The sequence below is a fragment of the Bufo gargarizans genome, chromosome 8 (genome assembly GCF_014858855.1).
Source record: "Bufo gargarizans isolate SCDJY-AF-19 chromosome 8, ASM1485885v1, whole genome shotgun sequence".
Taxonomy (NCBI): Eukaryota; Metazoa; Chordata; class Amphibia; order Anura; family Bufonidae; genus Bufo; species Bufo gargarizans.
The window spans coordinates 24,444,208-24,588,386 of record NC_058087.1 but is presented as its reverse complement, the minus strand read 5'-3'; the positions used below and the strand labels follow the sequence as shown (position 1 = coordinate 24,588,386).

The 144,179-nt window shown below is 45.5% G+C and overlaps 1 protein-coding gene and 1 pseudogene across 5 annotated transcripts; one reads left to right on the top strand and one right to left on the bottom strand.

Moving 5' to 3' along the window:
• Positions 1–36,936: 36,936 nt before the first annotated feature.
• On the top strand, positions 36,937–125,454 carry LOC122945627 (histamine N-methyltransferase-like). 5 transcript variants are annotated; one of them, XM_044304743.1, is made up of 8 exons: positions 36,937–37,284; positions 99,618–99,629; positions 104,344–104,611; positions 107,100–107,152; positions 114,750–114,857; positions 115,693–115,823; positions 117,641–117,734; positions 120,409–125,454. In XM_044304743.1, the coding sequence occupies exons 3-8, from the start codon at positions 104,475–104,477 to the stop codon at positions 120,765–120,767; spliced, it is 882 nt and encodes a 293-aa protein (XP_044160678.1). In that variant the 5' UTR covers positions 36,937–37,284; positions 99,618–99,629; positions 104,344–104,474; the 3' UTR covers positions 120,768–125,454. The 5 variants fall into 5 exon arrangements, with proteins under 5 accessions (XP_044160678.1, XP_044160677.1, XP_044160680.1 ...); XM_044304742.1 differs by lacking the exon at positions 99,618–99,629; XM_044304745.1 differs by lacking the exons at positions 36,937–37,284; positions 99,618–99,629 and adding an exon at positions 42,436–42,533.
• Positions 123,444–123,532, bottom strand: LOC122945887 (annotated as a pseudogene).
• Positions 125,455–144,179: the final 18,725 nt, after the last annotated feature.

Here is a 144,179-nt window from a genome sequence, read left to right as displayed (position 1 = left end):
CAGCAACAAGCTGTTGAAACGTCGCTGCTGACTCTGGGTGAATAAACTACACGTTTTCCATTGAAATCCGTGGTGTGCTGCTGGCCTTCTTTTATCTTTATCTTTCTTTTTTTTTATGCGAAAATCGGCAAGGTAATAATTGTGTAATATGCGAATATTGCGCGCTCAATACAGGCGTGGGTCAAAAACGAATATATAGCACTATACAATATAGTGCTATGTATTCGTTTCTACGAATATTCGTCATTTTTTCCATCTGAAAACATGATTGCTCCCTGCTTCTTGCTTGTGGGCCAATGAGTCATTGGCCCACAAGCAACTTAAGCAGGGAGGAATCATGACTTCAGATGGAAAAAATGACGAATATTCGTAGAAACGAATACATAGCACTATATTGTATAGTGCTATATATTCGTTTTTGACCCACGCCTGTATTGAGCGCGCAATATTCGCATATTACATATTACAAAATGACAAATATTCTAAAAAACGAATATATTGCCCTATATTCAATAGAATATGAATAAAAATTTGAAAAAAATATATAATGGATCCATTTCTCTGGATGACATCCGGAGAGACGGATCCGTTTTTGCAATGCATTTGTAAGACGGATCCGCATCCAGATCCGTCTACAAATGCTGTCCGTTTGCATGCAGATTTCGGGATCTGGCAGGCAGTTCACACTGACGGATCACTCTGCCGCAAGTGTGTAAGTAGCCTAACGTGTGCGCATCCTAAATATCAGTGACATTCATTCAGTGTCATTTTTTATTAGGCGGTGGTGACAGCGACATTACTTGCACTATATTTCCTATATAACGTTTGTGCAACCTAAATATCAGTGACATTAAAGAGGACCTTTCATCAGTTTTGACATAGGCTAATGTAAGAAGGAACAAGGAGCCGTCTTTGACGGAAGATACGTGTCACCGAGGTTCCTGGCCTCGGTGAGGTAAGAACCGGGTTTTTTCCTGAAGTGTCAGGTCTGTAGTGCAATCTGACACTTCAACTGTTAGAATGGCTGTAAAGCCAATCCGGGCCGGTTCTTATTGGGAGCAGCCAAAGAGCAGGGTGGGTGGCTGTTCCCCACGGTTCCAGGCCGGGTTTTGGCTGGAATAAAAAAAAACCAGCCAGCATGTTCAGGTGGTGAATTATCCTCCATGACAGAGGAGCTGAGGAGTCTGTGGTCTGAGACACTGAGGGATCTGTTTGTGTGAGCCATAGGCTGGGGAAACAGGCCACTAAAGACTGCTGCGGACTCTGGGTGAAAATCATCTGCTGACCAGGTGACGTCTTTTTGCACTGTAAACTTTGTGTGGTGTGAACAGGCACCAAAACGGAACACTTTCTTTTGGCTTGTTTTCTTGCTATGTGTGAATAAACACTGAACTTTGATTTGAACCTTGTTTTTGCCTCTGTACTGCGTCCGCTTACCCTGCCTACCAAAGCGAATCCCCACAATTGGTGTCGGATGCGGGCAAACGCAGTGAGGCAGGCCTGAAGGCCGAAAAGTTTTTGTTTATCCGGGCACAAGTGCATGTCCTACATTAAGCCGGCAAGGTTACGACCCGTATCCCCTGACAAAATGGAGGCGGTCGTGAAGGCCCTCGTGGAGGCTAACTTGCAGCAGCGGGAGGCTAACAAGCAGCAACAAGAAACGAACCAGCTGCTATTGCAACATGTGATGGCGTTGCAGGCGTCTGGAGCGTCCCAGAATGTCCACGATGCCCGGAAAGCTGTCCGCGTGGCGATTCCGAAGATGACCCCCTCGGATGACGTCGAGACCTATCTGGCGGTCTTCGAAAAAGTGGTCGTGAGGGAAAAGTTACCCCGAGACCAGTGGGCTGAGGTCGTTGCTCCGTTCCTGGCGTCCGGTCCCCAGCAAGTATTGTTTGATCTCCCCGATGATCAGGCGGCCGACTACCCGACAGTAAAAGGTGAGATCCTGGCGAGACTCGGGGTGAATGTATTGGTCCGGGCCCAGAGGGTGCATCAGTGGGAATTTAACCCGGCTGAACCCGCTAGACCACAATATTATGATCTGCTGCACCGTTTGCAAAAATGGCTGCAGCCGGACATGTTGACTCCCACTGCTATGTTGGATCGGCTGTTGGCGAATGTGTTTTGGAGGGCTTTGCCATACCCTCTCCAGCACTGGATCGGCCAGGTGTCTCCGAATAATGCCCTGGAGATGGTCGACCTGGTGGAGCGCTATGAGGCCACCAGAAATCTACAGGGGAGTTCTTTTGGGAGAGGGCCAGTCAAACCCCGGAAAACTCCACCCCAGACCCGGCGGCCGGTGCCAGCTAGACCCGCCCGGGATGTACCCCCTGCCGACCCAAACCCGGTGGTCTGCTGGCGTTGTCAGGAGCCTGGACACATAAGGGCGGACTGTCCCCATCGGGGGGAACCCATGGACACCAACTATGGCTTCCGCCACTCATTATATGCCAGGATGTTGTGTGCCACAGGAACTGCACAGACTATGGACAATAGCCACCTGTGCCAGGTGGAAGTGGGGGGCACTCTGGCGGTGGCTCTGCTGGATTCAGGGAGCCTGGTGTCCCTGGTAAGAGCTGCCCTGGTGCGGCCGGCTGAGTATACTGGCCGAAGAGTCGGTGTTGTTTGCATACATGGGGACTTAAAGGAGTATCCCACCGCCCTGGTCTCTCTGTCAATGGTGGCCGGCAGGTGGATGCATGAGGTGGCCGTCGCCACAAAGCTACCATATGACTTGATCATTGGGAGAGACTTCCCCGGGTTCCCGGCACTGTGGCCGGATACGAAAGTTACCCGGGAGACAGATGTACCCCTAGCAGAGTGGCCTGACTCAGGGGGGAGGCCAGAACCTTGGGAACCGGAGTCAGAAGGACCAGCTGTAGGGGTGACCGCCACTTCGGTGGAAGAGGGGGAGACAACCCCGTTAAGTGTGATGGTGGGAGACGTAGAGGATTTGCCGCCGGGTCCTGAGCTGGCAGACCTCAATGTCTCTAGGGATAATTTCGGTACAGCACAACACCAGGATCCGACTCTATCTCGAGCCTGGGAAAATGTGGTAGTAGTTGAGGGTGAGCCGCAACAACCGGGGGCCGAATCTATGTTCCCCCGTTTTGTGGTTCAACAGGAGATGCTGTACCGGGTAAATAAACTACGGGGTGAACATATTGAACAGCTGGTGGTGCCCCAGGCATATCGCAAGCTCGTGTTGAAATTAGCCCACCAACATGTTCTTGGGGGACACCTGGGCCAGCAGAAAACGCAGGACCGGATTTTACAGCGGTTTTACTGGCCCAGTGTGTTCAGAGAGGTAGAAGAGTTTTGCAAGTCTTGCCCAACCTGCCAGATAACCAGCCCCCAGCCACATTTCCGTAGTCCTCTGGTCCCTCTCCCGATTATTGAGGTTCCCTTCGAGCGGATCGCTATGGATCTTATAGGCCCAGTACCGAAGTCAGCTAGAGGGCACCAGCACATCCTGGTCATCCTCGACTACGCCACGCGGTACCCGGAGGCGGTGCCATTGCGTCATACGTCAGCCAAACTCATAGCTAAGGAGTTAATGGAAATGTTTTCTAGAGTGGGTCTGCCTAAGGAGGTTCTAACTGACCAAGGGACCCCATTTATGTCCAAGGTCATGAGGGAACTCTGTAAGTTGCTCCAAATAAAACAGTTACGGACATCCGTGTATCATCCACAAACGTTTGGCCTGGTAGAGAGGTTTAACCAGACGTTAAAAAATATGCTGAAAAGAGTGGTGTCTAAGGATGGGAGGGACTGGGACCTTCTTCTGCCCTATCTCATGTTCGCAGTGCGAGAAGTGCCCCAGGCCTCTACTGGGTTCTCGCCCTTCGAACTACTATACGGCAGACACCCTCGTGGTTTATTAGACGTCGCCAAAGAGGCGTGGGAACAACAAACCACACCGCACAAAAGTGTAGTTGAGTATGTCACCCAGATGCAGGGACGGATGGAAACAGTGTTACCTCTGGTTAGGGAGCATATGGAGGCAGCGCAGCGAGCCCAGAGTAGGGTCTATAATCGGCAGGCTCGGGTCCGAAACTTTAACCCGGGTGATCGGGTGTTGGTTCTGGTACCAACGGTAGATAGTAAGTTCCTAGCTAGGTGGCAGGGGCCCTACGAGGTACTAGAAAAAATTGGACCAGTAGATTACAAAGTACACCAGCCAGGGAGGCGAAAGCCGGAGCAGGTGTACCATGTGAATCTGCTCAAGCCGTGGAAGGAAAGGGAAACCTGTACGGAAGACAGCCCACGACCAGGGTTCCTAGGGGAAGTGGTTTTGGCCCCTCAGTCTGAAGCAGGGGAAGCGGCTGTCACAGTGAAAATTGCTGACAGCCTCTCCTCTAAACAGGCTCAGGAAGCCAGGGAGTTCATTAGTCGGAATACGGATGTGTTCTCAGACCTCCCTGGACGCACGTCCGTAATCCGGCATGACATTGTCACTGAGCCTCAGGCGAAAGTCCGGTTAAAACCTTACCGGGTACCCGAGGCTAGGCGACAAGCCATCACGGAGGAAGTGCAGCTAATGCTCCAGCTGGGTGTCATCGAGGAGTCAAAAAGTGAGTGGGCCAGTCCGATAGTATTAATACCCAAGCCAGACGGGGCATTGCGGTTTTGTAATGACTTTCGCAAACTTAATGAGGTGTCCAAGTTTGACGCGTATCCCATGCCCCGAGTGGATGAGCTTATTGAAAAGTTGGGCCAAGCCCGGTATTTTTCTGTGTTGGACCTCACCAAAGGGTACTGGCAGGTACCCTTGACTGAGGCTGCCAAAGAAAAAACGGCTTTCGTCACGCCAGAGGGGCTGTATCAGTACAAGGTATTACCCTTTGGTCTACATGGCGCTCCCGCCACGTTTCAAAGGTTAATGGATATTGTACTCCGTCCACATCGTCGATACGCTTCAGCGTACCTGGACGATATCGTTGTCCATAGCACCGACTGGGAAAGTCACTTGCCTAAAGTCCAGGCTGTAGTGGACTCCCTTAGGAAGGCTGGCTTAACTGCTAACCCAAAAAAGTGCTCGATAGGGTTAGAAGAGACCAAGTACCTGGGGTATGTCATTGGGCGCGGAGTGATCAAACTTCAGGTGAACAAAATTGAGGCAATTAGGAATTGGCCCCGACCTGGTAAAGTCATTCCTGGGTATGGTGGGGTACTATATGAGGTTTGTCCCCAATTTTGCTACAGTCGCCGCACCATTGACAGGCCTTTTGAAGGGACGCAAGTCAGTGACGGTCCACTGGAATGAGCAGGCGGAAAAGGCTTTCTCCGCTTTGAAGTCGGCTCTGTGTGGGTCCCCGGTTTGGTGACGCCCGACTTCAAAAGGGAGTTTATAGTGCAGACCGATGCCTCAGAGGTAGGTCTCGGTGCTGTACTATCTCAAGATATTGACGGGGAGGAGCATCCCGTTGTTTTCCTCAGCCGGAAGCTCACCCCAGCCGAGACTAGGTACAGTATAGTGGAGAGAGAGTGCCTGGCCATCAAGTGGGCACTCGAGTCTCTCCGCTACTACCTTTTGGGGAGAAGGTTCCGTCTGGTGACCGACCACTCCCCTTTGAAATGGATGAGCCAGGCCAAAGAGAGGAATGCTCGGGTCACCAGGTGGTTCTTATCTTTGCAAAATTTTAAGTTTTCCGTGGAACACAGGGCAGGCAGGTTACAGGGAAACGCGGATGCCCTATCCCGCGTACACTGTCTGGCAAGTGTTCACCCCCTCAGGGTTGAACAAAGGGGGGAGGTATGTAAGAAGGAACAAGGAGCCGTCTTTGACGGAAGATACGTGTCACCGAGGTTCCTGGCCTCGGTGAGGTAAGAACCGGGTTTTTTCCTGAAGTGTCAGGTCTGTAGTGCAATCTGACACTTCAACTGTTAGAATGGCTGTAAAGCCAATCCGGGCCGGTTCTTATTGGGAGCAGCCAAAGAGCAGGGTGGGTGGCTGTTCCCCACGGTTCCAGGCCGGGTTTTGGCTGGAATAAAAAAAAACCAGCCAGCATGTTCAGGTGGTGAATTATCCTCCATGACAGAGGAGCTGGGGAGTCTGTGGTTTGAGACACTGAGGGATCTGTTTGTGAGCCATAGGCTGGGGAAACAGGCCACTAAAGACTGCTGCGGACTCTGGGTGAAAATCATCTGCTGACCAGGTGACGTCTTTTTGCACTGTAAACTTTGTGTGGTGTGAACAGGCACCAAAACGGAACACTTTCTTTTGGCTTGTTTTCTTGCTATGTGTGAATAAACACTGAACTTTGATTTGAACCTTGTTTTTTGCCTCTGTACTGCGTCCGCTTACCCTGCCTACCAAAGCGAATCCCCACACTAACTATGGTATTACCTTGTAGGGCGGCCCCCACTGATGCCATGGGTGTATATATTTTTTTTCAACCCCCCCTCCCGGTCGTCCGCTGTGGCTCCCCGATGATTTGGCGCGCTGTATTATAATGAGCATTGAACTCGCAAAGGTGAGGAGATGCAGTCTTCTGCTGTGGACGTCTCCTTCTCCCTGGCTGTGGTAATTTTTAATTCAGTGTAATTTATTATTAGATGGTGGTGACAGCGACATTACTTGCGCTATACCTCCTGTTTAACGTGTGCGCATCCTAAATATCAGTGACATTCTTTCAGTGTCATTTTTTATTAGGCGGTGGTGACAGCAACATTACTTGCACTATACCTCCTGTTTAACGTGTGCGCATCCTAAATATCAGTGACATTCATTCAGTGTAATTTTTTTATTAGGCGGTGGTGACAGCGACATTACTTCCGCTATAGCTCCTGTTTAACGTGTGCGCATCCTAAAAATATCTGTGACATTCTGTGTACTTTATTTGCGCATACACTTACAAAACCTGCGCTACTGTACGTGTGACATACTTGCAGGCATATATACCATTTAATATGCGCAAGGCAAGCAGTAAGGGACTGTGAAGTGGCCATGCTGCTGATGGTGCACGCAGAGGCCGTGGCTCTGGGCGGGGTGAAACAGTGCCTGCTGCCAGAGCACAAGAAACACACTCATCCACGATACCTAGCTTTATGTCCCAGTTTGTAGGGCGGCGCAGGACACCACTAATGAAGTAAGACCAGTGCGACCAGGTGGTTGGTTGGATTGCAGCAGATAATGCTTCCAGTCGGTTAAGCGCCACCCTGTCTTCCACAAAGTCCAGTCTCAGTAGCCAAGAGTCTGGTCAACAGAATCCTTACCCTGATACTCCTTCCACCCACCATGGAGAGTCTTGGAAAACAAGTGATCTCACACTCGGATATTCCGAGGAGCTCTTTTCATCGCCATTTCTTAATTTGGGCCTCTCGCCAAGCCCGCTTGGAGAGGAACATGAGGAGATCTTGTGCCCTGACTCCCAAACTCTGGAGCATCCACAGAAAAAGATGACGGTGGGGAACCGCATTTAGTGTTTCACGAGGTGGATGATGAGGATGAGACACAGTTGTCAATAACTGAGGTTGTCGTTAGGTCAACAAGTCAGGAGGATGACCAGAGTAAGGAAGTGGAAGAGGAGGTGCTGGACGATGAAGTCACTGACCCAACCTGGGAAGGTGGCAAGTCGAGCAAGGACAGCAGTACAGAGGGGGAGGGATCTGCAGCACCCCAACAGGCTGAAAGAGGCAGTGGGCTGGGAAAAGGGAGAGGTCGGGCCACACCAAAAAGGCCCGCAACTATTCCCTGGAGCTCTCCCTTGCAGAAATCTCCCTTGCCAAGGGGTAGGTGTTCCGCAGTCTGGCACTTTTTTGAGGAACACGCTATCAATGCAAAAATTGTCATTTGCAACCTGTGCCGTACCAAAATGAGCAGGGGCGTGAACACTAGCAACCTCACCACCACTAGCATGATCCGCCAGATGGCATCAAAGCACCCTAATAGGTGGGCCAAACGCCTGGGTCCACAACCAGTGTCTGCGGGTCACACCACTACCTACTCTTCCCCTGTGTTCTGTGCTGGCCAATCCCCTGTTCAAGATGCAGGCCAAGATGCCTCCCGCCATGCACCTGGACCTTCGCAAACACCATCAGCTAGCACATCCACTTCTGTGTCCCAACGCAGCATACAGATGTCTATACCCCAGGCCTTTGAATGAAAGCGCAAATACCCAGCCACAAACCCACAGACCATAGCACTAAATGCACACCTTTCCAAATTGCTGGACCTGGAAATGTTGTCATTTAGGCTTGTTGACTTTCCGCAGCCTGATGGCGGTGGCTGTCCCGTGGTACTCTGTCCGCAGCCACCAATATTTTTCACGATGTGCAGTCCCAGCCTTACACCAGCATGTGTCCTGTAACATCACTCATGCCCTGACCAACGCAGTTATTGGGAAGGTCCACGTAATGACTGACAAATGGACAAGTGCTTTTGGCCAGGGATGCTACATTTCCCTAACGGCACACTGGGTGAACATTGTGGAGGCCGGGAGCGAGTCATACCCTGGGATGGCACAGGCGCTACCGTCGCCAAGGATTGCGGGCCCTACTTCCATCAGGGTTTCCGACGCCACCTACATTAGTGGCTGCAACCCCCCTTCTCCTCCTCTGCCTCCTCCTCCACTTCCAACTCTGAATTATCATCTTGCAGCACCAGTAAGACATCAGTCAGTAGCTGGAAGCAGTGTAGCACTGCAGTGGGGAAGCGGCAACGGGCCGTGCTTAAACTGATCTGCTTAAGTGACAAACAGCACACTGCTGCAGAGCTGTGGCAGAGGATAAGGGACCAGACTGAGCTGTGGCTCTCGCCACTCAACCTAGAACCAGGTATGGTTGTGTCTGATAATGGCCATAACTTGGTGGCGGCTTTGGAGCTTGGCAAGCTCACATACATACCATGCCTAGCCCACATGTTCAACCTAGTGGTTCAGCGGCTTCTCAAAACCTACCCCAATGGAGCTACTAATGAAAGTGCGCTGCGTGTGTGCCCATTTCCGCAAGTCATCGACAGCTTCCACCGGTCTGGCAACGCTGCAGCAGTGCTTGCAATTGCAAGTTGACCGACTGTTGTGCGACACGAGCACGCGCTGCAACTTGACATTCCACATGTTGGCCAGGCTTTGTGAGCAGCAGAGGACAGTAGTGGAATGCCAGCTGCAACATGGTCGTTGCCTTTCTAGTCAGCTTCCACTCTTCACAAACGATGAGTGGGCATGGATGTCTGACCTCTGTGAGGTTTTACGCAACTTTGAGGAGTCAACACAGATGGTGAGCGGTGATAACACTACTCAGTCTACTCAAACGCTCGCTGCTCAAAATTAAGGCGGATGCTTTGCATGTGGAAGAGGTGGAAATGGGTGAAGACCGTACACAGGATGATAGCCAGACCACCCTCAGTTCGTCTTCTCAGCGCAAATTGGATGATGATTAGTGTTGAGCGTGAATATTCGAATTACGAATATTTATCTCGAATATGGCAACTTCGAGAATTTGTGAATATTTTGAATATAGTGCTATATATTTGCTATATCGAATATTCGTAATTTTTTTGCATCTGAAAACATGATTCCTCCCTGTTTCTTGCTTGTGGGACAATGAGTTATTGGCCCACAAGCAACTTAAGCAGGGAGGAATCATGACTTTAGATGGGAAAAATGAAGAATAGTTTTTTAGAATATTCGTAATATTCTAAAACAAGAATATATAGCAATATAGCAAATATTCGAAAAAACTAATGTAGAACAATTTAGCTAATATAGTGCTATAATCTTCTTTGTCTAATAGTTGTCATTTTTTTCTCATCTGAAGTTCATTGAAAAAAAAGATTATAGCACTATATTAACTAAATTGCTGTACATTCGTTTTTTTTCGAATATTTGCTATATTGCTATATATTCTTGTTTTAGAATATTACAAATATTCTAAAAAACTATTATATAGCACTATATCGAATATATTCATTTTTTAGTAACTTAAAGGGGTTGTCCAGGTTCAGAGCTGAACCTGGACAGCCCTCAATTTTCACCCAGGCAGCCCCCCTGACATGAGCATCGGAGCAGTTCATGCTCCTATGCTCTCCTTTGCCCTGCGCTAAATTGCACAGGGCAAAGGCATTTTTCAGAGTTCCGGTGACGTACCGGGGCTCTCCATGGGGCTGACAGGAACCCCGGTGACGTCACCGGCACTGATGGGCGGGATTTGGCTCTGCCCTAGCCAGTAAAACGGCTAGGGCAGAGCTAAAGCCCGCCCCTCAGAGCCGGTGACGTCACCGAACACACCGCTGGGCGGAAGTTACCGCCCGGCAGCGTGTTATTGAAAACAAAAGAGCCCGTGCCCTGCGCGATCAGCGCAGGGCACTGGAGCGCATCGGAGCATGAGATGCTCCGATGCTAGCCTCAGGGGGGCTGCCGGGTTGAAAATAAGGGTATGTCCGGGTTCAGCTCTGAACCCGGACAACCCCTTTAAGCAGGGAGGCCTGCTTAAGTTACTTAAGCAGGGAGGAATCATGACTTCAGATGGAAAAAAATGATGAATATTCTAAAAAACAAATATATAGCACTAAATTCTATAGTGCTGTATATTCATTTTTGACCCACGCCTGTATTGATTGCGTAATATTTACATATTACGCGATCATTACCTTGCCGATTTTTAGAGTAAAAAAAGTTTAATATAACAACAATTCGAATTTGTGAATATTTGACGAATATTCTACAAAATATTCGCGAAATACTGCGAATTCGAATATGACCCCGGCCGCTCATCTCTAATGATAAAAAGAAGGAGGAGGGGGAGCAGGAGACGGTTGCCTCTGCTACATTGGAAGTTTTATTCCATCTGTTCAGAGTGGATGGGTAGAAGAGGAGGAAGAGGATGAGGAGATTGAGAGTCATCCTCCTGATGAGGACAGCGAAGTCTTGTCTGTTGGTACTCTGGCACACATGGCTGACTTTATGTTAGGCTGCCTTTCCCGTGACCCTCGCGTTGTACGCATTTTGGCCAACACCGATTACTGGTTGTTCACCCTTCCCGACCCCCGCTACAAATAGAACCTCTCATCTCTCATTCCTGTGGTGGAGAGGACAAGCAAAATGGTGCAATACTAGAAGGTATTTGTGGAAAAATTGTTCCAAAAATTTCCAGCTGACAACGCTGGCGACAGAGTACGTAGTTCCTTGGCCAACAGAGGGGAGACGAGGGGAACACACAGCAGTTCCAACAGAGGCAGGGCAACACTCTCCAAGGCCTGGGACAGTTTTATGACACCCCGATGAAGGAGTACGTAGTAGACCGTGTCAGTGTCCTCAGTGCCTTACAACTATTGGGTGTCCAAGCTGGACATGTGGCACAAACTGGCGCTCTACGCCTTGGAGGTGCTGGTCTGCCCTGCCGTCAGCGTTTTGTCAGAGCGTGTATTTAGTGCTGCTGGGGGCATAATAACTGATAAGCGCATCCACCTGTCAACTGAAAATGCTGAACGGTTGTCTCTTATAAAAATGAACGAGGCCTGGATTGCTCCTGACTTCTCTACTCCACCACAGGAAAGCGACTGAACATAAAGGCACTTTAAATGTGGCTTTTAGGGTGTATTGAATACACTGTATTCCCATGAACCATTTCCACCACTATAAAGGATATATGGTTCAATCTCCCTTTTCTCGTCCTGCTCCATCATATCAACATGCTTATTAAGCTGCCCTTACTCTTAATGTTTTAGAGGGTCAGCTCAGCAGCGGACCCTCACCCATAATGTTTTAGAGGGTCACCAGTAGGCCCTCATCCATAGTGTTTTTGAGGGTCACCAGGAGGCCCTCAACCATAATGTTTTAGATGGTCAGCTCGGCAGCAGGCCCTTGCCCACAACATTTTTTAGATGGTCAGCTTGGCAGCAGGCCCTCACCCACAATATTTTTTTGATGGTCAGCTCGGCAGCAGGCCCTCACCCACAACATCTTTTATATGGTCAGCTCGGCAGCAGGCCCTCGCCCACAACATTTTTTAGATGGTCAGCTCGGCAGCAGGCCCTCGCCCACAAAATATTTTAGATGGTCAGCTTGGCAGCAGGCCCTCACCCCTAATGTTTTAGATGGTCAGCTCAGCAGCAGACCCTCACCGCTAATGTTTTAGATGGTCAGATCAGCAGCAGGACCTCGCCCCTAATGTTTTAGAGGGTCACAAGCAGGCCCTTGCTCCAAATGTTTTTGAGGGTCTCCAGCAGGCCATCAATCATAATTATTCAAGGGTGTGTATGATGATCTCCTTTATGTGTAATAAAGGGAGTATTGGAGTGCCGGTTCCTTGTAATTTTGAGCATCCCGAGGTGTTCTACTTGAGCACCTGAGCACTTTGGTGCTCGACCAACACTAGTGGTGGATGCTTAGTTGGGTTTTAGTCTTCAACTTCTCGATTATTATGAACATAAAAAACTATTAATACTGAGAATCTTTGGTCAATACTATCCATGGGTCACTGGGCTGGAAGTATCAGACTGTAACAGCTTTGTTCTTCCTTTTACACAACTTTTTCACAGCCCAGAAACCTATTTTTACTATCTCATTTAGAATTTATATTCTTTGAGTCAAGATCAGCAGTCACTCAAGGGGGAACAAGAAACACCATCCTTTCAAGTCTCCAGACTCAACATTTTCTTGCAATTACTGGCGTAGATCCAATTAGGCTTTCCTTTGAGCTTCACTGATGTGTTTGTGGTCAACAACACTTGGAATGGACCATCAAACCAGGGTTTGAGGACTTTCCTAACATCTCTTTTTACCAACACCCAATCTCCAGACACAAATGGCTTCCTGGTGCTTTATCAAGATCTGCAAGTGAAGCAAAAACTCAAGAATGGATTTTAGTCAAATGCTTGTGCAAACTGATCACATAATCTGTCAGACAACCATGTTGAATCTGGAGCCGCTGTGGGAAATACAATCCTGTCCTAGGGGCTGACCCAAAAAGGATCTCATGGGGACTAAGGCCTATCTTATGGTTAGGGGTATACCTTACTGAAAACAGGGCTACCAGCAGGCACTCTGTCCATGGCTTACCAGTCTCTGGCATGGCTTTTTTGAATCTTTAACTTTAATCAGGGCCATATTTAACAAGGGACAAAAGGGGCAGCTTCCCTGGGCCCAGTTGCTCCTGGGGGGCCCAAGGCAGCTGCCTCTTAAGCCCAGCTGGCCAGTGGCGTAGAGTGGGGGGGGGGGGGCGGGCATCTCCCTTTCCCGTTCCTCTGATAGCCTATCAGAGGCCAGTGCAGGCAGCACAATGACATCATCGCGCCGCCTGAAACATACAGCGCGGGACACAGGCCAGAAGAGGCCTGCATTGCATCGCTGCCAGCCTGATGGAGGTAAGTATAAGTATTTTTTTTTTATATGGTACTACTTACTGGCACATAATTGGAGGGCATCTATGGGGCAATTGTTATTGGCATATGATTGGGGGCGTCTATGGGGTACTTTTTACTGGAACATGATTTGGAGTATCTATGGGGGTACGTGTTACTGGCACAGGATTGGGGGGCATCTATGGGGCACTCGTTACTGGCACATGATTGGGGGCATCTATGGGGCACTTGTAACTGGCACATGATTGGGGGACATCTATGAGGGCACTTGTTACTGGCACATGATTGGGGGGCATCTATTGGAGCACTTGTTACTGGCACATGATTTGGGGGCATCTATGCGGCACTTGTTACTGGCACATGACTGGGGGGCATCTATTGTAGCACTTGTTACTGGCACATAATTGGGGGGCATCTATGGGGCACTTGTTACTGGCACATGATTGGGGGCCATCTATGAGGCAATTGTTATGGGCACATGATTTGGGGCATCTATGGGGGTACTTGTTATTGGCACATGATTGGGGGCATATATGGGGGTACTTGTTACTGGCACATGATTGGGGACATCTATGGGGGCACTTGTTACTGGCACATTATTGGGGGCATCTATGGGGGCACATCTTAATAGCACATTATTGGGGGTCACTGTGGTGGCATCTATGGGGGCACTTCTTGCTGGCACATTATTGGTGGCACTTTTTGCTGGCACATTATTGGGTGGCACTATGGGGGCATCTACTGAGGCCACAAAGAAGGGGTATTTTATATGGGGGAAGGGGGGAGAGGAACACTATGGGGGCTTCTACTAGGGCCACAAAGAAGGGGTATTTTATATGGAGGGCTCTGTATACCGGCATTTTTTACTGGGGCACATTATGGTGGGTACTATGGGGAACGGGAGAAATAAGTACTATGGGCTCATCTATGGGGGGGACTAAGAAGGGGTATTTTATACTTGCAAATTATGGGGGACACTGAGGGCATCTACTGGGGCACTATATATTGGGCATTTTATACTGGTACATTATGGGGGCACTAGGAAGAAGGGAGGAGAGGAGTACTATGGGGCATTTACTGGGGGCACTATATAGGGGTATTTTATACTGGCACATTATGGGGGCACTATGGAGACACTATCTCAACTAGGGGCATTAATAGAGTGTATTTTTTTCACTGGCACATTATAAGGAGAATTATTACTACTGGGGGCATTATGATGGTCTTTATTACTACTGAGGGTCTATGGGGAACATGATTACTAATATGGGCACTATAGGAGCATTATTACTTCTGGGGCACAGTGGGGACATGGGGGCACTGTAAGAGCACTATTACTACCATGTGTGCTCTCGCAGAGAATTATTCCTATTGGTGGGACTTTTGGCAGCACTATTACTGTGGGGGCACCTTGGCACAGTATCAGCTTACCACAATTATTTTTGGGGGATGTTATGTTTACACTATTAGTGTCAGAGGCACTATTTGCTGGGCACAGTTATTTTAAGGCACTGTGTGCCAAAAATTATTGAAGGGCACTATCTACATGGTACTACTATTATCAGGGGGTTTATCTGTTTCTGCAGTATAGTATTGTGGAGCACAGCGGCACAGTATTGGGGGTGGTAGGATGATTTGTCCAGAAAATGAGAGGATGATGGAAAAATAGTAAACTAAGATTTTGTTTGTCAAACTGCAGAGATGAGAAATGTCTGAAAATGGTGATCTGGTCTGAAGGTCTGAAAGGAGAAGATGAAGAAAGAGAACATCTACATCAAAGAGACGTCACTGGATGTAAGAGGTATGTGGAGCTGTATTATCTTGTATGTAGGGGTGGATGGAGGGGTTAGTAGTACAGTACTATCTGCATATTCAAAAAAAAAAAAAGCAATCTGCAAAATACTATATATTTGTGTCAGAAGTTGTGCTTTTTTAATTTTCTGAATAATGATACAGACATTTTATTTGATACTTTTGTGCTGATTCTTTTTTTTCTCTCTATATTAAAGGACACTATAGTCACCAGAACCACAACAGCTAAACGTAGTAGTTCTGGAGTCTATAGCGCGTCTCTGCAAGCTTTTTTATGTAAACACTGCCAAGGAACACCTCTAGTGGCCGCTCATCATTATTAACGTTTACTACTCTACGAGGTGTGTGGATTTTTGTGTGTGTGTGTGTTCTGGTGGAGGGCATGATTGCATGCTAGGGTGTGGGAAGGTGGGATCCAGGGGGCCCAAGTAAATTCTTGTCCAGGGTCCAATCAATATTAAAGACAGCCCTGACTTTAGTGTCCTGTTCAGTTCTTTTTTTCCTACCCTAACGCTGCTTTGTGGATGGTACGAAGCATGTAAGGCCTGTTCTACACTCAAAACCTTCATCATCTCCTGCATCACTTCACTTGTGAAGTGAACACCTCTGTCACTTTCAATGGTCTCAGGTACCTCATACCTGCGTACAACTTCGGCCATAATCTTCTTTGCTGTGGTATTAGCTACTGGGTATACTTCTGGCCATCCTGAAAACAAGTCATCACACACCAATACATACTCATACAGGCCCACCTTGGGTAGTTGAATGTAGTCTGCAAGTATTCCCCGCATGGTTCTGTAATGTCTTAAGAACTTCCAGGGAGACAGGAGGAGTTATTTCAGTGACCTGACCTGTGTCCACTAAGGCAGGGGTCTGCCTAGGCAATTTGGCAGCCATTGTTGCCACCTGATCTGCCTTGGCTTTTACCCTTAGCCTCCTCTGAATCTGTTTTAGAGTGACCTTTGTTTTTATCACCTCCACTTAAGTTGGCGACATGAGGGCTACCATAAGATACATCACTGCTTTCCCATTTTGATGGGTTTACCTGAAGCAGTCAGATAGTCTCTGGCTTTCCAAATGGTCCAAATAGTCATGGGCTATCCCAAAAGCATACCTGAAATCAGTGTAAATGTTGGCTGTTTTTCCATCTGCATATCTGTAAGCCATTTCCACAGCCCTTAGCTCTGCTTCTTAGGCAGTGTCATGTTTAGTTACCACTGCCCAATCTGTGTAGTACCTGCTATCCTGGCCATACCTCGAACCATCCACAAAGAGCACATGATCTGGATTATCTAATGGCTGATTTACCTCTTGACATCATCTGCAAACAGTCACAAGAGGTAAATCAGCCATTAGATTTTTAAGTGCCCTAACTCTTCCCTCCCTCCTTGCTCCAGAGGCAAAAGGGTGGCCAGATTCAAAGTATTACACCTTTGAACACTGCATTCTCAAATGGCGAGCAACAAAAAGATTTTTGAGTTGAGTTGTACTTTCATGAGGAGCAAGCACTGCCACTTTGTGGTCCAGGACTATCTCAGAGCTTTTATCAAGCATGGCTTGTACAACTGCTATAGCTCTGACGCAGAAAAGGCACCTCTGGCCATGAGTCAAGTCTGGCTGAATTATATGCCACAGGGCCTTGTTGCTGGCCATGCAGATGAGGACAGCTGAGGCATGGCCATTTACTTCTGTACAATACAATCTAAATGTAATAATCTGATAGTGGTGAGTTCTGGGCCCCCTGCAGCAGTACTACCCAGGTATCCTGTTTACCCTCATGTATGAAGGCAAACAAATATCAACTGTCTGAATATAGTGGTACTGAAAAGAAAACATTTGCCAAATCACAGTGAAATGGGTAGAGGTATCAGGAACCTAAGCCAACAAGGTGTATGTATTGGGCACAATGGGGCTGTTAAAAACTGTGGCTTCATGGACAGCACATATGGTAGGTCATGTACCATCTGGTACTGGGTGGGTTTGCCCTTCTCACTTTTCTTTTTCACAGAGTACAAAAGAGTATTAGAAGGGAATGCAATCTCCTTGATAACCCTTCCTTTTTCAAAAAGTCTCGGACTGTCATGTTACACATGCATGGTTTTCCTTTTTATTCTATGTGTCCCTTCTCTCTTCCCCTCCTGCTATGATCTCTGTAAAGTCTCCTCCCCTCTCCCCCTTGCATTCTGGCTTCACTTTTCATCTCAGCCATATGTATCGTGTTAGCTGCTCACACCATGATTTTTGGACCTATCCTTTTGTTCATCGGTGTATGATCTGCATAGTTTGGAATAAACTTCTTCGCAATCTACAAGGTGTCGTTTGCATCGAGCCACTGTCAGCCAATTCAACTAAGATTGATGGTTACCGCTATCTCAGCAGAACTGTAAGTTACAGAGATCACACTTTCCATGTTTAGATTGGAGAGGCAGAACAGTCAAGAATTCTGTGAAAGGATCTTAGAAGATCAGCCAAATATCTTTCAAAGGATCCTTGCTAGCTATGCTTGTATAGAGAGATGTATATGGACACTGCCTGGAATATAGCAGCAAAGCACAGTGCAAACCTGCATACTCCAGCCAGCAAGCAAATCTCAGTATATGATTCATCAGTTTTAAGCACAGATTGATTGCAAGGACTGTTCATGCAACTGTCATATAATCAGCTTCTCTGTCTGTGTATTGCCATATGCATTTCTACCTGCCAGTTAATCAAAGCTCTGTATGCAAACGAAAGTTACTTTGCAGCAGCCATACTATTCCCTCTTGCTCCTCTTCCCACTGGTTGCCTAAGAAACCTGATCCCCAGGCCAGAACATTGATACATTTTTATACAAACACATACCTTGTAATTTAACCCTCTGCTTATCATCACAATGCACCAGCAAGGCAATATACAATCTGAGGAACCCAATACATAGCAAGAACCTGAACTTCCTTCAGATCAGGAGTTAGATCCTATAAGCCACATAAAACAAAAACTTTTAGTAAAACCAACTTGGAAAGTTCAATAGAACTATGAGGCTGACAAAGAGGAACCGCTATGTAACATCAGCCACATATGGTCTAACACGTTGAATGCACGTCAGCTCTGTTTTAACCAACTCATGAGGTATTGCACCTAGAGGGAGCTGTTACGCAATTGAATGCTGCTTATGAGAACTATCAAAGACTGTCTGCCAAATATGCTGATCTCTTAAAGCAGTACAACACAGTTTTGTTACAAGAATTAAAGAAATTGAATGAGCTCAATCTTGCAAGAGACAATTTAGTAATACAACGACAAAAGCAGAAGTAGAAATCGTACATCTCCATGAATCCAGATCCCATCTTTCCACAACATCTAGGCGCTCCATAAGATCTTCCAAATCCTTATGATCCACATCTTCTACTCTCAGCCAACAACTCATCAAAGCCTACGCTGATGCAGAAGCTTCTAAAAATCCAGGCAGCCTTTTGCCCAGAAGAAAGCAGAGATGGAAGCTGAAGCTGCACGGATGGAAGCTGAAGCTACACGGAAGAAAGCAGAGATGGAAGCTGAAGCTGCAAGGAAGAAAGCACAGATGAAAGTTTTGGAAAAACAATGTGAGCATGCCAAAGACATGGCAAGACTAAGAGTCTTAGAGCAGGCCACTCTGTTACATCTTATGCATCAGATTCATCACAGACCTCTTCATAACTCCATCACTCTGTCATAGCAGCCAAAGCACTCAACCAAGGTGTTTTCTCCGCACCTACTGCACTTTCTAAAGCGGCAGAAACTGGTACGGATAGAAAATACTTTCTACCTTACTATGGCACTAACCAGCTACCTCCTAAAAACCCACTACTTTACAGCTACAAACCAACACACCATTGTACTGTATGCCAGATCCAGTGTTGAACGCCTTAGCACCATTCTATGTGCCCAAGTCACTCAACATCAGTGTACTAGCCACTGCAACTAACTCTGTCCTACCTGCTACTGTATACCCAGTCTGAAAACACAGACATGTCACAGTTTGCTAAACACATGCTTCGCAGAGAACTCACTAGGACGGGCCTCACCACGTTTGATGACAAACCTGAAAATTACAGAGGCTGGAAATTCACCTTTAAAGCCACAATCAGCAAGCTAGACATCACTGCTGCAAAAGAACTGGATCTACTCATCAGGTGGCTAGGTCCCCAGTCTGCCGAACGTATCAAGAGGCTCAAAACAGTTTACACTTCCAATCCTGCTACAGGTCTCGACGCTGCTTGGGACAGACTTGAAAATAGCTTTGGCAGCTCTGAGGCCATCGAAGATGTCTTATTCAAAAGGTTGCAAGGCTTCCCAAGGATTACAGCTAAAGACAATATAAAGCGGCCCTCAAACTGTTGTAAAACTACAACTCCCACAATGCCCTGCTGTAGGCTGATTCCTGTAGGCTGTTTGGGCATGCTGGAAGTTGTAGTTTTGCAACAGCTGGAGGGCCGCAGTTTGAGGATGCCTGATATAAAGCTTCAAGAACTCAGTGATCTTCTACTAGAGCTTCAACTTGCTAAAGCTGAGACCCTCTTACCTGAGCTCAGTTACCTCGACACCCCTCGTGGCATCAACCTTATTGTCCTTAAGCTACTATATGGCATTCAAAAAAAATGGGTTAGTCGAGGATCAACTTACAAGAAAAAATACAAAGTTGCCTTTCCTCCTTTTTCCTACTTCTGTGACTTCATAAGGGAAATCGCAGACTCAAAGAATGACCCAATTTTCTTCTACGGTGACTGCAACCCTCTCAGTCTACCTCCTCCAGAACTTGCAAACACATGTATAACGCACAGAGACAGCAGGGGTCCAGTATCAGTGAAGAGGACTGATGTTCAACCTGCACCTGCTACAGTTCTTCAAAGTACTGTGCAAAACAAGAAACTTGAGGATCCATATCGCCAATGTCCCATACATAACAAGCCACATCCACTTAAGAAATACATCGGCTTCAGAGAGAAACCTCTACAAGAACGTAAGGAACGTTTAAAGGGATTTGGAGTTTGTTTCAGATGCTGTGCCTCCAAAGAACACCTTGCAAAAGACTGTAAAGGCTGTCATTAAATACATGGAATGCAGTAGTGACAACCACGTACAAGCCCTTCATCTGTACCAACACAGCTCTACTCCATCCACAGACATCCCTCCTGGGGCAAAGCATGGCGGGAAGTACATTAAACAAACTGCTGCCTCCACCTTAGTATTCTCTACATGCACTGAAGTCTGTGGGGAAGGACTTTGTAAGAAATCCTGTGCAAAGATATACTTGGTTCGTGCATACAAAAAGGGCCAACCTGAAAGGGCCATAAGACTGTATACCATTCTTGATGATCAGAGTAACCGATCTCTTGCAAGTAGAAGGTTCTTTGATCTGTTAGGCATAGTGGGAGATGCTCTACTTTATACCCCAGTGCAGGCATTACAGTCTTGGGTAGAAGAACCAGTGGCTTCGTAGTTGTTCCTTTCAAAAGCATCATGGAAATACCCTTGCCTACTATCATCTAGTTTAATCAGATCCCAACTAACAAGGATGAGATACCCACTCCTGAAGCTGTCTTGCACCATTCTCACTTGAAGGACTGTCACGATAGGTAGGTAAGCAGGGAAATAACCAAACCCAGGAAAAACAAACAGAACAAATGACTAGGCCCAAAAGCTAGGGAGAAAAGGGTCACCTCCTAGCGATCCCTAAAAGCTTTCCCTAAACTGCTGTGCCCATGTGCATACCCTTATGGTGGATATGCACATGCCCTTGTGCCTAAACCTAAACATCCTGGGCAAACCCTAAGCAGCAGGGAAGAGGCAACCTGCTTCTTCAAATCAGAAGGAAGCAAGCGTCTCCCTAGAGGCCTAGACAAAACACACAAAGGGAAGTAACAGAGAGGACTTATCTTGAGCAGAGCTGGAGAAGACAATCCACCACACATCAAGAGCTCCCAGGAAACAACTATAGCCCGCACAGGCCACTGTGGAAGGAGGGAAAAATAGCCTTACTAACAATAAAACCCAGTACACCTGAGGGAATGTGGATCCAGCTCAAACCTAAATCAAAACAAACAGAGAAGTCAGACATGTGCAGCCAGTCTGACAGATCTCCGCCCATTCACAGGGCAAGGCGTGACAAGGACATAGCTAACCAAATACCATCCTTTGATGAAAATGCTGTTACTCGGGAGAGAAATTTTAAGGGTGCAAAAGGTTCGCCATCAAATCAATGGCCCACATCATACACCTTACGCCCAGCATCTGGGTCATCATAGGCAATGTCTTCCTTAGAAACGCCAGAAAACCTTTCTCAGTTTCTTTCTTTAAAACACACGTTCTGCCAAATAGACGCACTGCTTGTTTTCCACAACAACAACATTACTACAGTGTGAAAGAAAAGCTGTTTGACAAAAGGTACGCAAGAGCGCATCATACTAGATGATAGGAAAGCATTTATCTTCTGGGATGACAACATTGGTAACACAGTGTTTAAGGTAACCACGAGAGACAACTAGTTAGCAGCCACGATGGAAGACAAAGAATTCTTGAGAACCATGAGTAAAGAGTTCTACCAAGATGATTACAACAGCTGGGTGGCACTGCTACCATTTCGCACCCCAAGGAAGAAAATTCCAAATAATAGACAACATACAGATTTATGGTTCATCTCTTTAGAGCTCAACCTGAACTGGAAACCGGAGGTGAAGAAACATTTTGTTGACTTTATGAAGCAGGTGTTTGAGAGAGATCATGCTGAGCCTACACCCCCTCTTACAGAAGGAGAAGAATCCTGGTACCTCCCATGTTTTGGTGTCTACCATCCTCGCAAGCCTGATCAGATTAGGGTGGTCTTTGACTCAAGCGCTCGCCATGAAGGCGTTTCTCTCTATGACAATCTTCTCACTGGGCCTAACCTGAACAACAACCTCCTAGGAGTCTTACTCCACTTTAGATAAGAGTCAATTGCCATTATAGCCGACATCCAACAAATGTTTCATTGTTTCATTGTCCTTGAAGACAATAGAAACTTTCTAAGGTTCCGATGGTACCGCAATATGGATGTCAACGACGAGGTTATAGACTATCGAATGAAAGTGCATGTTTTTTGTAATAGCCCTTCCCCCGCAGTTGCCATTTATGGACTGAGAAAAACGGCACAAGAAGGCAAACAAGAGTTCGAGTCTGATGCCCGTCAGCTTGTTGAAAAGAACTTCTACGTAGTCTCAAGTCTCTACCTACGGAAGAAGAAGCCATCGACCTTGTCACCAGAACTCAGATCATGCTCGCTACTGCCAACCTCAGACTACACAAAATCGTTTCTAACAGCAATGAGGTAATGAGAGCATTTCCTTCTGATGATCATGCTGTACTGTGTGAAGTGCTAAGGAATTCCAACTAGGGTCTGACCTTCCCCTCACGCAACGCAGCCTTGGATTGCTGTGGGATGTTAAACAAGACACGTTCACATTTCAAACATCGGTCTGTGACAAGCCCTTTACAAAATGAGGAGTACTGTCTGCAGTAAACAGTATCTATGATCCCTTGGGATTTATAGCACCCTCTACTATTCAGAGCAAGATATTACTCAGACAATTTACTTCAGAGAACACTGACTGTGATATGCCTTTACCCAAAGAGAAACAACAAAGGTGGGAATCCTGGAAGCAGTCCCTCCAGGCATTGGAACAGTTTAAGATACTACGATCTTACACTCTTGCGTCCTTGAAGAATGCCAGCGTACACCCCAACGGTGAAGGATTCGTCATGGGCAAGGCCAAGCTAACTCCAAAGCCTGCATATACTATTCCAACGCTCGAACTCTGTGCAGCCATTTTAGCTGTTGAAATTGCTGAGCTTATAAAGCATGAAACAGACTTCAAAATTGACTCCTTTGACTTTTACACAGACAGCAAAATCGTGCTAGGATACATACATAATCAAACAAGACAGTTCCATGTGTATTAGAACTGAAAAATCCCAGCAGACGTGACTTGATGCTCATTCATAGCATCAAGTCACGTCTGCTGGGATTTTTCCGTTCTACTACACGTGGAGCCTGTCCTGTCCCGTGCGGCGTGCATTCCAGCGTGTGCTGACCGACTCATCTTCAAAGTTCCATGTGTATGTCGAACGCATTAGAAAATTCTCCATTCCACTCTCCATGGCACTATGTACCCACTGATCTCAACCCTGCCGACCTAGGCAGTCGTGCAGTACCTGTTGCTGCTTTTCTACAATGTCTTTCCTACAACTGAGACGTAATTCAATTATCTCTCAGGACAAGGGACATCGCCAATACACACAGAGAGACAATGGAACAGACCTCACTACTCAACGTATACAATGTCCCACCCTTTTCAATACACATAGTCATTTAACATCCCAAAATGGCACAAATTAGACCAGGGGTTCAAGTTAGTACAAGTCCTTTGTGAACAAAAGAAGCCTGGCTGTTGAGCGGGCCCATAATCCTGGGGCAAGAGGCTGGTAGCCAGGCCCCTCCAGAACCCAGTGGCAAGGCTGTTTCGCCACAGACAGGTTCGGCCGAACTTCACAAAAAAGTTAGAGTTTGGGACCTGAACTTGACCCTGAACCCGAACCCCATTGAAGTCAATAGGGACCCGAACTTTTGAGCACTAAAATGGCTGTAAAAATGTCATGGAAAGGGGTAGAGGGCTGCAAATGTCCATATGGAGTAGGAGGTTGAGGAGGCGGTGGATGTGGCTGTGTAGGTGGAAGCAGCGGTGCAGGAGGAGGAGGTAGCCTACACTGCTTTTTGGTTTTACATTTATTTTTATTTTTTAAGTTAGGGTACACCCCAAAACATTGGGAAATATAACCTGTTATAACCCCCTCCAGTTGTGCTAAACACTCATTCACCTCCAAGGGGTAAAGGGCAAGCTCAGGCCATGTGCCCAATTTGGAGACCCAGAAGTTGCAGGGGCTGACCCCTGTCAGTCAGTTCGTGTAGGCGTGTGCATACTTACTGCCCCACCATGTCACACATCCCCGTTTAAATTATAGAGCGGAAATATGGGACAAAGTATTAAACCGTAAAAGTGGGACAACTTTTTAAAGTTTAAGCATTGAATGAAAGGATGTGTTGCGCATCAATTAATGAAGAATTTCCAAAATTTTATTCCCTGTCAAGTATGCAGAGCAGGGGTTTCTATCCAGCAAAATGTTAAAAATGTCACCTGACAATGTAATTGACGACTTTTTTTAAATTTATGTTCCTGTCACCTATAGAGGTGCCCCAGTGACATCCACCATCCATTTTGATATCTTCTCTATCAACTTTCGATGTTCTTTTCTGAGCCTACCATGTTGATCATGGTTATTGGCGAATCAGGGTTCCACACCGGAGAGGGAGCGTGAGAAAAAGAGACCAAATTTAAGGGAGATAAATTTATTAAAAAAAATTGGGATCGAGCGGAAATATGGGAAAAGTTATTGAGGCGCAAATATGGGACAAATTACAGAAGCCCAAATGTCGGCCAAAAGGAGTAAAGCGGAAATGTGGGACAAAATATTGAAGCGCAAATGTTGGCCAAAAGATTAAAGCGGAAATGTGGGACAAAGTATTGAAGCGCAAATGTCGTACAACTTGTTAAAGTTTAAGCATTGAATCAAAGGAGGTGGCGCGCATCAATTAAAGAAGAATTTCTGAAATTTTATTCCCTGTCAGCTATGCAGAGCCATTGTCAACCCAAGAATGTAACTTATTAACCTGGAGTTCCATATGGAGTAGGAGTTTGAGGAGGTGGTGGATGTAGTGGTGTAGGTGGAAGCAACGGTGGAGGAGGACGAGGTAGCCAACACAGTTTTTTTTTGTTTTCATTTTTTTATTTTTTATTATGGTACACTCTAAAAGAGTGAAATATCCAAAATACAAGAATGAGCAATTGTGCTGCAGTATAACAATGGCTGGTTAAGGCCGGTATACATGTCTATTATGCACAAGGTACGGTAAAGTCCTGTGGGATCCATGCCTTGTTAATTTCAATGAATGTGAGCTTGTCCACATTGGCTGTGAACAGACGGCTGCTCTTGTCTGTGATGACGCCCCCTGCCGTGCTAAACACATGTTTAGATAATACACTGGCTGCAGGGCAGATCAGCACCTCCAAGGCGTAATGGGCCAGCTCAGGCCATGTGTCCAATTTGGAGACCCAGAAGTTGAAGGGGGCAGACCCGTAATTCAGTACGTGTAGGCGTGTGCACACATACTGCTCCACCATGTTGGTGAAATGCTGCCTCCTGCTAAGACATTCTATATCAGCTGGTGGTGCTGGTTGTTGTGGCATGCTGACAAAGCTTTTCCACATTTCGGCCATGCTAAACCTGCATTATGAGGTGCTGGCAGTGCCCCAGCTGCGTTGGTGACCTCTTCCTCTGCCTTCTCTTTGTGCTTCCACTGTGACCCCGCTGTCAGGTGGGAATGCCACCAGCAGTGCATCTACCAGCGCGCGCTTGTACTCGCGCATCTTACGATCTCGCTCCATTGACGGAATTAAGGATGGTACGTTGTCCTTGTAACAGGGATCCAGCAGCATGGCCACCCAGTAATCAGCGCAAGTTAGAATGTGGGCAACTCGGCGGTAGTTGCGGAGACACTGCAGCATGTAATAGCTCATGTGTGCCAGGCTGCCCAGAGGCAACGAAAAGCTGTCCTCTGTGGGAGGTGTATCGTCTGTGTCCTCTGTATCCCCTCAGCCACACACCAGTGATGTCCATGAGCTGGTCTGGGTGCCACCCTGCTGTGAACATGGTTCCTCCTCCTCCTCATCCTCCACCTCGTCATCCTCCAGAACTGTGCCCTGGCTGTACAATTGAGTACCTGGTGTTTGTGGGTGCAGGAACCCACCCTCGGAGCCACTTGTGACTGGCTGGAAACCCTACAAAATGATACCTCTTCCTCCTCCTGTGCCACATCCTCTTCCATCATCGCCAGCAGCGTTTTTTCAAGGAGGCATAGCAGTGGGATAGTTACGCTGAGAACGGCGTTATCGGCACTGGCAATGTTGGTGGAGTACTCAAAACAGCGCAACAAGGAACACAGGTTTCCAATGGAGGCCCAGTCATTGGTGATGAAGTGGTGCTGTTCCGCTGAGTGACTCACCCGTGCGTGCTGCAGCTGAAACTCCACTTTCCCCTGCTGCTGCTCGCACAGTCTGTCCAGCTTGTGCAAGGTGGAGTTCCACCTTGTGGGCACATCACATATGAGGCGGTGAGCGGGAAGGCCGAAGTTACGCTGCAGCGATGACAGGCGAGCAGCAGCAGGGTTAGAACGCCGAAAGCGCGCACAGATGGCCCGCACTTTATGCAGCAGCTCTGACATATCGGGGTAATTTTAAGGAATCTCTGCACCACCAAATTCAGCAAATGCGCCAGACAAAGGATGCGCATCAAACTGGCTAGTCCCAGGGCTACTACGAGATTTTGCCCATTATTGCACACCACCAGGCTGGGCTTGAGGTTCACTGGCACAAACCACTCATCGGTCTGTTGTTCAAGGCCTGTCCACAGCTCCTGCACGGTGTGGGGTTTGTCCCCCAAACAGATACGTTTTAAAACTGCCTGCTGTCGTTTACCCCTGGTAGTGCTGAAGTTGGTGGTGATGGTGTTATGCTGACCGGATGAGATGCTGGTAGAGGATGAGGAAGCGGAGTAGGAGGAGGAAGCAACAGAAGGCAAACTGAAGCGCTCTGCAATCCTCTTGGTGGAAGGACATGCGCCAAACTGCTATCAGCCTCAGGCCCAGCCGCCACTGCATTTACCCAGTGGTCCACGTATCCATAGTCAGGTGCACCTTGCCACAGATGGCGTTGCGCAGTGCACACCTGATTTTGTCCCCTACTTGGTTGTGCAGGGATGGCTCGCCTGGAAAAGTAGTGGCGGCTGGGCATGACGTACTGTGGGACAGCCACCGCCATAATGCTTTTAAAGCTCTCTGTCTCCACCAGACAGAATGAGAGCATTTCAAAGGCCAGTAAATTTAGAAATGCTGGCATTCAGGGCTAGGGATCGCGGGTGGTTAGGGGGGTACTTGCTCTTCCTGTCCAGTGTTTGGGAGATGGAGAGCTGAATGCTTACGTGGGACATTGTGGAGATGCTTGGTGACCCAGGTGGTGGTGTTGCTGGAAGATCCTCTGTTTGCAGGGTGGCAGGTGGCACTGTCACTCCAGAGGTGGATGAAGAGGCCGAGACTGCAGCAGAAGAGAAAGCAGGAGTAGCCAAGACCTTTCTTTGTTTTTGATGTGTCTACTCCACTGCAGCTTGTGCATAGCACTTAAATGACTGGTCATGCAGGTTGTGCTCAGGTTGAGAACGTTTATGCTTTGCTTCAGCCTCTGATTGCACAGCGTGCAAATCACTTGTGTCTTGTCATCAGCACATTGTCTGAAGAACTGCCACGCCAAGGAACTCCTTGGAGCTGGCTTTGGTGGGCTTGGTCCCTTGCTGCGGTGGGCAGTAGCAGGTCTCCTGTCAAGAGGACGGCCGCTCCGCTTTTGGACCCTGCTCCCTCTTCTGCTATGCTAGTGGCTGTGTGCGACCACCGCCTCTTCCTCCGAACTACATAGATCACTTTCATGACCTTGATTGCATGTGGGGTCGAGGACCTCATCGTCCTCCACATCATCTTACACCCAGTCTTCACCCCTACCCTCCTTGTCGGTCTGCACACTTTCAAAAGCCCCAGCAGTTGGCACCTGTGTTTCATCATCATCCGAGACGTGCTGCGATGGTCCTCCCATGTACTCATCTTGAAAGACAAGTGGTTGGGCATCGGTGCACTCAATCTCTTCCACTTCTGGGGCAGGGCTAGGTGGATGGCCCTGGGAAACCCTGCTAACAGAGTCATCAAAAATCAGAAGAGAGTGCTGCATGACTTGGGTCTCAGACTGCTTGGCTGATTTGCAAGGAGGTGAGGTGAAAGACTGATGGTCATGGGCTGCAGGTGCCAACTCTGATCTTTTAGCAGGAGACTGGGTAGGAGACAATGTGAAGGAACTGGAGCCACTGTCAGCAACCCAATGTACTATCGCCTCTACTTGTTCAGGCCTCACCATTCGTAGAGCCGCATTAGGCCCGACCAAATACCGTTGCAGGTTCTGTCGCCTACTCTCACCTGAGGATGGGGTTTCACTTGTGCGTGTAGCTGGCACAGATTGACCACGTCCTCTCCCTGCAACATGAGCACTACCAGCAGCACCACGACCTGGGCCACGTCCCTTATTTGATGCTCTCCTCATATTTCTCAAATTTAAGCTCTTGCCCTAAATGGGTGTTTAATTAATAGTAGAATAGAACAACAGTATGTACAGGGTGTATCTCACACGCCCTGAACCAGACTAGGCCTCAATTAAATTTGCTGGCCCAAAATGGCTGTATTTTAAATACCTGAAGAGAACGCCTGTATATAAAGGTTGTATCTCACACACCCTGATTTGTGCACAAAATGGCTGTATTTAAAATATCTGTATATAACCCAAATATATAAAGGGTGTATCTCACAATGACATCTGCAGCAAATGCTGCCAATTTTTTATTTTTTTTTGCCAAAATGGGTATTTGTTTAATAACTGAATATGACAGCAGTATATAACCCTGGAATTTCAAACGTCTTGATGCTGCAAGGGCGCAGCAATTGTGTATTTTGCCCAAAAAAGGGTGTTTTATTAATAGAAGAATATAACCCCTGTATAAAAAGGGTGTATCTCACATGCCCTGACCCATACTAGGCCACAATTAAATATTTGTGCCCAAAATGTCTGAATTTAAAATAACAGAATATAATGCAAATATATAAAGTATGTAACTCAGACGCCCTGACCCACACTAGACCGCAATTAAAGATTTGTGCCCAAAATGGCTGTATTTCAAATAACTGAATATAACCAAAATATATAAAGGGTGTATCTCACACACCCTGACCCACACTAGGCCGCAATAAAAGATTTGTGCACAAAATGGCTGTATTTCAAATAACTGAATATAACCCAAATATGTTGCAGAAAGCTGGAACTTATAAATAAACATCCGACTGGCTTGATCCGAAACTAAGGAGCATATGGGTGAGCCCTAGAACTCTCCCTGACTGCTATGCCCATGCAAGGGTCTCTATGGTAGACGATTGCATGCCCACGTACCTAATACTGTGTGACAACTGAAAACCCTATAATAGTGAGGGGACACGACCACCGGCTCCCTGCTCTTAATACGGACGGAGTCAGGGTCACCTAGAATCAAGCCAGCAAGGAAACACAAATAAAGGAAAAATACTTATCTGAGGAAACAGCAGCAGCAGCCTCCAGCAGTGAACACCTCATCAAGGAAGTAGTATAAACCGCAAAGTGAGGCAGTATGGGAGAGAATATAAAAGGAGACAATTAGTCTAAATAGGTGACACCTGGGAGAAGGAAAGGAGATGGCAAAGTGAAACCAAAACAAAGAACATCATGCAAGAGGTAGAGAAGAACGTCTGCCAGACCTTCTCACAGAACTGGCGGTGACACTCACATGCCCTGACCCACACTAGGCCGCAATTAAATATTTGTGCACAAAATGGCTGTATTTCAAATATCTGAATATAACCCAAATATATAAAGAGTGCATCTCACAATGACATCTACAGCTGCCAAATTTTTATTTTTTTGCCCAAACGGGTGTTTGTTTAATAACTGAATATGACAGCAGTATATAACCCTGGAATTTCAAGCATCTTGAGGCTGCAAGGGCGCAACAATTGTGTGTTTTGCCCAAAAAAGGGTGTTTTATTAATAGAAGAATATAACCCCTGTATAAAAAGGGTGTATCTCACATGCCCTGACCGACACTAGGCCACAATGAAAGATTTGTGCCCAAAATGGCTGTATTTCAAATAACTGAATATAACCCCTGTATATATAGGGTGTATCTCACAATGACATCTGCAGCAAAGGCTGCCAACACATTTTTTTTTTTGCCCAAACGGGTGTTTATTTAGTAACTGAATATGACAGCAGTATCTAACCCTGGAATTTCAAACGTCTTGATGCTGCAAGGGCACAACAATTTAGCATTTTGCTCAAAAAAGGGTGTTTTATTAATAGAAGAATATAACCCCTGTATATACAGGGTGTATCTCACATGCCCTGACCCACACTAGGCCGCAATTAAAGATTTGTGTACTAAATGGCTGTATTTAAAATACCTGAATAGAACCCCTGTATTTAAAGGGTGTATCTTACACGCCCTGACCCACACTAGGCTGCAATTAAAGATTTGTGCCTAAAATGGGTATTTGTTTAATAACTGAATATGACAGCAGTATAAAACCTTGGAATTTCAAGACTTGATGCTGCAAGGCCTGGAAAATTGTGTATTTTGCACAAAAAATTAATAAAAGAATAAAACCTGTGGCGTGCCAGAACCGCAGGGGCGACATGTGAGGTGCACGGTGGGCCGATGAGGGGAAGTAATAATACAGTTCATCGGTTTGCTCACGGTTAGCAGGGACGAAACTCTATCCTCTGGTTGTAGGATGAAAGGAACTAAGAGGACCACAGGAGGAAAACGCTCTCCTGCTCCTCATACCTTGGCACTAACACATAGCTGCTTCTGACTTCACTCACTACTCTGTGATGCAGAGTCTCAACTGAACTCAATCACTTCACTAGCAACCACAATAGCTCTCCTCACACTAGGCCTGACTAAGGTATTTATATATATTAAGTGCTATCCCCCTCTAATGTATAAAACATACCTAACCATCCTATGAACAGGGATACAACAGGTGATGTAATGCAGAATGACATGCAACACAGTAATGCAGTTTTACAGTAATTTTGCAGTTCCCACGTGTCCTGAGTGGGACGCTGAAAACCCTGTATATAAAGGGTGTATCTCACACGCCCTGACCCACACTAGGCTGGAATTAAAAATTTGTGCCAAAAATGGGTATTTGATTAATAACTGAATATGACAGCAGTATATAACCCTGGGATTTCACACGTGCTGATGGTGCAAGGCCAGGAAAATTGTGTATTTTGCCCCAAAAAGGTTGTTTTATTAATAGAACAATATAACCCCAGTATATAAAGGGTGTATCTCACACGTCCTGACCCACACTAGGCTGCAATTAAAGATTTGTGCCAAAAATGGGTATTTGATTAATAACTGAATATGACAGCAGTATATAACCCTGGAATTTCAAACGTCTTGATGCTGCAAGGCCATAAAATTGTGTATTTTGGCAAGACTGTCTGGGAACCCAAACCAAACTAGGTGGGGGCGGACAACTCCAACCCCCCCTTCCACACACACTTTTCCTTACCGGAACTACCAACTACACTGCAAAGCAACACAGGACTCCAACTTGTTGGGTGGTGATCGGCCACAGCTTTATTAATTTTCTTATACCAACCAAACACAGAGCTTTAACTGCTCGAAACTGTCAACCATCATGAGCAGTATGCCGGCCACTGGACTCCCAGTGGGCAAGTCCGCCATTTATTTCACCCCGCCATATATATGCCACCAGCTGTGACTTAAAGGGAACCTGTCACCGGGATTTTGGGTATAGAGCTGAAGACATGGGTTGTTAGATGGCCGCTAGCACATTCGCAATACCCAGTCCCCATAGCTCTGTGTGCTTTTGTTGTGTATAAAAACAGATTTTATTGTGTATAAAAACAGATACATATGCAAATTAACCTGAGAGGAGTCAGAGCTTGAAAATATGAGTCTTCTCTGGTCACACAAGTAAGATACGACTCTTTTATGTTAATTTGCATATTTATCCCCAACAATTTTTTACACAATAAAAGCACACAGAGCTATGGGGACTGGGTATTGCGGATGTGCTAGCGGCCATCTAGCAACCCATGTCCTCAGCTCTATACACAAAATCGAACTGACAGGTTCGCTTTAACAGAAGTAGACCGAATCACTGTACCAAAACAAAAAAAAACAGTCATTAACATACCAAACAAGCAATTGAAAATGAAGGTATATAAATACATATTAATAATTTTTTCCTTATTTTTTTTATTATTTATTTATTATATTTTTTTTTTGTAATATACGTAACATCAATATAAAGGGAGGGCGGGCGGGCGGGCCCGCCTCTGGCCAGTCAAGAGGGAGATAAACGGGAGGGGAATACACTTAAAGCAGAGGGGGGTTGACTCCTTCAGCAAGTGAAAAGGAAAGGGGAGTGGCAGGCTAAGCACAGGGCTGTCTTAACCCCTTCCTGCCTTCCTCCCCATGTAGCAGAGCCAAACCAGCTCAAATCCTTTTCAGGTGGGGGGAAAAGCCACACAAGAGGAGAAGGGGGGGGTCCCATAAGTCCACAACCCCCTTCCTTAATCATTTAGGGGCTCATCAGACTGTCCAGGAACCCAAACCAACCCAGGTGGGGGGAACAACTCCAACCCCTCCCCCCACACTTTTCCTTACCGGAACTACCAACCACACCGCAAAGCAACACAGGACTCCAACTTGTTGTGTGGTGATCTGTCACAGCTTTGTTTATTTTCTTATACCAACCAAACACCGAGCTTTAACTGCTCAAAACAGTCTACCATCATGAGCAGTATGCCGGCCACTAGACTCCCAGTGAGCAAGTCCACCATTTACTTCGCCCTGTCTTGTCATTTGCATATACATGCCTCCACGAAGGAGCCCATGTACTCCTACACTGGGCTCCGACCACCACCCATCTTACACATAGCATGCTCCACTCCATCCTGTAACCCGGATAAGAAAATGTCCAGGCTGATGTCCGACAAATGGACACCGTTTGGGCGCATCAAGGACCTGTTGTCTCCCTCCAGTTGCCGGTGATGTACTACGATGCCCATGCGAGAACGGACATACCGGGAAATACGGGCATTAACCATTCTGCGGCATCTCTCAAGTGCCTCAGCATTCCTAGCACCATGCCAGACCACCCGGGGAATGATCTCCGACCAGACCATGGCCAGCTCGGGGAAAAAGGAAGCAAAGTGCTCTATGTCCGCACGCATAAGAGACATGAGCTCCGCCATTCTCAAAGAGCAGAGATCATTCCCCCCGGCATGAATAACCAAAATAACTGGACCAACAGTGGACCTGCTGATATCTACCACCTGGGGCAGCACTTGAAACCAGCGAAGGCCCCGAATACCTCTCCAGAACACGTCCACTTCACAGAAACCCAGAGTATGGCCACTGGGTCTGCAGTCCGCTCTGTGCCGCCCAAAATACATACGAATGGCCAAGGATCCATATGGTCGGACGGAAAACACCTGTAAAACAGAAAAATAAGTATGCATGATTCCCAAGAATATGTTTGTGTTGTTTTTTTAGTTTTTTTTTAAATAATAGATCAGGGCGGATATAAGTTGCAAAGCAAGTGGAGCACCATCTCCCAATCCGCATAACCACAGCCTCAGAAAGGCCAGCTCTGGCTGCCTCTGTTGCAGCACAGATATGGAAAGAATGAGTGCCATACGAACCAGCATCAACGCCCGCATGTCGCAAGCATCGTTTAAAAAGGGAACTAAACTAAAACTTTGTAAGAGGAGAAAGGTCCTGATGGACCAACAAAAACCCGTCTGGGCGTATCTGCATGTACTGGTGTATCAACCTTCCCGGACATGATAAGCCCGGAACCTGGTGAAGGGGAATCCATGCACCCTTACCGAAAACGTCAGTCTTTGAGCGATGGATTCTAATACTCACCGACCCATTACCTAGTGCTATATCCGAGGGAAGGAGTCCAGGTGAACGATTACGGAAAGGAGCCAACAATTCGCCCACCTGGAGGGCACCAAAAATGTAAAGGCTAAATGCAGCGGATAAAAGAACCATTTCAAAAGAGGAACTGCAAACCACCTGACAAGCAGAAATAAGTTTACAAAGAAGCTGATAAGAAACTGGGCGCGGGCATTCAGTTCGTACAAATTCTCTACGCCAACCCCGAAGGGCTTGGGTAATTATAAGGTTTTTCGTAACATCAGGCCAACCAAGAATACGAGAATGAAAAAGAAACCCCAGACAGCCTACGTTGGGCAACAGCGGCAGAAACACCCAAGGAGCGCAAGCGCAATAACAGGTCCCAGTCCCCACCAAGGGAAAGAAACTCCTCCCATGCCTTACTGTGAGCTTTCCAGGTTGCCTGAGTCACTGAGGAAGACAGTAAGGGCATCAACTGTTCTCTACCAGACGCCAAAGGTGTTCCAGACAGATCACTCCATCTGGGCACGCCTCCGGGAGGAGGATCCTGCTTTCCTGCCGAAACCGAGAAAGAGCATCAGCAGTAAAGGTTAGAGGTGCCAGGGACATGCTGGGCCCTGAAAAAGACATTATACTCCAGACAACGTAACACTAGATGCCGCAAAAGACTAAGAACGGGCAAGGAAGTGGTCGACAAACCATTAATACAATGAACGACACCTAGGTTTATTGGTCCAAAAACAAACATGTCGGTTAGCCAATCTAGGGCCCCAAATCTCAGCCGCGACGACGATTGGAAAGAGTTCCAAAAGGGTCAGGTTCTTACAATAGCCTAATGCTTGCCAAGCTTTAGGCCAAGGGGATGCGCACTAATCGGAACCAAAAATGGCTCCAAAGTCACAGGAACCTGAGGAATCTGTAAATAAGGACAGTTCCGCATTGGTGCACTCGCCCAGCATAAAGCAGGTGTGACCGTTATAGGAAGAAAGGAAAACCTGCCATACCCGTAAATCTGCTTTCAAGGAGCTGGTGATACGAATGTGGTGCTGCGGAGAAGTGGCACCACGGGTAGCAAGAGAAAGACGGCGGGAAAAAACTCGCCCCATAGGCATTATCCAACAAGCGAAAACCAACAAACCAAGGAGGGATTGGACCTGGATGAGGGTGGCCTTCTTGACTGACAAAACCCAACAGGTGATAGCAATCCGTGTGAACCGGAAGGAGGCGAAAAGGTCGACTCAATATCTGATTTTGCCAACAGGGTACCCTGACCAGCGGCTCTGACAAGGGAAACGACCTTGTCAAAGGACACATAGGAAACTGAGGCGTCCTCAGGGGAGAGCGCATCATTCACCGAGGTGCCCTTTGGGTGGGAAAGGTGGTTAGTCAACGGAATTTACCCGGTTCTTTTTTGGGTCCCACACCCAAGGGCGAAATCCGAAGATTATAAATGGGGGGGAGAAGTAAAGGGGCCTTCAATTCTACTCATAACTACTTCTTTTGCTACTTTTTTACAGAGAACCGAGGGGTGTTCTTTTGCTGATGCAAGATTTTTTGAAAAAATAGGGACATGGCCAAGAACAAAATGAATGAAAAACCCAAACGTAAATCCAAAACAAAGCTGAGATGTAGCATGATTATTGGGGTACTGGTCTAACCAAGGCCCCATCTCTACTATGGTCACTGGGGTCCTTTGGATCACTGTGGTTAGATGTTTTTTTGGATTGGGGGCGGGGCAATGGGATGCTGAATGTAGGCCGCCACAAGCGGAACATTCATGCTTAAATCTGCAGAGCCCAGCAAACTTGCAATATCCCTCCTTAAACAGCCAACATGTTCTCGGGCGACGCACGGCCACTGATCCCTGACTGAAACCAGTGGCCGCCCTGGGAAAGGGGGGCCGCTGTGACACCATCAACCGTAACCACACATCAGCAGCCTTAACCACCCATCCGATATCGGGTTGGAGGGCAAGGCGCCGGCGGAATTCCTCATCATACCTCCACCATGTGGAACCACCATATGATTTGTAAGCGCTGTAAATGGTGTCCATATATAAAAAGAGCTCAGAGCAGCATTCAGGATAACGCTGACCCATAACAAAGCCCAGAACCGAAAAGGCCGGAAGCCAGTTGTTCATGGTCTTTGCGACCCCTGGACGTACAAATGGTTTCTCAGCCGGACGTTGCTCTTTATCGAGCGTATGCTGATCCACGGTGACTAAAGACCAAATTTCCACATACTGGTTCTGCCAAATTTTCTCCTTAATCTCCTCCTCCAAATGTGCCCCTAAAGGACTAACACCGTAAAAGATGGAATTCTTATGAATGCTCGCCTGGACCAAAGAGGGTTTCGCAGTAGTCATAGTAGGCGAGGAGAGGAAGCTTGCAATTCGTCAAGAATTACCTTAAGGGCCGCCACAACCTCTGGCCCACCGGAACCCACCCTCCAAGCCCCTGTAAATGGAAACTCACAGGTAGCAGGCCATGGAGGAGCTGGCACTGTAACCGTAGCTGTAGGCTGATCTGGCCAGGGAGGTTGAGACACCAGGCTGGAGGCCCTGGAGAGATGATGAGGCTCACGGTGTGAATGTCCAGGATGTGATCTTGAACCAGGCTCCCCGGATGCGCCCGACAAAACGTCAGAAGACGACGGGGAGCGCCATTGCGAGGACCTGGAGCGCCGACTTCTCCTGGAATCCCTGGAGCGGCGTCGGGACTGGCACCTTTGTGAATAGTGATGACTCCGCCTCCTGGAACCCTCTGAAGAGGAGGAGGGAGATCTCTGACGACGTCTCCGTGACATGGCATGGTGGGTGTCTGGGAAGAGGCAGGTGTCTGTAAACGCATGGGGCTGGCAGCTACTGGGTCTGTAGGAAGCTCAGCCGCATCCACATATATCTCAGTGGGGTCAGGTCCAACACTAGGGGATCCCTGGGGTAGAGTGGGGTTAGGTGGGGTGATATGTGGTTGTGCAGCTGCCGGGGGGGGGGGGGGGGGGTGAGGGGGGCCTGAGGCAGAGGAAGAACTATTTTGAGCACCCATAGCTGGCAGCAATGTGCTCTTCAAAGCGCGGGAAGAGTGAGACAGAAGAGTGAGACACAGGAAAAGGAGGGGGGCGGAGCCTGTAAGGTGTGCTGTAATGGCCATGCATCCCTTACTGGGGAGGTCACAGTCGCCCTGAGCACATTATGTAAAATGGCATGCACCCTGCGAGGGGGACTATGTCCCAATCGCTTAGGAGGACGAGTGGGGCGGGCGGAACGTCGGCTCCCTACTGCTGGGATTGCATCCATGCTCCTCTGTGGAGGAGGGGGCAGGGGAGGAAAAGAGATCACAGGAGGGAGCAGGGCTGGAGAAGGCTGGTGCTGCTGAACAGGCTCATGCAGAAGCGCACGCAACCAGCCATCTCCCTCCACTTCAATACGCGCCAGGAGAGCAGCCATCAGAGGGTCTCCTGCGGACATCTTGAGCCAGGTACCTGAAAGCCCATCGCTGGCCAGTCAAGAGGGAGATAAACAGGAGGGGAAAACACTTAAAGCAGAGGGGGGTTGACTCCTGCAGCACGTGGAAGGGGAGTGGCAGGCTAAGCACAGGGCTGTGTTAACCCCTTCCTGCAAAAAAGCTCCCCATGTAGCAGAGCTGAACCAGCTCAAATCCTTTTAAGGTGGGGGGGGAAGCCACACATGAGGAGAAGGGGGGTTCTCAGAAGTCCACGACCCCCTTCCTTAACCCCTTAAGGACACGGCCCTATTTCACCTTAAGGACCAGGCCATTTTTTGCAAATCTGACCAGTGTCATTTTAAGTGCTGATAACTTTAAAACACTTTGACTTATCCAGGCCATTCTGAGATAGTTTTTTCGTCACATATTGTACTTCATGACACTGGTAAAATAAAGTCAAAAAAATTATTTTTTTTGCATAATAAAATACCTAATTTACCAGAAATTTGGAAAAATTTGCAAATTTCAAAGTTTCAGTTTCTCTACTTCTGTAATACATAGTAATACCCCCCAAAATTGTGATGACTTAACATACCCCATATGTCTACTTCATGTTTGAATTATTTTGGGAATGATATTTTATTTTTTGGGGATGTTACAAGGCTTAGAAGATTAGAAGCAAATCTTGAAATTTTTCAGAAATTTACAAAAACCCAATTTTTAGGGACCATTACAGCTCTGAAGTCACTTTGCGAGGCTTACATAACAGAAACCGCCCAAAAATGACCACATTCCATAAACTACACCCCTCAAGGTATTCAAAACTGATTTTACAAACTTCGTTAACCCTTTAGGTGTTGCACAAGAGTTATTGGCAAATGGGGATGAAATTTGAGAATTTCATTTTTTTGCCTAATTTTCCATTTTAACCCATTTTTTCCACTAACAAAGCAAGGGTTAACAGCCAAACAAGACTGTATCTTTATTGCCCTGACTCTGCTGTTTACAGAAACACCCCATATGTGGCCGTAAACTACTGTACGGCCACACAGCGGGGCGTGGAGTGAAAGGTGCGCCGTATGGTTTTTGGAATGCAGATTTTGCTGGACTGGTTTATTTACACCATGTCCCATTTGAAGCCCCCTGATGCACCCCTAGAGTAGAAACTCCATAAAAGTGACCCCATCTAAGAAACTACATCCCTCAAGGTATTCAAAACTGATTTTACAAACTTTGTTAACCCTTTAGGTGTTGCACAAGATTTAATGGAAAATAGAGATACAATTTCAAAATTTCTCTTTTTTGGCAGATTTTCCATTTTAATATTTTTTTTCCAGTTACAAAGCAAGGGTTAACAGCCAAACAAAACTCATTATTTATGGCCCTGATTCTGTAGTTTACAGAAACACCCCATATGTGGTCGTAAACTGCTGTACGGGCACACGGCAGGGCGCAGAAGGAAAGGAATGCCATACGGTTTTTGGAAGGCAGATTTTGCTGGACTGTTTTTTTAACACCATGTCCCATTTGAAGCCCCCCTGATGCACCCCTAGAGTAGAAACTCCAAAAAAGTGACCCCATTTTAGAAAGTATGGAATAGGGTGGCAGTATTGTTGGTACTAGTTTAGGGTACATATGATTTTTGGTTGCTCTATATTACACTTTTTGTGCGGCAAGGTAACAAGAAATAGCTTTTTTGGCACGTTTTTTTTTTTGGTATTTACAACATTCATCTGACAGGTTAGATCATGTGGTAATTTTATAGAGCAGGTTGTCACGGACGCGGCGATACCTAATATGTATACAATTTTTTTTATTTATGTAAGTTTTATACAATAACTTCATTTTTAAAACCAAAAAGTTGTTTAGTGTCTCCATAGTCTAAGAGCCATAGTTTTTTCAGTTTTTGGGTGATTATCTTGAGTAGGGTCCAATTTTTTGCGGGATGAGATGACGGTTTGATTGGCACTATTTTGGGGTGCATATTACTTTTTGATCGCTTGCTATTACATTTTTTGTGACGTAAGATGGCAAAAAATTGCTTTTTTTTGTTTTTGTTTTTGCTACTGTGGTCATCTGAGGGGTTAGGTCATGTGATATTTTTATAGAGCCGGTCGATACGGACGCGGCGATACCTAATATGTATGCTTTATTTTTATTTATGTAAGTTTTACACAATGATTTTATTTTTGAAACAAAAAAAATCATGTTTTAGTGTTTCCATAGTCTAAGAGCCATAGTTTTTTCAGTTTTTGGGCGATTATTTTGAGTAGGGTCTCATTTTTTGCGGGATGAGATGACGGTTTGATTGGTACTATTTTGGCGTACATGCGACTTTTTTGATCACTTTTATTACCTTTTTTGGGAAGTAAGGTGGGCAAAATTTCAATTTTCTCATAGTTTTTATTTTTTTATTTTTACTGCGTTCACCGTGCGGGGAAAGTAACATGACCATTTTATAGATCAGGTCGTTACGGATGCAGTGATACCTAATATGTGTAGTGTATTTTATTTTTTTAATTTTTATTCAGTGATAAATGTTTTTTTTTTAATCTTAACTTTTTTCACTTATTTTTTACATTTTTTTGACCCAGACCCACTTGGTTTTTGAAGATCCAGTGGGTCTGATGTCTGTAAAATACAGTACAGAACCCTATAGGGTTCTGTACTGTATTTTACTTACACTGAACAGATCTATGCTTTTAGTATAGATCTGTTCAGCACCATGGACAGCAGGATGCCTGAGCAGGCGTCCTGTTGCCATGGGAACCTTCCCCGTCTGCCACAACTTCGCAGACGGGGAAGGGTGAGGACGGGGCTTCAGGGGGCTGCCTGGGGGCTCTCTCCCTCTCCATCGGGGGGCTTCAAAGGCACAGCAGCCCCCCGATGGGAGAGGGAGGGAGCTCCCTGACCGATGACAGTTAACCTTTTCCATACAGCGGTCCGTACGGAACGCGGTATGGAAAGGGTTAAACGGCTGACATCTGCACAGATGTCAGCTGTTTATACCAGGGTGTCAGCAATGTGCTGGCACCCTGGTATAACCCACTAGACGCCAACGATTATTCAAGGGGAGGCGGGCGGGGGATCGCGATCCAGCCTGCAGCACCGACCGCCTCCCGCAACGCCTCCCCTGCACCACCCGCCGCCATCAAATCGTGCAGGGGTGCAGAGGGGGTGCAAAATCTCTAATTTAGGCACTCTAAAGTTTCTGATCCCCGTGGTTAGGGACCGCGGGGATCAGAAACTGCAAAAAGCGCAGTTTCTGGCGTTGTGACAGGATGCCGGCTGAATGATTTCCGCCGCCATCCTGTTCAGATTAACCCCTGGGGCGCCGGAATCCCGATTTAAAGTTAGGACGTACCGGTACGTCCTGTGTCCTTAAGGACTCGGGAAACAGGGCGTACCGGTACGTCCTATGTCCTTAAGGGGTTAAACAGTCAGGGGCTCATTAAAAAGTGTGTCTTAAAAAACCCAGAAAATTATGGCTGTATTTATAGCTTAAATTGCACACTGACTAATCCTGCAAATGCACCAGATGTATATTGCCAAAAAAAGGTGATTTTTACAACCAGATTATTAGTGCTGTTTTTCAAGCTTGGATTTCAATGTCACAAAAGCTCAGATGCAGTGCTGGTGCACTGAGCTTGCATAAAATGGCCGCCACAGCCGCCGCCGCTCACCTAACTGACTTATAAAAGTTTTTGTTTTTTTCGGTCACTGGGCTCAGGGTAGGATAAAACAATTGTGCCCTGCACCCACACAACAAAATGTATGTAGATTGCTTGTTAGATTCACGTTTTGAACAAAGATTCAGTCCTATTCTCTCCCTACACTAGTAACAGCAGAGTGACGTGCAGCGCTACATGACTCCAGCTTATTTAGAGGCTCGGTCACATGCTACACTGGCCAATCACAGCCATGCCATGGCTGTGATGGCTTCTAAGGGCACACAGTTAAACGCTTGTTGATTGGCTGCTCTGCAGCCTTTCAAAAAGCGCCAAGAAAGCGCCGAACACCAAACCCGAACCCAAACTTTTACTGAAATGTTCGGGTTTGGGTCCAGGGTCCAAAATTCGCTCAACCCTAGTTATGAGTGAAGAGCAAAATCCCCTCATCATTCCAGAATGTCACCACATTACTGCTCTGCTAGTCAGACATTACCATGAGCAAGTGCAACACCAAGGCCGTCACTTCACAGAGGGAACAGTAAGGTCTGGTGGTTTCTGGATAGTTGGGATGAAAAGATGTATATCCTCCATACTCCATAAATGCATCAAGTGCCAAAAACTAAGAGGAAAACATCTAAATCAACATATGGCAGAGCTTCCAAAAGACAGATTAAGCGCTGAACCACCCTTTACCAATGTCGGCATAGACATTTTTGGCCCCTGGACCGTTGCTACACGTAAGACTCGTGGCGGAGTCGTTAACAATAAGCGTTGGGCTGCGCTATTCATTTGTTTGAACATTCGCGCAGTGCATATCGAAGTTATAGAATCAGTGGACTCTTCTTGCTTCATTAATGCCTTCAGAAGATTTGTTTCCATACGTGGACCTGTAAAGTTACTTAGATCCGACTGCTGAAAAATTTTACAAGAGCAGAGAAGATTGAGAACTTCTTCAATGCAAACAAGTGTAAATGGGAATTCAACCCGCCACATTCCTCACATATGGGAGGCTATTGGGAACTATTGATTGGGATTTTAAGAAAAATCCTGGATTCTATGCTGCTGGACCACAAATTTTCCCAGCTCACACATGAAGTCTTGGTCCCCTTCTTGCAGAGGTGTCCACCATAATCAATGAGAAACCACTTGTTCCTGTTTCCTCAGACGCAGAGTCTCCAGTATTTTTAACTCCAGCCACCCTTCTAACTCAAAAGATCGGAATAGCCACTATTCCTCCTCAGGACTTTGATTGGTCAAATGTTTACAAACACCAATGGAAAAGGGGTCCAACTTCTTGCTGAGTTTTGGAGCTGTTGGAAGATGGAGTATTTTTGCAACCTTCAAAGTCGTAGAAAATGGCAAGTCAGGAAACCCGACCAGCAAGCTGGGGACATAGTTCTCCTGAAAAGAAAGGAATGCTCATTGTAGCAATTGGCCTATGGGTCTTATTACAAAGACTATTCCAAGTGACAACGGCAAGGTGCGGAAAGCAGAAGTTAAGGTAATGAAAGAAGGTTCTGCAAGACACTACTTCAGACCCATAAACGAGCTGGTACTGCTTCGGCCTAAAAGGGAAGATGAACGCCTCACACCGACCTGATGCAAAGAGAGGTAAGAAAGACTGGTGCATGTTGCTGCCTTCCCCTCTGAAGACAGCCCTTCAAGTAAACTTGATTAAAGGGAGGTAAGAAGGACTGGTGCATGTTATTATGATAACATTCATAATAATACTTCTGACTTTCCCTGTTTCTCTACAATTCCTCTATACACTTTCCTCACTACTCACAGCCAGACTTCTGCCTGTTCTGTGAGCTTGTAATCTTTCAGCCACCCTTTATTTCCCTACATGCTTTTTCTCATTACTCTGTATTCAGTTTACCTCCGGGAGGCATGTCTACACCTTTCATTAGCTTGATGATGTCCTTCACTGCCTGTCTACCTTCTTCCTTCCTAACTACTTCTACAACATCTTATCTCAAGGATAGCATTCTTCAGCAACATCATATGAAAGACAGAAAGGACTGAATCTGTCTGGCCTGAAAGCTACAGTTTGCCACAGTTGAAACCATTTCCCTCTCAATCTCCTCCTTTTGTGATTCTAGCAGATGGGGAGGACCCCCAAGGCCGAGTACTTCATTTGACCTTGAGTCTTGAAAATCTGCACCAGCCACAACAACCTGTTATGAATCGAGATGAAGTTGCCTCCAAGTGCTGATTTAATCCTAGTAAAGGGGGGGAAAAACGTAGAAGTTAAGGCATTTCATCTAATTAAACAATACTACAAGTAATAACTAATTATAAGTATATGTATATCCTTAATTCAGTACTCTATGTGGTGCTACTTAGATCTATGTGCATTTTTTCATGCTTGCAGCCGTATCAGGAAAAATACTAGTAACTAAGATGGCTGCTGGGCAGGGAGTAAAGTTCCCTCAGTTAAAAGGGCCGATGGGCCGGCCAGAAGTTGCAGGAGTTAAGATGGCAGCCAGGCCGGAAGTTGCAGGAGTTAAGATGGCTGCTGGTGAGGAAGTTACCTCAGTTAAGATGGCTGCTGGCGGCGTAGTAGGGTCTCTCAGCGCCATCTTGGAGGGTAGTATCGGTGGCATATAAAAATATTTACTTATCTGTTCATCATACATTTCTGTCAAGCCTAATTTCTTATACTTTAACCCCTTCATGACCGCAATCCGTATATATACGTGATAGCTGCACATACCCCGTGCAGCTACCACGTATAAAAAAAAGTTCTGGCAGCTCTTTAATCCAAGCGCTGCAAAGCGCTTGGATTAAAGTTTCTGCTCCTGCCCTGCTGCTGTCACGGACAGCAATCAGTTCAGTAATGCCGGCAAGGGACCAATCAGAGTGGCCCCTTGCCGGCAATCTATCCGATTGGTTAGTCTGTGCAGACTAACCAATCGGATTGCGGCAGTGTTAAAATGCCGGTTTCAGGCTCTGATCTGCGCTCTGCAGATCAGAGCCTGAAATCACATGGTGTCCTCATGCCCCTCAGATCTGTGCCCCCGATCTGTGCCCCCCCATCTGTGCCCCTCCTTGTGTCCGCCTGAACCTGAAGATGTCTGCACATTGAATCAGCCTGCCCAGTGCCCTGATGCGCCCGCCCACTCCCCGCCCCATACATTCAGTGACACCCCCCTCCCCTTCCAGCGCTGCCCCCGATACGGTATAGTCCCCCTGCTGTGTGTGATGGCGGCGGCTCCATTCCTGAGCCGCCGCCATCAGCAGAGAGTGTCAGCTGTATGCTGACACTCTGCTGTAACCCCATAGATGCAGCAGCATCCATGGGGTTAATAGAGGGAGTGGGCTCCCTCTCTCTACAATCGGGGCTGCCGCGCTGTTGCCACCTACAGGGCATCTAATTGTATTATACTTTGCAATGCAAGAGCATTGCAAACTATAGTACAGCCATCAGCCCCACTGGATTTTCAAGATCTAAGAGGCACTTGATAAAAAAAAAAAAAAAAAAATTAAAAAAAAGTAAGTAAAAATAAATAAATAAATAAAAATGTAAAATTAAAAAAATTGCCCTTTCCTATAAAAAAAAGAAAAAAATACACATATTAGGCATCACTCCGTCCGTAATGACCGTTTGTATAAATATATCACATGATAGACCCCGTCCAATAAACACCATAAAAAAAAAAAAAAATGTGTAAAAAAAGCCATTTTTGTCACCTTACATTACAAAAAGTGCAACAGCAAGCGATCAAAAAGGTTTATGACCCCCAAAATAGTACCAATCAAACCATCACCTCATCCCGCAAAAAATTATACCCTATTTAAGACAATCTCCCAAAAAATAAAAAAGCTATGGAGACACTAAAACATAATTTTTGGGGTTTCAGAAATGCTATTATTGTGTAAAACTTAAATAAATAAGAAAAAGTATATATATATTAGGTATTGCCACGTCCGTAACGATCTTCTCTATAAAACTGTCACATAACCTAACCCCTCAGATAAACGCTGTAAAAATAAATAAATAAAAACTGTTCCAAAACAGCCAATTTTTTGGTCACCTTGCCCCATAAAGTGTAATAATGAATGATCCAAAAATCCTATGTACCCAAAAATGGTACCAATAAAAACCTCAACTCTTTCTGCAAAAAAAGAGCCCCTGCTTAAGACGATCGGCAGAAAAATAAAAAAAACATATGGCGTTCAGAAAATGGACACACAAAAACATAAAGCAATTTTGAAAAATAAATTATTATGTAAAACTGAAACAAACAAAGTAGACATATTTGATATCATTGCGTTCGTAACAACCTGCTCTATAAAAATAGCACATGATCTACAATGTCAGATGAATCTTGTAAAAAAAACAAAAAAAACTGTGCCAAAACAGCCATTTTTCAGTTACCTTGCTTCACAAAAAACTTAATATACAGCAATTATAAATCATATGTACCCCAAAATAGGACCAATAAAACTGGCACTTTATCCCCTAGTTTCCAAAATAGGGTCACTTTTTGGGAGTTTCTACTATAAGGGTGCATCAGGGGGGCTTTAAATGGGAGATGACATCTAAAACCAGTTTAGCAAAATCTGCCTTCCAAAAACCATACGACGTTCCTTTCCTTCTGCGCCCTGCCGTGCGCCCTTACATCAGTTTATGACCACATGTGAGGTATTTCTGTAAACCGCAGAATCTGGGTAATAAATGTTGAGTTTTGTTTGGCTGTTAACCCTCAATGTGTTAAAGAAAAAAATGTAATAAAATGGAAAATCTGCCAAAAAAGTGAAATTTTGAAATTTCATCTCCATTTTCCTTTAATTCTTGTGGAACACCTAAAGGGTTAACAAAGTTTGTAAAATCAGTTATGAGTAACTTGAGGGGTGTAGTTTCTACAATGGGGTCATTTATGGGGGGTTTCCACTATATAAGCCCCACAAAGTGACTTCAGACCTGAACTGGTCCTTAAAAAGTGGGTTTTGGAAATTTTCTTTAAAATTTCAAGAATTGCTTATAAACTTCTAAGCCTTCTAACGTCCTAAAAAAATAAAATGACATTTCCAAAATGATGCCAACATAAAGTAGACATATGGGAAGTGTTAAGTAATAAATATTTTATTAGGTATGACTTTCGGTTTTAGAAGCAGAGAAATAGAAATGTAAAAAATTGTGAATTTTCAATTTTTTTATAAATTTGGGATTTTTTTCATAAATAATGGTGAAATATATTGACTCAAATTTATGACTATCATGAAGTACAATATGTCACGAGAAAACAATCTCAGAATGGCTTGGATAAATAAAAGTGTTCCAAAGCTATTACCACATAAAGTGACGCATGTCAGATTTGTAAATTTTGACCTGGACACTGGGGCATCAATGACCCTTGGTCATGAAAGGGTTAATTATTTTCATGCTGATGCTTGCATTGTTTTTCATAATATCTAGAACAGAATGTTCTAAGTTCAAGGCCGAATGTCCTGTGTTCACTCCTGTGAGAAACTTTGTCATAATTTCACTCCTTTTTGGCCTAAAGCTAGAGCACACAGCTCCCTGTGTATCTGTGATGATTTCTTTTACTCTCGACTTAACTCTTAATTTGGCCTCATCATCACATCAGTAGAGGTGATTTCGCTCATAGTATACTTGGCTGTGTGACCTTCCTCTAGTCAGTTTTCTATTTGGCAACACACAAGATCAGATTCCTGGTCAACACAGACATAACAAATAACAGATATAACATTCAATGTAGAACAGACATAGAAACAGACAGACAGACATAAAGAAACATTTCCCATACATTAACACACACAAGTCTTTGAACTTATTAAAGGGAATCTGTCACCTATTTTGATCATATAAAACCGTTAACATAGCAATGTGCAATAAAGTACCTTCTTACCTATATGTGTCTTTTTTCTTTTATTCAACTTTTCATTCTTATTAAAAAGCGATTTTTCTGATATGCAAATGAAGTCTCAAGGTGCCCAGAGGGGCCTTATTACTCTGCTCTAGTGCCCAGTAACGCCCCCCTGCAGTGCCCAGCCGGCCTTTCTTCCAAGCCCAGCACGCCTCCTAAGAAATAAATGTCCTCCCACATACTTGCCGAACGGCGCCGCCCCCTCCCCACTATGTCATTTAATTTATTCACTGCATCGTCTGTGCTCCCTCCTCTTTTTGCCTACGGCGCCGCCCCCTCCCCACTACGTCATTTAATTTATTCACTGCATCGGCCCTTGCTTCCTCCTCTCTTGGCCTACGGCGCTGCCCCCTCCCCACTACGTATTTAATTTATTCACTGCAAGCAACGGCCCTTGCATCAGAGGCAACAGTGCTCCGATTACGTCACTGGGCTCGGCGCATGCCCAGTGACACTAGTAAAACTGTTGCCCTCTGGAGCAGGAGTATCGTGCAGGCGCAGGCACTCAGCGATACTGTGCGGGATTTCGGAGGACAAGAGAGGAGGAAGCAAGGGCCGGTGCGTTCAGTGAATAAATTAAATGACGTGGTGGAGAGGGGGCGGCGCTGTAGGCCAAGAGAGAAGGAAGCAAGGGCCGATGCAGTGAATAAATTAAATTACATAGTGGGGAGGGGGCGACGCCGTAGGCAAAGAGAGGAGGGAGCACAGACGATGCAGTGAATAAATTCAATGACATAGTGGGGAGGGGGCAGCGCCGTTTGGCAAGTATGTGGGAGGACATTTATTTCTTAGGAGGCGTGCTGGGCTTGGAAGAAAGGCCAGCTGGGCACTGCAGGGGGGCGTTACTGGGCACTAGAGCAGAGTAATAACGCCCCTCTGGGCACCTTGAGACTTCATTTGCATATCAGAAAAATCACTTTTTAATAAGAATGAAAAGTTGAATAAAAGAAAGAAGACACATGTAGGTAAGAAGGTACTTTATTGCACATTGCTATGTTAACGGTTTTATATGGTCAAAATAGGTGACAGATTCTCTTTTACGAATAACATTTTCTGGAGCTCCATACACACACACTGAGTACCTCACACACATTGCCTTGTTATTATCTCTTAGTATTGCAGACATTGTACTCGCTATTACACATTCCAATATCATGACGTCACTCCACTCACAGCTGCGGCCCCCGCTGTCTCCCTTCATACACCTCAGCCACCAGCTGCGGGGAGGTATATTTACCGGGCAACGGAGACATGGTACCTTCCATTCGTCACTCAACTTTCCACAACACTGTCTCATCACTTTCCTCCACATTCCAAAGTTCAGCTCTCCATTTTCATTACCACCAACTATCTTCATTAACTTTCTATAATGTTTCACATGCTTACTTCCTTCTTCTCGGGCTACCAACTGAGGGGACATATACTCGCCCTCAGGCAGGGACAGAGACTGTATCCCATGAATTTACTCACTCGAACACAAACAAGACAAAAACAAATGGCACCTCCTCCTTCTTACCAACAAGCAGAGGTCATCTCTACTAGCAGGATATTTTCCCTGGCTCCCATGTCTGGTCTGCCGGCCGGGACTAATCCATCTGCCACCGCCTCTGGAGGGTCTCTAGAGATTCCCCAGTTCAGGCAGAAGTTTATTGAAGTCCCCTCCTGGATCTTCCCGGGACTAATCCATCTGCCATCGCAGGCAGAAATTTATTGTAGTCCCCTCCTTGACACCCCTCCCTGCCAGGGGATTTCTCTTGCTCTGCTTAATTGTTAACCGTTAAACACAGAAAAGAAGTACCCACAGTAGAGCAAATCCTCCTTCTCAGTCTAAGGTTCTAGGGACTCAAGATTTCAACATCAGACGAAGCTGCTACTCACAGTGTAACCATAGTCCAGCAGAACAGACAGCCGTGACTTAACAAAACAAAGCAACGAGAGGCAGGCAAGATAAACAAGTTTTCTTACCGTCTCTTGGTGCTGCCTTTCCCTCCTCAAGTGCACTTCGTTAGGTCTCGGAGGTCATCTACATCGGCTACTGATGTTACGTTCTCTCAAGCCCCATGTTGGGCGCCAAACTGTTAAAGCTGTTCTCAATCAGAGCCAAATGCATTTGCTCTTCTGCTCAAAATTGTCTTAATCTTAGAATTTTATATGCATGGAAGAAACCACACTGACACCAGACAAGGGTCAAAGCAGTTCTTATTTATTACAGGAAGTTAAGCAGTTTTTGTATAATCAGAGAGGGTGTTCTTCAACTGAGGTTCATGCATTGTTTCATTGGCTAAAATACAAAAACAAGAAAAGAGGTAACACTTGGCATCTGCACATTGTGCATTATTTTACTAACTTTGGTATGCAAACTATGTAAACATCTAGGTGTCAGCACCATGTTGTAATGGCTTCACATTAATATCATGAATGATATCCACATCTCTCTCAGTCTTCTGATGCTGCTGCCACCTCCACACTATGTCATTGTGCCGCTCTGTGGCCTGATGCTGCCGCCACCTCCACACTGTCATTGTGCCACTCTGTGGTCTCCTCATGCTGCTGCCACCTCCTCACTATGTCACCTTGCCACTCTGTTGTCTTCTCATGCTGCTGCTACCTTCACACTATGTCTCCTTGCCACTCTGTGGCTTCCTGTTGTTGCTGCTGCCACCTCCACTCTATATCACCTTGCCACTCTGTGGTCTATTCATGCTGATGCCACCTCCACACTATGTCATCTTGCCACTCTGTGTCCTCCTGATGCTGCCACCACCTCCACACTGTCATTGTGCCATGCTGTGGCCTCCTCCTGATGCTGCTGCCGCCACCTTCACACTCTGTCATTGTGCCACTCTGTGGCCTCCTGATGCTGCCACCTCTACACTATGTCACCTTGCCACTCTGTGGCCTTCTGATGTTGCTGCCACCTCCACATTATGCCACCTTGCCTCCTCCTGATAATGCCACCACCCCCACAATGTCATTGGGCCACTCTGTGGTCTCCTCATGCTGCTACCACCGCACCACTATGTCATAGGGCCACTCTGTGGGCTTCTCTTGCTGTTCCCACTTCATGACTGGGCCACTATTTTGCCTTTCAGCCTGGCTGACATCATCATTTATTTGACCCTTCTTCTGATCCGTCAGAAGGAAGGAAAAATGAGACGCACAATGGATCCTGTCTGTGTAGCAGCTGTATGGTCCCATCAGAATTGACTTGTCATTTGGTAGCCAAAAGCAGGAGTGGGTACAAAACACAGAAGACATGCAAATATTCTATTCACGTGTCATCTCTGTTTTGGATCCACTCCTGTTTTTTTTTGCATTAGCAATACTGATGGATTACTGACTAAATGCTGACCACGTGAAGGTGGATGCTTCACAGACAGGAACCATTTTTTGGGGGTTATTATTCTGACGGATCAGAGGAAGGGCAAAATAATCGGTGACGTTGACACAAACTTACTGCTGACACCCTCTCCACTCTGTCGGGGGCTCTACTTTTATAAGCGTTTAATAGAACAGGTTCTGCGTGGAATCAGCTAATGACGTTTAAAAGGAGTGCGCTTCTTCTTGGCGCTAACATCGACCTGTAAGGATGAGTTCATACTTGAGTTATTTGGTCAGTTTTGGCCCTGTGACTGCCCAAATATATGAAGTGTGCAGTGATTCTAAGGATTAATTCACACGTCCGTATGTGTTTTGCGGATCCGAAAATTGCAGATCCGCAAAACACGGACACTGGTAATGTGCGTTCCGCATTTTGCGGATTGCACATCACCGGCACTCTCATAGAAAATGACTTTTCTTGTCTGCAATTGCGGAACGGAAGTGCGGATACGGAAGTGCTGATACGCAAATGCGGATACGGGCAGCACATTCCGGCCCCATTGAAAATTGCGGAACGGATGCGGACCCATTTTGCGGACATGTGAATGGACCCTAAGAGCGACACCTGTCATCTGCATGTCATACTGACTCACAGTATTATTTCACTACTATGCGTGTTACTGCAAGGCACAGTGTTCTACACTACTATAATAGTAAATAGCCGTTTTTTAAGGCGAACCGCCCGAATTGAATTTTTACAAAATTTGCTCATCTTTAGTTAGCTCCATCCGCCCCTTTTTCTATTTCTCTATCACCAAATCTCCCTGAGTGTGTCTAGCAAGATGACCCTTCATGGCACTGGTGGTTCTATATCTGCTGAAAAACCCGCACCTCTTCCACTTCTAATGTTGATACATCCCAAAGAAGGGCACCTTTAAGGCCAGCTTGGTACAGGTGTTACTATGAAACTACATATGTGGGGGAGGATCAACACTGTGTATAGTGTAGTTTCAGGATGATGTTACAGCAGATACATAGTACGCCAGAAGGAATGGGAATGGATAGAAGTGCTTTACATGCATTCAAGTCTTTTGTGCAAGTAACCTTAGTTACTGGGTACCTGATGGTTGTACAAACCACAATGGGGTTGCAGGGAACCACAGCCTATACGACCTAGTATCACACATGGTCCCCTTCTAAACAAATCCTGGATCCCACCAAGGACCGAATTGGATCCTTTTGGAAATACTACACCCTTGGGCTGACCTGGCTTGTCTTACATGTTCAGCCAGAGAATGGGTTCCCCCGCTTTAAGCACATCAAACAGGTTAAGGAAGATCATGAAGGAATGGAACTGAACAGAACGGAATGCTCCAAAATGCATTCTGTTCCGTTTTGTTGCGTTCCCATAACGGAGAGCAAACCGCAGCAAGCTGCTGTTTTCTTTCCGTCATGGGATGCGGAGCGAAACAGATCTGTCATGACCCACAATGCAAGTCAACGGGGGCTGATTTCTCACAATAGAAAACGGATCCGTCCCCCATTGACTTTCAATGGTGTTCATGACGGATCTGTCTTGACTATGTTAAAGATAATACAACCGAATCCATTCATAACGGATGCAGACAGTAGTATTATCATGACGGTAGCGTTTTGCTGATCCCTGCCGGGACCCACACCTATCTCTAAAACATGAACGTCATCCGTATTTTTTGCTACTATGTGTCTGCCGAAAAAACAGATGCAACATGGACGTCATCCATATTTTGTGCGGATCCACATTTTGTGGACCTCAAAATACATATGGTTGTGTGAATGCACTTCAACATGTTGTAAAGAAGGAATGAGACAATAAGCTTGTCAAAGGTCCTGAGGGTACTGTATGTCAAGAACAACCAGTTTAACCTACTGAAAGCAAATTCTGGGGAGGAACGGAATTTTTAGTGGCCAAGCTGGCTTAGCGGGCTGAATCTGTGATGCCATAACTAGAGAGGGTGACATTACTTCAATACTAGGATGGATGAATGTGCCCCATATGTGACGGATGTAACTCCATTGATTCAGTAGAGTGTCCAGCCTCAAGACATCAGTTCGGTCAGGGCCCCTTGTTCGGTCAGGGCCTCATAATAGTCAATGACATTCAAGTATGTCCTGGTCCAGGGGATCTGGGTAGAAGTAGATCTGAAGCAAAAATTAAAAGAACAGGAAAATTTGAAAGAAACATTGACTGTGCCATCTGAAATACCATTTTGCCAGTATAGGGCCTCACCCAAGTATACATATTTTAGGACAGTGTCTAGCCCAGATGTTCCTTGCATAGATGTCTACTGCTCCACCACGAAACTTAACACATACGTATATGGTAAAAAGTTAAAGTGCTAATCTATAGAAAAATAAACATTGATCACACATTCACATGCCGTGTACTATGTATACATTTTGATCAAAACTAGTGTTGATCAAGCACCATAGTGCTCGGGGGCTTGGGAACTCGGGCCAAATATCTCAGGATGCTCGGGTGCTCTACCAAGCACCTGAGCACAATGGAGGTCACTGGGAGAACCCGAGTATTAAACCAGGCACCCCCTGCTCTGAATAGGGGAGGGTGTCTAGTTCATACAAAAAGGTCAGTAATTGATGGAAACACCACCGAAATTATTCGGGAACAGCATGGGGAGGATGTCTGGATGCATCTTGGACTCCCAGGTCTCTGCTGGGAACGATGTTGTCCGAGTAGTATGCCACTTTTACAGACTGACAATAATACGCAAAAAAACTAAGATAAAATCAATTTTTGAGAAAAAACGGTCAGCATTTTCAGTTGACAGGCGGATACGCTTATCTGTTATAATGCCACTATCAGCACTAAACAACATGGCTACGGCATTACAGTGAGTGCAGTAGCTACCTGCGTAGCAGCCAAGAAAAGTGCGGGGCGGAGACTCGAGCATTGCGCTCAAGCACATGTGGTATTTGGCTAAATACCACCATGTGCCAGGCATCAAGATGCTCGAACTAAACTTGTGTTCAGCCGAGCATGCCCATCACTAATCAAAACGCATAAGCCTACTCACCACATCGTTCAAGTGGGTTCCTATTCTACTTTGGCTCAGCACCACAGGACGAACACCAGCAGACGGCAAGACCCAGCAGTCCAACAACAAACCTGCTATAGGGCCAAGCCACTCCTGCACTGGGCCCCACCTACCCAATGGCACAGGAAAAACAGTCACCATACAGTACTGCCCCATGTGAACAGATGGCAAAAGCACACCTTTCCATACGGGTACACCACATTTATCAAGCTCGCCTGTTTTTGGCCATAAAGTTAGACTTCGGCTGTCTTTCTTTTGCCAAGTATTTATTAAAAGTTGCACGGCCCTTGATGAATAAGACTAGGCGTATTGCTATTCGTCTATCCTCTGGTGGTTGTTTTTCAGTAAGACAGGGTCATATTTACTAAGACTGATCTAATTTATTTGCACATTAAAAAGTTGCATCTTTGTGAGAAAAGTCGCACGTCTCCCTGAAAGTGCAATTTATAATGCAACAAAAAGTTGCAATTCACCATCCAAAACAGACCAGGAAAAGTATACCATCCCCGGGGTGGAGTAGAAATTAGACTGTTTTTGCTACAAATTCAGGCTCAAAAGAAAACACCTACATACCGCATTTTTCGCCCCATAAGACGCACTTTTTTTGCGATGTATGAGCAAGCGGGGAGGGACTAGGAGGAGGAGCTGGGGGCCAGCAATTGCGGCGGGGCGGTGCAGTCACTGTACTCCTGCCCCACTACTCCAGTGCTGCACAATACAAATATCAAATGTCTCATTCAATTAAAAGTGATTAAACATGCCCCCCCCCCCCCACTTTTAATATTACCGTACACCCTAACAGATTCTGTAGAATGCAGGCCGGGCCGGCAGCAGCGTAACTCCCTGATGTCACGTGCCTCAACTTTCCAAGTGGTCTCAGAAACCAGACTGAGACAGAGCAGCAGCAGTTTATTAACCTTTAGGGCTCTTTCACAAGAGCGGATGCCGTGTGGGTAATCTGCTGCGTGAAAGAGAGCCAAGCCCGATTCCGGACAGCAGAGACACGGAGCATTAGCATGATTGATAATGCTCTTTGCTAGTGATGATCGAGCATGCTCGGCCGAACACCTGTTCGGCTCGAGCATCTGCAACGGCCCACTTGTATACGTGGGCACCGCAAATCTTGTTATGATGTATGTGTATGTTATATCATGTTGTATTGCATTTTTGTATAAAGATCCCTGTTAACAGGCTGTTAGGTGCACTACACAGATTCCACCACTAGATGGGGATAGCACCACAGTATATATACCTCAGTTGAGGGCTAGTGAGAAGGGAGTTGGTGAGGCTTGGTTCACACCTGAGCGTATTCGGTATGCGCATTTTACAGGCATTTTTATCAGGTGTTTTTGAGGTGTATTTTGGGGCGTTTTTGTATTTAGGAAACGCTCATAATACGCGCGTTTGTGTGATTGACAACAGAGGCATCCAATGAAAAACTGCCTTGAGGTGTCCAATGAAAAGGGACTTCCAGCGGAGCTATTTCCTGTGTGTTTTCCTGCGTGAGTAGAGTGTCTCACTGTCTATGGCTTGATCCTCCATCATGTCGGCTGTGAGAAATGTGGCTGGTTACTAGGGGTGCACGATATGACAATTTTGTGCGATTGTAATTAGGGCCCTAAAAATTGCGATAACGATATGCGATGCAATATTTTAAGGGAATTGTGCTAGAGGTCTATTTGCTTGGATTTTCCCATATGAGCCGCTGACGTGGCTGGGTATGACATAGTTATGGGGGATCTGTGGAGTACACTGTTATGGGGATCTGTGGATGACACTGTTATGGGGGATCTGTGGAGGACACTATTATGGGGGATCTGTGGAGGACACTGTTATGGGGGATCTGTGGAGGACACTGTTATGGGGGATCTGTGGAGGACACTGTTATGGGGATCTGTGGAGGACACTGTTATGGGGGATCTATGGAGGACACTGTTATGGGGGATCTATGGAGGACACTGTTATGGGGATCTGTGGAGGACACTGTTATGGGGGATCTATGGAGGACACTGTTATGGGGGATCTGTGGAGGACACTGTTATGGGGATCTGTGGAGGACACTGTTATGGAGGATGCGTGCTATGACACATAGGGCCATGAGGGGGGCCAGCATAAGACACATATATAGCATCTTATGCTGGTCCCCCTCATGGCCCTATGTGTCCCCTCATGTGTCCTAAACTGCGCACATAACTGGCTTTGTGTGTAAAGTATTTTACTACTGTGTGAAACAAGCTCTCTCCTATTGATAACATGGCCAGCCTCTGTACTCACTGTTAGTGTTGATCACGAATATTCGAATTGTGAATTTTAATCGCGAATATCGGCATTTCGAGAATTCGCGAATATTTAGAATAACGCTAAATATATTCGGAATTGCGAATCCAGTTCATGCGAATTTTCGCAATCAAGAAAATAATGCCTTGAGATTACAAATTCGCGAATTCTCGAATATATGGCGAATATTCGCCCAAATATTCGCAAAATATCGCGAATTCGAATATTGCCCCTGCCGCTCATCACTACTCACTGTCACTATGAATGCACTGCAGCGAGCGTCAGTGAGGAAGCAGGAGCGTTACTAAGTGACGTCAGTCATGCGCCAGCCGTCCCGTTCGCTGCAGTGCATTCATAAAAGTGAGTACAGAGGCTGGCCAGTTTATCAATAGGAGAGAGCTTGTTTCACACAGTAGTAAAATACTTTACACACAAAGCCAGTTATGTGCGCGGGGCCCCTTCATATATAATCACAGCATTTTCGGGTCAGCCATATCACATTTGGCGATTATCGCGATTCAATAATTTTTTTGATATATCGTGCAGCAGGACGAAACGAGCGTACATACGCGCGTTTTTAAATGAGCAAACAAGAAACGCCCATTGTCGCGCGTTCCCGCTGAAGTCTATGGGCGGGAATGCACGACAATAAGCCCCAAAGAAGAATCCTGTACTTCTTGGGGCGTAGGGCGCTTTACAGCGCGTTCGTACGAGCTGGAAAACGCTCAGGTGAGAACCATGCCCATAGGGAATCATTGGTTCTTGCCTGTTGAACGTTTTACAGCGCGTAGGAACGTGGTATAAAACGCTCAGGTCTGAACCCAGCCTGAGATGTAGTAGAAGGAGTAGTGAGGAGCAGGGGGAAGGAGAGGACCCTCTCCTCTCAGCTCTCTGGAGCTCCACAGCCCAGAGTAGCCCAGACCTATCTCAGTTATCAAAGCCAAGGAATAGGCAAAAGGTGGGACCTCACTTCTACGGTACACCCTTCCGGGGTGCCCAGTGAAAGAATATTTTCTATATAAAGACAAAGGAGGACAATAGCCATTTTATTAGGCTTCAGGCACCTTTGTACCAAGGTGAAGGATTCATCTTCCGGCAGCCTCACCATTTATTATTACAAGTACAGAAAGGTCATCTGGAGCAACAATAAAGTAGAAGATTAGGATCCTAAAACCACCGTCACTGAGACCAGGACCAGATTCAGGACTAAATACCAGTGAGTACACAACCTTCTACCATAGCCTGAGCTATAGCCACATATACAGCCTGTTACCTGGATTAACCATATCCAACCTCCATATTCATAAGAGAATGTTTATATCTGGATGTAAATTGCTGTCAAGATCCTGGTTACAGTACAGTTCTTAGTTGGATTCAAACCCTGCCTCATTCTTCTATCTCCATACTACAATCACTCTGCACCACCAAGGTGCTGGTGTCACGACATTAACTAAGTCAGGGGCCCAGCCGCACAAGCACCCAGAAAGCCAATCACTATCAAGGGCACCTTGATCACCACCTGGCCAGTGTCTTCTGTAATAGAGTGTGCCCCGGAGAATTTGGTGCTGTTCTCCCCTTCACTGCAGCCCGGCCCAGGGAACGTCAAAACTGTGAGTAAAGACTGACTGTTTATTATTCCTCGGTACACAGTAATCTCACAAGTTATTCCCCCTGCGGCTCGGCTTGCTGCACATCTCAATGCTCGTCACATGGTGGCATTTGGCCGAATACCGCATGTGCTTGAGCACAATGCTCGAGTCTTCGTCCTGTGGTGCTGAGCCAAAGTAGAATAGGAACCCACTTAAACAATGTGGTGAGTAGGCTTATGCGTTTTGATTAGTGATGATCGAGCATGCTTGGCGGAACACCAGTTCAGCTCAAGCATCTCAATGCTCGGCACATGGCGGTATTCAGCCAAATACCACATGTGCTCGAGCGCAATGATTGAGCCTCCGCCCTGCACTTTTCTTGTCTGCTATGCAGCCAATAAACGTGCAGGTAGCTACTGCCCTCAATGTAATGCTGTAGCCATGTTGGCTGCTGGCATTACAGTGATTGGCTGGCCGAAACGCGTCATCGAGTGCTATATAGCACCCGATGGCGCATGTTTGGCTCATTCAGGGCCGTTTTTTTGGACCAGGCGGGCCGGGCGGCCGCCCGGGGCGCTGTCAGAAGGGGGGCGCCGGCAGGGCACAGCAGGAGATGAGCGCTGCACTTCCATTGTGGAAGCGCTCACTCATCTCCAAAGTCATCTCATCTGTATTGCCGTCCACAGGACGGCGATACAAATGTCTGTAATGCGGCAGGGCAGAGAGATGTGTATCTCCCTGTTCCTCTGATAGGCTGCCAGCACCAGGCCGGCAGCCTATTGGAGGCCGGTGCAGGTGGTGCGATGACGCCATCGCGCCGCCTGAGCCAGCGAGGGACACAGGCCGGAAGAGGCCTGCATTGCATTCTGGAGGAGGTAAGTATAAGTTTATTTATTTTTTTATATGTAAAAATTACAATGCTGGCACATAAGGGGGGCTGCTGAAGCCTGGCACAGACATAAGGGGGGCTGCTGGCACATAAGGGGGGCTGCTGGCACATAAGGGGGGTGCTGGAGCCTGGCATAGACATAAGGGGGGCTGCTGGCACAGACATAAGGGGGGCTTCTGCACATAAGGGGGGCTTCTGGAGCCTGGCACAGACATAAGGGGGGCTGCTGGCACAGACATAAGGGGGGCTTCTGGCACATAAGGGGGGCTGCTGGCACATAAGGGGGGCTGCTGGCATATAAGAGGGGCTACTGGCACATAAGGGGGCTACTTACACATAAGGGGGGCTACTGGCACAGACATAAGGGAGGCTGCTGGCACAGACATAAGGGGGTCTTTTGGCACATAAGGGGGGCTACTGGCACATAAGGGGGGCTGATGGCACATAAGGGGGTCTTCTGGCACATAAGGGGGGCTGCTGGCACAGACATAAGGGGGTTTCTGGCACATAATGGGGGCATCTGGCACATAAGGTGGGCTACTTGCATATAACGGGGCTACTGGCACATAAGGGGGGCTACTTGCACATAAGGGGGGCTACTGGCACAGACATAAGGGGGGCTGCTGGCACAGACATAAGGGGGGCTGCTGGCACATAAGGGGGCTACTGGCACATAAGGGATAAGGGGGGCTACTGGCACATAAAGTGGGCTACTGGCACATGATAGGAGGCTACTGGTACTTGATAGGGGGGCTACTGGCACTTGATAGGGGGCAACTGGCACATGATAGGGGGACTACTGGCACATGATAGGGGGGCACTCTGGCTACTGGCACATGATGGTGGGGGGGGCTCTTATTACTGGCACATAATTGGGGGCATCTATGGGCTCTTATTACTGGCACATGATTGGGGCACATCTTACTGGCACATGATTAGGGGGCATCTATGGGGGCACTTATTACTGGCACATTATTGGGTGGCACTAAAGGGGCATCTACAGAGGCAAAAAAGAAGGGATATTTTATATGGGGGGCTCTGTATAGGGGCATTTTATACTGGGACACATTATAGAGGGTACTATGGGGAAGGGGGGAGAGGAGTACTATGGGGTCATCTACGGGGGCACTGAGAAGGGGTATTTTATATTGGCACATTATGGGAACATTAGCTCAACTGGGGGCATTACAAGGGGATATGTTTTGCACATTTTAAGGAGAATTATTACTACTGGGGGTTGCATTATGGTGGGCTTTATTACTCCCCCATGGTATGACCCCCTAGTAGCAGCACCAGCTTTCTCTGCTCTGCTATCCCTCTGCCCCTTAATCCTTATTATGAAATCTTTCGAATTAGGATAAAGCACAACTATGCTTTGAATCTGGTTTTATATGTTACTTGGTTTTTGTACATTTACTTGCGTGTGCTAGTTCAGACCTGCTGGGATTGGGTTCTAGTTAGTTATTAAATGCTAACATGACAGTTTGGTTTTGCACATTATTGATGATTGTATTTCATGACTACTCTTCTAAGGGTATTGCCTTCCTTTACACTGCAGTTCTCCTCTACCACTCTACCTGCCACTTTTAGCAGTTTAAGCAGTAATTTTATTTTCTTTTGCTCTCAATAAATCCTGTGTTAAAGGGAATCTGTCACCGGGATTTTGTGTATAGAGCTGAGGACATGGGTTTCTAGATGGCCGCTAGCACATCCACAATACCCAGTCCCCATAGCTCGGTGTGCTTTTATTGTGTAAAATATAACTATTTGATACATATGCAATTTAACCTGAGATGAGTCCTGTCCCTGAGATGAGTCATGTACAGGACTCATCTCTGGTTAATTTGCATATGTATCAAATAGTGTTTTTTTACACAACAAAAGCACACAGAGCTATGGGGATTGAGGATTGCGGATCTGCTAGCGGCCATCTAGCAACCCATGTCCTCAGCTCTATACCCCAAATCCCGGTGACAGGTTCCCTTTAAGCAAAAAAATAAATAAAAATATGGTGAGACGGTTGCAAGTACTCTTCTGATATGATTTCATCGAGCAGTTTTGACGGGGGGGGGAGTTAATATTACCTAGAAACTGCACTGGGCTCATTCTTAGTCAGGGAGAGGTGTTCAGAGGAAGGGACAGATAGTGTAGGGAGTGATTTAAGAATATTTTCACCACCAAAACTTTTCAGAGACTCAAAAGTCCTTTTAAGGACTACTGTGTATGGCAGCAGCAATCTATATTTTTAGCGCAAACTGTGCTAAATAGCTAAAACTTTACAGACCCAAAAGTCCTTCTAAGGACTATTTTGTGCGGCAGCAATATCTATTTTTAGCGCATCCTGCGGTAAATAGCGTACAATAGTTAGGCCACTGCAGACAGCGACATTATCTGCGCCACATCTCCAGTGTAAAGTGTGCGCCTCCAAAAAATATCTGTGACATCCAGTGTACTTTTTCCGTAGACGGTGTCCGCTGCGGACAGTGACATTAGCTGCGCCAAATCTCCTGTGTAAAGTGTGCGCATCCCAAAAATATCTGTGACATACAGTGTACTTTTTAATAGACGGTGTCCGTCTCTGACAGTGAAATTACCAGCGCCACATCTGCAGTGTAACGTGTGCGCTTCAAAAATTTATCTGTGACATAATTTTTTTTGCATAGATGTGAGGAATATGGATTGATATTTACTTTATCAGCCCTTGCCAGGATCAATGATACCTTCCAGACATGTTGGTACCTACATTTCATAAAGAATTATGAATCGCCCGGCCATCGCAGGCGCAAACCGAATACATATTTGTGTCCCGGTGGCCACGATGATCGTGCCCATGGTATTTGCTTGAGGCTAGGGTGCCAGGAAAGGGAGATATACACATCTCCCCACAGAAACCTAATAGCAGCACCATCTTTGGACTGTAGCCAGAACCCAGGCGGATCCGTTGCTCCCAGAACCATCTCCCTGTGACCTTCTGGACTGGAGCTATAAACCCTAAAGGGTTTTGTGGGTCATTTGCAGCCAGTCCAGCAGAGGGGGGTGGACCCCTCCCAAAGGCCAGGAGGGGAGGGGTCGGCTACAGGTTAAAAGGCTTGTGCCAGCAAGCGGGTGTGTCTTTCTCTGAAAAAGGGTCACATCGTATAATGTGTTTAGAGGACCCAGGAACTAGCTGAGATCACTGCCCTTCATGTGACTACAGCAAAGAACACCTCGCAACCCAAAGGAACTTTTATCTTACCCGGTAACTGACTTTTACTCTGCTTAACCCTGTTGTACTCATATAACCTGTATCTGTAACCTCAGACCACTGTATATATTCTCTGTGTATATTGTGTTATATCTAGTGTGCCCTTACGGAGATTAAATATATAATTTAATCTTGTGCTATCTTGTATCTCGATCACGAATCCCCACATCCATGTTTTGACCTAGCTATAAGCTACCGCGGGTTGGTTTCTCACCCTATATAATCCCGTTAGCAGAGTGGGCTTATATCAAACGAGAAGCTAGTGGCAGATACCCAGGCTGAGACAGCGCTGTGTTCACTCCGGCAGTGAAAAGGCTCTCTCAGCTTGTTGTCTTTCTGTGCCCACGTGGACAGGAGATGTCTGTGTAAACTGTACCAGGCTGACCTTACCTGCTCCTCTGGAGGCGCTGTGGTAACCTGTGACCATACCGCGTCTCATGAGCTCGACGTAGGTGACGTCAAGCGGGCACGAGGTGTGGTATTCGTCACACGTAGACACCGTACAGTGACATTACCTGTGGTACCTCTCCTGTGTAATGTTTCCTCATCCCAAATACCTGTGACATTCCCTGTAATTTTGCATTAGCTGCTGGTGACATCATTGACATTATCTGTGGGATATCTGCTGTGTGACATTTCTACATCCCAAATACCTTTTCAAATTTCTTTGTGCATACACTTCCAAATCCTACACTACTGTACGTATGACAGACTTTCAATCATATATAGCATTTAAAATGAAGAAGGCGAGCAGTAAGGGATGGGGCAGTGGCTGTGATGCTGATGGTGCACGCAGAGGCCATGTGTCACGGATGGTGTAACAGAAAACAAGAAGTTACAAATAAGGTTTCGACTGGCTTGATCCGAAACTAAGGAACAAAAGGGTGACCCCTATTTAAGCCCTGAAACGCTCCCTGACTTCTCAGCCCATGCAAAGATCTCTATGATAGAAAATTGCATGCCCTCGTGCCTCGACTGTATGACACCTGAACACCCTATAATAGTGAGGGGACACGACCACCGGCTCCCTACACTTAATACGGAGGGAGTCAGGGTCACCTAGGATCAAGCAAACAGGAAAACACGAATCAATGAACAGACTTATCTGTAGAAGCATCAGTTGTAGCATCCAGCATGTACACACTCCAGGAAGTTGTATAAACCGCAAAGTGATGCAGTATGGGAGGGGATTTAAAGCGATGCAATCAGTGCAACTAGATGACAGCTGAGAGAGGGAAACAAGATGACAAAACGAAAGCAAAACAAAAGAACCTCAAGCAGGAGGTTCTGAAGAACGTCTGTCAGAGCTTCTCAGATGTCTGGTGGTGACAGTACCCCTCCTTCTACGAGTGGACTCCGGACACTCAGAGCCCACTTTCTCAGGATGGGACCTATGGAAAGCCCTGATGAGACGAGTGGCATTAATGTCCGTCACTGGGACCCACATCCTCTCCTCGGGACCATAACCCTCCCAATGAACGAGGTACTGGAGAGAACCGCGGACAACACGAGAATCCACAATCCTAGAGACCTGAAATTCAAGATTACCATCAACCACAATCGGAGGAGGAGGCAAAGAGGAGGGTACAATGGGTTGGACATAAGATTTTATTAGGGACTTATGAAAAACATTATGGATCTTCCAAGTCTGAGGAAGATCAAGACGGTAGGCAACAGGATTGATGACGGACAAGATTTTGTAAGGCCCAATAAACTTAGGACCCAACTTCCAGGAGGGAACCTTCAATTTGATATTCTTAGTAGACAACCACACCAGATCACCAACATTCAGGTCCGGACCAGGCACAGGTCTCTTATCCGCCACACGCTTATATCTCTCACTCATGCTCTTTAGATTATCCTGAATCTTTTGCCAAATAGATGACAAAGACGAGGAGAATCTCTCCTCATCAGGTAAACCAGAAGACCCCTCTCCAGAGAATGTCCCAAACTGCGGATGAAACCCATATGCACCAAACAATGGTGTCTTATCAGAGGACTCCTGACGACGGTTATTTAAAGCAAACTCAGCAAGGGACAAAAAAGAACACCAATCCTCCTGATTCTCCGCCACAAAACAGCGCAGATATGTCTCCAGATTCTGATTGACGCGCTCTGTCTGGCCATTCGACTGCGGGTGGAAAGCAGAAGAGAATGACAACCGAACCCCCAAGCGAGAACAGAAAGCCTTCCAGAATCTGGAAACAAACTGCGTGCCCCTATCAGAGACTATGTCTGAAGGAATACCTTGCAATTTGACAATGTGATCAATAAATGCCTGTGCCAGCGTCTTAGCATTGGGCAAGCCAAGAAAAGGAATGAAATGCACCATTTTGCTTAAACGGTCCACCACCACCAGAATCACAGTCTTCCCCGAAGAACGAGGCAGGTCCGTAATGAAGTCCATGGACAGATGTGTCCAAGGACGGGAGGGAATGGGTAACGGAAGAAGAGGATCTGATGGCCGTGAATGAGGGACTTTGGCACGAGCACAGGTCTCGCAGGCTGCCACAAAACCCTCAACCGACTTACGAAGCGCCGGCCACCAGAATCTCCGAGCGATGAGATCCACTGTGGCTCTCAGAGATATAAGCACTCATAGCGACCCTTTCAGGTTGGGAGAGATTGTATAAACGAGATTTAGGCAGCTTGGCGCCTGGGATGAGATTAATAGGGCAATCGTACTCCCTGTGAGGGGGCAACTCCTGAAACCACTCTCAGAAAACACATCCGAAAATTCAGAGAGAAAAGATGGTAAAAAGAACCTCAAGCAGGAGGTTCTGAAGAACGTCTGTCAGAGCTTCTCAGATGTCTGGCGGTGACACCATGGCCCTGGGCGCGGTGAAACTGTGCCTGCTGCCAGAGCACAAGAAAAACAATCATCCACGATACCTAGCTTCATGTCCCAGTTTGCAGGGCGGCGCAGGACACCACTCTTGAAGTCAGACCTGAGACCAATGCCACCAGGTGGTCAGTTGGCTTGCTGCAGATAATGCTTCCAGTCGCTTAAGCACCACCCTGTCTTCCACCAAGTCCATTCTCGGTAGCCAAGAGTCTGCTCAACACAATCCTCACCCTGATCCTCCTTGCTCACACCATGGAGAGTCTTGGCAAACAAGTGATCCCACATTTCGATATTCCGAGGAGCTATTTTCTGCGCCATTCCTTGATTTGGTCCTCCTGCCAAGCACGCTTGAAGAGGGACAGATCTTGTGCCCTGATTCCCAAACTCTTGAGCATCCACAATCAGAAGAAGATGACGGTGGGGAACGGCAATTACTGTTTAATGAGGTGGATGATGATGAGACACAGTTGCCAATAACTGAACGGCAATTACTATCTCAAGAGGTTGAGGAAGAGGATGAGACACAGTTGTTAATCACTGAGACTGTGGTTAGGTCAACAAGTCAAGAGGATGAGCAGAGTGAGGAAGTGGAAGAGGAGGTGGTGGGCGATGAAGTTACTGACCCAACCTGGGAAAGTGCAAAGCCGAGTGAGGACAGCAGTACAGAGGGGGAGGTATCTGCAGCACCGCAACAGGCTGGAAGAGACAGTGGGGTGGCAAAAGGGAGAAGGCGGGCCACACCAAACAGGCTCGCAACTGTTCCCTGGAGCAGCCCCTTGAGGAAATCTCCCTTGCCTATGGGTAGGTGTTCCACAGTCTGGCGCTTTTTTGAGGAATGTGCGGACAACAAAATAATTGTAATTCGCAACCTTTGACATACAAAAATTAGCAGGGGCGTGAACACTAGCAACCTCACCACCACCAGCATGATTCGCCACTTGGCATCAAAGCACCGTAATAGGTGGGCTGAACGCCTGGGTCCACAATCTGTGTCTGTGGGTCACACCACTGCCTCCTCTTCCCCTGTGTTACGTGCTGGCCAATCCTCTGTCAAAGGCGCAGGCCCGGATGCCTCTCGCCTTGCACCTGGACCTTTGCAAGCACCATCAGCGACCACATTCACTTCCGTGTCCCAGCCCAGTGTACAAATGTCCTTACCCCAGGCATTTGAACGCAAGCACAATTACCCAGCCACCCACGGACCATAGAACTAAATGCGCAGCTTTCCAAATTACTGGCCCTGGAAATGTTGCGATTTAGGCTTGTGGATACTGAGGCCTTCCTCAGCCTCATGTCGGTGGCCGCCCCACATTACGCAGTCCCCACCTGCCACTATTTTTCAAGGTGTGCCGTGCCCGCCTTACACCAACATGTGTCCCGTAACATCACACGTGCCCTGGCCAATGCAGTTACTGGGAAGGTCCACTTAACCACGGACACATGGACAAGTGCATTCGGCCAGGGACGCTACATATCTCTGACGGGACACTGGGTCAATGGTGTGGAGGCTGGGAGCGAGTCGAACCTTGGGATGACACAGGTGCTACCGACGCCAAGGATTGCGGGCCCTACGTCGATCAGGGTTTCCGCCAGCACCTACGTTAGTTGCTCCAACACCCAATTCTCCTCCTCAACTTCCTCCTCCACTTCCACCTCCAAATTATCTGCGTGCAGCACCATTCAGTCATCAGTCGGTAGCTGGAAGCAGTGTAGCACTGCAGTGGGGAAGCAGCAACAGGTGGGGCTGAAGCTGATATGCTTAGGGGACAAACAGCACACCGCCGCAGATCTGTGGCAAGGGATAAGAGACCAGACTGAGCTGTGGCTCCCGCCACTCAACCTAGAACCAGGCATGGTTATGTCTGATAATGGCCTTAACTTGGTGGCGACTTTGGAGATTGGCAAGCTCACACACATCCCATGCCTAGTGCATGTCTTAAACTTAGTGGTTCAGTGGTTTCTCAAAACCTACCTCAATTTGCATGAGCTACTGGTGAAGGTTCACCGCGTGTGTGCCCATTTCCGCAAGTTATCGAAAGCTTCAGCTGTCTGTCATCGGTCCGTCAACTCTGCAGCAGCGCTTGAAATTGCCAGCTCACCGGCTGTTGTGCAACGTGAGCACGCGCTGGAACTCAACGTTCCACATGTTGGCCAGGCTTTGTGAGCAGCAGAGGGCAGTAGTGGAATACCAGCTGCAACATGTTTGTCGCCTTTCCAGTCAGCTTCCGCTATTCACAAGCGAGGAGTGGCCATGGATGTCTGACCTCTGTGAGGTTTTAAGAAACTTTGATGAATCAACACAGATGGTGAGCTGCGATAATGCTATTATCAGCGTAACCATCCCACTTCTGTATCTACTCAAATGCTCGCTGCTCACAATTAAGGATGACACTTTGCATGTGGAAGAGGTGGAAATGGGGGAAGACATTACACAGGGTGATAGCCAGACCACCCTCAGTTCGTCTTCTCAGCGTGAATTGGACGATAAAGAGGAGGAGGAGCAGGAGACTGTTACCTGCGCTACAGAGGGTAGTACCCATGCAAGTTTAATTCCATCTGTTCAGCATGAGTGGGCAGAAGAAGATGAGGAGATAGAGAGTGATCCTCCTGAAAACGACAGCAAAGTCTTGCCTGTTGGTACTGTTGCACACAGGAATTCATGTTAGGCTGCCTTTCCTGCGACCAGCGCATTATGCAAATTTTAGACCCTTCTTGACCCCCGCTACAAAGAGAACTTCTCATCACTCATTCCTCTGGTGGAGAGGATGAGCAAAAAGGTGCAATACCAGAAGGTTCTTGTTGAAAAATTGCTCCAAAAATTTCCATCTGACAACGCTGGCAGCTCAGTACATAGTTCCTTGGGCAACAAGGGGAACACACAGCAGTTCCAACAGAGGCAGGGCAACACTGTTCCAAGCCTGGGACAGTTTCATGCACCCCGCCAGCACCCTCATCCTGATGCGCGGTCTAGTGTCACAAGGAGGAAAACATTTTAGAAGATGGTGAAGGAGTACATAGCAGACCATGTCAGCGTCGTCAATGATCCCTCAGTGCCTTACAACTATTGGTTGCCCAAGATGGACATGTTTCACGAACTGGAGCTGTACGCCTTGGAGGTGCTGGCCTGCCCTACCGCCAGCGTTTTGTCTGAGCGAGTATTTAGTGCTGCTGGTGGCATTATAACAGATAAACGTATTCGCCTGTCAACTGAAAATGCTGACAGGTTGACTTATAAAAATGAACAAGGCCTGGATTGACCATGACTTCTCGACTCCACCAGAGGAAAGCTGATGAACATAAAGGCACTTTAAATGTGTTGTTTATAATGTACTGAATACACAAACACGGGTATATGGTTGATTCTTCCTTTTCTCATCCTCCTTCTGCTTTTCCATCATATAAACATGCGTATTTGTCGCATATAATGCCCTCGCATATATGCCCTTCGCATATAATTTTTTAGAGGGTCAGCTCACCAGCAGTCCTTCGCATATAATGTTTTACATGGTCAGCTCACCAACAGCCCCTCGCATATAATGTTTTACAGGGTCAGCTCACCAGCAGGCCTTCACCTACAATCCTTTACAGGGTCAGCTCACCAGCAGGCCCTCACCTACAATGTTTTACAGGGTCAGCTTACCTGAAGGCCCTTGCATATAATTTTTTAGAGGGTAAGCTGACCAGCAGGCCCTTGCATTAAATTTTTTACAGGTTCAGATCACCAGCAGGCCCTCGCATATAAGTTTTGACAGGGTCAGCTCACCAGCAGGTCTTAACCTACAATCTTTTATAGGGTCAACCTTACCTGCAGGCCCACGCAAATAATGTTTTACAAGGTCAGCTCACTTGCAGGCCCTCAAATATAATTTTTTAGAGGGTCAGTTCAACATCAGGCCCTCACCTGCAAGTCCAGTCTCCCTATCCCAGAGTCTGGTCAACACAATCCTCACCTCCAGGGGTCATGTAACTAGTTATCATGGAGGAGTCTCATTCATTATCGGAATTAACCAGACAAATCACTCTACCAACTAAGAACGTCCATGCACCACCACCCACAGAATTGAGAAAGAGCTATAAATCTGTCAATCCTTCCTGTGTCCTGGCCTGTTGAGGTTTCCCCTGTTGAGTCAAATTAAGCCACAGGCTCCACTCCTGGTGGTGCCCTTCCATCAATTCCTTTAAGTTTCAGCTTTGCAACCATACTCCCCCCCCCCCCCCCCCGAAACCCAAAGACTTTGGTTTCCCAGAAGCTGCTCGGCGGGTCATGGGAAGATCGCCGGTCGTCATCGTTTATGGTCGGAACTATGACGGGATCTGATCATCTTCGAACCTCCGACTTTTGTTTTTGATTAATGAAAACATTCTTGGCAAATGCTTTCGCTTTGGTTTGTCTCCACCTCTAGCAGCGCAATACAGATGCCCCCGGCCGTCCCTCATAATCGTGGCCCCAGTTATGAAAACCAACAAAATAGAACCGGTGTCCTATTCCATTATTCCTAGCTGCAGTATTTAGGCGACCCGGCCTGCTTTGAACACTGTCAATTTTTTCAATGGTCAGCTAAGCAGCAGGCACTCTCCCATAATTTTTTTAATGGTCAGCTCAGCTGCAGGCCCTCAACCATAATGTTTTAGAGGGTCAGCTCAGCAGCAAGCCCTCGCATATAATTTTTTAGAGGGTCAGATCACCTGCAGGCCCTAGCATATAATGTTTTAGAGGGTCAGCTCACATACAGGCCTTCACCTGCAATCTCTTAGAGGGTCAGCTCACCAGCAGGCCCTTACCTACAATTTTTTACAGGGTCAGCTCACCTGCAGGCCCTCACCTAATTATACCTAATAGGTAATTTGCGCGCATGCTGCCTTGCTTGGAAGTGGTAGCTGTAGCTGTTTCACAGGCTCCCTCTCCGGAATCAAACCCTGATGGTCACCATGGTTCGCTCTGAAAATAACATCGAAATATGATAGGTCAGCCATCCAAATGGATCGTTGCCATCACGGGGCCATGCGATAAGGGCCAAGTTTATCTTGAGTCACCAAAGTGGCTGCAGGCCCTTGTCCATAATGTTTTAGATGGTCAGATCAGCAGGTCCTTTCTCCAAATGTTTTTGAGGGTCACCAGCAACCCATCAATCATAATTTTTCAAGGCTGTGTATGATGCCCTCCTTTATGTGTAACAAAGGGTGTATTGGAGTGCCGGTTCCTTGTAATTAGGGATGAGCGAACTCGAACTGTATAGTTCGGGTTCGTACCGAATTTTGGGGTGTCCGTGACACGGACCCGAACCCGGACATTTTCGTAAAAGTCCGGGTTCGGGTTCGGTGTTCGTCGCTTTCTTGGCGCTTTTGTGACGCTTTCTTGGCGCTTTTTGAAAGGCTGCAAAGCAGCCAATCAACAAGCGTCATACTACTTGCCCCAAGAGGCCGTCACAGCCATGCCTACTATTGGCATGGCTGTGATTGGCCAGAGCACCATGTGACCCAGCCTCTATTTAAGCTGGAGTCACATAGCGCCGCCCATCACTCTGCTCTGATTAGCGTAGGGAGAGGTTGCGGCTGCGACAGTAGGGCGAGATTAGGCAGATTAACTCCTCCAAAGGACTTGATTAATCGATCGATCTGCAGCTGTGCATCATTGAGCTGCTGAAATTCAATTGCTCACTGTTTTTAGGCTGCCCAGACCGTTTGTCAGTCACTTTTTTCTGGGGTGATCGGCGGCCATTTTGTGTCTTGTGGTGCGCCAGCACAAGCTGCGACCAAGTGCATTTAACCCTCAATGGTGTGGATGTTTTTTGGCTAAAGCCTACATCAGGGTGAAGCTGTCACACCAAGTGCATTTAACCAGCAATAGTCTGTTTATTTTTTGGCCATATACTACATCAGGGGCAAGCTGCGCCTGTCACCAAGTGCATTTAACCCTCAGTAGTGTGGTTGTTCAAGCTATCACACCAAGTGCATTTAACCAGCAATAGTCTGTTCATTTTTTGGCCATATACTACATCAGGGGCAAGCTGCGCCCGTCACCAAGTGCATTTAACCCTCAGTAGTGTGGTTGGTCAAGCTATCACACCAAGTGCATTTAACCAGCAATAGTCTGTTCATTTTTTGGCCATATACTAAATCAGGGGCAAGCTGCGCCCGTCACCAAGTGCATTTAACCAGCAATAGTCTGTTCATTTTTTGGCCATATACTACATCAGGGGCAAGCTGCGCCCGTCACCAAGTGCATTTAAACCTCAATGGTGTGGTTGTTTTTTGGCTAAAGCCTACATCAGGGTGAAGCTGTCACACCAAGTGCATTTAACCAGCAATAGTCTGTTAATTTTTTGGCCATATACTACATCAGGGGCAAGCTGCGCCCGTCACCAAGTGCATTTAACCCTCAGTAGTGTGGTTGGTCAAGCTGTCACACCAAGTGCATTTAACCAGCAATAGTCTGTTCATTTTTTGGCCATATACTACATCAGGGGCAAGCTGCGCCTGTCACCAAGTGCATTTAACCCTCAATGGTGTGGTTGTTTTTTGGCTAAAGCCTACATCAGGGTGAAGCTGTCACACCAAGTGCATTTAACCAGCAATAGTCTGTTTATTTTTTGGCCATATACTACATCAGGGGCAAGCTGCGCCTGTCACCAAGTGCATTTAACCCTCAGTAGTGTGGTTGGTCAAGCTGTCACACCAAGAGCATTTAACCAGCAATAGTGTGGTTATTTTTTGGCCATATCCCAGTCTAATTCTGTCACTAAATCCATACCGGTCACCCAGCGCCTAAATACTAGGCCTCAAATTTATATCCCGCTAAATCTGTCGTTACCGCTGTACTGTTGTGGCTGGGCAAGTTATTTAATGTCCGTCAAAGCACATTTTTTGTTCTGGGTTGAAATACAATTCCCAATTTAGCAATTTCATAATTTAGTGGTTTCTTCTATATCAGAGCTATTTGAAATCTATCCCTAAAAGCGTATATAATATTCAAGGTGCACATAGGGTCATTCAGAATAACTTCACACACACGCTACTGTGCATTTCCAAGTCTAATTCTGTCAGTAAATCCATACCGGTCACCCAGCGCCTAAATACTAGGCCTCAAATTTATATCCCGCTAAATCTGTCGTTACCGCTGTACTGTTGTGGCTGGGAAAGTTATTTAGTGTCCACCAAAGCACATTTTTTGTTCTGGGTTGAAATACAATTCCCAATTTAGCAATTTCATAATTTAGTGGTTTCTGCTATATCAGAGCTATTTAAAATCTATCCCTAAAAGGGTATATAATATTCAAGGTGCACATAGGGTCATTCAGAATAACTTCACACACACGCTACTGTGCATATCCCAGTCTAATTCTGTCACTAAATCCATACCGGTCACCCAGCGCCTAAATACTAGGCCTCAAATTTATATCCCGCTAAATCTGTCGTTACCGCTGTACTGTTGTGGCTGGGCAAGTTATTTAGTGTCCGTCAAAGCACATTTTTTGTTCTGGGTTGAAATACAATTCCCATTTAGCAATTTCATAATTTAGTGGTTTCTGCTATATCAGAGCTATTTGAAATCTATCCCTAAAAGGGTATATAATATTCAAGGTGCACATAGGGTCATTCAGAATAACTTCACACACACGCTACTGTGCATTTCCAAGTCTAATTCTGTTAGTAAATCCATACCGGTCACCCAGCGCCTAAATACTAGGCCTCAAATTTATATCCCGCTAAATCTGTCGTTACTGCTGTACTGTTGTGGCTGGGCAAGTTATTTAGTGTCCGTCAAAGCACATGTATTTGTTCTGGGTTGAAATACAATTCCAAATTTAGCAATTTCATAATTTAGTGGTTTCTGCTATATCAGAGCTATTTGAAATCTATCCCTAAAAGGGTATATAATATTCAAGGTGCACATAGGGTCATTCAGAATAACTTCACACACACGCTACTGTGCATTTCCAAGTCTAATTCTGTCAGTAAATCCATACCGGTCACCCAGCGCCTAAATACTAGGCCTCAAATTTATATTCAGCTGAATTTGAATACAATACATTGGGCCAAATAATATTTTTGTTGTTGTGGTGAACCATAACAATGGGGAAAACATCTAGTAAGGGACGCGGACGTGGACATGGTCGTGGTGGTGTTAGTGGACCCTCTGGTGCTGGGAGAGGACGTGGCCGTTCTGCCACATCCACACGTCCTAGTGTACCAACTACCTCAGGTCCCAGTAGCCGCCAGAATTTACAGCGATATATGGTGGGGCCCGAGCACCCCAAAGGCAGCTTCAAGGAGTTCCCTGGCATGGCACTTCTTCAAACAATGTGCTGACGACAAGACCCGAGTGGTTTGCACGCTGTGCCATCAGAGCCTGAAGCGAGGCATTAACGTTCTGAACCTGAGCACAACCTGCATGACCAGGCACCTGCATGCAAAGCATGAACTGCAGTGGAGTAAACACCTTAAAACCAAGGAAGTCACTCAGGCTCCCCCTGCTACCTTTTCTGCTGCTGCCGCCTCGGCCTCTTCTGCTGCTGCCGCCTCGGCCTCTTCCTCCGCCTCTGGAGGAACGTTGGCAACTGCCGCCCAGCAAACAGGGGATGTACCACCAACACCACCTCCGTCACCAAGCGTCTCAACCATGTCACACGGCAGCGTTCAGCTCTCCATCTCACAAACATTTGAGAGAAAGCGTAAATTCCCACCTAGCCACCCTCGATCCCTGGCCCTGAATGCCAGCATTTCTAAACTACTGGCCTAAGAAATGCTGTAATTTAGGCTGGTGGACACAGACAGCTTCAAACAGCTCATGTCGCTTGCTGTCCCACAGTATGTTGTTCCCAGCCGCCACTACTTCTCCAAGAGAGCCGTGCCTTCCCTGCACAACCAAGTATCCGATAAAATCAAGTGTGCACTGCGCAACGCCATCTGTAGCAAGGTCCACCTAACCACAGATACGTGGACCAGTAAGCACGGCCAGGGACGCTATATCTCCCTAACTGCACACTGGGTAAATGTAGTGGCAGCTGGGCCCCAGGCGGAGAGCTGTTTGGCGCACGTCCTTCCGCCGCCAAGGATCGCAGGGCAACATTCTTTGCCTCCTGTTGCCACCTCCTCCTTCTCGGCTTCCTCCTCCTCTTCTTCCACCTGCTCATCCAGTCAGCCACACACCTTCACCACCAACTTCAGCACAGCCCGGGGTAAACGTCAGCAGGCCATTCTGAAACGCATATGTTTGGGGGACAGGCCCCACACCGCACAGGAGTTGTGGCGGGGTATAGAACAACAGACCGACGAGTGGTTGCTGCCGGTGAGCCTCATAATGGGCGAAATCTCGTTGCAGCTCTGGGACTAGCCAATTTGACGCACATCCCTTGCTTGGCGCATGTGCTGAATTTGGTGGTGCAGAAGTTCATTCACAACTACCCCGACATGTCAGAGCTGCTGCATAAAGTGCGGACCGTCTGTTCGCACTTCCGGCGTTCACATCCTGCTGCTGCTCGCCTGTCTGCGCTACAGCGTAACTTCGGCCTTCCCGCTCACCGCCTCATATGCGACGTGCCCACCAGGTGGAACTCCACCTTGCACATGCTGGACAGACTGTGCGAGCAGCAGCAGGCCATAGTGGAGTTTCAGCTGCAGCACGCACGGGTCAGTCGCACTACAGAACAGCACCACTTCACCACCAATGACTGGGCCTCCATGCGAGACCTGTGTGCCCTGTTGCGCTGTTTCGAGTACTCCACCAACATGGCCAGTGGCGATGACGCCGTTATCAGCGTTACAATACCACTTCTATGTCTCCTTGAGAAAACACTTAGGGCGATGATGGAAGAGGAGGTGGCCCAGGAGGAGGAGGAGGAGGAAGAGGGGTCATTTTTAGCACTTTCCGGCCAGTCTCTTCAAAGTGACTCAGAGGGAGGTTTTTGGCAACAGCAGAGGCCAGGTACAAATGTGGCCAGCCAGGGCCCACTACTGGAGGACGAGGAGGACGAGGATGAGGAGGAGGTGGAGGAGGATGAGGATGAAGCATGGTCACAGCGGGGTGGCACCCAACGCAGCTCGGGTCCATCACTGGTGCGTGGCTGGGGGGAAAGGCAGGACGATGACGATACACCTCCCACAGAGGACAGCTTGTCCTTACCCCTGGGCAGCCTGGCACACATGAGCGACTACATGCTGCAGTGCCTGCGCAACGACAGCAGAGTTGCCCACATTTTAACCTGTGTGGACTACTGGGTTGCCACCCTGCTGGATCCACGCTACAAAGACAATGTGCCCACCTTACTTCCTGCACTGGAGCGTGATAGGAAGATGCGCGAGTACAAGCGCACGTTGGTAGACGCGCTACTGAGAGCATTCCCAAATGTCACAGGGGAACAAGTGGAAGCCCAAGGCCAAGGCAGAGGAGGAGCAAGAGGTCGCCAAGGCAGCTGTGTCACGGCCAGCTCCTCTGAGGGCAGGGTTAGCATGGCAGAGATGTGGAAAACTTTTGTCAACACGCCACAGCTAACTGCACCACCACCTAATACGCAACGTGTTAGCAGGAGGCAACATTTCACTAACATGGTGGAACAGTACGTGTGCACACCCCTCCACGTACTGACTGATGGTTCGGCCCCATTCAACTTCTGGGTCTCTAAATTGTCCACGTGGCCAGAGCTAGCCTTTTATGCCTTGGAGGTGCTGGCCTGCCCGGCGGCCAGCGTTTTGTCTGAACGTGTATTCAGCACGGCAGGGGGCGTCATTACAGACAAACGCAGCCGCCTGTCTACAGCCAATGTGGACAAGCTGACGTTCATAAAAATGAACCAGGCATGGATCCCACAGGACCTGTCCGTCCCTTGTCCAGATTAGACATTAACTACCTCCCCTTAACCATATATTATTGGACTCCAGGGCACTTCCTCATTCAATCCTATTTTTATTTTCATTTTACCATTATATTGCGAGGCTACCCAAAGTTGAATGAACCTCTCCTCTGTCTGGGTGCCGGGGCCTAAATATATGCCAATGGACTGTTCCAATGTTGGGTGACGTGAAGCCTGATTCTCTGCTATGACATGCAGACTAATTCTCTGCTGACATGAAGCCAGATCCTCTGTTACGGGACCTCTCTCCTCTGCCTGGGTGCCTGGGCCTAAATATCTGACAATGGACTGTTGCAGTGGTGGCTGACGTGAAGCCTGATTTTCTGCTATGACATGCAGACTGATTCTCTGCTGACATGAAGCCAGATCCTCTGTTACGGGACCTCTCTCCTCTGCCTGGGTGCTGGGCCTAAATATCTGACAATGGACTGTTGCAGTGGTGGCTGACGTGAAGCCTGATTTTCTGCTATGACATGCAGACTGATTCTCTGCTGACATGAAGCCAGATCCTCTGTTACGGGACCTCTCTCCTCTGCCTGTGTGCTGGGCCTAAATATATGCCAATGGACTGTTGCAGTGGTGGCTGACGTGAAGCCTCATTCTCTGCTATGACATGCAGACTAATTCTCTGCTGACATGAAGCCAGATTGTCTGTTACGGGACCTCTCTCCTCTGCCTGGGTGCTGGGCCTAAATTTATGAAAATGGACTCTTACAGTGGTGGGTGACGTGAAGCCTGATTCTCTGCTATGATATGAAGACTGATTCTCTGCTGACATGAAGCCAGATTGTCTGTTACGGGACCTCTCTCCTCTGCCTGGGTGCTGGGCCTAAATTTATGAAAATGGACTCTTACAGTGGTGGGTGACGTGAAGCCTGATTCTCTGCTATGATATGAAGACTGATTCTCTGCTGACATGAAGCCAGATTGTCTGTTACGGGACCTCTCTCCTCTGCCTGGGTGCTGGGCCTAAATTTATGAAAATGGACTCTTACAGTGGTGGGTGACGTGAAGCCTGATTCTCTGCTATGACATGAAGACTGATTCTCTGCTATGACATGAAGACTGATTCTCTGCTGACATGAAGCCAGATTCTCTGTTACGGGACCTCTCTCCTCTGCCTGGGTGCTGTGCCTAAATTTATGAAAATGGACTCTTACAGTGGTGGGTGACGTGAAGCCTGATTCTCTGCTATGACATGAAGACTGATTCTCTGCTATGACATGAAGACTGATTCTCTGCTGACATGAAGCCAGATTGTCTGTTACGGGACCTCTCTCCTCTGCCTGGGTGCTGGGCCTAAATTTATGAAAATGGACTGTTGCAGTGGTGGGTGACGTGAAGCCTGATTCTCTGCTATGATATGAAGACTGATTCTCTGCTGACATGAAGCCAGATTCTCTGTTACGGGACCTCTCTCCTCTGCCTAGGTGCTGGGCCTAAATTCATGAAAATGGACTCTTACAGTGGTGGGTGTCGTGAAGCCTGATTCTCTGCTATGATATGAAGACTGATTCTCTGCTGACATGAAGCCAGATTGTCTGTTACGGGACCTTTCTCCTCTGCCTGGGTTCTGGGCCTAAATTTATGAAAATTGACTCTTACAGTGGTGGGTGACGTGAAGCCTGATTCTCTGCTATGACATGAAGACTGATTCTCTGCTATGACATGAAGACTGATTCTCTGCTGACATGAAGCCAGATTGTCTGTTACGGGACCTCTCTCCTCTGCCTGGGTGCTGGGCCTAAATTTATGAAAATGGACTGTTGCAGTGGTGGGTGACGTGAAGCCTGATTCTCTGCTATGATATGAAGACTGATTCTCTGCTGACATGAAGCCAGATTCTCTGTTACGGGACCTCTCTCCTCTGCCTGGGTGCTGGGCCTAAATTTATGAAAATGGACTCTTACAGTGGTGGGTGACGTGAAGCCTGATTCTCTGCTATGATATGAAGACTGATTCTCTGCTGACATGAAGCCAGATTGTCTGTTACGGGACCTCTCTCCTCTGCCTGGGTGCTGGGCCTAAATTTATGAAAATGGACTCTTACAGTGGTGGGTGACGTGAAGCTTGATTCTCTGCTATGACATGAAGACTGATTCTCTGCTATGACATGAAGACTGATTCTCTGCTGACATGAAGCCAGATTGTCTGTTACGGGACCTCTCTCCTCTGCCTGGGTGCTTGGCCTAAATTTATGAAAATGGACTCTTACAGTGGTGGGTGACGTGAAGCCTGATTCTCTGCTATGATATGAAGACTGATTCTCTGCTGACATGAAGCCAGATTGTCTGTTACGGGACCTCTCTCCTCTGCCTGGGTGCTGGGCCTAAATTTATGAAAATGGACTCTTACAGTGGTGGGTGACGTGAAGCCTGATTCTCTGCTATGACATGAAGACTGATTCTCTGCTATGACATGAAGACTGATTCTCTGCTGACATGAAGCCAGATTGTCTGTTACGGGACCTCTCTCCTCTGCCTGGGTGCTGGGCCTAAATTTATGACAATGGACTGTTGCAGTGGTGGCTGACGTGAAGCCTGATTTTCTGCTATGACATGCAGACTGATTCTCTGCTGACATGAAGCCAGATCCTCTGTTACGGGACCTCTCTCCTCTGCCTGGGTGCTGGGCCTAAATATCTGACAATGAACTGTTGCAGTGGTGGCTGACGTGAAGCCTGATTCTCTGCTATGACATGCAGACTGATTCTCTGCTGACATGAAGCCAGATTATCTGTTATGGGACCTCTCTTTCCCGCCTGGGTGCCGGGGCCTAAATATATGCCAATGGACTGTTGCAGTGGTGGCTGACGTGAAGTCTGATTCTCTGCTATGACATGCAGACTGATTCTCCGCTGACATGAAGCCAGATTCTCTGTTATGGGACCTCTCTTTCCCGCCTGGGTGCCGGGGCCTAAATATATGCCAATGGACTGTTGCAGTGGTGGCTGACATGAAGCCTGATTCTCTGCTATGATATGCAGACTGATTCTCTGCTGACATGAAGACAGATTCTCTGTTACGGGACCTCTCTCCTCTGCCTGGGTGTTGGGCCTAAATATCTGACAATGGACTGTTGCAGTGGTGGCTGACGTGAAGCCTGATTCTCTGCTATGACATGCAGACTAATTCTCTGCTGACATGAAGCCAGATTCTCTGTTACGGGACCTCTCTCCTCTGCCTGGGTGCTGGGCCTAAATATCTGACAATGGACTGTTGCATTGGTGGCTGACGTGAAGCCTGATTCTCTGCTATGATATGAAGACTGATTCTCTGCTGACATGAAGCCAGATTGTCTGTTACGGGACCTCTCTCCTCTGCCTGGGTGCTGGGCCTAAATTTATGACAATGGACTGTTGCAGTGGTGGCTGACGTGAAGCCTGATTTTCTGCTATGACATGCAGACTGATTCTCTGCTGACATGAAGCCAGATCCTCTGTTACGGGACCTCTCTCCTCTGCCTGGGTGCTGGGCCTAAATATCTGACAATGAACTGTTGCAGTGGTGGCTGACGTGAAGCCTGATTCTCTGCTATGACATGCAGACTGATTCTCTGCTGACATGAAGCCAGATTATCTGTTATGGGACCTCTCTTTCCCGCCTGGGTGCCGGGGCCTAAATATATGCCAATGGACTGTTGCAGTGGTGGCTGACGTGAAGTCTGATTCTCTGCTATGACATGCAGACTGATTCTCCGCTGACATGAAGCCAGATTCTCTGTTATGGGACCTCTCTTTCCCGCCTGGGTGCCGGGGCCTAAATATATGCCAATGGACTGTTGCAGTGGTGGCTGACATGAAGCCTGATTCTCTGCTATGATATGCAGACTGATTCTCTGCTGACATGAAGACAGATTCTCTGTTACGGGACCTCTCTCCTCTGCCTGGGTGTTGGGCCTAAATATCTGACAATGGACTGTTGCAGTGGTGGCTGACGTGAAGCCTGATTCTCTGCTATGACATGCAGACTAATTCTCTGCTGACATGAAGCCAGATTCTCTGTTACGGGACCTCTCTCCTCTGCCTGGGTGCTGGGCCTAAATATCTGACAATGGACTGTTGCATTGGTGGCTGACGTGAAGCCTGATTCTCTGCTATGATATGAAGACTGATTCTCTGCTGACATGAAGCCAGATTGTCTGTTACGGGACCTCTCTCCTCTGCCTGGGTGCTGGGCCTAAATTTATGAAAATGGACTCTTACAGTGGTGGGTGACGTGAAGCCTGATTCTCTGCTATGACATGAAGCCTGATTCTCTGCTGACATGAAGCCAGATTGTCTGTTACGGGACCTCTCTCCTCTGCCTGGGTGCTGGGCCTAAATTTATGACAATGGACTGTTGCAGTGGTGGCTGACGTGAAGCCTGATTTTCTGCTATGACATGCAGACTGATTCTCTGCTGACATGAAGCCAGATCCTCTGTTACGGGACCTCTCTCCTCTGCCTGGGTGCTGGGCCTAAATATCTGACAATGGACTGTTGCAGTGGTGGCTGACGTGAAGCCTGATTTTCTGCTATGACATGAAGCCTGATTCTCTGCTGACATGAAGCCAGATTGTCTGTTACGGGACCTCTCTCCTCTGCCTGGGTGCTGGGCCTAAATTTATGACAATGGACTGTTGCAGTGGTGGGTGATGTGAAGCCTGATTCTCTGCTATGACATGCAGACTGATTCTCTGCTGACATGAAGACAGATTCTCTGTTACGGGACCTCTCTCCTCTGCCTGGGTGCCGGGGCCTAAATATCTGAGAATGGACTGTTCCAGTGGTGGGTGACGTGAAGCCAGATTCTCTGCTATGGGACCTCTGTCCAATTGATTTTGGTTAATTTTTATTTATTTAATTTTATTTTTAATTCATTTCCCTATCCACATTTGTTTGCAGGGGATTTACCTACATGTTGCTGCCTTTTGCAGCCCTCTAGCCCTTTCCTGGGCTGTTTTACAACCTTTTTAGTTCGGGTCCCCATTGACTTCAATGGGGTTCGGGTTCGGGACGAAGTTCGGATCGGGTTCGGATCCCGAACCCGAACATTTTCGGGAAGTTCGGCCGAACTTCTCGAACCCGAACATCCAGGTGTCCGCTCAACTCTACTTGTAATTATTGGCACTAACTGAACAGTTGTACCACAATGTGAATGAGGCCCACCTTTATGTGATATTCAGGTTGTATCGGAGTGCCTCTTCCTTGTAATTTTTGGCAGAACTTTATATACAAGTAAATATACAGAAAAGAATGTTTCCTAACAATTTTTCCTCAAAAATCTTCGGTTTGTGCTTATTATTGTCAGTCTGTAAAAGTGGCGTACTACTCGGAAAACATCGTTCCCAGCAGCGACCTGGGAGTCCAAGAGGAATCCAGACATCCTCCCCGTGCTGTTTCTGAACCATTTCGGTGGTGTTTCCATCAATTTCTGACCTTTTCCTATGAACCCGACACCCTCCCCTCTTCAGAGCAGGGCTTGCCTGGTTTAATGCTCGGGTTCTCCCATTGAGTCCCATTGAGTTCCATTGTGCTTGGGTGCTCGGCAGAGCACCCGAGAATCCCAATGTTTTTGGCCTGAGCCCCCAAGAACACCAGCACTATGGTGGTCGATCAACACTACTCTTTGCCTCTCTGTGACCTTTTTACTACAAAATCACGGTGACGACTTTATCTCACTGTGATTTTGTAGTAGAAAGATCACAGAGAGGCAAAGAGCGTTATCAGTCATGTTACTGCTCTGTGTCTCTGCTGTCGGGAACGGGGCTTCGCTCTCTTTTATGCAGCAGATTAACCACATGGCATCCGCTCGTGTGAAAAAGTCCTTAGGCCCCTTTAACACAAGCAAGTTTTCCGCGAGGGTGCAATGCGTGACATGATTGCATAGCACCCGCACTTAATCAACTTAATGGGTCTGTGTAAATTTTTTTCACGCATCAGTTCTGCGTTGCGCGAAAAATGCAGCATATATTCTGCGTTTCTCACGCAACCCTGGCCCCATAGAAGTGAATGGGGCTTCAGTGAAAAACGCATTGCATCCGGAAGCAAGTGCGGATGCAATGCGTTTTTCACGGATGGTTGCTAGGAGATGTTGTTTGTAAACTTTCTTTTTTTTTTTCATGCACGTGAAAAACGCATTCCACTTGCGCGGAAAAAGCTGAACGCAATTGCAGACAAAACTGACTGAAATTGCTTGCAAAATGGTGTGAGTTAGGCCTCTTTCACACGAGCGTGACGGATTAGGTCGGGATACATTCAGGATGCGTTCAGTCAAACTCCATTTTGCAAGCAAGTTCAGTCAGTTTTGTCTGCGATTGCGTTCAGTTGTTCAGTTTTTTCCGCGTGAGTGCAAGGTGTTTTGATGCATTTTTCACGCGCGTGGTAAAAAACTTAAGGTTTGCAAACAACATCTCCTAGCAACCATCAGTGAAAAAAACGCATGACACTTGCTGCCGTGCGGATGCAATGCATTTTTCAATGAAGCCCCATTCACTTCTCTGGGGCCAGGGCTGCGTGAAAAATACAGAATATAGAACAGGCTGCGTTTTTCACGTTCATGTACACAGAACCAAAGAAATGAATGGGTCAGGATTCAGTGCGGGTGCTATGCGCTCATGTCAGGAATTGCACCCGTGTGGAAAACTCGCTCGTGTGAAAGGGGCCTTAGGCTGCCTCCTGCTAATTAACACACCTGGGTCAAATGGGACCAGAGCTGATACCTTACGAGCACTTGGTCTCAATCTGGTTTCTGAGAGCACATGGAGAGGTGAGCTTTTGAGATCTGTTCACATTGTGCAGTGCTGCCTGGTGACTGGTGAACGCATTGCACCCGCACTGAATCCAGACCCATTCATTTCTTCTTTCGTGGTTGTGCACATGAGCGGTGATTTTCACGCATCACGCAAAGGTCCTTTTCCTTACAGATGAAGACAGAAGAGATGTCGGCTCCGTGAACAAGTGGATTAAGGTGAGTTAAAATATATATATTTTTTTTTAACCATGTTATATATTTTTGTAACCATGTTATAAGGGAAAATAATACAATCTACACAACCTCTGTGAAGAAGTTCAGGTCTGGGTACCACAGTTGTTTTTTTTATTAGGAGCGTGCAAAACACATTGCACCCGCGCGATAAAAAATGAGCAACGGGACGCAATCACAGTCAAAACTGACTGCAATTGCGTACCTACTCGCGCGAGTTTGCCGCAATGCACCGGGACGCATCCGGACACGCTCGTGTGAAAGAGGCCTTAGGCTACATGCACACGACCGTGCTGTTTTTTTGCAGTCTGCAAACCGCGGATCCGCAAAATGGACAAGAATAGGACATGCTATTATTTTTTTTGCGGGGCCACGGAATGGTGCAACGGATGCGGACAGCACGCGGAGTGCTGTCCGCATCTTTTGCGGCTCTATTCAAGTGAATAGATCCGCATCCGAGCCGCAAAAACGGCGGCTCGGATGCGGACCAAAACAACGGTCGTGTGCATGAGGCCTTACTCTGCTATTCTTATAACTCCCATAGAAGTGAAAGGAGGATTCTGAGAGTTGTAGTTTCAGAACAGCTGGAGCGCCGGAGGCTGCTGATCCCTGATCTAGGGGGTCTAGAATAGTGGAAAGGATAATGGCCAAATATCAGAATGTCTAAGGCAGAGGAGGGGTCGACCGGCAGAGCCTTGTTGGTCTTGGACAGGCAAAAAGTTAAAGGGGTTGTCTCATTAGAAAAACTGGTGGCAAATCGCTAGGTCCCACCTCTGGAACCTGCACCTATCTTCAGAACAGGCCCCTGGAAGTGTTCTCTATTCATTTCTATGGGAGTTCTGAAAAAAGCTGAGCGAGCGCACTTGGCTATTTTCTGGACGTCCACCGCTCCATTGCCATTTATGGGACTGCCGGAGAAAGCCGCGCACGAGCTGCTCTCCACTGACTGTCCCATTCTGAAGACAGGTGTGGATCCCACCTCTGAAACCTGCACCTATCTGACATTGGTAACGTACCCTAGTGATATGCCACCAATGCCTCAGATGAGACAACCCCTTTAAGGGGCAGATGCTTAGTGGTCTAGAACAAAGAAGGGGTTAATAAGAAGATCCCTGGTGGTCTCAGCAGTTAATGGGCAGATCCCTGTAGTTCTCTTCTTTAGCGCTCAGCAGGGGGTAGGTTTGTCCTCTCTTTGCACTGATCTTCCTGGCCTGTGTTGGAGGAGAACATGGCTGCAGGACTGCTTAAGTTCATACATATCCCTTCGGTCCTGAGGTGATAGAAAATCTCCCATGAGCCATCAGTGCAGAGCATGCACAGACCTCTTCACTTGCATCCCTTCTCCTGCTGGGAGCTGATAAAGCAACTACACTGGGGGATTTAGCAAAACTGGTGTAAAGTAGAACTGGCTCAGTTGCCCCTAGTGTGGCAGGCGCAGCACTATGAAGTGCCTTTTGCGCTGTGGCATTAGAAGAATTTTGATATCTCAGACTTTTTGGTCAAACTAGACTGTCTATTACTAGAAATGGCCTTGCGGTTCGCCCAGCGGTCAGTTCACGGCGAACTTTGCTCATTTGCGGTTCGCCGAACATGTGAACATATGGCGATATTCGCGTCCGCCATATTCTTTCACATTGTGAAGAACTTTGACCCATGACACATCCATCAGGTGGTACAGGACAGCCAATTGAGACATTTCAGCACACGGACACACCCCCTACCTTATAAATAGACCTGATCTGGCAGCCATTTTACATTCAGTCTTTTGCCAGTGTAGGGAGAGGTTGCTGTGCGGAGCAGAGACAGGCTGTTAGGGACACCAAACGCTAGCTAATAGGGCCACAAAAGTCTATAGGTGTGCTATTGATTGGTGTGAAGTACATAGGGGTGTAATACACTTATAATATACTTTCTAACATAGAAAGCATATTATAGTGGATTTGTATAGTGCAGCATTGCGACTGGTGAGCGGTTCTGCAGCGATACTACAAAGAGTGACAAACGCAATTAGAAAAAAGTATTATAACTGGTGTGATATACCAGTGCCCCCCCCCCCCCCCCAAAAAAAAAAAAAAAAAAAAGACAAATTGAAGCAGGGTGTTATATACCAATATACTTTCATAATAGTGTATTTGGTTACTGCAGATTTTTTTTTTTTGTTTTGCTGCATTCCCTCTGCTACACACAGTGACAAACGGTACTGGAAAAAATAATTATAACTGGTGTGATAGACCAGTCGCCCCCCAAAACGACTGATTGAAGGGGGTGTTATATACCTTCTTCCACATACACTGCGCTTCTCTAGAGACTTTTGTCTCAGGGTCATTTAAAAAATGACAGGCAGAGGAAGAGGCAGGCCATTCCGCAGGGGTGGTAGGGGTCGGGCAGGAGCACCAGGCCGGAGCCTAAGTGGGAAGTTGGAGAAGGTGTGTTCGATTACGTCAAAGGATGTACCAGAGTTGGTTGAGTGGCTCACTCAGCCTTCTGCTTCTGCACCCTCCTCATCCTCTGTATCTGAACCCTCTTCACTCTCTGCTGTGTGCACCCCCAAAGACACCAACACCAGCATATACCCTCCGCTTGAGTCACAGGAATTATTTTCTGATCCATTACAAGACATTTCCGATGCACAGCCATTCTTGGAATCGGATCGGGAAGAGGAGGTAGCAACAGCCGCCACTCAGTCTGACGACAGTACCCAGATCAGCCCAAGGAGGTTGGTCCCCGCTGTTGCTGCCTACTCCAAGATCTCTAATGTTAGTGGTGGGGAAGGTGACGTCGATGATGACGTGTCTATAAACGTTACTTGGGTGCCCACAAGAGAGGAAGAGGGGAGTTCAGCGGGACAGATGGACCAGCAGATAGGGAGGAGAAGCAGGCAGAACTTACATTGCACAGGAGAGAAAAAACAGACTGCTAATATATCAGGAGCGAGCCATCAACCATGTACGGTCACATCTGGCGCTCCCAGGACGCCTGCACATGGGTCCATAGTGTGGGCTTTTTTTAACCTGTCCGCTGTTGACAATAGTGTTGCCATCTGCAGCCTTTGCAATCAACGCATAAGTCGCGGTAAGCCCAACACTCGCCTAGGGAGCAACGCCATCAAAACCCACAAAGCCACACTCCTGGCGCTCACCGTCCAGTCTCTTCTCCTTCTCCTCTCTCCTCCCAGTTGTCCTCCACTCCACCTTCCATCATGCCGTCCTCACATTTATCTGGCAAAAGGCAGGCTTCCGTGGCCCAAATGTTCCAGCATATAAAAATGATGACGCCGGATAACCCTCTTGCCCAATGGTTCACCGCTGGCTTGTCGGAACTGATAGCCCGCCAACTACTGTCATATAAACTGGTGGACTCGGAGGCCTTTAGAAAATTTGTGGCCATTGGCACACCACAATGGAAGGTCCCAGGAAGTAAATATTTCTCCCAGAAGGGCATCCCAGAGCTATGTGGCCACGTTCAGCGGCAAGTGAATGTATCTCTGGCACACAGTGTCGGTGCCAAGATACATCTGACCACAGACACATGGTCTAGCAAACACGGGCAGGGAAGGTCCATAACTTTTACTGCCCACTGGGTGAACCTTCTGATGGGTGTCAAGTATGTAACCCGTGGGACCCATGTAGATTTGGTTTTACCGCCACGGATTGCGTGCAGGCCTGCCTCTTCTTCTCCTCCTACTCCATCCTCCCTCTCCTCCTCAGCTGACTCCTCCTTTTCCGCTGCTACCATCTCTTCCGCTGCGCAGCTCAAGATTTCCAGAACCTATTCGACATGCCAGGTGAGATGTTGCCATGCTGTGCTGCGTTTGTTGTGCCTGGAAGCCAAGAACCGGTCCTGCCCGCCTTTCAGCTCTGCGGTCACAGGCCGATCAGTGGCTAACCCCGCTCAATTTGACAGTTGGTAAAGTGGTGTGCAATAATGGTGCCAATCCGCTGAGCGCACTGAAACAGGGCAAAATGACACACGTTCCGTGCATGGCACACGTCCTGAACTTGGTCGTGCAGCGATTCGTTGTCAAATACCCTGGGGTCCAGGATTTCTTGCGGCAGGCCAGGAAAATCTCTGGCCATTTCAGAAGATCTTACACTGCCATGGCTCGCCTTGCTGACATTCAGCGGCAACACAACCTACCCGTCAGACGTCTTATTTGTGAAAGCCCGACGCGCTGGAACTCCACCTTGTATATGCTTGATAGGCTGCTCCAGCAGAAACGTGCAGTTAACGACTACCTGTACGAACTCTGCGGCAGGACAGGTTCTGGGAGCCTGTTTTTTTTTTTTTTTGTTTTTTTTTCCACCGCGCCAGTGGCTGCTCATGCCAGGGCGCCATCAGTGACATTGTACCTTTTTGCCTTCTTTCTGGAGCATACATTGCGTTGTGTCATTGATCAAGCCGTCGAGGAGCAGGAGCTGGAAGATGAGGAAGTAGCAATGCTGGATGAATTCCCAGGGGGGGCTACTCCATCTGAGACAAGTCAACAACAGGAGTCTGAAGAGGAGTCTGAGGAGGATGGTGCCGGGGCGGATGAGGAGGAGCAAGAAGAGCATGCTTTAAACCTTTCTGGGATCCCTGGTGTTGTCCGTGGATGGGGGGAGGAGAACGAGGACGACATTATCCTGGATGATGAGCAGGAGCCAGGGCGCTCCACCGCTTCCAGTTTAGTGCAAATGGGGGCCTTCATGCTCCAGTCTTTTAAGAGGGACCCCAGTATAAAAAGCATAAAGGGCAAGGACCAGTACTGGGTGGCAACGTACTTAGACCCCTGGAAATGGCGGAAATGTTACCACCATCACAGAGGGCTGTCAGAATGCAGCACTTTCAGGACTTCGAGAAATGCTGCATTCTGCTTTTGCGGGCGCTGGCAGAGGAATTTCCACTCACAGAGAAACAGTTGTGGGTAACAATCCAGCAGCACCTGCAAGAAGAGGGCGGTTTGAAGATGTGTTGGTCAATTCTGATATGAGATCATTCTTTCAGCCGACCCATCGACAGCTGTCCTTCGGATCCAGCATCATGGAACGCCTAGACCGTCAGGTGTCCGACTACATAGGGTTAACGGCCGATGTGGACGCTCTGAGAAGTGATGAACCCCTGGACTACTGGGTGGGCAGGCTTGACCTCTGGCCAGAGCTGGCACAATTTGCCATGGAATTCAACACATGTGACCAGTAGACCATGTTTGATTCAAATTCCTCATGACAGCCCACAAGTATTCGCCACCACCCATAAAAATTCATGGTCCTGTCTTAGGTAAATACAGCGGCATAAAAGGCCTTTTATGTCCGTTGAGTACCTAATTTTTGGGGCCTGTACTGGCCGACACGTACTTCTGTATCCGGTAAATGCCTAATGTACCTCCAGCCACAGAATACAAAGTTCTTTGCTGTCAGGTAAATGCCTGTTGGCTCATTTTTGGGGCCTGTACTGGCCGACACTTATTTATCCTGTGAATGCCTAATTTTTCTGACTGGAATTGAAAATGAATGGGTCTGTAAACGTTCCGCTAAATTGTGGAAAGGATGCGGACCCATTTTACAGAGGTGTGAATGGACCCTATATGTATTTGACATGTATTTACCAGCTGCTGTCAGTTCTGGCCGAGCTATTACACTAAAACAGAGCAATATTACAAAAAACTAAATACACGTTATAACTGTATAAACGATTTATATAATTTGTTGGAAAAGTTGCCTTAAAAAAATAAAATATTCTAATAGCAGGAGCATCTCCTGCACCTCCTCCATGGCCTGGCGTTGCCTCTCCTCCATGGCCTGGCGTTGCCTCTCCTCCATGGCCTGGCGTTGCCTCTCCTCCATGGCCTTCATCCGCTCCTAAATGGTCCTCATATCCTGGTGGTGCTCCTTCTGCATTTTGGCCATTTTGGTCTTCAATGTCTTGATTACTGTTTAAAAAAAAATAATACGAACATAATATGAACTTTATGATCGCTTGCTATTACACCTTCTTGTGATAAAATTTGTCCAAACAAAAGCCTTTTTGGAGAGTTTTAAATTTTTGTTTTGAAGGGTGTCCACCTGAGGGGTTAGTTGGTATGATATTTTTATACAGCTGGTTGTTACAGACGTGGCAAGACCTAATATGTTTCCTTATTTTTATTTTTTTTTGTTATTTCTGTTTTACACAATAAAAGCATCGTTGAACCAAAAATTATTCATGTTTTAGTGTCTCCATAGTTTGAGAGCCATATTATTATTTTTATTTGGCGATTTTCTAATGTTAGGGTTTCATTTTTGGCCAAATTAAATGACCGATTGTTACTATTTTGGGGTGCATATGCTTTTTTGATAGCTTGGTGTTGCACTTTTAGTGATGTTAGGTGACTAAATTTGTATATATATATTTTTTTTATTGTTTCTATTTTATTTTTATTTTTACAGTGTTCACCTGAGCGGTTAGATCATAGGATATTTTTATAGAGACAGTCGATGTGTACACGGCAGTACAAAATATGTCTGTCTATTTTTTACCTTTTTTATTTAATTTTTTTTAAATTTAAAGTTTTTATACACATTGACAATTTAAATCTCAATACGTTAGTGATATTTATGATGATTATATAGTTAGTGATATTTCAGTACAGTATAATTTTATTTGTTAGTGATGGGTCTATAGAGTTTAATATTTATTAAGTTAATGGATTTTAATGTAGATTAAAGAGTTATTGTCCAGTGTTAATTGTATTACTATAGTGTATGCTGTCCCCCTCATTGTTGGCCCTGTTAATGTACATGTTATGGATACATAATCATATTGCTATGTGCACATATTTACCCTCCTGGCTGGGGCTGGTGATCGCCTCCTCTTCCTCCGAGCCATGAGATGGGGCGGTGCTGGAGGGTCCAGCACTTTCCACCTCCTTCACTTCTCCCACATCTAGTGGGGGTGGCTCAATAGGCTGGGAGGGTCCGGCCTCATCCTCCTCTTCAACCTCCACCACCACCACAGCCTCCACTGATTGCCTTTTCCGAATGGAGGGAATAGGAACTTCTGTGATCACAAAATGTTCATATTTTAGATAAACAACTCAGAAATCTTAACAACATTAGATATAAAGAAATTCCAGTATGGATGGATCTACAGTTGCAAGAAAAAGTATGTGAACCCTTTGAAATGATATGGATTTCTGCACAAATTGGTCATAAAATGTGATCTGATCTTCATCTCTGAGACTCCCAATGAATGTGTTAGTTTATTGTTCCCTTTGTTCTATTGTGTTAGTGATGGGATTAAGAAGTATTTTATTTTTTGTTTAACCTGTTTACTAGGTATAGCAGTGGTACTATACACCCAAAAATGTTTTAATTTCACCATAAAATGTAACTGACAAAGTAGTGAAATTATATAAAATAAAACACGGGAAAAAAAAATGGATTTATGAGGTGGAGTACCATATGGAGTAGGAGTTTGAGGAGGCGGTGGACGTAGCAGAGTAGGTGGAAGCGGCGGTGGAGGAGGACGAGGTAGCCAACACAGGTTTTTGGTTTTAATTTAATTTTGTAAAATTAAGGTACACTCCAAAAGAGTGTGAAATATCCAAAATACAAAAAAGAGCAATTGCGCTGCAGTATAACAATGGCTGCTTAGTGCCGGTATACCTGTCTATTCTGCGCTAGGTATGGACAAGTCCTGAGGGATCCATGCCTGGTTCATTTTAATGAACGTGAGCTGTCCACATTGGTTGTGGACAGGCGGCTGCGCTTGTCTGTGATGATGCCCCCTGCCGTGCTAAACACACGTTCAGATAATACACTGGCTGCAGGGCAGGCCAGCACCTCAAAGGCGTAAAGGGCAAGCTCAGGCCATGTGCCCAATTTGGAGACCCAGAAGTTGAAAGGGGAAGACCCGTAATTCAGTACGTGTAGGGGTGTGCACACATACTGTTCCACCATGTTGGTGAAATGCTGCCTCCTGCTAAGACGTTCCATATCAGCTGGTGGTGCTGGTTGTTGTGGCGTGCTGACAAAGCTTTTTCACAGTTTAGCCATGCTAACCCTGCCTTCTGAGGTGCTGGCGGTGCCCCAGCTGCGTTGGCGACCTCTTCCTCGTCCTCTGCCTTCGCCTTGTGCTTCCACTGTGCTACCGCTGGCGGGTGGGAATGCCACCAGCAGTGCGTCTACCAGCGTGAGCTTGTACTCGCGCATCTTACGATTACGCTTCAGTGACGGAGTTAAGGACGGTACGTTGTCCTTGTAACGGGGATCCAGCAGCGTGGCCACCCAGTAATCAGCACAAGTTAGAATGTGGGCAACTTGGCGGTCGTTGTGGAGACACTGCAGCATGTAATCGCTCATGTGTGCCAGGCTGCCCAGAGGCAACGAAAAGCTGTCCTCTGTGGGAGGTGTATCGTCTGTGTCCTCTGTATCTCCCCCCCCCCCCAGCCACGCACCAGTGATGTCCATGAGCTGGTCTGGGTGCCCCCCTGCTGTGAACATGGTTCCTCCTCCTCCTCCTGAACTGTGCCCTGGCTGGACAATTGTGTACCTTGGGTTTGTGGGTGCAGGAACCCACCCTCGGAGCCACTTGGGAATGACTGGCCGGAAACCCTACAAAATGATCCCTCTTCTTCCTCCTCCGCCTCCTGTGCCACATCCTCTTCCATCATCGCCAGCTGTGTTTTTTCAAGGAGGCATAGAAGTGGGATAATAACGCTGAGAACGGCGTTATCGGCACTGGCCATGTTGGAGTACTCGAAACAGCGCAACAAGGAACACAGGTCTTGCATAGAGGCCCAGTCATTGGTGGTGAAGTAGTGCAGTCACTTTATGCAGCAGCTCTGACATGGGGTAATTTTTAAGGAATCTCTGCACCACCAAATTCAGCACATGCGCCAGGCAAGGGATGTGCGTCCAACCGGCTGGTCCCAGAGCTGCTACGAGGTTTTTCCCATTATCACCACCAGGCCGGGCTTGAGGCTCACTGGCACAAACCACTCATCGGTCTGTTGTTCAAGGCCTGTCCACAGCTCCAGCGCGGTATGGGGTTTGTCCCCCAAACAGATACGTTTTAAAACTGCCTGCTGTCGTTTACCCCTGGCTGTGCTGAAGTTGGTGGTGAAGGTGTTACGCTGACTGGGTGAGGAGCTGGTAGAGGATGAGGAAGCAGAGTAGGAGGAGGAAGCAAGAGGAGGCAAACTGAAGCGCCCTGCAATCCTCGGTGGTGGAAGGACACGCGCCAAACTGCTATCGGCCTCAGGCCCAGCCGCCACTGCATTTACCCAGTGTGCTGTTATGGAGATAGAACAGCCCTGACTGTGCTTACTGGTCCACGTATCCGTAGTCGGGTGCACCTTGCCACAGATGGTGTTGCGCAGTGCACACCTGATTTTGTCCCCTACTGTAGGGAAGGGACGGCTCGCCTTGAAAAGTAGTGGCGGCTGGGCATGACGTACTGTGTGACAGCCACCGCCATAAGGCCTTTAAAACTATCCGTCTCCACCAGACGGAATGACAGCATTTCAAAGGCCAGTATTTTAGATTTCAGGGCTAGGAATCGCTGGTGGGTAGGGGGTACTTCCTCTTCCTCTCCAGTGTTTGGTATATGGATAGCTGAACGCTTCCGTGGGACATTGTGGAGATGCTTGGTGACCCAGGTGTTGATGTTGCTGGCAGATCCTCTGTTTGTGGGGTGCCAGGTGGCACTGTCACTCCAGAGGTGGATGAAGAGGCCGCGACTGCAGCAGAAAAGGAAGCAGGAGGAGCCAGAGACCTTTCTTGGTTTTTGAGGTGTCTACTCCACTGCAGCTCGTGCTTTGCACTTAAATGCCTGGTCATGTAGGCTCAGGTTGAGAACGTTTATGCCTCGCTTCAGGCTCTGATTGCACAGCGTGCAAACCACTCGTGTCTTGTCATCAGCACATTGTCTGAAGAACTGCCACACCAGGGAACTCCTTGGAGCTGGTTTTGGTGTGCTCGGTCCCTTGCTGCAGTGGGCAGTAGGAGGCGTACTGTCTAGAGGACGGCCGCTCCGCTTTTGCACCCTGCTCCCTCTTCTGCTGTGCTGGTAGCTCTGTGCGACCACCGCCTCTTCCTCTGAACTACATAGGTCACTCGCATGACCTTGATTCCATGTGGGGTCGAGGACCTCATCGTCCTCCACATCATCTCCCACCCAGTCTTCACCCCTACCTTCCTTGTCGGTCTGCACACTTTCGAAGTTGGCACCTGAGACTGCTGCATGACTTGGGGCTCAGACTGCTTGGCTGATTTGCAAGGGGGTGAGGTGAAAGACTGATGGACATCGGCTGCAGGTGCCAACTGTGGTCTTTCAGCAGGAGACTGGGTGGGAGACAATGTGAAGGAACTGGATACACTGTCACCAACCAAATGTACTATCGCCTGTACTTGTTCAGGCCTCACCATTCGTAGAGCAGCATTAAGCCCGACCAAATACCGCTGCAGGTTTTGTCGCCTACTCACACCAGAGGAAGGGGTTTCACTTGTGCGTGTAGCTGGCACAGATCGACCACATCCTCTCCCTGCAACAGGAGCTCCACCAGCAGTACCACGACCTGGACCACATCCCTTATTTGACGCTCTTCTCATATTTTTCGTATTTAGGATCTTGCCCTAAATGAGTGTTTAATAGTAGAATAGAACGACAGTATGTTAAGGGAGTATCTCACACGGCCTGAACCAGTGTAGGCCTGAAGTAAATATCTTTGCACAAAATGGCTGTATTTCAAATGGCTGTATTTCAAATCCCTGAATCAAACCCCTGTATGTAGAGGGAGTATCTCACATGGTCTGAACCACTGTAGGCGTGAAGTAAATATATATTTGCCCCAAATGGCTGTATTTCAAATGCCTGATTCAAACCCCTGTATGTAGGGGGAGCATCACACACAGGGCAGGTGCAAGGATTTTTGCCAACACAAGCAAAGCTACATTTTGGTGCCCCCCCCCCTTCCCTCTCCTCGCAGCTCACCTGGCCCTGGTCCCGTCTGCAGCAGCTGGCTTCCTGGCCTGGTATCTTCTCTCTGCTTCAGACAATCGCTGGTTTGAGGACCAACATTTTTCGCCCTATGAGGCTTAGGTTTTAGAGGAGGATAATAAGAAAAAAATATTTTCCATTACACCTCAGGTCAGACCAGCAATCAGACCCCCATTGTTAATCAGACCCCATTTCAGACATCACCCCCCATCAATCAGCCCCCCATGTCAGCCATTAGCCCCCATCCATCATGCCTCCATGTAAGCCATCATGCCCCCATGTCAGCCATCAGCCCCCCATGTCACATTTCTCCCCCTCCATGTCACATTTTTCCGCCCTCCCCCAGGGTGCGCCCTAAGGCAGACTGCTTGGTCTGCCTTATGGTAGCACCGGCCCTGATCACACAGGGCCTGAACCAGTGTAGGCCTGAATTCAATATTGGTGCACCAAATGGCGGTATTTAAAATCTCTGAATGTAACCCAAATGTATTAAGGGTGTATCTCACAATGACCTCTGCATCAAAGGCTGCCAATGAAATTTTTGGTGCCCAAACGAGTGTTTGTTTAACAACTGAATTTGACAGCAGTATATAAGCCTGTAATTTCACACGTGCTGATGCTGCAAGGCCTGAAAATAGTGTTTTTTGTCAAAGTGTGTTTTTCAAACCCCTGAAAATGATGGGTGTATTTTTAGCTTAAATTTCACACTGACTAATACAGATGTTGTAGATTGCCAGAAAAGTCTTTTTTTGGTAACCGAATATGAAAGCTGTATATATTAAACTTGAATTTAATATATATAGATCTGGAAAATACTTTTTTTATTTTATTTTTAAAGTGTGTTTTTCAAACCACAGAAAATGATGGGTGTATTTCTACCTTAAATTGCACACTGACTAATACAGATGTTGTAGTTTGCCCCAAAAAATGGTGATTTGCAATGTCCCAAAAGCTCAGATGCAGTGCTGGTGCACTGAGCTTGCTTAAAAAGGCCGCCACCGCCACCCACATAACTAACAGAATTATAAAAGTGTTTTTTGTTTTTTTTTTGGTCAATGGCCTCAGGGTAAAACGATTGTGCCCTGCACCCACACAACAATTTCTCTGTACAGTCGTAGCCAAAGGTTTTGAGAATGACACAGATATTCGTTTTCACAAAGTTTGCCGCTAAACTGCTTTTAGATCTTTGTTTCAGTTGTTTCTGTGATGTAGTGAAATATAATTACACGCACTTCATATGTTTCAAAGGCTTTTATTGACAATTACATGACATTTATGCAAAGAGTCAGTATTTGCAACTTCTGGGCCAATTCCTGACTGATAGCAACCCATTCTTTCATAATCACTTCTTGGAGTTTGTCAGAATTAGTGGGTTTTTGTTTGTCCACCCGCCTCTTGAGGATTGACCACAAGTTCTCAATGGGATTAAGATCTGGGGAGTTTCCAGGCCATGGACCCAAAATATCAACGTTTTGGTCCCCGAGCCACTTGGTTATCACTTTTGCCTTATGGCACGGTGCTCCATCGTGCTGGAAAATGCATTGTTCTTCACCAAACTGTTGTTGGATTGTTGGAAGAAGTTGCTGTTGGAGGGTGTTTTGGTTCCATTCTTTAGTCATGTCTGTGTTTTTGGGCAAAATTGTGAGTGAGCCCACTCCCTTGGATGAGAAGCAACCCCACACATGAATGGTCTCAGGATGCTTTACTGTTGGCATGACACAGGACTGATGGTAGCGCTCACCTTTTCTTCTCTGGACAAGCCTTTTTCCTGATGCCCCAAACAATCGGAAAGAGGCTTCATCGGAGAATATGACTTTGCCACAGTCCTCAGCAGTTCATTCACCATATTTTCTGCAGAAGATCAATCTGTCCCTGATTGTTTTTTTGGGAGAGAAGTGGCTTCTTTGCTGCCCTTCTTGACACCAGGCCATCTTCCAAAAGTCTTCGCCTCACTGTGCGTGCAGATGCGCTCACACCTGCCTGCTGCCATTCCTGAGCAAGCTCTGCACTGGTGGCACTCCGATCCCGCAGCTGAATCCTCTTTAGGAGACGATCCTGGCGCTTGCTGGACTTTCTTGGACGCCCTGAAGCCTTCTTAACAAGAATTGAACCTCTTTCCTTGAAGTTCTTGATGATCCTATAAATTGTTGATTGAGGTGCAATCTTAGTAGCCACAATATCCTTGCCTGTGAAGCCATTTTTATGCAATGCAATGATGGCTGCACGCGTTTCTTTGCAGGTCACCATGGTTAACAATGGAAGAACAATGATTTCAAGCATCACCCTCCTTTTTAATAGGTCAAGTCTGCTATTTTAACCCAATCAGCCTGACATAATAATCTCCAGCCTTGTGCTCATCAACATTCTCACCTGAGTTAACAAGATGATTACTGAAATGATCTCAGCAGGTCCTTTAATGACAGCAATGAAATTCAGTGGAAAGTTAGTTTTTTGGGATTAAGTTAATTTTCATGGCAAAGAAGTGCAGTACGCCGACCTGCAGGGTATTGCGATGTGAGGTCACGGTTAATAGGCATACGAGGGTTGCTCTGGGTTACTCAGTTTGTAGGGAGACCCTGGGCAGGCGTAGAGCAGTGATGGAGAGGCTGGCACAGAAGTCCTCTGGGGCACTCTTGGTATGTAGGGACCAGACCTGATGTTGGGTGAGGTGCCCTGAATGTTACAGGTGTTTAATGTGCCTGGGGCAAGGTCCCTTTAAGATTTGTGACGCCAGTGCCTGTAATGGTGGCACACCGATTTATAGTAGTAATAAGTGAGGAACACGATGTTGAGGTGAACCAAACTTCTTTTACTGGAAACGGTTAACTTTATACAGTCTTTCGTAAAGTTCCAGGTACAGCAGTAGTAATAAGCAGGTTTTAAATATATGGCAGGTACAATGTTCTTTGCAAGATACTTAGAGGGTAAAACAACACTTACAGACCAGGCTGCACTATTCCTCAGAACTCCTGGCTGTCTCAATCCCAAGGCCCGTATGCCCTAATGCTGGCTTTATCCTTGGTAGCAAACTTCCTCAGGTATTTATCCTTGCTTTGGGGTAAATCTTTCTGCCCTCCAGCTTAATTGTCTAGCTGGAATAATGACTCTGCTCTGCTTGGTGGGAACTTGGTTTCTCTCAGGAGGCAAACCCTTCTCCTGGGGAAAATCTTCTGAGCTAACTCTGGCTCAGGAACTTCAGGCTGACAAGACTCTTGGACTACACTGACTCTTACCTGTCTGGGCCTAACTATATATATAATTAGGGGCTCCCTATTTCCCTCTAATGTCTAGGAGGAGGAGCTACACCCTAACAGGCCTGATACACAGACAATAGGAAAATACACGTAAAACATCATATCCCTTACAATGGTCATATTAACCCTTGTGTAGTGCCCACATTTGCCTAGTGGGACACTACATAAGGACGATGCAATTCATCTGATCACTCTTCATAACATTCTGGATTATATGCAAATTGCTATTATAAAAACTTAAGCAGCAACTTTTCCAATTTCCAATATTTATGTAATTCTCAAAACTTTTTGCCACGACTGAAGATCGCTGAGTTAGATTCTCTCGTATTCTCTCCCTGAAATCACAAGTCCAGCAGCATCCTCTCCCTACACTTGTAACAGCAGAGTGACGTGCAGCGCTACGTGACTCAAGCTTATATAGGGCCTGGGTCACATGCTGCTCTGGCCAATCACAGCCATGCCATTAGTAGGCATGGCTGCGATGGCCTCTTGGGGCAAGTAGTATGACGCTTGTTGATTGACTTCTGTTCAGCTTTTCAAAAAGCACAGAACGCCGAACCCAAGCTTTTAGGGAAATGTTCAGGTTCAGGTCCGGGATCCAGAAAACCTAAAGTTCGGTACGAACCCGAACTTTACAGTTCGGGTTCGCTCAACCCTAGTCCTCGGTCCATAGCCCGTAGGAAGGAGTCTAGCCCTCAGGCTTCTACTGCAGACACAGTGATGGTTCAGTCCGTCACTTGTCTGGCACAAAGCCAACACATCACACAAAGAACACCACCCCCACAATGAAACATGGTGGTGGCAGTATCATGCTGTGGGGATGTTTTTCAAAAGCCGGGACTGGCAAACTGGTCAGAGCTGAGGGAATGATGGCTGGTGCTAAATACAGGGATATTCTTGAGCAAAACCTGTCCTACTCTGTATGTGATTTGAGGCTAGGACAGAGGTTCACCTTCCAGCAGGACAATGACCTCAAGCAACACATGACTGGTTTAAGGGGAAACATGTAAATGTGTTGGAATGGCCTAGTCACAGTCCAGATATCAATCCAATAGAAAATCTGTGGTCAGACTTAAAGATTACTGTTCACACGTGCAAACCATCCACTTGGAAGGAGCTGAATCAGTTTTGCAAGGAGGAATGGGCAAAAATCCCTGTTGTAAGATGTGGCAACTGCTCATAGAGACTTATCCAAAGCGACTTGGAGCTGTGATTGCAGCAAAAGGCAGCTCTACAAAGTATTGACTTTAGGGGGTGAATAGTTCTGCACATTGACCTTTTCTGTTATTTTGTCCTATTTGTTGTTTGCTTTACAATTAACAAAAGGTCTAAGTTGTGGGCATGTTCTACAAATTAAATGATGCAATTCCTCAAACAATCAATGTTAATTCCAGGTTGTGAGACAACAAAAAAAAAAGAACGAAGTCAAGAGGGGGGGTGAATACTTTTGCTTAGCACTGTATACAATACAGAGTGTTGGCAAAACATACAAAAGTTACAAAAGTTATTTATACATCTACCTGTGCATTTTCGTCCCGCATTCTATTTATAAACCATTTTTTGAGACCTGTTTGAGACCCGTTTTGCGGCAGATCACAAATGCCAGCTCCCGCACAATCCGTTGCTTCTCGGCGTGGAACCTGGTGCGTTCATATCCCCACCCCAACATCCGCTGCAAGATAAAAATGCAAGCATATAATCCCAATTTTTAACAATAATAGTATTTAAAATACTTTACTCAAGTAAACTGCAAAAAGTATTTAATGCTTAAAAGAGGAAATATTAGATTTAGGCCGCCTGCACCCGGCCTTCTGTCCTGCAGAGTGGACGAGCGTGTTGGTTGCTATGACGACGTGTGCTTCTGGCAATCACCGCTGTACTGTGATACAGTTGTATGATCTATAAAAGTGTATTACTGTACAGCGGTGCTGGTAAGAAGCGCACGGCATCTTAGCGAATTAGCAACCAATGACGCCGTGCGCTTGTCCACTCTGCAGGACATCAGCCTTGGTTTTTACGGTCCGTAGTTGTGAAAAAACACGCCCGTGTGCATGTGGCCTAACTGTTACGGTTAGAAGATGGGATTGTATTACGACTGTATGTGGGCTAGGTCTGAGCTATCAGATACTGTCCAGCTAAGCAGAGATGTACCTGTCTAGTGAAGTGTCGTTACAGTATGGGGTGTACAGCTGGTTCGCCTCCCCAGGATGCACCCTGGGTAACTCTAAATGAACAAGCAAATGCTGGCGGTCAGACAAAGAAAGCTTCTCCTGAGTCCTGACCAACAGGACACAAATTCTAATCTATAGACTGTGTGTGTGTGTGTGTGTGGTATATAGTGTGTGTGCGGTATATAGTGTGTGGCATGACAATGGATGTGCCATGTGCATGTGAAATATATTTGTATGCCTTCCATACAAATATGCTACTAACCTAGTGGGTGTGATGTCACAGGAATACTTAGTGCAACAATCACTAATATCTAGTGAGATCTTATAAAATGTGAACACTCTTTATGCATATAAAGCGATGGTTCAGACATGCAGGTGAAATGTAATCAAATACACTACTTTAATGTAAGATTACTTGCAGTCACCAGGAGTCCTTCCTCTTCGTCGCTGAACTTGGTTCCAACCATCGCATCCATTGAATTGTTAGTTGCAAACCAGTTGCTGTAGGCCACGTCTTCCTAGCGCATGTGCTCTTGCGATTAATACTTTGCCGAAATTTCGCCAATAAAAAAATAATACTTGTAGATCGCAGATTCGCTTAATACTCTGGTATGTCAGTGTCGGTGTCCATGTTGTGGGACTATGTGTGCACATCTAGTAAGTATTTTGTGGCTGCAAATATGACCTGGAGGTTTTTCAGGTTCTCCTGCCATTATTAAGAATGGGACCTGCGTTCGCGAACCATCCCAGCAGATGGTCGGCCATCACTATCTATTACTCTGTAATTCCTCTAGCGCCGTTCTATGGAAACAGTCGGTTTAAAGAGCACACCAAATGCTTCAAATAACTTTTTTATTAGGTTCAACTGTTCTTCATTTAACACTGCAGCAGATAGTCCATGTACATAACACATGTTGAAAAGATATTACAAAATGGCGGATATGATTAGGATGGTGGTTCAACTGTTCAATCTTGTCATTCAACATAAAATGGTGGATATATTTCTCTCGAGTATCTGTACTCTCACTTTAAGTTATTTAAGCACTTTATGATCTCACTATATCTGAGGTCTAACTAATAGTTCTGCTTGCTCAACTTGGTTTGCAGTATGCAATTGCTGATGATCTGGTATGAGCAGTTCGCAGTTTGTATGCAATTTGTTTGGAATCTGGTTTGTATGCTTGCAGATTGGTGGAACTGTAAGTAAACACATATATAACTGGTTCAGTATACAGTTCTAATCACAATACTAATAATATGAACGTTATATAACTGTTCTAAATACCTATTTTGGCCTCTTGTTCCCATAAAACTGGACTCTGACTGGAACATTGTGTCTATTCAGCTCCTCTCTCTGGTGAGTAATGATTCCAGCAGTTCCTGCTAGGTGAATTCCCAGACAGGCTGTGTGTGAGGCTGGCTGTGATTGCTCTAGACTTCTGCCCAGCAACAACATATTAACACTATGCTTTCTGTTGTTTCTGCTGTGTCACTGAGCTTACCTTTCATTTTGTAATGTATCTTAAAGGCATATTATCTTTTTCTGCTTCTGTGAACACAAAATATAACAGTTATGACATCCAAAACATGATTTCACAGTAAATAACTCTGCTTTTGTCTTTAACACATAAAGAGGAGAACTGTATTAAGGCTATTGGCAGGTCTAGCTGTATACACATATAAGCTATACAAGCAACCTAGGACATGTCTTAGCTGGCCAGCTACACATACACATAGCTTCCTCCTTTCATCTTCCAAAGGAGCTCAGAAAAATGAAAGGTGGAGTCTGATTGGTTGCTATGGGCAGCTAAGCCAGTTCTACTTTACACCAGTTTTGATAAATCTCCCTTTGTCTGTACCAGAAGTTTCAAGAAAAGTGAACATCAATTATAGCATCAGAGCAGGCCACACGGTAAGGGCTCATGCACATGACTGCATATTGGGCCTGCGTCCAATCCACAATATTTGCAGATCTCACACAAACCCATTTGTGTCTTATTGCCTGCTAAAAAATTTGGACAGGACACGGATGTCATCCGTCTGGATCCATGCCATTCAGCCCACTGAGTAAACATGTCCTATTCTTGTCCATTTTGTGGGCAAGAATAGGCATTTCTACAGTATAGCCCGCAGAATGGGTACATGGTCGGTATCCGTATTTTTCAGATCAATGGTTTTCAGACCGCAAAACTGCAACGGCTGTGTGCATGAGCCCCTATCAGGCAGTGCGGCCAACCGAGAATCTGCCCGGCAAGGCAGACCGCCAATGTGGGCCTACCTGTGGGTGCTGCAGTGGTAGATTTAGAGTAGGGACCCACTGAATAGAAGCCACCTTGAGTGGGACTATGCAATTTAAAATATATACGGTACTAAGGCCTATTGCACACGACCATATTATCCCCCGTGGCCGCATACGGCGGGTCTGCAATACACCGGTTGTGTGCATTCCGCATCACGGATGTGGACCCTTTCACTTCAATGGGTCCGAAAATCCAGAGATGCAGTGTGGAATGGAAGGGAACCACAGAACGGAAGCACTATGGAGTGCTTCTGTGGTGTTCTGTTCTGTGCTTCCATTCCGCAAAATGCTAGAACTTGGCCTATCTTTTTGTGGGACGGATAGATCGCGGACCCCATTCAAGTGAATGTGGTCGTGATTCGCAGGCAGCATATGTTTGTGTGCAAGAGGCCTAAGGGGCACATTTATTAAGAATGGGGTTTTAGGAGCCGGTCTTAATAAAGCCCTATAGCTGGAGGTGGATCCGCCAAAGTTAAGGCGCCTGCCTTTTCATTACTTCAGCGGTGGATCAGGCAGTTCGAAATGTAAGACCGCTTCCGAACTGTCTTACATTTAGACCTTTTTCTACATCTGAAACAGGAGTAAAAAATGGTAAATGAGGCGAGTGTGCCGGCCCTTCCCCACCCACATCACACCCACAAGCCCTGGTTTAGACCTCGTGTGAGCAGGGAAAAGTCGCAGATGGCGACAATACTAACCATTGCGCCGCCATCTGCACCTGAAATACACCTAATATAGGCGTATTTCAGGATAATAAATTACCCCCTAAGTCCCTTGTATCCACTTTTATAAATGATGCTGAGAAGCAATAGATCGATGCATGACATGTGGATGTGACAGCCGTGTCTTTTCTGCCACAGTCTCACAGTATTTTGGTTTTCTGTGGAATTACCATTGGTGTGTAATCAGGAGGCTCAAATTTTTCATAAAGTTTTAGGGCTCATCCACATGACTGAAACGGCTCCTGCAAACGGCGGGTCCGCAATATACAGGCGCCGACCATGTGCACTCCATGCTGTGGATAAGCGCCAATTGACTTGAATGGTTCAGTGATGTGCAAGATACAGCGAAAGATAGGACATGTCCTATTTTCTGCAGAGTGGAGGCATGGATCGGAAACGCTAAGAAATGCTTTTGGGTCCGTGCTTCCGCACTGCCAAAGATGGATCTTTTGCCGTATTTTGAAGATTATGGACCCATTGAAGTAAATCGCGCAATATGGGATTGACATGGCCAGCGCGGGTGCATTGCGGACCGCTATTAGCAGTCCACAGCACAAGCTCAGAGCCATTATAGTCGTATTAATAAAGTAAGCCATGTACTGTAACGGTGTGTACCAGCCCCATAAATGTGGCGATGACCTGGATTACGACCTTTGCCTAGATACAGGGTGTAGAAGTAGTAGAAGTTCCATCTTAAAGGGGTTGTGCAGTTGGGTTCGTGTTGAAGACCTAACCTCAGGATACATCATTAATATCAGATTGGTGGGAGTCCGTCACCCACCAACACCCTCCACCCCCTCCCCCAGCAGTTAATTTTGAGGGGGAAGCAGCGCTCGCACGAACACCGCTTCCTCTGCCAACAGCTGATTGACGGGAAGTCCTAGGAGTCAGACCTCCACCAATCTAATGTTGATGACCTATCTATAGAATTAGTCCTCAATATGTGCCCACTGCACAGCACCTTTAATAGACCCAAAGGCTCAGGAAGACACCAGTTTTATAAATGGTACATGTTCGTGGGGGGGGGGGGAATCCTCTTATAGATTCTGCATTGGCGCCCAGGAGCTTTGTTAGACCTCTGGGCCTTTTTTGACGCTATCTGCCACAGACACTATGGGGGTCATTTATAATTTCAGATCATTTTCATGGCACTGGTTTTGCATTGGTTGGTTACACCAAATTTCTGAAACAGCACACAGCAATAATATACAGGTCCTTCTCAAATAATTAGCATATTGTGATAAAGTTCATTATTTTCTGTAATGTACTGATAAACATTAGACTTTCATATATTTTAGATTCATTACACACCAACTGAAGTAGTTCAAGCCTTTTATTGTTTTCATATTGATGATTTTGGCATACAGCTCATGAAAACCCAAATTTCCTATCTCAAAAAATTTGCATATTTCATCTGACCAATAAAAGAAAAGTGTTTTTAATACAAAAAAGGTCAACCTTCAAATAATGATGTTCAGTTATGCACTCAATACTTGGTCGGGAATCCTTTTGCAGAAATGACTGCTTCAATGCGGCGTGGCATGGAGGCAATCAGCCTGTGGCACTGCTGAGGTGTTATGGAGGCCCGGGATGCTTCGATAGCGGCCTTAAGCTCATCCAGAGTGTTGGGTCTTGCGTCTCTCAACTTTCTCTTCCCAATATCCCACAGATTCTCTATGGGGTTCAGGTCAGGAGAGTTGGCAGGCCAATAGAGCACAGTGATACCATGGTCAGTAAACCATTTACCAGTGGTTTTGGCACTGTGAGCAGGTGCCAGGTCGTGCTGAAAAATGAAATCTTCATCTCCATAAAGCTTTTCAGCAGATGGAAGCATGAAGTGCTCCAAAATTTCCTGATAGCTAGCTGCATTGACCCTGCCCTTGATAAAACACAGTGGACCAACACCAGCAGCTGACATGGCACCCCAGACCATCACTGTCTGTGGGTACTTGACACTGGACTTCAGGCATTTTGGCATTTCCCTCTCCCCAGTCTTCCTCCAGACTCTGGCACCTTGATTTCCGAATGACATGCAAAATTTGCTTTCATCCGAAAAAAGTACTTTGGACCACTGAGCAACAGTCCAGTGCTGCTTCTCTGTAGCCCAGGTCAGGCGCTTCTGCCGCTGTTTCTGGTTCAAAAGTGGCTTGACCTGGGGAATGCGGCACCTGTAGCCCATTTCCTGCACACGCCTGTACACGGTGGCTCTGGATGTTTCTACTCCAGACTCAGTCCACTGCTTCCGCAGGTCCCCCAAGGTCTGGAATCGGTCCTTCTCCACAATCTTCCTCAGGGTCCGGTCACCTCTTCTCGTTGTGCAGCGTTTTCTGCCACACTATTTCCTTCCCACAGACTTCCCACTGAGGGGCCTTGATACAGCACTCTGGGAACAGCCTATTCGTTCAGAAATTTCTTTCTGTGTCTTACCCTCTTGCTTGAGGGTGTCAATGATGGCCTTCTGGACAGCAGTCAGGTCGGCAGTCTTACCCATGATTGTGGTTTTGAGTAATGAACCAGGCTGGGAGTTTTTAAAAGCCTCAGGAATCTTTTGCAGGTGTTTAGAGTTAATTAGTTGATTCAGATTATTAGGTTAATAGCTCGTTTAGAGAACCTTTTCATGATATGCTAATTTTTTTAGATAGGAATTTTGGGTTTTCATGAGCTGTATGCCAAAATCATCAATATTAAAACAATAAAAGGCTTGAACTACTTCAGTTGGTGTGTAATGAATCTAAAATATATGAAAGTCTAATGTTTATCAGTACATTACAGAAAATAATGAACTTTATCACAATATGCTAATTTTTTGAGAAGGACCTGTATGTGGTGTGAATGTAGAAGTGGACCAGGGGGTTGCCTGGTGTAGGTTGTCACTTTTGCAAAAGTCGCACATAGTAAATGAGCCATAATCCAGGTCTAATCTCACATTTAGCTCTTAAACATAGACCACTGGTGTGGTGGCGAGGAACACGAAATGCAGCAAAATTTACCAATTGTAAGGGTTGCCATAACTTTCAACTATCTATAACTATGAAATGCTTGATTTAAAGGAATGTTGCCCGTTTGCAAGTGACAGAGCAGCCATCCCCTGGAGGAGCGATAAGACAGATACTTGTGCTGAGGACAAGAAACTCAAGAACAGCTCATTCACTGCTCTCCTCCTCGCTGCTCAGGAAGAAAGATGGAGACTGCAATGAGAAGCCTTCTGTCAGATAACAGCAGATATGTTGAGTCCTTCCGCCTCTTCCTTAAGAATTCCACTGAGCACCAGTGCATGCAGCAGTTTATAGAGACCAGGCTGCCGGACGTCATCTCCAGGTAAGTCACCCTCACTTTATAGACAAGCAAGTCCCATTATTCTGACCACCAGATAATATCTAGAATAACCACTGTGTGCAGCACGGACCGCAGCTAGACGGGGTGGGGGTGACTCCATAAGGTTCTGGTTGGTTGTCACATGTATCCAGGGCCATCTTTACCAAGGGGCTAAAGGGGCAGCTGCCCTGGGCCCAGTTGCTCCTGGGGGGCCCAAGGCAGCTGCCTCTTGAGCCCTGCTAGCTACTGCCCCGGGTGTCAGGCTGTCGGCTACACAGGCATCATGATCGTACTGTGTTAATGATCTTAATTCTAGGACCTTAATGAGTTTTGCTCTAGGACCTTAATGACATCATTACCATGTGACCAGTAACCTAGCAATTACTGGTCACATGGCTATGAGGTCATCACAGGTCCTGTGGAGTGTTGCAGAAGTTAACTGTGGAGCTTTTTTGTGTAAAGATTACATCAGAAAAAGGTGACAGGGGCTGTTATGTTAATATACTGTAAACTACTGTATAGTGGGGTGCTGTATATTGTGTGGTGGGCTATATATTGTGTGGTGGGCTGTATACTGTGGGGGGGGCCTGTATACTGTGTGGTGGGCTGTATACTGTGGGGGGCCTGTATAGTGTGGGGGGGCCTGTATAGTGGGGGGGAGTGCTATACTGCTGTACTGTATAGTGTGGGGGGCTGTATACTGTGGGTGCGGTATAGTGTGGAGTGCTATACTGCTGTACTGTATAGTGTGGGGGGCTGTATCGTGTATAGTTTTGGGTGCTGTATACAGTGAGGTGTTGTATACCGTGAGGTGCTGTATACTGTGGGCTGCTATACTGCTCTACTATATACTGTGGGGTACTGTATAGTGTGGGGTGCTAAACTGCATACTGTGTGGTGCTGTATACTATAGGGTGCTATACTGCATACTGTGGGGTGCTGGGGTGCACTGTAACACTAGGGTGAGCCGAGCCCTGGTCTCCTTCCTGCAGAGCGGTGCCCACTTCCAGCCTGAGCCCAGCTGCCCAGAACACTAATCCTGAGCCACTGGAGTCTTCAGAACTGGAAGTATTTACAGTCATTCACTGGACTCTACCAGATGTGTGGATTTCTTGTGTGTGTGTTGTGGTGGAGGGCATGCTAAGGTGTGGGAAGGCGGGATCCAGGGGGCCCAAGTAAATTTTTGCCCAGGGTCCAATCAATATTAAAGACGGCCCTGCATGTATCTGGAGCCATGCTGACTACAGAGCATCCCACAGCTGCTGGAGGGGACGTGGGGGGGATCGATGGAGAGAACAGGACCATCCAGGTGGCCCCACAGATGCTCAGTTGGGTTCAAGTCTGGGGAAGGGGGCTAGGGAAGTACTTGGAAGTCTAGGTCATGTTCTTCCAACTAATATCGGACATTTCTAGCAATGCGACATGTAGCAATGCGACTTGTCTTGCTGGAAGATCCTATCCACCCCAGGGACAGAAATCAGCATGTATGGGTATACGTGATCTGCAAGTATGGATTCTTACCAAAATCGGGTGAGATAACTGGCCCAGAGAATGTCAGGAAAACCTTCCCCCAAACCATGAAGCTGCACCCACCAGCTTGTGCTCTTCTAGTAAAGGGTGGAGGGTGTTTGTTCTCTGATATTTCTCTCCTGACAAGCCAACGTCCATCCGTTCCATGAAGCAGAAAATGTGACTCATTGGAGAAGACAACCCTTTACCAATCAGTAGAGGTCCAATTCTGATATTGCCATGAAAAATTAAGCCTTTTCTGTTGATGCAGCTTCGTTATCAGAGGTGCAGTGACGTCCGTCTGCTCTGGATCCCCATAACTAGTGGCCCCTGTTCATTTTGGTGGTGAGCTTCTCCATTGTAGCGTGTTGGTCCCACGTCTCCATTTTTCAGTCCAGGGCTTGTTTACTTCCTCACCGTCACGGGCGTCGTCACCTGATCCTCTTCAGCCAACTGCTGATTTCGACAACTATGTGTCTCTTGTGGACAGCTGTTGGCTAAGGAGGATCAGGTAACCATGACCATGCCAGGGAGGAAGTAAACAAGCCCTGGACTAGAAGATGGAGGCGTAGGATCAAGTGCAGAGTGGCGGGGAGCAGGTAAGGATGATCCTTTCAGTAGCAGAGGCAGGCTGCCGACACCTGTTAGAAATTATGTATTCCCCAATAACCAATATAAACCTTTTTTCTATGGCTGACCCTTACAGAAAATAAGTATGAACAACTTAGTACCATAGTGAATGGGACTGAGATGCAAAACTAAAAGTGTGGCACTGTGCCTGGTACAATACGAAGGGGACATAGTGCTTGCTGGAGCACCTTCATCAGCTGATGGCTAGTGGTGCTGTAGACTTTTATCCCACTGATCTTAAATGGATGGCCTATCCTAACACTAGGTCTTCAGTTTTTCTAGTCCAGAATAACACAAGTTATGCCTCTAGGTATTCTTGGATTGTGTATATCAACCAGTATCTGTTTTCCAGTATAGGGGATGGAAAGACGACCATCAATGTCCTTGGAGTAGGAAGTGGATCGGGTAAGAACAATGTTAGTGCTGTAGAGTCATTGTAACGTCTGTGTACAGGGCAGAAATCGGAAGACCACATGTAGTAGTGAATATAATGGTCAATGGACAAATGGAGTTACATGGGTTACCAGAAACTGCTGCAAGTGAAAATATTGAACCAAAATCTAAAAGGGCAGTAGTAAAATATAACTTTTAATAATTAATCAAAAAGGCCCAAAATGTAACCATGAAGCCGCACTAATTGGGCAATAAACATCACAAAATCCATGTCGGATACGTGTATATTAAATCGGTATACTATAGTATATACATTGCTTACCCAAATTAATGTGTAGGGAAAGGTAGACAGAACCAGCGTCCACACCATTTAAATCTCGTCCTCACACATAGATGAACTGGGCTTCAGTTGTTTTCAATCCTCAAACACGTCGCCCCTTCATCATCTGATTTGATAGTGTAGTGTTTCAGACGACAGTGAAGAGCGAGAACCCTATCGATATTGATTTAAAAGGGTGCTAAGAAACCTACCCATTTATTTATTTATATAGCCCAAAACTTATCAGGGGAATATGGGGCTAATGCAACCTAGAGTGGGAAGCAAAGAAAAAAACTAAAATAAATATATGTGTGTGTTTTTAAAACGGGAGGTAATCCAGCCACCCATTCTCACCAGTCAGGGCAGCCGTTAGACCTCTCACTCACGTCTATATGGGATAGTCTATTCCTGGAATAGTAGTCCTGAGGGCGTGTAAGCTCGCACCTCCAGTAGTGTTCACCCGTAAACGATATGGGTATTATGACATAGGGTAAAAAGCCACTATAGGTGTGTGGCATCCCCTATCCAGTGTGGCGTCATAGCAATCAGGCGCCGTAGCGCACCTCCTTTTCAATTCAATCTCCGCCCACCAGTCCTGAAGTCACCCCACATTCGTGTGCAGGGTCATCGCGCACGTGGGGAGAGTCACATGGAATTGTAACATGCGTCCGGGGAGGAGGGCGGGGACTATTTAGTCAGTTACGCCTAGTCCCGCCTACTCCCAGGTCCTGAAAGATCATTATGCCACCAAGCATCTGTCGGGTGCCGCCCCCTCCCAGGTCCTGGAAGGTCAACACCTCACTTGTAAACACAGATCATGCCAGTACCAGCAAGGGGCATCACCACGATAACAATCTATCATAAGTCATTACAAATGGTTAACCTATTGAGGCATTTTATTTATCTAATCCCTTATATGGGTATTGTCCTTCAAGGGACAAACGATCAATAGATGCAAGAAACAATTGCAAATAGACATTCAAAGCTGGTTTTTCACCATGTCATATCAAAGAGCACATGAAAAAAAATAAAGATATATATGTTCTAAATAACAACCAAATAACAACCAAAATTCAGTTGTTCATTGAGGCCATGGGGGTTGGACGTATCAAGCTCAAAAATCCAACGGCATTCTCTTTCCAAGATGCGTCTATATTAATTACCTCCTCGTATGTGTTTTTGGACTCGTTTAATACCTGTAAATTTGAGCACCATCAATCGTCCACTATGCCCATCGCTGTGCCCCTGAACTGGTGGAAGTGTGATGATATTGGCATCAGGGCTGTTGAATTTTTCTTGAAGGCCAGAGGGCAACAATTTTTGCCCCATAATCCATTCGTATTGGAACTCCTGAGATTTATTCTCACCAGAAACTTTTTTCTCTTTTTAGCAACAAACACTTCCATCAGCTCCGGGGCACAGCGATGGGCTGGAGAATGTTGGAGAATGTTGTCCTGTGGTCCCGCTTCATAGATGACATTTTTGTCATATGAAGCAGGACCAAGGCTGATTTTGAAGATCTTGTGACAAAACTTAATGTCAATCAGATCAATCTTCACTTCACTTCTGTAATAGTAGAGGATAAATTACCTTTTCTTGATGTCCTAATCTCAAAAAACTGTTGGGGAGGACTCAATACTACCATTTATCGTAAACCCACTGCCACAAATTCACTACTTAGGTGGGAGAGTAACCATCCAACTTCATTGAAGCGTGGGATCCCAAACGGACAATATCTAAGATTGAGACGGAATTGTACCGATCTAAGAGAATTTAAAAAACAAGCTAGGGACCTGAGAAATAGAACTTTATGCGCTGCGTATCAACATGCGCTATCAGAAACGCGCACAACACTATTACATCTAAGAAGTGAGAATAAAAGTGATAGGTCCAATATTATTAGAATAATAGGGACCTATGATGCTGCAGCGGACGAGGTTAGGTGAGTTTTTGGTCATCATTGGGAGATATTGCTAGTGGACCCTGATCTTAAAGGGGTTATCCAGGTTCAGAGCTGAACCTGGACATACCTCCATTTTCACCCAGGCAGCCCCCCTGACATGAGCATCGGAGCAGTTCATGCTCCGATGCTCTCCTTTGCCCTGCGCTAAATTGCGCAGGGCAAAGGCATTTTTCTGAGTTCCGGTGACGTACCGGGGCTCTCTATGGGGCTGACAGGAAGCCCGGTGACGTCACCGGCACTGATGGGCGGGATTTGGCTCTGCCCTAGCCAGTAAAACGGCTAGGGCAGAGCTAAAGCCCGCCCCTCAGAGCCAGTGACGTCACCGAACACACCGCTGGGCGGAAGTTACCGCCCGGCAGTGTGTTATTGAAAACACAAGAGCCTGTGCCCTGCGCGATCTAGCACAGGGCACGGGAGCGCATCGGAGCATGAGATGCTCCGATGCTAGGCTCAGGGGGGCTGCCGGGGTGAAAATAAGGGTATGTCCGGGTTCAATTCTGAACCCGGACAACCCATTTAAGGAGGTCCTTAAGCCCAGACCAGCGATCACTTATAGAAGGGGAAAAATTTGAGAGACCATATGGTACATAATCACTATGTCCCACTTGAGAGACCATGCAACTGGCTGGAGAACCCGATCAGGGGTTGTTTTAGATGTGGGAATTGCAGTTTTTGTTATTTTTTATTTTTTATTTTTTTTTTTTTTTATAAGACCAGGAAGAAGCTTCACTATCACGAACACACAAAAACAATATGATGTACGTGATTTCATCACTTGCCGGACCCAGGGGTTGTCTACCTGGTTACCTGCACCTGTGGTTCACAGTGTGTGGACAAGATGGGTAGAGAACTGTGCCGTCGGGTAGGCGAACATCTTGGTGATGTCCGGAATAGAGACGCGTCGATAGCCAGACATGTAAATACGGTCCATAGTGGACGATTGATGGTGCTCAAATTTACAGGTATTGAACGAGTCCAAAAACCCATACGAGGAGGTATTTGGGATAGACGTATCTTGGAAAGAGAATGCCGTTGGATTTTTTAGCTTGATACGTCCAACCCCCATGGCCTCAATGAACAACAGAATTTTGGTTGTTTTATTTAAAACATTATATATATAATTTTTTTTTTTTTGTCATGTGCTCTTTGATATGACATGGTGAAAAACCAGCTTTGAATGTCTATTTTGCAATTGTTTCTTGCATCTATTGATCGTTTGCATCCCTTTGAAGGACAATAACCTATTGAGGCATTTTATTTATCTAATCCCAATTCTAACCATTTGTAATGACTTATGATAGATTGTTATTGTGGTGATGCCCCTTGCTGGTACCGGCATGATCTGTGTATACAGATGAGGTGTTGACCTTCCAGGACCTGGGAGGGGGCGGCACCCGACAGACGCTTGGTGGCATAATGATCTTTCGGGACCTGAAAGTAACTGACTAAATAGTCCCTGCCCTCCTCCCCGGATGCATGTTGCAATTCCATGTGACGCTCCGCTCCCCACGTGCCCGATGACGCTACACACGGATGTTTAAAAAAAATAATATATATTGATATATTTCATAGTTTTTTTTTTCTTTGCTTCCCACTCTAGGTTGCATTAGCCCCATGTCTCCACTCCCGATATGAGTTTTGGGCTATATAAATAAATGAAACGCGTAGGGACAATATTTTCTCTTTATCTGAGCACTTGTGGGTAGGTTTCTTAGCACCCTTTTGAATCAATATCGATAGGGTTCTCGCTCTTCACTGTCCTCTGAAACACTACACTATCAAATCAGAGGATGAAGGGGCGACGTGTTTGAGGATTGAAAACAATTGAAGCCCAATCCATCTATGTGTGAGGATGAGATTTGAATGGTGTGGACGCTGGTTCTGTCTCCTTACCCGAATTAATGTGTAGGGAAAGGTAATGTATATACTATAGTATACTGAATTAATATACACGTGTCCGACATGGATTTTGTGATGTTTATTGCCTAATTAGTGAGGCTCCATGGTTACATTTTGGACCTTTTTGATCTTTTAGATTAATTATAAAAAGTTATATTTTAAAACTGCCCTTTTAGATTGTGTGTGTTTTTTTTTTTTTGTTTTTTTTTTGTAGGACTACATCTTGTCCTATAAGTAGCAACAGCTCCTGTGGTGGCTGTATTGATTAAGTGAAAATCAAACCTTAACTTGCACTTCCTAAACCTCAAAAACCCAGCGGATGCACTCTGTGCCTGGACCAACTGTAAACAGCATCTATATTGACAAAACTATATTGGTAATTGGTCAGCCTGTACCCATCAGAAGTGAATCCGACTGATCGGTATGGTGATGTCACCACCACTAAGGATAGTCCAGAGGGGCAAACAATTCTCCATTTCGAAGGTACACCTCCCTTCATCAGGTCCCTTGTCCCAGCTCTGTTTAATTTTTGGTCCTGAGCTTGTCACCAAGTGGCACTAATGGAAGAACGGATTATTACATCAGGTGCAAGGAGCGTCAGGAGCAGACATCATGAAGAGGATACCGCTGATCCATCTCTTTCTGCTGGATTCCCACATACAGGTTAGCCTGACCAACCAATATGGTTTTGTCAATATAAGCGATGTTTGCAGCTGGAGCAGACATGCAGTGATTGGAATAGGTGCCTTGCAATACTTTAATTTACCTGCAGAGGTGCTTCCTTTTGTTGTAAGAAGATATCACATAGTAACATAGTACATAACATAAGACCAAAAAAAGACATTTGTCCATCCAGTTCGGCCTGTCATCCTGCAAGTTGATCCAGAGGAAGGCAAAAAAAAAACTGAGATAGAAGCCAATTTTCCTCACTTTAGGGGAATAATAATTCCTTCCCGACTCCAATCAGGCATCAGAATAACTCCCTGGATCAGCGACCCCTCTCTAGTAGCTATAGTCTGTAATATTATTACGCTCCAGAAATACATCCAGGCCCCTCTTGAATTCTTTTATTGTACTCCCCATCACCACCTCCTCAGGCAGAGAGTTCCATATTCTCACTGCTCTTACCGTAAAGAATCCTCTTCTATGTTTGTGTACAAACCTTCTTTCCTCCAGACGCAGAGGATGTCCCCTCGTCACAGTCCTGGGGATAAATAGATGATGGGAGAGATCTCTGTACTGACCCCTGATATATTTATACATAGTAATTAGATCTCCCCTCAGTCGTCTTTTTTCTAAAGTGAATAACCCTAATTTTGATAATCTTTCAGGGTACTGTAGTTGCCCCATTCCAGTTATTACTTTAGTTGCCCTCCTCTGGACCCTCTCCAGCTCTACTATGTCTGCTTTGTTCACTGGAGCCCAGAACTGTACACAGTACTCCATGTGTGGTCTGACTAGTGATTTGTAAAGTGGTAGGACTATGTTCTCATCACCGGCATCTATGCCCCTTTTGATGCAACCCATTATCTTATTGGCCTTGGCAGCAGCTGCCTGACACTGGTTTTTGCAGCTTAGTTTGCTGTTTATTAAAATTCCTAGATCTTTTTCCATGTCAGTGTTACCGAGTGTTTTACCATTTAATAAGTACAGGTGACTTGCATTATTCCTTCCCTTGTGCATCAGTTTCTATGTAGAGAACTCATCTCTACATAGAAACTGATTAAATTTGTTTGACATGATCGATCCCTCATGAAGCCATGCTGATATGGCGTTATTTGCTTATTTCCGTTAAGATGCTCTAACGTAGCATCTCTCAGAAAACCTTCAAACAGTTTACCCACAACAGATGTTAAACTTACCGGCCTATAGTTTCCAGGCTCGGTTTTTGGACCCTTTTTGAATATTGGCATCACATTTGCCATGCGCCAATCGTGTGGGACATTCCCTGTCAGTATAGAATCTGCAAATATCAGAAATAAGGGTCTGGCTATGACATTACTTAATTCCCTTAGGATACGGGGGTGTATGCCATCCGGTCCTGGCGATTTTGTCTATTTTAATCTTTTTAAGTCGCTGTTGCACTTCTTCCTGGGCCGACAGGACACTTTTAATGGGGAATTTATTTTTACATACTGCATGTCATCTGACAGTTTATTTTCCTCAGTGAATACATTGGAGAAAAAAAATATTTAACAGCTTTGCTTTCTCTTCATCGCTCTCTGCGACTCCCCCCTCATTACTCTTTAACGGGCCGACACCTTCAGATTTATACTTTTTAACATTTATATAATTGAAGAACATTTTAGGGTTAGTTTTACTCTCTTTGGCAATTAATCTCTCAGTCTCTAGTTTGGCCGCTTTTATTTGTTTTTTACATGTTCTATTTTTTTCCTTATAGTTTTTCAGTGCTTCCGTGCTACCTTCCTGTTTTATTGTTTTATATGCTTTCTTTTTGTCATTTATTGCTTTCTTATTGGTTTCTTTTTGTTCCTTAACCTTTTATTCTCATACGGTATGTACCTCTCACAATGAGATTTTAGGATGCTTTTACAGATATCCCATTTTGTGGCTGTATTTTTATTTGTGAGGACTTTATCCCATTTAGTTAGACCTATGGCCTCTCTTAGTTGGCTAAATTTAGCTTTTTTGAAGTTTGGTATTTTTGTTCCTCCCTGTAGAAACGCTCTTTTGAATGATGATTGGAAGGTTATTACTTTGTGGTCACTATTTCCCAGGTGTCCCCCAACCTGCACGTCTGTTGTTCTGTCAGGCCTATTGGTTAATACTAAGTCCAGTATGGCCGTCCCTCTAGTCGGGTCCTGAACCAGTTGGGAGAGGTAATTGTCTTTGGTTATTGCCAAGAACCTGTTTCCTTTATGAGATATACAAGTTTCAGTTTCTCAGTCTATATCTGGGTAGTTGAAGTCCCCCATAATAACCACCTCATTATGATTTGCCGCCTCGTCTATCTCGTTTAGTAGTAGATTTTCTGTGGACTCTGGTATATTAGGTGGTTTATAGTAAACTCCTATTAGTAATTTATTATTATTTTTAGCGCCATGAATCTCTACAGTGACTCCACATGTTCATGTCCCTCACTTATATCTTCACGGACTGTGGGCTTTAGACAAGAGTTTACATAAAGGCAGACCCCTCCCCTCTCTCCGGTTTTGACGATCCTTTCTAAACAGACTGTAACCTTGTACATTAACCTCCCAGTCATAGCTATCATCCAGCCATGTCTCAGTTATTCCCACTGTCATAGTCCTCCTCACACATCACTAATTCCAGTTCACCAGTTTTATTAGTCAGGCTTCTGGCATTAGTATACATACATTTGAGAGGTTTATGTATATTTTTTACTCTACACCTTGATAGACTTTACTGGTTTCTTTAAAACACATTCTTGTAAATTCCATATTTAGGTGAAATAGACCTAAAAATCTTCTCCAAAATACAAGATCGATATCCTGGAGTCCCCATCCATACTGATATTGTTGAGCCAAGCCCAGAGCAGATCCTCAGCTACAAGGGTAAGTGTGTCCTCCCTGCTCCTTAGTCTCTGTACTTTGCCCTCATTTGGTGCCTGTCAAGGAGTCACTTTAGTACCCCAGATATGTGGGTACTACAATTGTATATAGTTATGTTTATATTCTTACGTGTTTTGTATGTTATGGCAGTTATTACCAGTAAGGATATGGTTGGCAAAGGTTGACAGGACCACAGCTAACCACCCTGTTCTCCTCCTCTTGGTTGGAGTGGGCTGGTCCTGCTTCCTGCCAGGGGGGAGTTCCAGAGGAATCTGAGAGTGGAGAGGAAGCACACTGCTGAGCTCCTGCTCCTAAGGATTCTCTAAGCTGAATAACAGCTACACACAGCCTCAAGTATATCATTGAGAAGACAGACAACAGATTGAACAGTTACAACCAGTATTAAAGACAGAGGTTAGGTGAGGGACTACAGCTAAGACACCCATTGTCTAGAATACTACTAGGCCAGTAATAGTGTTAAACTTCAGCAAATCAATCTGCCTCCATCATCCTTACTGGTGCAAGAGAGAAGATTGCACTTAAAATCAGGTGCTATTGAATGTATTTGAAGTTCTACATTGCAGTTATTAAAAGACCTTTATACATTTAATTCTGGCCTCATTCTTCACTATTACAAATCCACTAACCCAATCCTAAGGAAACAATAGCTTGATGGAGTACACTGTGACACAACACATCATTAGGGCTACTACCACTCCCATTCTCTGCACCAACTCTTCCGGGGCTCGCTGAATCACTTTTCTGTGGGCATTGGACACACCAAAACCTTCTCTGGCTGTTTTATGGCAGTAATCTGATTTTGCTCCATGTGTTTCAGAGCGCGTGGCCAAGACCCCGGGACTTGAAAATGTTCATTTTAACTGGATCAACAAAACATCTTTTGAGTTTGAGGTTCAAGTGAAGCAAAAGAAGTCAGAAAGAAAGTATAATTTCATCCATATGATAGAGGTAAGTGTACACTGACGAGAGCCAATGAGACAAAAGCCGGGATGATTTGTATGATTACACTCACTTGTTTCCCATGGTTTATACAGCGCCTACATATTCTGCAGCGCTGTACACAGTGGGCGATCACCACATCAGTTCCTATATCCCTGGATATGACTTGTGCACATGTGCCAAATCCCTCCATTTTAATGAACCAGTACATGCTAATTGCACCTGACCAGCCAATGCCTTAGTGCTCTAGGTTTCCCCCGTCATGCCTTTCCTTAGCAATAATGAACTTTAGGCATACTTTCTCTTTTTCTGCTGTGCTAGACTGGCTTTGTTCTGGTAGCTGGACTCTGACAGTTCTGGTACCTTTGAGGGTGTACCTTTGGCTATTGACCCACTTGTAATGCTCTGTATCTGTAAGGAGTCAGGGGTTCTCTATGAGCTGTTTCCCTTAAGGAGGCTCCTAATGCAGGAGGGGGGCATTCCTCTCACTGCCCCATGACTTGACTCGCCTGGTTCCAACTCTTGACTCAACTAACTTTTAGCTTTCTGCAACCTGTCCCTTGGTAGGAAGCAGGACTAGCCCACTTCTGCCCAATGTATGGGGGAGGATGTAGGGAGAAGGGAATAGTAAGTTCCATTCTATCTAAAGATCTCTTTACCAGATACACTGCCACCTGCTGGTGAACCAGGCACATTATATGATTACATGTAATTACAACATAATTTACATAGCAATATTATTAATGCACAATATAAGAGTACCTGGAATAAATACAGATTAAATTATTGGTTAGCCATTCAGGACAGTACCACAGTGTAGGAATGGAATGGTAGTGCCCAATCTGGGGAACTGCACATGAAGAAATGTTTTTTGTTTGTTTTTTCTTGTTCTTTCTTTTCTGACATGTTAGTTTTAGTAACTACTCATGTACGACATGCAATAACAATTCTGGAGCTTCTATTCTTACGACTCTATGTTGTGCAATTTCTTTATTATTCCTGCTAGAAGTTATGAATTGCTAGCAGTTTGCAAGGAAGGTCCAGCTGGGTGTTACCAGTTGGGTAAGGGGGGTCCTGCACAGTCTGACACTGGCAGCACTGATTGGATAGTTTTTAGACTGTACTGGGACACACCCTTAACTGGTAACACTCATCTGGACCATCATTGCAAACTGCTAGCAATTCATAACTTCTAGCAGGAATAATAGAGAAATTGCACAACATAGAGTCATAAGAATAGAAGCTCCAGAATTGTTATTGCATGTCGTACATGAGTAGTTACTAAAACTAACATGTCAGAAAAGAAAGAACAAGAAAAAACAAACAAAAAACATTTCTTCATGTGCAGTTCCCCAGATTGGGCACTACCATTCCATTCCTACACTGTGGTACTGTCCTGAATGGCTAACCAATAATGTAATCTGTATTTATTCCAGGTACTCTTATATTGTGCATTAATAATATTGCTATGTAAATTATGTTGCAATTAAATGTAATCATATAATGTGCCTGGTTCACCAGCAGGTGGCAGTGTATCTGGTAAAGAGATCTTTAGATATAATGGAACTTACTATTCCATTCTCCCGAATTGTTATTGCATGGGGAATGCAAGTAGTTACTAAAAACAGAAATGTCAGGAGAAGTGACAGCTGTTTTGAAACCTCATGCCCACCTACATACTTGAGGTGCATTCATTTCAACAGGGCCATGCATACACAACAGTAGCAAAATATAATACACAAAAGAAGATAACGGCATCTACATGAATAGTATACAAGTGGAAATATGTCCTCGGCATAGATGTCTATTGTTCTTTATGCTTCCAGATGCTGTACTACGTAAAAGATGTGCCGGCAACACTGACCTTCTTCAGGAGCCTATTGGCACCAAATGGAAAACTCCTTATAATACTTGGATCTGGTAAGAGATTTAAGAGGACCTCTCCCCGCTCCTGACATGCCTGTATTAATAGCTTCATGCATTCCCCATGTAATAACAATTCTGGAGCATCTATTCTTATGGCTCTATGTTGTGCCATTCCTTTATTTTTTTCTACCAGAAGTTATAATTGAATTGCTATTAGCCTTCAGTAAGGGTACAGAGGGGCGGTAACCAGTTGGGGGGGTGTCCCTGCACAGACTCACTCTATCCAATCAGTGCTGCCATTTTCAGACTGTGTAGGTACACCTCCCCAACTGGTTACCTCCCTCTGTACCCTTACTGATGAAGGCTGATAGTAATTAATTCATAACTTATAGTGCAAATAATAAAGGAATGGCACAACATAGAGCCATAAGGAAAGATGCTCCAGAATTGTTATTACATGGGAAATACATGAAGCTATTAAAACAGGCACGGTGAGAGGTCCTCTTTAAAAACGTAACATTTTACTCCCCATCATCCAGAGGCGTCAGCCGAAAGAGCAAAATGTGATGTAAAGAGCCTATTGGCAGATTATCTAGGTCTTGTCTCAGTATGAGGTCCCATATGATCTGGCCATATTGAAGACGGATCATTTGGGCAAGACTCCCGGGCTTCATTACTGCACAGCCAGACTTGAGATAGCTAGTTCAAAACAGTAGGATGATCCACAGATATCAGTACAGAAAGGAGTGACTGCCATGTGACAGCCGATTCATTCCTAAAGATCTGGAGGAGCCGCTGTCAAGTAACCACTTGGAGCTTCTATTTACTCAGATTCTACTGATCGGGCCTGGTTTTAGATCACTTCATTTTCTATAAGTTATTATTGTATTTTATCACGAATATCAGCACTTCGAAAATTCGCAAATATTTAGAATATAGTGCTATATATTCATAATGACGAATATAATTATTAAAATATATATTTTTTTTACACCGTACACATCAGGTGATCATCCCTTCCTTCTTCTAGTTTGTGGGCCAATGAGAAGGCTTTGTCACAGCTTAGCAACATCCCTAGCAACCAATAGAAAAGTTGCCTACCCCTTCACTATATAAATTAAGACACTCCCCAGCAGCTGTTTTTTGGAGTTTTATGTGAAAGAGAGAGAGGACCTTGTGAATACTGTGCTGTGGTTTTTCAAATTACATTCCAAATCACATATAAGTAATCCTGATAGTTAGTGTTAGGCTACTTTCACACTTGCGGCAGAGTGATCCGGCAAGCAGTAGGAACTGCCTACTGGATCTGGCAAAACGTATGCCAACTGATGGCATTTGTAAGACTGATCAGGATCCTGATCAGTCTGAAAAATGCATTAAAATGCCAGATACGTCTTTCCGATGTCATCCGGCAAAATGGATCCGGCATCTATTTATTTTTTTTATTTTTTTTCGGATCAGGCACTAATACATTCCTATGGGTAAAAAAATGCTGGATCCGGCATTCAGGCAAGTCTTCAGTTTTTTTGGCCGGAGATAAAACCGTAGCATGCTGCAGTTTTATATTTTGCCTGATCAGTCAAAACGACTGAACGGAAGACTTCCTGATGCAACCTGAACAGATTGCTCTCCATTCAGAATGCATGGGGATAAAACTGATCAGTTCTTTTTTTGTATAGAGCCCCTAGGATCGAACTCAATGTCGGAAAAGAAAAACGCAAGTGTGATAGTACCCTCAGGGTACTTTCACACTAGCGGCAGGACGGATCCGACAGGCTGTTCACCCTGTCAGATCCGTCCTGCCACTATTTCGCCGTTCCGCCGGACCTCCACTCCTTCCCCATTGACTATAATGGGAACGGAGCTCCGGCACAGCAAGGCGGTGCACCGCGAGAGACTGTCGGACATCTCGTAGTTTTAGTCCGATGGCCTTTCATCGTGCTGCGCCAGAGCTCTGTCCCTGTCCCCATTATAGTCTATGGGGGATGGAGTGGCGGTCCGGCGGCACAGTGAAATGGCGGCAGGACGGATCCGACAGGGTGAACAGCCTGTCAGATCCGTCCTGCCGCTAGTGTGAAGTACCCTTAGATAGTAATAGGGAATTGTGTAGCTGAATAGCTGATGGGGTCCAGTGCAGGGTGTAGTGTAGGTTATAGAGATGGTTAGCTGAAATATATACTCCATATAGTTAGTGTTAGATAGTAAAGGTTATAGTGTGCGGCAGGAAAATAAATGTGCATGTGAGAGATTTCTCTGCTGTCCATACATACATGCTACAGAAATAGTTCTGTGATGTCCCAACAACGCTAAGTTCTACAATCAGTATTATGTTGTCAGACCTGATTAAAGGTGAAGTTGTATGTATTGTGCTAAAATATACGAATCAATAGTGGTGATTTGCGCAATCTCAAATATAACGCAATTGTTATGACATGCATGGAATTTTAATCTAAAATGGTGCTGTAATGTACAATTACTCACCGTGATCAGGAGTTCTTCCTTACTATCTCGAAAGTTGCTGGCAAACATTTTTATCACTTATGTAGCTAATAGTACGTGCACGCATAATAGCGCAATCGAAAAGAATTTCACAAAATCACGACTATTTGGTGAATATTCGGCTAAATATTTGTGATGTATCGAGAGTTCGAATATTGCCCCTGACGGTCATCACTATAAGTTATGTCCCTTTCTCAAGTTCCCTCCAAATTTTCTTTCTTCCCATCAGGAAATAGCGGATTTTCTATTTTATGGAAGAAGTACGGACCCCGTTTGCCCCGAAACGACCAGTGCCTGTACATCTCAGCGGACGACATTGCAGACGTGCTGAGATCAGAGGGCACAAAGTATCAGAGCTATGAGCTGCCATCTTACAGGAACATCACTGAATGCTTCATCGATGGGAACAGGAACGGAGACTTGATGTTGGATTTTCTCACGGAGACTTATGATTTTAACAAAAATGCCTCTCCCGAGCTGAGAGAGGAAATAATTCGAGATCTCAAGTGCCCAAAGTACAGCTCTGTTAAAGAGGGAAAGATCATTTTAAATAGTAATCTTAGTGCTATAGTGGTGGGGAGTGGATAGATATGAGGAACAATGGGCGCGTCCATGCAACTGGTTTCAGGGATTAAAAAAATTCTCTAAAACTTGACTCCTTTTTACTGTTTAAAAAGGTTGTGGGTCACCCTTTTTGCTATTTTGGGGACTGTTAATGTAGTAGAATTCAACATCAAGGTGGGAAGGCTTGGGGGTTCTCTACGCCTCTCCATAGTCTATGCTTTTTTTTTCTTTATATTTTGTTTTTTTGGGTCAAGGGTAAAACCTACAATCTCTCCCTCCATAATTTACTAAATGCCCCTTCCATAAGTCTCATACACATCAAATGCAGAGCGCCATATACAAGCATAACCAGCCCTCTGTTTAAATATATAGGGCATTAGACACACAGAATCGGCAACAGGACTCTTTTTAAATAGGTAAGAGTCAAAATGATGGGTCCAACACCTAGTTTTGTGCATGTGTCCTACTAAAGGATTGTCCCGTTGTCCCAATCGTTTTTGTTTAGGACTCCCAGTGGCTTAAAAATAAAGGCCATACTGATTTCACCATGCTCCAGTCCCTGGTGCTCTTCAATTCCTGGTCCCAGTTTAATGTACCAAAAATACCTGAAAAAGCCAATCTCAGGCTAAGGTGGTCCACCACAAGTGATCTGATAAGTCAATTCGGGACCAGGGATTGAAGAGCCTTTTGATATGTAAAATGGCAGGCAACATTTTGAGCGGTTCATGTTGGTTGAATCTCAAAAGTTTTGGATTTGCTGGCAACCAAAGTTTTAAAGAAATTCGTAATGAATTTCATTAGTATAGAATCGATTTGCTCATCTCTACCCAGCAACCGTCAGGAGTGCTGTGCAGCGGCGCCTCTACATGCTCTGTCGGATCGTCAGCTGCCCCGTCTGCCATGCAGCAGCACCTTTTCATGCCACATGTTTTGGCTGGACAACCCCTTTAAGAAAAAAAACATTCCTAGTGAATGTCTTGTACAAGTTAAGGAACCAACCTTACCTAAGACGAAGACAATACAACCAGCCCCTTGAGAACTGAGACCCAGGTGCTGCTGACCTTAAGAATCTCAATGCTTATAATATGAGCTCTGGTAAGGCTGTCCTGTTTTCCATAGTTCTGATTTTTAAATATTGCACCATCTTGTTAATGAGTTATTTGGTTATTACGGGCCGGTTGTGCTAAAAGGAATAACAGCGATATTGAGTAGAGTCTCTGGGTCACGCCGCCATGTCAAGTGCTCCTGCAAAGGCTGGTGCCTCGCTCCTCGCCACTCGTCTTGTTAATTCTTGTAAGGGCTTTTATTTTAGGTTTGCCATTCTGCTTTGATTAATGTATAATGTTTAATAAATGTGACTAAGTAGAACAACAAACTTGGCTCTATACTCTATAGTTTTTACTTTTTTAAACTTTTGATAAAGTTTGAACTTTTTAAAGAGCCAGTTTCTTATTTTGGGGTTTTATGCATATGATGGCTTCCAGCTGTCCCTCCTGCTTTTGACATTGGATGAAACTTGAATAGATGGACATTGCCAGTGCTTCAATCAGCCTGAAAAATTGAATATGACTCTCTGATGTCTCAATTTTTTTATTATAAACAATAGAATTTTATTTTATTTTTTTAGGTTTTGGACTGGTTTTTGGAGAAAAAAAATGGGCGTAATTTGGAAGAAATATGCAGAATGCAGCTATTGACACACTAAAATATGCTCAGTTATAAACTGTATTGCCTTTCTCAGGACGATGATGCAATTTCATACTGTAGCATGGGCGGCAGTATGTTGTGCTGCACTGTGGTATCTAGTACTGCTGGGGCAGTATTTTGTTCAGCACTATGGTATTGCTAGCCCTGCCTTATTCTGTTGCCTGCCTTATTCTGTTGCCCCACATTTTGTCAATTTGGACCAACCTCCAACATGTGGCCACTTTAAGTTCCCAGTCGGCCCTGCCAGAAAATCACATCTTGTATTATATTCCAGAGCTTTACTCCCTATTCTGCTGGTGCAGTCACTGTGTACATACATTACTTATTCTGTACTGATCCTGAGTTACATTCTGTATTATATTTCAGAGCTGCACTCACTAATCTGCAGCCTTCAGAGCTGAAATCCCCCAACTTCCCCTGCAGGCTGTGTGTCTGTACAGAGCTTACATTAATCATTTAAATTCTTTTTATTAAAAGCTCGAGGAGTGTGCTTTCTACACCCATGCAACAAAATCGTGCAGCGTGCCACACAAAAAATTTCCACTAGGTTACGGTCCATCGCGGGCCCTCTCCAAAGGAGAAGGGCCCACCATAATCCTTTCCCAGTCCCTCTGGGCCACAAGGCTCCCGCAAGCGACTGAGACAAAACGGGCAACCCCCAGTCAAAGCCAGGGGTACGCCCAGGCAACCTGAAGCTGAGGTTAAGCCAAGTCTGTGCTCCGGCTTCCACTTAGGCGCCACCCCAGGTGTCGTCACGGAGATTCTACTACTAGGCTGGAATCTTCCCGGAGGGAGACTGCAAGGATTGCAGGGGGGTGCGGAACTAGAATGGCCACACGCACCCTGCGTAGACCTCTAGGTGTGTACCCGTCAGGGTGCCGCTACCCAAGAAATCCTAGTGACAAACAAACATGGAAAGTGAACACACAGCAGAGACCTTGGTCACCTAGGATAGGACACTAATGGCCCAAGACGTACACCCTAGGGATGCTGTGTGGTTCTCTGCTTTACAGTCTAGAAGCTCAGATCTACCTCCAGAACTGATACTACACTTGATCTTAGCCAAAAGGCCTAGAAGCGGTTTGTTACTGGGGTATTATATTGAATTTTAGTTTTATTCCGATTTTTATTTTATTCCTGGGATATTATACAATCACAATTAGATGTTTTAATCAACAAAGAAACGGATAGAAATTGGAAAAAAATGGAATCGGAATAAAACTAAAATTCAATATAATATCCCAGTAACAGACCGATTTGAATCACCCACGGATGTACAGTTAGACAGGACACCACCTTACCATGGTCAAGAAATTGACACAATCACAAATAATGGAGAACAGACACCAGAGATCACCATCACCAGCACACATATACAATCTGAGACACAGACATCACAAACAAAAATATGTGAGAAATACATCACCAATTCAGCCACAAAGACTGACACATTCACGTACAACATTATTAATAGGAAATGGTAAAGGAGTCTAAATCGCAGAACACCACATACAAACAACAACACAAAAAGATACGGAGAGGCAGGCGAGGGAGAATTCCCAGAAGACACCGGACATGTTAGTAATAGAGGGATATAGTCCTTAATTTAAGTAAAATTAATTTGACAATCTCAAAACAAATTGTTAAATAAAGGTTTAACATTTTCAGTTTCAGGTTTGGACGTAAATTGGGATAAAACTACGCTTATGCATTTGGATAGTACGAATATGTAAATTTACACTCCGCAATGAGAGCACTTTGAACATCGAAAGAATTATTAATGATTTACTTTGGGGGAGGAAACGCGTAAGACTTAAGTTAGAGCATTGGTATAAGCCATTGGAGAGGGGAGGACTTAATCGCCCTTGTTTCAGGGGCTATTTTTTAGCTGCACAGTTTTGTTTTCTCCACGAGTGTAAGGATAATCCACTCTGCAGGTATTTAGTTAATGGATCTCCATATGATAACTTTTTTACTTTATTGGAGTCTGATCAATTGTCCGACTCCGATAAGGAATTTAGATCTGCCAGGAATCTTTTTATGAAGTCATGGTACTCTATTAGACTTTGGTGTGGGGTGAGGGGTTCACTGGAATGCACTCCTTTGTGGTATAATCGGCACTTACAAACTTTAGATGAATTAGGTAGGGATCAATACTGGCAAAAAAGTAATATTTTATATGTGACACAGGTAGTAGGCAATTATCACAAAGAGAGAAAGCACAGAAATTATTATGGTTTCGGTATTTACAGTTAAGATCGGCACTTTTTAGGAGTAAAAAAAAAATATTTGACTTGTAATACACACTTCTACACAATTGAATTATTGGATAGGGAATTTGGGTCAAAAGATAAAGATTTCTCAACTTTATAAAAATTTACTTATAGCACGATTTAGAGATACCTCCTCCTCGGTCAGAAGGCTTGGCAAAATGAATGTCCAATGATTAATCTGGATGACCAGGAGAAGCTAACGATTAATTTAAAATTAGTTTCACATAATTTTAATCACGTTGTCGTACAGTTTAATATTCTACATGGACTTTATGTCACACCTCTTTGGCTTAATAGATGTGGTATCCGGAATGATTCTAATTGCCCTAGGTGTGATGCTCCCGAAGCGGATTATTTGCATATGTTCTGGTCCTGTCCAGAGTTGAAACCAATATTGGGGAGCTATCCACAAATATATTGAGGGGAAAATTGAATGTGCAGATCCCTTTTACTGTGGAATGTTGGGTGCTGGGCAAGCTTGCCAAGGTGCGCTTTCAGCAATATAAAAAATATATTTTTTTTAAGATAATGTTTTTGTCACGACTTCTTGGTTCTCGCGAAATAGTCCCACCACGAATACATGGTTAAATCTGGTGAATAGTAATAAGAAATATGAATATATTCTGTATAAGCAGAGAAATACTGAGAAAAAATTGAGTGAAATCTGGGAAGACTGGAACTCTTAGAGCTTCCTCCGCTCTCCATGCTTTCCCAATACTCCTCAGTCTGGTTACGGAGGGGCGGTGGTGAAGGGAGGACACATCGCAGATGGGGGAGAAGGATTTAAGGGGGAATCGGGGTGAAAAAGCTGTTGATAATGATATGTTGTTGTTTGGCTTTTTTTGTTGATTGTTAATATTGGAACTTTAATAAAATTTGTTATAAAAAAAAAAAAAAAAGTTTAACATTTTCACCCACTATAGGGTATAGATAGATTCAACATTTGAAAAATCCAATTTTAAAAACTAATATGGACCCTCCAAAATATACACATATGGAATTAAGACAAAAATCCCGAAGATATCCCAAACAAGAAATCGGGCAAGAAATGGCTACATTTAAAAAATGAGTTGAATCGGACATTAGGTAATAAAACATGAGAAACTATCGAAACAGGAGATTCACGCTATTAAACAATTACAAAAATCTGAAACTATTACAATTAGACCAGCGGAGGGGTCAGGGGGGCCCTTGTCATCTTAGATTCAGAGGATTTTAATAGGGAATGTATGAAACAATTGTCCGATAGCGAAATATACAGGCCGTTGAAAAGGGATCCCACACAAGATTATTTGAAAGAACTTATTAAATACTGTAAAAAAGGACTTGATAAGGGTATTCTACTAGAGCAAGAATACACATATATAACGAAGACGCAACAAAGAATACCGGTATTCTATTGCATTCCAAAAATCCATAAAGATCCAAGAAATCCACCCGGTAGAACAATTATCTCTGGCATGGCATCCATTTCATCGAATCTATCTCAATATATAGATAGGATGTTACAACCAACAGTTAACCCCTTAGAGACCAGGCTCATTTTCACCTTAAGGACCAGTGTCACTTTATGTGGTGGTAACTTTAAAATGCTTTGACTTATCCAGGCCATTCTGAGACAGTTTTTTCATCACATATTGTACTTCATGACACTGGTAAAATGGAGTAATAAAAAAAAAAAAATTATTTATAAAAAAATACCAAATTTGCCAAAAATTTTGAAAAATTAGCAAATTTCCAAGTTTCAATTTCTCTACTTCTATAATACATAGTAATACCTACAAAAATAGTTATAACTTTACATTTCCCATATGTCTACTTCATAGCACAGTTTTTACTTTTTATTTTTTACGGTGTTCATCTGAGGGGTTAGGTCATGTGATGTTTATAAAGCCGGTCGATATAGATGCAGCGATGCCTAATATATCAACTTTTTTTTTCTTCTAATTTTTACCAATTTTTTTTTTTTACTTTATTTTGGGAACATGAGGTCTTTATTTTGACTTTCAACTTTTTTTTCACTTTATTTCTTGTCCCACTTTGGGACTTCAACTTTTGGGGGTCTAATCCCCTTTACAATGCATTCCAATGCTTCTGCATTGGAATGAATTAGCTGTATGAGTAAAACAGTGTGTATTATTCATACAGCTTCCGGCCTGTGAGATCCAGGGGGCTAGATCTCACAGGCTCGTCACCGGAAGGTACCGCCAATGCCTAAGGAAGGCATCGCGCTGCCTTCCATGCCATCGGGTCCACCTTACAGCCGCATGGGAACCCGATGGCACCGCCGCCCGCCACCGCAACCTGTAAAAGCCTCAAACCGCAGGTCTGAATTGACCTGCGGTTTGCGGCGATCACCAACACTGGGGGGGGGGGGGGGGGTCACAAGACCACCCCCGTGTATTGTCCCCGGGTGCCTGCTCAATGATTTCAACAGGCACCTTGTTCCGATCACCGCCGGGCGGCGTTGATCGAAACTACACATGACGTACCGGTACGTCATGTGTCCTTAAGTACTGGGACGACATGTGCCCGCAACAGGTTAAAAAGATACCTTCATATATAAAAGATACAACTGACATTATAGCCACATTGGAGAAGTTAGATGTAGAAGATCATTGGATTTTAGGTACTATGGATGTGAACTCATTCTATACAATCATTGATCACACACAAGGTGTAAATGCATTGAAAAATAGATTAATACAGGGTGGTGAAATGCATAAAGAACAGATTTTATATCTGACTTTTATTTACAGACTAGGGGGACTGCCATGGCACCAGGTTCATCCCCAGTTATGCCAATTTATTTATGGCCCATTGGGAGAATTAGGTCATCAGTCCCAAACTGGAGAGAGCCTGGTGCTCTGGCGTCGATACGTAGATGACATTATATTTATTTGGCAGCAATCAGAAGATGATTTATGCACATTCATACAAGAAATAAATATTAATCGGAGGAATTTGACCTTCAATACAAATATTAGTAGACAAGAGGTGGATTTCTTGGATATTACTATTCAAAAGCAAAATCATAGTTTAGTTTGCAATACTTATCAGAAGCCAGTTAATAAAAATAGTTATATATTATTTTCCAGTTGTCACTTACCAAGATGGCTGATTAATATGCCTACTAGCCAATTTAGAAGATAAAAAGGAATTGCACAATTGATGAACAATTTGAGAAGGAAGCACAATTGAGAGAACAATTCTTAATAAAAGTCTACCCTTTGAAAATAATTGACACATCTTTAAATAAAGTTGGATCTATGAAAAGAGAATCCTTCTTCACAGAGATTTTAAAAGAGATAAACGAGGAAGACATTTCAAGAATAACTCTACTTTTTTAATAGCCAATATAAAGGCATAGAGAAAATAATAAACATTGGCATTACATCTTGGAGGATAAAATAATAGGCTCAACATTAACCCCTATTCCGAAGATAACGTATACTCGAGCACCGAATTTAGGTCTAAAGGTCTAAATACCAAATTTGCCAAAAATACAAAAGGATTTAAAAAAAATGATAAATAATTGGTTGGAATTAAGGGGATTCTTTAGATGTGGAATGTGCAGTAACTGTAAAACCACTAAATTTTCAAAGAAAACAGTTAAGGTACATTCCACTAGGAATTCTTTTCATTTAGAAATTAGAGATAATCTGACATGCAATTCAACAGATGTGATATATCTGATACAATGTCCATGCAACAAGCAATACATTGGCAAAACCAAACGTACATTAAAGAAAAGAATATCGGAGCATATTAATAATATTAAGAATGGTTTTGTACAGCATTCCTTATCAAAACATTATAAAGAGTTCCACAATAAAGATCCATCGACATTTGCCTTTACAGCTCTGGAAAAAGTTAGAAAGCAATGGAGGGGAGGTGACGATATACAGCGAGGAACATAAATATTTGAACACCCTGCGATTTTGCAAGTTCTCCCACTTAGAAATCATGGAGGGGTCTGAAATTAACATTGTAGGTGCATTCCCACTCTGAGAGACAGAATAAAAAAAAACAAAAAAAAAAAACAGGAAATCACATTGTATGATTTTTAAAGAATGTATTTGTCTTGCACTGCTGAACATAAGTATTTAAACACCTGAGAAAATTGGTGTTAATATTTGGTACAGAAGCCTTTGTTTGCAATTACAAAGGTCAAACGTTTACTGTAGTTCTTGACCAGGTTTGCACACACTGCAACAGGTATTTTGGCCCACTCCTCCTCTAGATCTGTCAGGTTTCAGGGCTGTCGCTGAGCAACACAGAGTTTCAGCTCCCTCCAAAGATGTTCTATTGGATTTAGGTCTGGAGACTGGCTAGGCCCCTCCAGAACCTTGATATGCTTCTTACGGAGCCACTCCTTGGTTATCCTGGCTGTGTGCTTCGGGTCATTGTCATGTTGGAAGACCCAGCCACAACCCATCTTGAATGCTCTGACTGAGGGAAGGAGGTTGTTGCTCAAAATCTCACAATAAATGGCCCCATTCATCCTCTCCTTAATACAGTGCAGTCGTCCTGTCCCCTTCACAGAAAAGCACCCCCAAAGCATGATGTTACCAACCCCATGCTTCACAGTAGGGATGGTGTTCTTGGGATGCAACTCATCCTTCTTTTTCCTCCAAACATGACGAGTGACGTTTAGACCAAAAAGTTCTACTTTGGTCTCCTCTGACCACATGACTTCTCACATGCCTCCTCTGGATCATCCAGATGGTCATTGGCAAACTTCAGACGGGCGTGGACATGTGATGACTTGAGCAGGGGAACCTTCTGTGCAATGCATGATTTGAAACCATGACGTCGTAGTGTTCTACCAACAGTGACCAGCTCTCTTCATGTCATTGACCAGCTCCTCCCTTGTAGTTCTGGGCTGATTCCTCCCCTTTCTTATCATCAGTGATACCCCACGAGGTGAGATCTTGCATGGAGCCCCAGTCCGAGGGAGACAGTCATCTTTAGCCTCTTCCATTTGCTAACAATTGCTCCAACAGTTAATCTATTTTCACCAAACTGCTTGGCAATTGCCTCGTAGCCCTTTCCCGCCTTGTGGAGGTCCACAATTTTGTCTTTCGTGTCTCTTCACAGCTCTTTGGTCTTGCAAGGTAGTAGTTGGCGTCTGACTGACTGTGGGGTGGACAGGTGTCTTTAAAGAGCTCAGACAGGAGCTACTAAGTTAGATTAATAGAACCCTTAATACATATATCCTTTATTTGATATACTTCAAATAAAATCCTAATCGGTCACCCCTTATTCAAATGAACATTGGGTCCAGGAGCTGGTATAAATGAGGAAGTAACCATGGGAGACAAAGTTCCTGCCCTACAATGGTCCTAATTAATCCTCAGCCCGGTGGCCTCCCCTAATGGTGGGAATTCTCCGTCCCCATACCTACCCTGGAAAACCCTAACACGTCCTAAAAGCCAATAAGTACCCTGTTATCACGACGCGTTACCCCCCAGCATTTGGGTTCATACAAGGTAGAGAAAGGTACATACAAGGTAAAAATAAGGAAGTAGATTAAAAAAAAACTAATTATTTCAAATTTGCCTTCTTAACCCAGTACAATACACAAGTAGGACCACTGAAAAATTATTTGCAGAAAAACTGGTTCATTTTAAAAAATGACCCGGTGTTGGGACAGGTCATCCCCGAGCGGCCGAGAGTTTTGTTTAAAAGAACACCAAATTTATGAGATTTATTAGTCCATAGCTTTTTAGTGAAAAACAAAAAGCAAGGTAGGAAGCAGTTCACTTGCAGGAACCGCACTGGCGAGGACCAGAAGAGAAGAAATCAGCAGGAAGTTAAATTGAAGACCGGTACATCGCATAAAAGGGAATATATCGTGTGAGACAATGAGGGGTTATCTACATGCTGGAGTGCCTCTGTGGACTCCAGTATGTGGGTAGAACCCTATGTAAATTGAAGACCCGAATGCAGGAACATATAGGGAACATCAGGAAGGGTAAAGAGGACCAAAGTGTCCCACTACACTTCAAACTTATGCATGGGAAAAATCCAGCAGGTTTGAAGTTTAGTGGTTTGGAAAGAGTAGAGAGGAATTGTCGAGGAAGGGATCCTGTTGCTAATATCAATCGCAAGGAAGTAGGCTGGATATATAGATTGGGGACCTTGAAACCAGTAGGGTTAAATGTTGAGTTTGATCTTAAGCAGTGTTTGGTGGAATGAGGAAGAAGAGGTGAAGGTGGGGGGGTTTTGCCGCTGTCGTTGGATACCTGTTAAAGAAAATGAAAGTTTTGAATGAAGAGGATAATAGTGAGTTGTGATTGGTTCTAGGGGACCACGTGATCAGAGCGTGACCACGTGACCTTTCTATGAATGGAAAGGGAAGGGTACTTGGAAACATGAATTAAACGCCCTGGGAAGTAGCGAAGCAGTTAATTCTTTGTCAAAATACCGCCAACATTTGTGGATTTTAGGAGTTAAATGTTTATATATTGTTTGAAGCAAATATATAGAATTTTGTTGATATGTGCCTTAGAAGAGCAAAAGTTTTTTGCATAGAAGGGCGGTCCGTGGATGTGACCTATGGTTAATAAATACCGCACCTGTGAGGAAGGATATTATCGCCCCTGATGAAGCTGTACTGGCGAAACCCAGGTTGGGTGGACTCTTGAGATAAGGACATTCTGATTTTAGAAAGCTGAATTTTTATGTCTATATTGTAAGTAGTATAAATTTCTTTTAGCGGAATTACCTGGTGGAACTTCACTATTGTGTAAAAACTTCTCTCTAGGGTGCGGGGGTACGTGAGTGTGCCAGCCTCTGGAATCCGATTGTTTGGCTACAAGATGAAACAACTGCGCATTTGGGAAAATAATCTGGGAGTGGAATCCTACACTCATAGGCAGCGCGATCATCATCTTTTGGAACTTTTGACTGTGAAGCGAACTTTAACCACGTCGCTTGGTGGATCTGCAGCGCCGATAAGTAACCACAGAGATTAGAGACTGTCTGTCTGAATTTTACAAGGTAAAGAAAGGGCTAATCAAAAGGCGCTGCCTGTCCCACCCCCCACTTCTCCAGACCTGTGGAGGACAGAAAACAGATCACACCTGAAGATGGGGCTGGTTGATGCCTGCATATATTGTGTGGACATGTGATCCAATATCTAAGTGACCAGGTTTCACACTTGCGTCCGTGTTCTAATACGTCTAGCCCCACCTCTGGTGAGGCTGGACATATTAGAACATGGACACAAGTGAGGAATCCAGTCACTTAGATATTGGATCACATGTGCGTGACTTGTACTTCTCAACAACCTTGTCCCTTACTTGTTTGGAGAGATCCTTGGTCTTCATGGCAGTGTTTGGTTAGTGATGCCTCTTGCTTGGTGTTGCAGCCTCTGGGAACTTTCAAAATAAGAGTGTATAAGTAATGACAGATCGTGTGACACTTAGATTGCACATAGGTGGACATAATTTCACTAATTATGTGACTTCTGAAGGTAATTGGTTACACTAGAGCTTTTTATGAGCTTCCTAACAAAGGAGGCGAATACATACGCACATGTCAATTTTCTGTTTTCTATTTCTAAACAATAATTTTATTTATATGTTTTTCTCATTTCACTTCACCAACTTAGACTATTGTTCTGATCCATCATATAAAATTCAGATTAACAAAACAATGAACTTAAGGCTGTAATGTAACAAAACACGAAAAAAGTCAAGGGGGTGAATACTTTTACAAGGCACTGTAGGTGTGGAGGTCTATAAATAGAACTAGTAAGAATGCTCTAAGAAAACACCACCCAAAACTCTGATATTCTATTAGTTAAAAATGACAAGTGTGTAACATCTATGCCTTATATACTCATTTATATAATATATACCCAATAATTATATTATTTTCATTTTTTAAATGTCCCATAGAGAACTATATATGTTTATTAAATAGCATAACACCGCAAAATATATATTATGAGAAATTGGAACTATTAATGTATAAATCGTGACTAGATGGTTATTAATCTGAAGATCCATCCCAGCTTTTAATAGTATCCAAGAAAGGAATTGTTTCCACCCATGTTCTGGGGTTTAAATAGCTGCAATATGGGGATTGCTTATATGAACCACTGAGGAAGGAGCCGGGAGCTTAGAAACTCATGTGGTACTAAAAGCAATCCATAAGAGACCCCTGACACCACCGTACGGGACACCAGAGTTACAAGAACAGCCACCCAACCTTTCGAAATATCCGAGGTATACCTAACTGTAACAGACTGAATTGTTGTGAGTGTGCTGCATTGGTGATTCCAAAGACAGCCCGACCACGTGGGACGCCACATGAGACGGCGAGCAGAGGTACGTACTGTCTATAACACTGTGAGCAGGAGGTTCGTTCCCAGAGAACAATATTATCTGGAGAAGCAATCCAGAGAAGTAATATAATATTTTTATAATAGAAGCGGCATACAAAGGATAACAGTGGAATTAGCCATATCACTATTGATTATATATGAGGAGGACATTATACATATAAGATGGAATATGAATGCTAATCAATTATATCTATATTAGATCACCAGCTGTCATGAATATGCATCTATGAAAGAAACTGAACATTTCCTTTTTATTCAAGTTCATGCTATTGATTCTTTGTTCTTTTTTTGTTACCAATCATGTGCAAATATGAAATTGGAATAGCTGTAGCAACAGTTTTATCAATATACTTGTACTCAGTTCTTCCATATCAACATGGACATTCAATAAATCAATTTTGGAATGTGGACATTTTTGAGTGATACAAATGAATATTGGACTTTTTCTTTCCACCTTCGATTTGTATATGCATTATAGGTGATATATATTGATTATAGAGGGACATCTCGTGGGTATTAATCAACTGTAGTAAAGAAAAAGAGGAAAAGTTCAGCTCGATTAAATGTTACCTTTATTTTTCAGTGCGGATTAAAAGCCAGTTACACTCCAGTCAACATGTTTCAGATCAAAGACAATAGCGATCCTTCCTCATGACACAGACATACTAACCGGATTCCCAAAAAGTTGGGACACTAAACAAATTGTGAATAAAAACTGAATGCAATGATGTGGAGATGGCAAATGTCAATATTTTATTTGTAATAGAACGTAGATGACAGGTCAAACGTTTAATCCGAGTAAATGTATCATTTTAACCACTTAGCGCTACGCTAACGCCGAAAGGCGTCATCGCGGCGGCTCTCCCAGGCTACGCTAACGCCAATAGGCGTCATCTCGCGTGAGCCGAGATTTCCTGTGAACGCACGCAGACGCGCGCGTTCACAGGAACGGGAGGTAAGCGAGTGGATCTCCAGCCTGCCAGCGGCGATCGCTCGCTGGCAGGCTGGAGATGTGATTTTTTTTAACCCCTAACAGGCATATTAGACGCTGTTTTGATAACAGCGTCTAATATACCTGCTACCTGGTCCTCTGGTGGTCCCTTTTGTTAGGATCGACCACCAGAGGACTCAGGCAGCTCACTAAAGTAGCACCAAACACCACTACACTACACTACACCCCCCCTGTCACTTATTAACCCTTTATAAACCACTGATCAGCCCATATAGACTCCCTGATCACCCCCCCTGTCATTGATCACCCCCCTGTCATTGATCACCCCCCTGTAAGGCTCCATTCAAAAGTCCGTATGATTTTTACGGATCCACGGATACATGGATCGGATCCGCAAAACGCATACGGACGTCTGAATGGAGCCTTACAGGGGGGTGATCAATGACAAGGGGGTGATCACGCATATAGACTTCCTGATCACTTCCCTGTCATTGATCACCCCCCTGTAAGGCTCCATTCAGACGTCCGTATGATTTTTACGGATCCACTGATACATGGATCGGATCCGCAAAACACATGCGGACGTCTGAATGGAGCCTTACAGGGGGGTGATCAATGACAGAGGGGTGATCACCCATATAGACTTCCTGATCACCCCCTGTCATTGATCACCCCCCTGTCATTGATCACCCCCCTGTAAGGCTCCATTCAGACGTCCGTATGATTTTTACGGATCCACGGATACATGGATCGGATCCGCAAAACACATACGGACGTCTGAATGGAGCCTTACAGGGGGGTGATCAGTGACAGGGGGGTGATCACCCCATATACACTCCCTGATCACCCCCTGTCATTGATCACCCCCCTGTAAGGCTCCATTCAGACGTCCGTATGTGTTTTGCGGATCCGATCCATGTATCCGTGGATCCGTAAAAATCATACGGACGTCTGAATGGAGCCTTACAGGGGGGTGATCAATGACAGGGGGGTGATCAATGACAGGGGTGATCAGGAAGTCTATATGGGTGATCACCCCTCTGTCATTGATCACCCCCCTGTAAGGCTCCATTCAGACGTCCGCATGTGTTTTGCGGATCCGATCCATGTATCAGTGGATCCGTAAAAATCATACGGACGTCTGAATGGAGCCTTACAGGGGGGTGATCAATGACAGGGAAGGTGATCAGGAAGTCTATATGGGTGATCACCCCTCTGTCATTGATCACCCCCCTGTAAGGCTCCATTCAGACGTCCGTATGCGTTTTGCGGATCCGATCCATGTATCCGTGGATCCGTAAAAAATCATACGGATGTCTGAATGGAGCCTTACAGGGGGGTGATCAATGACAGGGGGGTGATCACCCCATATAGATTCCCTGATCACCCCCCTGTCATTGATCACCCCCTGTAAGGCTCCATGTAGACATTTTTTTGGGCACAAGTTAGCGGAAATTTTTTGTTTGTTTTTGTTTTTTCTTACAAAGTCTCATATTCCACTAACTTGTGTCAAAAAATAAAATCTCACATGAACTCACCATACCCCTCACGGAATCCAAATGCGTAAAATTTTTTTGACATTTATATTCCAGACGACTTCTGACGCTGTAGGGCCCCTAAAATGCCAGGGCAGTATAAGTACCCCACATGTGACCCCATTTTGGAAAGAAGACACCCCAAGGTATTCCGTGAGGGGCATATTGAGTCCATGAAAGATTGAAATTTTTGTCCCAAGTTAGCAGAAAGGGAGACTTTGTGAGAAAATACAAAAAAAATCAATTTCCGCTAACTTGTGCCCAAAAAAAAAATTCTAGGAACTCTCCATGCCCCTCACGGAATACCTTAGGGTGTCTTCTTTCCAAAATGGGGTCACATGTGGGGTATTTATACTGCCCTGGCATGTTAGGGGCCCGAAAGCGTGAGAAGAAGTCTGGGATCCAAATGTCTAAAAATGCCCTCCTAAAAGGAATTTGGGCCGCTTTGCGCATCTAGGCTGCAAAAAAGTGTCTCACATGTGGTATCGCCGTACTCAGGAGAAGTTGGGCAATGTGTTTTGGGGTGTCATTTTACATATACCCATGCTGGGTGAGAAAAATATCTTGGTCAAATGCCAACTTTGTATAAAAAAATGGGAAAAGTTGTCTTTTGCCGAGATATTTCTCTCACCCAGCATGGGTATATGTAAAATGACACCCCAAAACACATTCCCCAACTTCTCCTGAGTACGGCGATACCAGATGTGTGTCACTTTTTTGCCGCCTAGGTGGGCAAAGGGGCACACATTCCAAAGAGCACCTTTCAGATTTCACAGGTCCTTTTTTACACATTTTGATTTCAAACTACTTACCACACATTTGGGCCCCTAAATTGCCAGGGCAGTATAACTACCCCACAAGTGACCCCATTTTGGAAAGAAGACACCCCAAGGTATTTCGTGATGGGCATAGTGAGTTCATGGAAGTTTTTATTTTTTGTCACAAGTTAGTGGAATATGAGACTTTGTAAGAAAAAAAAAATAATAATAATAAATCATCATTTTCCGCTAACTTGTGACAAAAAACAAAAAGTTCTATGAACTCACTATGCCCATCAGCGAATACCTCAGGGTGTCTACTTTCCGAAATGGGGTCATTTGTGGGGGTTTTCTACTGTTTGGGCATTGTAGAACCTCAGGAAACATGACAGGTGCTCAGAAAGTCAGAGCTGCTTCAAAAAGCGGAAATTCACATTTTTGTACCATAGTTTGTAAACGCTATAACTTTTACCCAAACCATTTTTTTTTTACCCAAACATTTTTTCTTAATCAAAGACATGTAGAACAATAAATTTAGCGAAAAATTTATATATGGATGTCGTTTTTTTTGCAAAATTTTACAACTGAAAGTGAAAAATGACATTGTTTTGCAAAAAAATTGTTAAATTTTGATTAATAACAAAAAAAGTAAAAATGTCAGCAGCAATGAAATACCACCAAATGAAAGCTCTATTAGTGAGAAGAAAAGGAGGTAAAATTCATTTGGGTGGTAAGTTGCATGACCGAGCAATTAACCGCTAAAGTTGTGGAGTGCCGATTTGTAAAAAAGGGCCTGGTCACTAGGGGGGTATAAACCTGTGGTCCTTAAGTGGTTAAAGGAAAAATACGTTGATTCAAATTTTCACAGTGTCAACAAATCCCCAAAAAGTTGGGACAAGTAGCAATAAGAGGCTGGAAAAAAGTAAATTTGAGCATAACGAAGAGCTGGAAGACCAATTAACACTAATTAGGTGAATTGGCAACATGATTGGGTATAAAAAGAGCTTCTCAGAGTGGCAGTGTCTCCCAGAAGCCAAGATGGGTAGAGGATCACCAATTCCCACAATGTTGCGCAGAAAGATAGTGGAGCAATATCAGAAAGGTGTTACCCAGCGAAGAATTGCAAAGACTTTGCATCTATCATCATCAACTGTGCATAACATCATCCGAAGATTCAGAGAATCTGGAACAATCTCTGTGCGTAAGGGTCAAGGCCGTAAAACCATACTGGATGCCCGTGATCTCCGGGCCCTTACACGACACTGCACCACAAACAGGAATGCTACTGTAAAGGAAATCACAGAATGGGCTCAGGAATACTTCCAGAAACCATTGTCAGTGAACACAAGTCCACCGTGCCATCCGCCGTTGCCAACTGAAACTCTACAGTGCAAAGAAGAAGCCATTTCTAAGCAAGATCCACAAGCTCAGGCGTTTTCAGCCAGGGATCATTTAAAATGGAGTGTGGCAAAATGGAAGACTGTTCTGTGGTCAGACGAGTCACGATTCGAAGTTCTTTTTGGAAATCTGGGACGCTAAGTCATCCGGACCAAAGAGGACAAGGACAACCCAAGTTGTTATCAACGCTCAGTTCAGAAGCCTGCATCTCTGATGGTATGGGGTTGCATGAGTGCGTGTGGCATGGGCAGCTTGCATGTCTGGAAAGGCACCATCAATGCAGAAAAATATATTCAGGTTCTAGAACAACATCTGCTCCCATCCAGAGGTCATCTCTTTCAGGGAAGACCCTGCATTTTTCAACAAGATAATGCCAGACCACATTCTGCATCAATCACAACATCATGGCTGCATAGGAGAAGGATCCGGGTACTGAAATGGCCGGTCTGCAGTCCAGATCTGTCACCTATAGAGAACATTTGGCGCATCATAAAGAGGAAGGTGCAACAAAGAAGGCACAAGACGATTGAACAGTTAGAGGCCTGTATTAGACAAGAATGGGAGAGCATTCCTATTTCTAAACTTGAGAAACTGGTCTCCTCGGTCCCCAGACGTCTGTTGAGTGTTGTAAGAAGAAGGGGAGATGCCACACAGTGGTGAAAATGGCCTTGTCCCAACTTTTTGGGGATTTGTTGACACCATTAAATTCTGATTCAACATATTTTTCCCTTAAAATGGTACATTTTATCAGTTTAAACTTTTGTTCCGTGATTTATGTTCTATTCTGAATAAAATATTAGAAGTTGGCACCTCCACATCATTGCATTCAGTATTTATTCACGATTTGTATAGTGCCCCAACTTTTTTGGAATCCGGTTTGTACTAAGGGGGAGGTTGCATATATAGTGCCTCCACCTGAAACAGGTGGACGCACTAACTGCAAGCCCCTCCTTACAATGAAATTGACAGCACATGCTAAAAAGCATGGTGAGTAAAAACAAAGGAACACACATGGCTTATGGATCAAAAAAATTCAGTAGTGTAGCATCAAGTCGTGCTTACGGTTAAGTCCATTTGGTATAGTGGACCCCATTTTGAAGATCCAGAACGACTCACGGTTCAAAAGCTTCTTCTTGTAATTACCACCCCTAGATGGTGGAGTAACCCTCCCCAAACCCTGCACAATTAGACCCTCTGTGTCACCGCCATGCACCGCTGAGAAATGCAGGCTGACCGCAGACACATTTCTGGCATGTGAATGAGGAATGTCAGAGATGTGACTGCATAGTCTGACCTTGAGGCCATTAGTGGTGCAGCCAAAGTACTGGAGTGAACAGAGGGTACATGAAATACAATACACCACATGAGTGGTGTTACAGTTTGATGGAAAAACATTGATTCATGGCATAGGAAAAGACTTCCTTGCCAGGTCGCATATAGGAGCAACATCTGCAAATTTTGTGCCCACATTTATAACTGCCAAGAAACCGCAACCATACTGGAGAGGCTCGTGCCCCCTCAGTAAATAGAGAGGGGCAGAGTTTATTACCCAGCGTGGGCGCTCTGCGGGCTGAGCACAGGATGCCACCTTTCAAGACATTACACCATTGATCATCTGTTGACAGTATAGGTAAGTGCTTTCTTACTATGTTGCAAATCTGCGAATATTGTGTACTATAAGCCGTAACAAAAACAGGCAGACGAGAATGTCGTGACTGATTTGTATTTCCAGGGCGACGTGTGCGACTGTGGTGAGTAAATAATAATGTCTGTCTAGGTATAGACAGGGCCTGCTTCTGGGCATGTTCCAGACCATGCTGAGAATATTGTCTGGTGGAGAGGCGAGAGGCCGCATGGCGCATCTCCATGCGGCATGTTGCGTCCTGAGTGCAGTTTCGTCTAATGCGAATAAACTCACCCTTAGGAATATTTTTAGCAACATGGGGAGGATGGCAAGAGGCCGCATAGAGAATTGTATTACCCGCAGTTTCCTTGCGAAAAGTGCGGGTATAAATTGAATTAGTATGCGCATCACCCTCAAGAGACAAATCCAGAAATGAAATAAAAGTGGCAGGGAAATACAAAGTGAATCTCAGGCCGCAATCATTGCAGTTCAGAAAATCCCCAAAGAGTGGTATGGCCGCCACATCGCCCGACCATATGAACAGCAGGTCGTCGATGTAACGGCCATACCACTCCAGGGAGGATGCCCAAGGATTAGTCAGGGAGAACAAAAATGTCTGTTCCCACCAAGCCATGTATACATTGGCCAGGGAAGGGGAGAATTTAGCTCCCATGGAAACTCCCAATAATTGCAGAAAAAAATCTGTCATTGAACATTAAAAAATTATGTTTTAATAGAAAATGAACCACGTCGCACACGTAGCACCGAAAAGAAGTGGAAAAATCTGAATACACAGCAAGAAACCAACTGAGAGCCTTGATGGCCATATCATGTGGAATAACTGTGTAGAGGGAGGTCACGTCTGCAGAAATCCATGCAAAACGTGACTCCCATTTCAGGCTGTGAAAGGCCTGCAGAACACTCTTAATCAACTGTGCGCATCTGATGTGGTGCATACCTGTCCCCCTCTTTACAGCATAATATTGGTCTTGTTGGATGGGACAGGTGGCCATCACATGTGCAGGGCTTTTTAAAAAATTTATGTATTTTTTTTTTAGTTGTTTAAACTTATGATTTTGACATATTGGAGTTGGATTAAACTTAAATAGATGGACATCCATGTTAATAGGGGAACCTGTACTGTAAAATACTTGGTTGATCGGTCATATGCCTGTGGACAGCTATAGTGTAAGGGTGGAGTGATGTAAGGCTCTGCTCATCATATATTGTTTCAGATGTCCCATTTCAGCACAAATGTACACCATAGAATGGGTGGTCAATGTCTGATACCCAGAGAAGTCAGACCAAAGATTTCCTAGATATCAGCATGGCTCCATCTATCTCATGTATGGTAAAATGCTAAAGACAGATCATGGGACCTACCAGAAGACTCCATTGTAAACATGGCTACATGGAAAGACTTTCTAAGAGTTGAGGTCCCTTGGGTTAAGAAGCAAGGAGTAAGAAAACGGGTAGAAGCATTGCTGAAAGTGTGCAAGGAAATAAAGAAACAAGGACATTCCAAAAGGTTAGTTGAGAAAGGTCAACAAGAGTATATAGTTTGCAGCAAGATGAGGAGCATGCAGCTGCTAGGATCACAGGCAGCTGTTAGACCTGACCCCGATTCCACATCAAGGAGGAGTCTTCCCTACATTAAACCCTCAGACTCCACTTGTGCAGCGTCCCACTCAGGACACATGGGAACTGCAAAATTACTGTAAAACTGCATTACTGTGTTGCATGTCATTTTGCATTACATCACCTGTTGGATCCCTGTTCATAGGCTGGTTAGGTGTATTTTATACATCCCACCACTAGAGGGGGATAGCACTTAGTTTATATAAATACTTTAGGTCAGGCCTAGTGTGGTGAGAAGGAGAAGGTAAAGGAAGAGAGGAGTAGAGTCAGTTGTTAAGCTGAGGCTACACACCACAGAGTAGTGGGTGAAGTCAGAAGCAGCAATGAGGTAGTGCCAAGGTATGAGGGACAGGAGAGCGTGTTCCTCCTGTGATCCTCTTATTTCCTTATATCCTACAACCAGAGGATAGTGTTGCGTCCCTGGAAGAAATCCAAGCACAGAGAGACATCAGTGATAACGGCAGCCACTACCTAAGGCTTAATGGGCACCTTTGCACCTGGTGGAAGACAATCTAGCTACAGGCAGCCTCTAGCCAAACCTATTAACAGTGGATCAACAGAATTCCTCTATCAAAAGACTGTATTCTGTCTGGATGTATATGCCGCAACTAAAACCAGCTACAGTAAAAGTTGTGAGTTGAATCCTACCACTGTCTACTTCATTCTTCAATATTTCTACAACTGGTTGTACCACCATAAACGGTACTGGCGTCACGACAAATACCACCAAAGGACCCAGCCGCCACAAGCACCCTAAACACTGCTGTTATCAAGGGCACATCAACCTCCATCTAGGCTGGTGTTTCCCTACCACAGAGTGTGCCCCGGAGGATTTCGTCCTGTCTTCCTCATCACTGTGCTGCTGGCCTAGGGGGCTTTCTGCTAACCGTGAGTAAACCGATGAACTGTATTATTACTGGCATCGTGCACTTCACGCAATACTTCCTCAGCTCAATCTGCCCCTTTTTCTATTTCTGTATCGCCAAATCTCCCTGTGTGTCTAGCAAGATGACCCTTCATGGCACTGGTGCTTCTACAGACGTGGACAAAATTGTTGGTACCCTTTGGTCAATGAAAGAAAAAGTCACAATGGTCACAGAAATAACTTTAATCTGACAAAAGTAATAATAAATTAAAATTCTATAAATGTTAACCAATGAAAGTCAGACATTGTTTTTCAACCATGCTTCAACAGAATTATGTAAAAAAATAAACTCATGAAACAGGCATGGACAAAAATGATGGTACCCCTAACTTAATATTTTGTTGCGCAACCTTTTGAGGCAATCACTGCAATCAAACGCTTCCTGTAACTGTCAATGAGACATCTGCACCTCTCAGCAGGTATTTTGGCCCACTCCTCATGAGCAAACTGCTCCAGTTGTGTCCGGTTTGAAGGGTGCCTTTTCCAGACTGCATGTTTCAGCTCCTTCCAAAGATGCTCAATAGGATTGAGGTCAGGGCTCATAGAAGGCCACTTTAGAATAGTCCAATTTTTTCCTCTTAGCCATTCTTGGGTGTTTTTAGCGGTGTGTTTTGGGTCATTGTCCTGTTGCAAGACCCATGACCTGCGACTGAGACCAAGCTTTCTGACACTGGCTAGTACATTTCTCTCTAGAATTCCTTGATAGTCTTGAGATTTCATTGTACCCTGCACAGATTCAAGACACCCTGTGCCAGACGCAGCAAAGCAGCCCCAGAACATAACAGAGCCTCCTCCATGTTTCACAGTAGGGACAGTGTTCTTTTCTTGATATGCTTCATTTTTTCGTCTGTGAACATACAGCTGATGTGCCTTGGCAAAAACTTCGATTTTTGTCTCATCTGTCCACAGGACATTCTCCCAGAAGCTTTGTGGCTTGTCAACATGTAGTTTGGCATATTCCAGTCTTGCTTTTTTATGATTCGTTTTCAACAATGGTGTCCTCCTTGGTCGTCTCCCATGTAGTCCACTTTGGCTCAAACAACGACGGATGGTGCGATCTGACACTGATGTTCCTTGAGCATGAAGTTCACCTTGAATCTCTTTAGAAGTCTTTCTAGGCTCTTTTGTTACCATTCGGATTATCCGTCTCTTAGATTTGTCATCAATTTTCCTCCTGCGGCCACGTCCAGGGAGGTTGGCTACAGTCCCATGGATCTTAAACTTATGAATAATATGTGCAACTGTACTCACAGGAACATCTAGTTGCTTGGAGATGGTCTTATAGCCTTTACCTTTAACATGCTTGTCTATAATTTTCTTTCTGATCTCTTGAGACAGCTCTTTCCTTTGCTTCCTCTGGTCCATGTCGAGTGTGGTACACACCATATCACCAAACAACACAGTGATTACCTGGAGCCATATATATAGGCCCAATGGCTGATTACAAGGTTGTAGACACCTGTGATGCTAATTAGTGGACACACCTTGAATTAACATGTCCCTTTGGTCACATTATGTTCTGTGTTTTCTAGGGGTACCATCATTTTTGTCCATGCCTGTTTCATGAGTTTATTTTTTTACATAATTCTGTTGAAGCATGGTTGAAAAACAATGTCTGACTTTCATTGGTTAACATTTATAGAATTTTAATTTATTATTACTTTTGTCAGATTAAAGTTATTTCTGTGACCATTGTGACTTTTTCTTTCATTGACCAAAGGGTACCAACAATTTTGTCCACGTCTGTATATCTGCTGGAAGACCCGCGCACTTCTTCCACCCCTCTAATGTTGATACATCCCAAAGAAGGGCACCTTTTAAGGCCAGCTCGTTACAGGGGTTGCTATCAAACTACATATGTGGGGAAGGATCAACACTGTGTATAGTGTTGTTTCAGGATGATGTTACAGCAGATACATAGTACGCCAGAAGGAACGGGAATGGATAGAAGTGCTTTACCTGCACTTGAGTCCTTTGTGCAAGTAACCTCAGTTACTGGGTACCTGATGGTTGTACAAACCACAACTTACATGTTTGGCCAGAGCAGGGGTACACCCACTTTAAGCACATCAAACAGGTTAAGGAAGAACATGAAGGGACTGTGATAGATGGTGAATCTTCAAGACATGAGCTCCTTAACATGCTCTAGATCTGGCTAAATAAGCTTGAGGGAGGAAGTTTAAGTATCCATAATGTTCAAATCTGATCATAGGACCCAGGAATCTCTTCACCCGGTTACAATTGGTCTTCAGTGATCAGGACCATGGTTT

What these genes read in the sequence shown, in the direction of transcription:
- LOC122945627 (XM_044304742.1), top strand. Translation starts at nt 104,475, where the DNA reads ATGGAGACTGCAATGAGAAGCCTTCTGTCAGATAACAGCAGATATGTT. An exon ending in ATTTCATCCATATGATAGAG is followed by an intron (nt 115,824 to 117,640) that starts GTAAGTGTACAC and finishes TTATGCTTCCAG; the next exon opens with ATGCTGTACTACGTAAAAGA. An exon ending in CCTTATAATACTTGGATCTG is followed by an intron (nt 117,735 to 120,408) that starts GTAAGAGATTTA and finishes TCTTCCCATCAG; the next exon opens with GAAATAGCGGATTTTCTATT.